This window comes from Bufo gargarizans, chromosome 4, assembly GCF_014858855.1.
Source record: "Bufo gargarizans isolate SCDJY-AF-19 chromosome 4, ASM1485885v1, whole genome shotgun sequence".
Taxonomy (NCBI): Eukaryota; Metazoa; Chordata; class Amphibia; order Anura; family Bufonidae; genus Bufo; species Bufo gargarizans.
In genome coordinates this window covers 537,816,107-537,953,011 of record NC_058083.1, presented here as the reverse complement: position 1 = coordinate 537,953,011, position 136,905 = coordinate 537,816,107, and the positions used below count along the sequence as shown (strand labels likewise).

General features: G+C 46.2%; 1 protein-coding gene across 1 annotated transcript; it reads right to left on the bottom strand.

The window, feature by feature from the left end:
• Window positions 1-21,182: 21,182 nt before the first annotated feature.
• SLC22A7 (solute carrier family 22 member 7) lies at window positions 21,183-130,003 on the bottom strand. The gene is made up of 10 exons (XM_044291337.1): window positions 129,730-130,003; window positions 129,665-129,681; window positions 120,895-120,998; window positions 94,199-94,353; window positions 77,859-78,027; window positions 72,265-72,358; window positions 67,653-67,765; window positions 47,372-47,586; window positions 42,930-43,038; window positions 21,183-22,269 (listed from the first exon to the last, which is right to left on the bottom strand). Exons 1-10 carry the CDS (start codon window positions 130,001-130,003, stop codon window positions 22,026-22,028), a joined length of 1,494 nt encoding a protein of 497 aa, XP_044147272.1. The 3' UTR covers window positions 21,183-22,025.
• Window positions 130,004-136,905: the final 6,902 nt, after the last annotated feature.

Here is a 136,905-nt window from a genome sequence, read left to right as displayed (position 1 = left end):
CAGATTTAGCTGTCAGTCACTGGTATCTGTACACAGGGAGGTGTTATAAGTGATAGTATTCTCTGTGTAAGTGTGTATACAGAGATAGCTGTCAGTCCCTGATAGCTGTACACAGGGGAGGTGTTATCAGTGATAGCATTCTCTGTGTAAGTGTGTATACAGAGATAGCTGTCAGTCACTGATATCTGTACACGGGGAGGTGTTATCAGTGATAGTATTCTCTGTGTAAGTGTGTATACATAGATAACTGTCAGTCACTGATAGTTGTACACAGGGTGGTGTTATCAATGATAGTACTCTCTGTGTAAGTGTGTATACAGATTTAGCTGTCAGTCACTGGTATCTGTACACAGGGAGATGTTATCAGTGATAGTATTCTCTGTGTAAGTGTGTATACATAGATAACTGTCAGTCACTGATTGTCATGGCTGAGGATGGGGGAAACCCTCAGCCGTGTGATGCCAGATGATGTAGTGGCTACTCGGCCATGAGCACAGGATAGGGAGCAGGTCACCTCCTCACGCGTCCCTAACCTGACCCTAACTCCTAACCAGCATGGGCCGACCTTTAAGGTAGGAGGACCCATGCGCAGGAACTTCGGAGCCCTATCTTACCCTCCGCAGATCCCTGCGCTAGGAGCTGGGTAAGACGACCTACTCCTCCTTGGCACGGAGGAGCAGGAGTCTCAATGGCCAAGCTGTTGGGAAAAGGGGAACACTAACAGACTAATGGAAATGGCAGGCGAACTAAGTAGTTCCACCAACCTGCCACAGCCTTGCTGACTGGATCCCTCAAGAGACAGGAATCCAGAACCATTAGCTGCACCAAAACATAGAAAGCTCCCAACAGAACAACACACAACCTCACCAACATAAAGACATCAACAAGAACTATAATTTTATGACCACAGGGGTGGCTCTCACAGGCAGGTCAAATGCACAGGAGGCTGCTCCAGCTAGCAGGGCTGAAGCAACCTACTGAACGATGCCAAAGACTCAGGCTATATAGGCCAAGAAGCCACACCCACAGTCGGACACACCCAGTGACATCACACACACACACTGGGAAGGGAGTTAACCCTTCCAGCACCACAGAAGGGAAAGTCACAGACAGGGGAAGTGTCCAACAGATCACACTGTGGCTGTTACCGCAGGCAACGACATGGGTGGCAGCCGTCCAGGGAGACGGCCCGAAGGCAAGGACACTGCCACCACATGTACAACATACCAAACGTTGCCACGGGCAGCCACAGAGAAAGGAAGATGTCCGTGCGCACCAACCAACAACAAGTGCACACCAGACATACAAACAAAGTGCATCCACACACGCACACAACTCCCCGGGAACCGCACACAAAGCTGTTGTCCGCGGCAACCGCACTGAGACCAACTACATTATGCCTAAGCTGCGGTTGACACAACAACCACAACCGCGGGCAACTGTATGCGGCTCTCAAGGAGTCACGACCATAACCGTGGCCGTGACACTGATATCTGTACACAGGGAGGTATTATCAGTGATAGTAATCTCTGTGTAAATGTGTATACATAGATAGCTGTCAGTCACTGATATCTGTACACAGGGAGGTGTTATCAGTGATAGTAATCTCTGTGTAAATGTGTATACATAGATAGCTGTCAGTCACTGATAGTTGTACACAGGGAGGTGCTATCAGTGATAGTATTCTCTGTGTGTGTATACAGAGATAGCTGTCAGTCACTGATATCTGTACACAGGGTGGTGTTATCAATGATAGTACTCTCTGTGTAAGTGTGTATACAGATTTCGCTGTCAGTCACTGGTATCTGTACACAGGGAGGTGTTATCAGTGATAGTATTCTCTGTGTAAGTGTGTATACATAGATAACTGTCAGTCACTGATATCTGTACACAGGGAGGTGTTATCAGTGATAGTAATCTCTGTGTAAATGTGTATACATAGATAGCTGTCAGTCACTGATATCTGTACACAGGGAGGTGTTATCAGTGATAGTAATCTCTGTGTAAGTGTGTATACAGAGATAGCTGTCAGTCACTGATATCTGTACACAGGGAGGTGTTATCAGTGATAGTAATCTCTGTGTAAGTGTGTATACAGAGATAGCTGTCAGTCACTGATATCTGTACACAGGGAGGTGTTATCAGTGATAGTATTCTCTGTGTAAGTGTGTATACAGAGATAGCTGTCAGTCACTGATATCTGTACACAGGGGAGGTGTTATCAGTGATAGCATTCTCTGTGTAAGTGTGTATACATAGATAGCTGTCAGTCACTGATATCTGTACACAGGGAGGTGTTATCAGTGATAGTATTCTCTGTGTAAGTGTGTATACATAGATAGCTGTCAGTCACTGATAGTTGTACACGGGGAGGTGTTATCAGTGATAGTATTCTCTGTGTAAGTGTGTATACAGAGATAGCTGTCAGTCCCTGATATCTGTACACAGGGAGGTGTTATCTGCGATAGTATTCTCTGTGTAAGTGTGTATACAGAGATAGCTGTCAGTCACTGATATCTGTACACAGGGAGGTGTTATCAGTGATAGTACTCTCTGTGTAAGTGTGTATACATAGATAGCTGTCAGTCACTGATATCTGTACACAGGGAGGTGTTATCAGTGATAGTATTCTCTGTGTAAGTGTGTATACAGAGATAGCTGTCAGTCACTGATATCTGTACACAGGGGAGGTGTTATCAGTGATAGCATTCTCTGTGTAAGTGTGTATACAGAGATAGCTGTCAGTCACTGATATCTGTACACAGGGAGGTGTTATCAGTGATAGTAATCTCTGTGTAAGTGTGTATACAGAGATAGCTGTCAGTCACTGATATCTGTACACAGGGAGGTGTTATCAGTGATAGTATTCTCTGTGTAAGTGTGTATACATAGATAGCTGTCAGTCACTGATATCTGTACACAGGGAGGTGTTATCAGTGATAGTATTCTCTGTGTAAGTGTGTATACAGAGATATCTGTCAGTCACTGATATCTGTACACGGGGAGGTGTTATCAGTGATAGTAATCTCTGTGTAAGTGTGTATACATAGATAGCTGTCAGTCCCTGATATCTGTACACAGGGGGGTGTTATCAGCGATAGTAATCTCTGTGTAAGTGTGTATACATAGATAGCTGTCAGTCCCTAATATCTGTACACAGGGGAGGTGTTATCAGTGATAGTATTCTCTGTGTAAGTGTGTATACAGAGATAGCTGTCAGTCACTGATATCTGTACACAGGGAGGTGTTATCAGTGATAGTATTCTCTGTGTAAGTGTGTATACATAGATAGCTGTCAGTCACTGATATCTGTACACAGGGAGGTGTTATCAGTGATAGTATTCTCTGTGTAAGTGTGTATACATAGATAGCTGTCAGTCACTGATATCTGTACACAGAGGAGGTGTTATCAGTGATAGTATTCTCTGTGTAAGTGTGTATACATAGATAGCTGTCAGTCACTGATATCTGTACACAGGGAGGTGTTATCAGTGATAGTATTCTCTGTGTAAGTGTGTATACATAGATAGCTGTCAGTCACTGATATCTGTACACAGGGAGGTGTTATCAGTGATAGTATTCTCTGTGTAAGTGTGTATACATAGATAGCTGTCAGTCACTGATATCTGTACACAGGGGGTGTTATCAATGATAGTACTCTTTGTGTAAGTGTGTATACATAGATAGCTGTCAGTCACTGATATCTGTACACAGGGAGGTGTTATCAGTGATAGTATTCTCTGTGTAAGTGTGTATACATAGATAGCTGTCAGTCACTGATATCTGTACACAGGGAGGTGTTATCAGTGATAGTATTCTCTGTGTAAGTGTGTATACATAGATAGCTGTCAGTCACTGATATCTGTACACAGGGGAGGTGTTATCAGTGATAGTATTCTCTGTGTAAGTGTGTATACAGAGATAGCTGTCAGTCACTGATATCTGTACACAGGGAGGTGTTATCAGTGATAGTATTCTCTGTGTAAGTGTGTATACAGAGATAGCTGTCAGTCACTGATATCTGTACACAGGGAGGTGTTATCAGTGATAGTATCCTCTGTGTAAGTGTGTATACAGAGATAGCTGTCAGTCACTGATAGTTGTACACGGGGAGGTGTTATCAGTAATAGTATTCTCTGTGTAAGTGTGTATACAGAGATAGCTGTCAGTCACTGATATCTGTACACAGGGAGGTGTTATCAGTGATAGCATTATCTGTGTAAGTGTGTATACATAGATAGCTGTCAGTCACTGATAGTTGTACACAGGGAGGTGTTATTAGTGATAGTATTCTCTGTGTAAGTGTGTATACATAGATAGCTGTCAGTCACTGATATCTGTACACGGGGAGGTGTTATCAGTGATATTATTCTCTGTGTAAGTGTGTATACATAGATAGCTGTCAGTCACTGATATCTGTACACAGGGAGGTGTTATCAGTGATAGTATTCTCTGTGTAAGTGTGTATACATAGATAGCTGTCAGTCCCTGATAGTTATACACAGGGAGGTGTTATCAGTGATAGTATTCTCTGTGTAAGTGTGTATACAGAGATAGCTGTCAGTCACTGATATCTGTACACAGGGAGGTGTTATCAGTGATAGTATTCTCTGTGTAAGTGTGTATACAGAGATAGCTGTCAGTCACTGATATCTGTACACAGGGAGGTGTTATCAGTGATAGTAATCTCTGTGTAAGTGTGTATACATAGATAGCTGTCAGTCACTGATATCTGTACACAGGGAGGTGTTATCAGTGATAGCATTATCTGTGTAAGTGTGTATACATAGATAGCTGTCAGTCACTGATAGTTGTACACAGGGAGGTGTTATTAGTGATAGTATTCTCTGTGTAAGTGTGTATACATAGATAGCTGTCAGTCACTGATATCTGTACACGGGGAGGTGTTATCAGTGATATTATTCTCTGTGTAAGTGTGTATACATAGATAGCTGTCAGTCACTGATATCTGTACACAGGGAGGTGTTATCAGTGATAGTATTCTCTGTGTAAGTGTGTATACATAGATAGCTGTCAGTCCCTGATAGTTATACACAGGGAGGTGTTATCAGTGATAGTATTCTCTGTGTAAGTGTGTATACAGAGATAGCTGTCAGTCACTGATATCTGTACACAGGGAGGTGTTATCAGTGATAGTATTCTCTGTGTAAGTGTGTATACATAAATAGCTGTCAGTCACTGATAACAACCCCTCCCTATACCGATAGCTTTTACAGGGCTGCAGAGATGTAAATGTTTAAACTACAGGTTTTATTAAATCCCCCCCCCCCCCAAAAAAAACCTGTCTTTTGTGCTGACAGGTCCTCTTTAACCCCTTCCCGACCAGCGGCATAACAGTAAGGCGCAGCGGGATATAACTTGCTGCCCAGCGCCGTACTATTGCGCCCCGCTAATCGGGCGGATGCAGGAGCTGCACCTGCCCAATCAGCTGCATGGCATCGGCTGTTCCCATTAGCCGGACCCCTGCTGTATGCGCCAGCACCGGTGATAACCCCTTCTATGCCGCGGTGAAGGGGTTTTCGGCAGGTGAAGGAGCCCATCGGGTCCCCGTGCTGCTGTGGGGGGGACCCGATGGGTGAGAAGGCAGCCCGATGCCGTGGAGAGGCTGCCCAATGCCTTGCATGGCATCGGGACCTGCCTTCTACAAGTGCCGAGGAGACCCAGCCTCAGGCCCGTCTCCTAGGCAACCTGTTAGTGTACTACTCTGTGTAATACACTAATAGGCAATGCATTGCAATACAGATATATTGTAATGCATTGCAGAGAAGATCAGATCCCCAAAAGTTAAAGTCAGAAATAAAGTTAAAAAAAGTTAAAAAACTGTGTTTTTGATAAATAAAAAAAAGTTTCAAGTAAAAAAAAGAAAAAACGCCCCTTTTCCCCTGATTCTATAATAAAAAGAAAAGAAAAAACACACATATTAGGTATCGCCGCATCCATGACGACCGGCTGTATAAATATAGCCATTGTTGTCACCTTACATCACAAAAAGTGCAACACCAAGCAATCAAAAAGGCGTATATGCCACAAAATGATGCCAATAAAACCGTCACCTCATCTCGCAAAAAAAAAAATTAAAACTATAACTATCAGAACATGAGACACTAAAACATAATTATTTTGTTTCAAATATGCTATTATTGTGTTAAAGGGAAATAACTAAATAAATAAATATATACATATTGGGTATCTCCGCGACTGTACTGTGGCGAAACCAACCTCGCCACAGTGTTTCGGAGCGGGCTGTTTTCCAGCCTCCTGCCCTGGGATTATGGTCCCTTAAGTTATTGGGTCTTAAGGCACTTGGGACGGAGCCCTCTGTCCCTGGATTACATCCTCTGCCTTACTTGCTTGGATGAAGCACATGGTGAGAACAATAGATAGCGGCCATTGTAGCTCACAGACACTGTTCTGACTTTCCCACACGGGGCTATCTTGCCTGTATTTGGTGCACAGAGACATCATTCAGTAGTTTGAAACTACCAAACAGGGGACACATTTATTAGTTACTATTTTCTGTATAACTTGTATATTTTCAGTGTAACTGTATCTTCCAAACTACTGAACGGATGTGGGTGAATTTTGGACATGTGGTTCACCCAGATCCCCCGGTTCCGAGGATATATTATGGTTAGGGTTATGGGGTTATTGCATATTTTGGGGTTCCTGTGATATGTTTTATAAAACTGTATTTCTCTGCCTTTGATAATTATATTCGCCCTTGTGTTCAAATAATCATCATCGGCAGAGGGGAGGATTCTGTGTGGGTGTGTTTCTATTGTCCCATTGTGTGTTTAAATGGTGATGTCTGTCCTGTTGTCCCCACATGTGTATTGGCGATCTCCCCTTTGTCCTGAGAGATAATTGGATTGCCCTCGGTTGTCTCCGGGACAGAGAGGAGGAAACCATGATGCATTGTGGGGATGTGTTGTATCTGTTCTGTATTTGCAAAACTGTAATAAAAACCAGGCTGGGTGTGCCAGCACATCAGATCACTGCTAGACCCTCAACACGGAGCCTTGTCTCGTTATTGGGGGGATTCCCTGTATGCTGTTAGAGACTGATTGCCAGGAGTGTAAGCTGACTGATACGCTTTTCCTGTTCGTCTGCTGACAGCTATTCGCGAGGTTCCAGTTTGGAGTGCTATTTTGTATCCAGTTCGGGAGGTTGGTGTTCTGCAGTAGCTGTGCCTGTCTCTCGGAAAGGGGCATATTGCCTAAACGGATCTTAACCCCTTGTCTGCTGAAACGGTTCGTTACATGTACCAACAAACACAAGCTAACCACAAGTCCAACAGGTGCTATAAACCGCACAGCATAGCGGGAGAAACAACACCGAGAAAAGAAGGTGTGGCAAGTACCAGAAACAACACAGATGTTATTTCATCCAAAAGGAAAAAGTGTCAGATCAAACCACGTGTTGCCAGTTTCACAGATCTCCTGCCGCCTGTTGCGGGAACATCCGTATGTCTTGGTAAGTCAGTGACAATATGTCCAGGATCCCTCCCCTTCCACAAACACACTGCACACTGGTATTGCCAATTTACAATGGCAATGATGTCATTTTTCCATTGAGACGTGTTAGAAGTAGATGCTCTGAAGCAGTAATATGGACCCTTCTCTAACACTCGGCTGTGACAATGTCATTATTTTTGCATTGACGTGATCCCTCTTTTGAACTAGATGCTGTGATGCAGTATGTGCCTTCACTAACACGGCTATGATTAACGTTATTGATGTGAAATGTGTTTGCTGTTTTGTCCTCCCCCTATCTTGTGGCAGTGTATAGCACGTTCAGTAACACGGGTGTAAAGCAGTGAAATGCCCAAATACAAATAGTAAATAAAAACTGGTTTCTAGAAAAAGAAGAGGAGGCAACTAACTAGTGCATGCAAGTATATACTGTCATTTGTATGGAAGTGTAGAAAGAAAAAGGCAAAAATCTGTAATGTAGCACTAGGTGCCAGAAGATAGCCAGTAGCCTGCCAGAAAATACACCTGATGGTGACCAATTCTCACTCCCTCTCTCTTATTCCTAAATATTCTCTCCCTATAATCTTCTTATACTATCCCTCCCTATCACCTATTTTTACATTATAATCTTCTTATACTGTCCCTCCCTATCATCTATTCTCTCCCTATAATCCTCTTATACTGTCCCTCCCTATCACCTATTCTCTCCCTATAATCCTCTTATACTGTCCCTCCCTATCACCTATTCTCTCCCTATAATCTTCTTTCACATTTGCGTTCGGGGCTCCGCTTGTGAGTTCCATTTGAAGGCTCTCACAAGCGGCCCCGAACGCATCCGTACGGCCCCAATGCATTCTGAGTGGATGCGGATCCACTCAGAATGCCTCCGCCTGGCCGTGCGGAGCCAAACGGATCCGCCCAGACTTACAATGTTAGTCAATGGGGACGGATCCGTTTGAAGTTGACACAATATGGCTCAATTTCAAACGGATCTGTCCCCCATTGACTTTCAATGTAAAGTCTAGACGGATCCGTCTGTCTAACTTTCACACCTCGAATTTTTTCTGAAATATAATGCAGACGGATCTGTTCTGAACGCAAGTGTGAAAGTAGCCTTAGACTGTCCCTCCCTATCACCTATTCTCTCCCTATAATCTTCTTATACTGTCCCTCCCTATCACCTATTCCCTCACTCCCTCACAGAGGGAGTGAGGCGCCTGGGAGTTCTGGCATGGAGGCCTTCATTACGCAGTGTGCGCCTTATTGTCTGAGCTGAAACTTCAGGACCCACATCTGACAGATCTTTTCTCAGTTCCTCAGCAGTCACACAGGGACTTTTCTCCACTTTGCGCTTCAGGTAGCACACAGCAGTCGAAGTCGGCATCTTCTTTCTGCCACGACCAGGTAGCGTTTCAACAGTGCCCTTTGCCTTGAATTTGCGAATGATGCCTCCTATGGTGTCTCTTGGTATGTTTAACATCTTTGCAATCTTCTTATAGCCATTGCCCTTCCTGTGAAGAGAAATCACCTCTTCTCTTGTCTTCCTGGACCGTTCTCTTGACTTCACCATGTTTGTAAACACACCAGTAAATGTCTAGAAGGAGCCGAGTATCACAGTCCTTTTACATCTGCCTCATTGGTGCTTATTATGCTTGATTGCTGCTCCTTGACATCCACAGGTGTTTTCAACACCTGATCGAAAACACTTGAATGAACCTCTGTTCTTAAGAGTGGTAGTCTTTAAGGGGTTGAATAATTGTGTCAATGAAGAAATCACAAAAAAAACATTTAATACTGTATTACAAAAACAATTGATGTCATTCTAGTTGCATTTGGTTCTTTAAAAAGTCCTTGTAAGATTTCATTCTGAACACAATTACAAATGTGCACTAAATTCCCTAAAACCCTTTACAGCATTGGGGGTGGAATAATTTTGAACACAACTGTACATCCAACAAGACTACTATATATGTAGAACCCTATGATCCCAAATATCTCATTTTTATATACTTTTAACACTCATATTTTCCATTCTTATTATCATTTTTTTCCTTATTAATTTATCATATTTACATTAAATTTTTTCATTTCATATTTTTCATATATATTGTGAACACTTTTATATATGTCCTCATACACCATTTTTGTGTGGACTTTGGACTACAGCATCCATTGAATTATCCGACCAGTTCCCAAAAAGACCTAAGGAGGAGCTTACAAATCCCCTCCTCCCAACTAATTAATTAATTAATCAATCAATTATAGCAACAAAGAGTATATATGGGCAAAGAGGACTATGGCTACTCATAGCCACTGAAGAAGGAGCTGAAAGCTCTGAAACGCGTATGGGGAGAGAGAAGCCATAAGTCCCATATTTATACTGGCCAGTATATGGAAAATCGCACTCATCTCGAATAATCCCGCTCATTGGAACATGTGGGACGCCGAACACCCAAGAAACTCTCACTACCCGGAAGTGATGTCACCGGAGGAGAAAAGCGTGCGACGACAAGACCGCTACAAACCCACGTGCAGAGCGAGGACGCCGCCAACTACCTGGACAAAGAGAGAACGCCGCCTACTACCTGGACAAAGAGAGAACGCCGCCAACTACCTGGACAAAGAGAGAACGCCGCCTACTACCTGGACAAAGAGAGGACGCCGCCAACTACCTGGACAAAGAGAGGACGCCGCCAACTACCTGGACAGAGAGAGAACGCCGCCTACTACCTGGACAAAGAGAGAACGCCACCTACTACCTGGACAAAGAGAGAACGCCGCCTACTACATGGACAAAGAGAGAGGACGCCGCCAACTACCTGGACAAAGAGAGGATGCCGCCTACTACCTGGACAAAGAGAGAACGCCGCCAACTACCTGGACAAAAAGAGAACGCCGCCTACTACCTGGACAAAGAGAGAACACCGCCAACTACCTGGACAGAGAGAGGACGCCGCCTACTACCTGGACAAAGAGAGAACGCCGCCTACTACCTGGACAAAGAGAGAACGCCGCCTACTACCTGGACAAAGAGAGAACGCCGCCTACTACCTGGGCAAAGAGAGAACGCCGCCTACTACCTGGACAAAAAGAGAACGCCGCCTACTACCTGGACAAAGAGAGAACACCGCCAACTACCTGGACAAAGAGAGAACGCCGCCTACTACCTGGACAAAAAGAGAACGCCGCCTACTACCTGGACAAAGAGAGAACACCGCCAACTACCTGGACAAAGAGAGAACGCCACCAACTACCTGGACAAAGAGAGAACGCCACCTACTACCTGGACAGAGAGAACGCCGCCTACTACCTGGACAGCCGGAGAAACACGGCAGAGCGGTGATGTACCCCTGTGCTATTTCCTTCCCAGGTGAAGACCCAGCGCTCTATTGAGGAGCAGATATATGAGAGATCTAGCTGCAATATCCTTCTGATTTCTCTCTTTTAATGGCAGCGATCAATATAAGAACAACCTTTGGGGATCGATCCACTACTAATAGGAACTGTTCTTTACTATTTACAAGAATCGATTTATATGAACTCAGAGACAACCTTTGGAACTAACTGCCTTTTTATCTATATGAACTCTGAATAATCTTTGACCTATATGAATTTTGCGATCTATGATCTTTAGGCAATTTTTATGAATATATTTTTTATGAACATTTTCTAGGAACAATTTTTGGGATTTTTTTTAGATTTTTATGGACTTTATCTGGATTTTATATGAATTATAAGAATCCCTAATCACATATGGACACTGATTAATATATTGATCACATGTTCTCTATATATATGGACATCAACGTATAACTCCACAGACATCAAATCCTGAATATCAGATACATCTTTTTTTATGAACTAGCACCTTGTCACCTATTAATTATCTACTTATTTATTTTATCTATAAAAGAATGGAGGTGGGGCACTCTCTAAAAGTATAGGGATCTTTAATTACACAAATCACAGAAACAATCACAGTATAATGTCAGCGATAAAATAAAAGGAGAGCAGATAAAATGTTGGTACTGACAATAGTGTAAATAATGAAATAAAAAAGATAAAAATATATTAAATTCAACAGTATCAATATAAATAGGATCCCAATATAAATATTTGATGATAATAATGTTCACTGATCTTATTCTGATGTATAGTTCCATACACGGTAATCCACTCCGGCAACCAGTCCTTATAGCAGGTCTCTAGTATTTAATAGTCCCCGGCGTATGCAGCTTTCAGAGTTTGTTTGGACAATAATTCGGCTGCTTATACGCACAGCGGCGTCCCGCTGTATTGATAGGAAGCGATCGCTTTAGGTGGGATGTGCAAGGTCTTACCCGAGGATCCTTTGTGCTGGATGATAGCCCCTCGACTCGGCGTGTTGTTCCTGACTCCGGTCTCAAGGGTTGGTATTCAAATTCGAATTTGGCGCCAGTAGAGATGTTTGCTACACGTGGTTAGGTTGTCTTACGTGTAGTAACGTTAGTATACTCCGGCAATTCGCTGACCATAAAATGCTTCCTCGGACTTGCAGTCCCACTCCTCTTGGGAATGCCTGGGGGTTAGAATATATCATCGGATCTGAGTATTCCCGGCGTATAAGGCGACCCCCGACTTTTGAAAATAATTTCTAGTGTTAGAAAGTCGTCTTAAACGCCGGAAAATACGGTACTAATTGACTTTTTTAAAAAAAGAACATCCTATCCTTATTATCTAATAAACTTATCCGCATATCCCCACCTGTTGCGAGTGCCGTCCATTTATTTCATTTTTTTATCCTACTAACTTGAAGCTTTTGGGTTAGCTTCCTCGGACTGAGCACAGCTATAATTCTGCTACAAGAAGTGAGCCACCTTAGGGCTCTTTCACACCTGCGTTGTTCTGTTCCGGCATAGATTTCCGTCGTCGGGGCTCTATGCCGGAAGAATCCTGATCAGGCATATCCCCATGCATTCTGAATGGAGAGAAATCCGTTCAGGATGCATCAGGATGTCTTCAGTTCCGGACCGGAACGTTTTTTGGCCGCAGAAAATACTGCAGCATGTTGCGCTTTTTGCTCCGGCCAAAAATCCTGAACACTCACCGTAAGGCCGGATCCGGAATTAATGCCCATTGAAAGGCATCATTGATCCGGATCCGGCCTTAAGCTAAACGTCGTTTCGGCGCATTGCCGGATCCGACGTCTAACTTTTTCTGAATGGTTACCATGGCTGCCGGGATGCTAAAGTCCTGGCAGCCATGGTAAAGTGTAGTGGGGAGCGGGGGAGCGGTATACTTACCATCCGTGCGGCTCCCGGGGCGCTCCAGAGTGACGTCATGGCGCCCCACGCGCATGGATGATGTAATCGCATAGACACGTCATCCATGCGCATGGGGTGCTCTGACGTCACTCTGGAGCGCCCCGGGAGCCGCACGGACTGTAAGTATACCGCTCCCCCGCTCCCCACTACTACTATGGCAACCAGGACTTTAATAGCGTCCTGGCTGCCATAGCAACACTGAACGCATTTTGAAGACGGATCCATCTTCAAATGCTTTCAGTTCACTTGCGTTTTTCCGTATTCGGCGTGTAATTCCGGCAAATGGAGTACATGCCGGATCCGGACAACGCAAGTGTGAAACTACATATTTTTTATTCTCTTAAACCCATTTTTTGTTGAGCTCCTCCTGGTAGTAAGAATGGACATCTGGGGATATATGGAAAATAAATGTAAAAATATAGATATATTCTCATTTGAAGAAACAGACAATACAAAACTCATCTAGTCTCTCAAACTGTGCCAAACTCTCCCTATGAACTTCTTATACTGTCCCTCCTTATCAGCTATTCTCTCCCTATAATCTTCTTATACTGTCCCTCCCTATCAGCTATTCTCTCCCTATAATCTTCTAATACTATCCCTCCCTATCACCTAGTCTCTCTCTATAATCTTCTAATACTGTCCCTCCCTATCACCTATTCTCTCCCTATAATCTTCTTATACTGTCCCTCCCTATCACATATTCCCTCCCTATAATCTTCTAATACTATCCCTTCCTATCACATATTCTCTCCCTATAATCTTCTTATACTGTCCCTCCTTATCACCTATTCCCTCCCTATAATCTTCTAATACTATCCCTTCCTATCACCTAGTCTCTCTCTATAATCTTCTAATACTGTCCCTCCCTATCACCTATTCTCTCCCTATAATCTTCTTATACTGTCCCTCCCTATCACATATTCTCTCCCTATAATCTTCTTATACTGTCCCTCCCTATCACCTATTCCCTCCCTATAATCTTCTAATACTATCCCTTCCTATCACATATTCTCTCCCTATAATCTTCTTATACTGTCCCTCCTTATCACCTATTCCCTCCCTATAATCTTCTAATACTATCCCTTCCTATCACCTAGTCTCTCTCTATAATCTTCTAATACTGTCCCTCCCTATCACCTATTCTCTCCCTATAATCTTCTTATACTGTCCCTCCTTATCAGCTATTCTCTCCCTATAATCTTCTTACACTGTCCCTCCTTATCAGCTATTCTCTCCCTATAATCTTCTTATACTGTCCCTCCCTATCACCTATTCTCTCCCTATAATCTTCTTACACTGTCCCTTCCTATCACCTATTCTCTCCCTATAATCTTCTTATACTGTCCCTCCCTATCACATATTCTCTCCCTATAATCTTCTTATACTGTCCCTCCCTATCACCTATTCTCTCCCTATAATCTTCTTATACTGTCCCTCCCTATTACCTATTCTCTTCCTATAATCTTTGTATACTGTCCGACTGTGTGTTGATGGCGGCTGTGGGAGGGGGTGAAGTTATTTACATAGGACTGTGTGTTGAATACGGCTGTGGTAGGGGATGATGTTATTTACATGGGACTGTGTGCTGATAATGGCTGTAGAAGGGGAAAATATTATTTATATGGGACTATATTTTGAAGGCGGCTGTGGGAGGGGGTGATGTTATTTACATGGGACTGAATGATGGAGGTGGCTGGGGAGAGGATGATGTTATTTACATGGGACTGTGTGTTGAAGGCGGCTATGCGAGGGAGGGATGTTATCCATATGGGACTTTGTTTTGATGGTGGCTGTGAGAGGGGATAATGTTGTTTACATGGGAATGTGTGTTGATTGTGGCTGTGGAAGGGGATGATGTTATTTACATGGGACTGAATGGTGTAGGTGGCTGTGGAGAGGATGTTATTTACATGGGACTGTATATTGAAAGCGGGCACGAGAGGGGTTGATGTTATGTACATGGGACTGAACAGTGGAGGTGGCTGGGGAGGGGATGATGTTATTTACATGGGACTGTATGTTGAAGACATCTGTAAGAGGGGATGATGTTATTTACATGAGACTGTGTGTTGAAGGCGGTTGTGGGAGGGGGTGATGTTATTTTCATGGGGCTGTATGTTGATGGTGACTGTGGGAGGGGGTGATGTTCTTTACATGGGACTGTATGTTGGAGGTGACTGGGGAGGATGTGATATTATTTACATGGGACTGAATGATGTTCAAGGTGGCTTCGGGAGGAGGTGATGTTATTTACATGGTACTGAATGGTGGAAGTGGCTGCAGGAGGGGATGATGTTATTTACATGGGGCTGTATGTTGATTGTTGCTCTAAGAGAGGGGTGATGTTATTTACATGGGACTGTATGTTTATGGTACCTGTGGAGAGGGTGATGTTATTTACATGGGGCTGTATGTTGATGGTTGCTCTAAGAGGGGGTGATGTTATTTACATGGGACTGTATGTTGAAGGCAGTTGTGGGAGGGGGTGATGTTATTTACATGGGACTGTATGGTGATGGTGGCTGTGGGAGGGGGTGATGTTATTTACATGGGTCTGTATGTTTATGGTGGCTGTGAGAGGGGTTTTGTTATTTACATGGGACTGATGGCGGCTGTGGGGGGGGCGTGATGTTTTTTACATGGTACTGAATGGTGATGGTGGCTGCGGGAGGGAGTGAAGTTATTTACATGGGACTGTGTTTTGAATGCGGCTGTGGTGAGGGATGATGTTATTTACATGGGACTGTATTTTTATGGTGGTTGTGGGAGGGGGTGATGTTATTTACATGGTACTGTATGTTAGGGTGGCTATGGGAGGGGATGATGTTATTTACATGGGACTGTATGTTGATTGTGGCTGTGGGAGGGGGTGATGTTATTTACATGGGACTGTGTGTTGATGTTGGCTGGGGAGGTGGTGACAGTATTTACATGGGACTGTGTTTTGAAAGCGGCTGTGGGAGGGGTTGATGATTTACATGGGACTGTGTATGTTGATGGTGGCTCTGGGAGGGGTGATGTTTATATTTATCTACTCTAGCCTTATGTAGCCCGGCACCTTCTGCTTGACTCCCCTTTAGATTCCCCGCCATCTGTTTGGTATCTGAAGCCCTCAGCCCATGATGTGAGGGATCCTCACCTCGAGGACCCAGGGCTTGCTAACATATCTATTGTCCTTATATGGCCACCTCCCCTGAGGAGCAGAGCATTTGGCGAAGCATGCATGTAGGGAACTACGTAAGGGTATTAGGGCAATTTATTTGAGGGACAGGTTCTGGATGGGGTCGCCCTAATCAGAGCGAGTGGTCCATATTTTAGCTCTTTTAGGGTCAGAGTAGCCCCTCTCATCCCTGGACCCCTTATTGTACCATTCTCTTTCAAGGTTCCTATACTGGATGTCCTTCCCCTTCCATTTGAAATTCTCTTGGATGAGAGGCTGGACCCACAGCTGGAGCAACAACCAGAACAAACCTGGATGCGGTCGGACAACTGGTTCCAGTACTGTCGTGTTTGGGTCAGGTGCCGCCGTGCACCTAGGTACCATCGAGTACCTTGTCTAGTTTTTCTGTGACTATTAATTCGGGAACGTATTTCACATGTTCTTCTCTTTATCTTAGAGTAAATACATTAAAAGTTATGTTTTAACGGATTAACTATCCAACTGAGCAGTTACCTGTTTGAGAATTAATATCATGGTTTGGAAGCCAAAAGCAGGAGTGGGGGGTGCAAAACACAGAAGACAAGTATTCCATCCACCTGTCATCTCTGTTTTGGATCCATTCCTGGTTTTTGGGGACTTTACCAATACTGATGGATTACTGACCAGATGCTGACCGAGTGAAGGCGGAGGCTCCACAGACAGGATCCGTTTCTTGGGGGTTATTGTTCTGACGGATCAAAAGAAGGGTAAAATAATCAGTGACGTCACCACACACTTACTGCTGACCCCCTCTCCACTCTGTCGGGGGCTCTACTTGTATAAGGGGTTAATAGAACAGGTTCTGTAGACATCTATGTGGAATCAGCTGACGGCGGTGTAACAGGAGTGCGCTTCTTCTTGGCGCTAACATTGACCTGTAAGGCTGAGCTCACACTGCAGTTATTTGGTCAGTTTTGGCTCCGTGACTGCCCTAATAAGTGCAGTGTGCAGTGATTCTAAGAGCGACGCCTGTCATCTGCCTGTCATACGGACTCACAGTATTATCACTACCACAGCAGACTCCCTATGTGTGTTACTGCAAGGCACAGTGTTCTACACCGCTATACAGGCGCAGTGTTCTACACCGCTATACAGGCACAGTGCTCTACACCGCTATACAGGCAGTGTACTACACCGCTATACAGGCACAGTGTTCTACACCGCTATACAGGCACAGTGTTCTACACCGCTATACAGGCACAGTGTTCTACACCGCTATACAGGCACAGTGTTCTACACCGATATACAGGCACAGTGCTCTACACCACTATACAGGCACAGTGTTCTACACCGCTATACAGGCACAGTGTTCTACACCGCTATACAGGCACAGTGCTCTACACCGCTATACAGGCACAGTGCTCTACACCGATATACAGGCACAGTGCTCTACACCACTATACAGGCACAGTGTTCTACACCACTATACAGGCACAGTGTTCTACACCGCTATACAGGCACAGTGTTCTACACCACTATACAGGCACAGTGTTCTACACCGCTATACAGGCACAGTGCTCTACACCGCTATACAGGCACAGTGCTCTACACCGCTATACAGGCACAGTGCTCTACACCGCTATACAGGCACAGTGTTCTACACCGCTATACAGGCACAGTGCTCTACACCGCTATACAGGCACAGTGTTCTACACCGCTATACAGGCACAGTGCTCTACACCGCTATACAGGCACAGTGTTCTACACCGCTATACAGGCACAGTGTTCTACACCGCTATACAGGCACAGTGCTCTACACCGCTATACAGGCACAGTGCTCTACACCGCTATACAGACACAGTGTTCTACACCGCTATACAGGCACAGTGTTCTACACCGCTATACAGCACAGTGTTTCTACACCGCTATACAGGCACAGTGTTCTACACCGCTATACAGGCACAGTGTTCTACACCGCTATACAGGCACAGTGCTCTACACCGCCATACAGGCCCAGTGCTCTACACCGCCATACAGGCCCAGTGCTCTACACCGCCATACAGGCCCAGTGCTCTACACCGCCATACAGGCACAGTGTTCTACACCCTTATACAGGCACAGTGTTCTACACCCTTATACAGGCACAGTGCTCTACGCCGCTATACAGGCACAGTGCTCTACGCCGCTATACAGGCACAGTGCTCTACGCCGCTATACAGGCACAGTGCTCTACACTGCTATACAGGCACAGTGCTCTACACCGCTATACAGGCACAGTGCTCTACACCGCTATACAGGCACAGTGCTCTACACCGCTATACAGGCACAGTGTTCTACACCGCTATACAGGCACAGTGCTCTACACCGCTATACAGGCACAGTGTTCTACACCGCTATACAGGCACAGTGTTCTACACCGCTATACAGGCACAGTGTTCTACACCGCTATACAGGCACAGTGTTCTACACCGCTATACAGGCACAGTGCTCTACACCACTATCAAGACTTTCTGCAGCCTGGAAATAGCTGATTTTTAACGCAATTCATCACAAATAAATTCAGATAGAATAGGATCTTTTTGGAAAAATTGGCGAATCGTCCAAATCAAATTTTTTTAAAAGTTTGCTCATCTCTACTTATAATCTTCATAATTCATTATGTGCAGTGACCATTAACGGGTTTGCTGACACCACTTATAGCAGTGGCCGGGTCAGGTGGATATAATATATCCTGTATTTGTCGTGAGGCCAATTGCAGCGTGCGCAGGGTACTATCCCTGGGCCCTCCCAAGGGCACGTCCCAGGTTAGGAATGCCAGAGTGGTGTAATGGCCTATAATGTCACTGTAGGGTAGTGATAATTGTGTCACGGTGTCTCCTACCTGGGTACGGCCGGACTCCTGGCTCCTGGCTCACTTGCAATAAATTTGAGTGTAGTGATAATAGGAGTAATAGAGGAACATTGCAGCAGAAATGATGTCCAGACTTTTAGATGAAGTTCAAATGTTGCTTTACTTGAAATAACTTGCATCCAAGCGGTATACAGCTTTGGTCTCTTGGTCCCAGCAGGTTTTGGCAATCATTGGCAGGAATAGAGGCTTCTTCTTTAAATGTGGAGCTTGCAGGATAAGTTGTCTGCTTGGTAGCTCTGTAACTATGGCAGGATTACCTTCTGCACTTATCTGGTACCTTCTGCTATGTGGGGACAGACTAGCTGAGGAGGAAATGGCTTCTCCTAGGACTCTGGAGTTATCTCACAGATGGATTTTCAGGGGATGCTTTCTTCCTGGAACTCTGGAGGTTGTCTGTAGTTTTCTGTTTTTCTTCATCCAGCTGAGCTGCAGGTGCTCAGACTGCAAATATGGCCAAGTCTCAGCCGAGACTAGGTCCTTGCTGTCTTCCCCATGCAGGGGGCCTTCTGGACACTATCACACATCCTTCCCCAACAGGGGTGGCTGATACACTGACTAAACTTCCTTCTTCACCCAGACTGCAGGATGTGGGACCAGCCCACTTCTCCACACAGGGGGAGCCAAGCTGTAATTAACCATTTCAGCTTAGATTCACTAAACACTAAACTATACTTGCCAATGGGTTGCTGCCACCTGTTGGTATACCAGGTAAATTACATTAACCATTGCATTTAACATAGATTTATATGCACATTTATGGAGGACATAAGCAAAATCACATGTGATGACAGTATAAAGGCTCTTAGAAGATAGTAGCGGGGTAGAGGTGTGTTTTCAAATTTGTCCGTAAAAAATGTTGGCTGTGTGTGATTTTGTGATAATTTCTCCAGAAAAAAAGCAAAATTCTGGTTGACAACTCTGACACTGAGCCACAGACCATGGGTCACCAACCCTGTGACAAGGGTCCACCCTCACTGCTGAGCTACAGACTGTGGGCTTCCAGCCTTGGACCAGGGTACCAGCCTTCTGAGAGAGAGGGACAGCCTTTCCTTAGCATCAAACCCTTCTTCTGCCAGGGAGGAGACTGTAGAAGCCAGCCCTATGCCTCACCACAGGGAGAAGATTGGAGAAGCCAGCCCTATGCCTCGTCCTAGGGAGGAGACTGGAGAAGCCAGCCATATGCCTCACCTCAGGTAGGAGACTGGAGAAGCCAACCCTATGCCTCGTCCTAGGGAGGAGACTAGAGAAGCCAGCCCTATGCCTCATCTCATGGAGGAGACTAGAGAAACCAGCCCTATGCCTCGTCTCGGGGAGGAGACTGGAGAAGCCAGCCATATGCCTCACTTCAGGTAGGAGACTGGAGAAGCCAACCCTATGCCTCGTCCTAGGGAGGAGACTGGAGAAGCCAGCCCTATGCCTAGTCTCAGGGAGGAGACTAGAGAAACCAGCCCTATGCCTCGCCTCAGGGAGGAGACTGGAGAAGCCAGCCCTATGCCTCGCATGTATTGTTTTGCAGTTGAGTTCCTCCAGTAAAGAAGCCTCCTGGTTACTGCAGACCCTGACTCTCTGGACTTATTTTCTATTGGGGTGCACCAATCCGTACCATCCCTTCCGGAGAGCAGCAACACATGGTGACACCTCGACAGTGTCCAGGAGACCCAGTGTAGTATTGGGGCCACCCCAAACCCGGCCACTGCATCCAGACATTGCAGAACCCCCCCCCCACAACATGTGTCCAGAGATGGCAGCACCCCCAGAGCATATGTCCAGACATGGCTGTGCCCCTCACAACATGTGTCCAGACATGGTGGTGCCCCTTACAGCATGTGTCCAGAGATGACAGCAACCCCCTCAGCACTCAATCCGGACCCCAGTTCCAGTCCAACACACATTCATCATTGGAGACCTCACCCTTCCTGCCACTTTTATCAGACTGTGATATCTCATGATGGGCTCCTTGGCCCCCCTCTCTATTTCCTGCTCTGTGTTTGCCCCGAGTGCCACACTCCCCATACTACAGGCCAAGTGTCCAGGTCACCTTTATAGATGGGGGAGGGGCTCTTATCATGTGACTGGTCTTTAACCCAGATGGACACCCCCATACGTCCAGATCATCATCACACATGGGGGAGAGGCTGATATCTAGTGACTAGACTGTACTCTGGATGGACCCCTCCATACTACATGTCATGTGTCCAGGTCATCATTATCATACATATGGGGGGGGGGGCTGATATCTAGTGACTGGTCTGCACTCTGGATGGACACCTCCCTACTACAGGTCATCTGTCCAGATCATCAATATCATAAATGGGGGGGGGGGGGGGCTGATATCTAGTGACTGGTCTGTACCCCTGATGGACACCCCCATACTACAGGTCATATGTCCAGATCATCATCATACATGGCAGGGGGGCCGATTTCTAGTGACTGGTCTGTACCCCTGATGGACACCCCCATACTACAGGTCATATGTCCAGATCATCATCATACATGGGAGAGGGGCCGATTTCTAGTGACTGGTCTGTACCCCTGATGGACACCCCCATACTGCAGGTCATCATCATACATGGGAGATGAGCCGATATCTAGTGACTGGTCTGCACCCTAGATGGACTCTCACAAACCATCCGACTTTTTTGACAGTCAAGTAGGGACTTTTGGTTTTTGTGCAGAACATCCAATCACTGGCTGGGACGGGTCATGGCTGTTTCCGGTAATTGGTTGAGCAGACTTCAGAGCCATTTCCTGTCATGTTTAAACCATAGCAAGAGGTGCAGCAGAAACCCAACACCTTCAGAACTGCAGCAGCGGGGGATCGGTCAGATGGGTATAAGTTCTGTTGTTTTTTACAGTTTGTGCAGCACCTGGGGCAACTTTTTTCTTGTCCTGGAACATCTATTTAAATATCGTCAAAAATAATCTGATTGTACACATTTTAATGTCCAAGGTTCACCAAATAATGAAAAATGTTGAGGTCTAATATACAGGTAGGAACCAGACAGATAGTGAACTGCTGCAGAAAAGTCAAAAAAGAGACATTTACAGAAAAAAGATGGACTTGGATCAAAAAGAGGGACACTTGGGAGGCATCCACTCTGCATATTGCAGGTCATGCGACCAAATCATCATCACACATGGGGGAAGGGGCTGCTTGCTAGTTACTGGACAATTCTTTATGCGCGTGTCTCATCTGACCGGCCAGCTGCAGACTTGCTGTCTTCTACATCACTGATGAAATCCGGCAGAGGGGTGTTCTGAGTCTCGGGGAGAAGAGTGACCATCAGTCCACAGACTACCATCGTGATGCAGATTATCAATTGTGATAGAGGTGGCCAGATGTTATCCAGCAATTTCAGCAGTGTAGCAAGTATCACCCCAAATCTTGCCAGAAATGCTGTGCAGCCAATGCCACTTTGTCTGAGAAGAACAAAGAGGAGAGAATTAGGGAACAGAGATGGACACTAACACCAGGGCTTCAATTTACACAAGACCATTGCTTGATGGAGCAGAAAGTAACCCTGTAATATGCAGTCTCCTAAATCCCCCTACCATAGATCAACGACCTAGAATCCACTATAACATCCATTACATTTAAAGTCCCTACCTGAGGTGAACACCAGCCACATAGACCCATTAACCCCCCCATCCCCACTCTCAGATATCGTATATAGATGAAGAGACAACCGTGAACCCAGACACCTCATAAATGAAGAGTCAGTCATGATCCCAGACACTTTATTAAGATAAAACACTCACCATGATCCCAGACACCTGATGTAGATGGTGTTCCCCATTACCTGACAACTAATATACATGAAGATTCCACCATGAAAAGTCCATTATGACCCCTGTCATTCTCTCCATGTTTACATTTCATACAACATCACATTTGTCATTGGTGAGATCAGCAAGGAAAGGGTATTATCATAATAACCTCAAAAGGATTGGGATACACAGTCAACTCCTGAAACCTCTACCATCCTTCACATAAATGAAGAGGCCACCATAACTTCAAAGTCAAACACACCATACAGAAGAAGAGACCACTAAGACACTAGACACCACATATAGATGAAAAATCCACAACCAAAGTCACATCGTAAAGAAGAGTCCACCATGACCCAAGATGCCTCATGAAGATAGTGAGTCCACAATGTCTCTAGACAGCTTCATATAATAAGGTCACTATGACTTCACAAACCTCTTTATATGAAGTCTATGACTCTAGGTGTTTCATATAGTTGAGGAGATCGCCTTGTTAGAATTAGTAGATGTAAAAAAGTAGTGTCAAGCCAAAAGCTAGGGGATTTGTTCGGGCAGTTCCGTCGTATGCACCCTTTAACCTCTATATAGGGATCTGGAATTTGCAACAGGGAAGCCACCAGGCAACTATCTCATGGAATAGTCCAAGTGGTTGATAACTGAACCACAGGGCTCAGAAACACGTTTAGAGCCTCATAGGGGTCAGATAAGAGTTTGTGTAAATCCATGAAACAGATCTGAGGTCAGGATGGACAGCAGAGGGTCACTGCAGTAAACAGGCCAGTAAACAGAGGTCAATACACGTAGACCAGGACTCTGAATTCTGTAAGTCAAAGTTCTGACTCCAACTCCAACTGCTGTATTTTATTCTACTCCAACTTCTTAATAAATTGCCATTGATTTTGTATTAAAATATTTCCTGTAGTAAAATGGTGACAATCCTGTGCAAGTCTAAATAGGAATAAAATAAAAATATTCTGTCTTCCTGTCCTGAGATGCCTGCAGGCATGCCAATAGTGAGCTTCCTCCTCTAGCCTTCACTACTTACAAGTAAAAGTCTTGGAACAGCATAAAGGTATAGGAGGAATAGTAAAACATAGCAGATGTGAAAACTGATAATCTATCATGTTGAGACCACACTACTTATCATTGTTTATAGTGTAAGGACAGGAGAGAACACAGGTGAAGTAAAAAATTATTATCATCACTAAAACACACTGCTTATCACAGTTTTTAATATAAGGACAAAAGAAAATATAGGAGAGGTAAAGACTGATCATCTATCCTCACCCAGAACACCCAGCTTATCACTGCTTATAGTATAAGGACAGGGAAAACACAGAAGGGGTGAGAACTGATTATCTATCGCTACTAGAACACTCTGCTTATCACTGTGTACAGCATCAGGATAGGAGACAACACAGGAGTGGTGAGAACTGATTGTCTGAAACTAGAACACCCTGCTTATCACTGTTTGTAGTATAAGCTCAGGAGAGAACACGGGAGAAGTGAGAACTGATTATCTAGCACTAGAACACCCTGCTTATCACTGTTTATAGTATAAGAAGATGGGAGACCACATGAGATCTGAGGACTGATTGTCTATCATCACTAAATCAACCTGATTAACACTGTTTATAGTATAAGGACAGGAGAGAACACACGAGAGGTGAGTACTGATTATCACTGCTAGAACACACTACTTCTCACTGTTTATAGTATAAGGACAGGAGAGGTGAGAACTGATTATCTTTTACTAGAACACCCTAATTACCACTGTTTATAGTATAAGGACAGGAGAGAACACAGGAGTGATGGGAACTGATTATCTGTCACTAGAATACCCTGCTTTTCACTGTAATTAGTACAAGGGCAAGAGAGAACACAGGAGAGGTGAGAACTGATTATCTATCTATAGAACACCCTGCTAACCACTGTTTTTAGTATAAGAATAGGAGAGAACACAGGAGTGGTGAAAACTGAATATCTATTACTAGAACACCCTGCTTATCACTATTTATAGTATAAGGACAGCAGAGAACATATGAGAGGTGAGAACTGGTTATCTGTTATCCCTAAACACCCTGCTTATCACTATATATAGTATAAGGACAAAAGAGAACATATGAGAGGTGAGAACTGAATATATATCACCACTAGAACACCATGCTTATCACTGTTTATAGTAAAAGGACACAAAAGAACACAGGATAGGTAAAAACGGATTAGCTATGGTCACTAGAACACCCTGCTTATCACTGCTTATAATATAATGACAGGAAAGAACACAGGAGAGATGAAAACTGATTAGCTATGGTCACTAGAACACCATGCTTATCACTGTTTATAGTATAAGGACAGGAGAGAACACAGGAGAGGTGAGAACTGATTATCTATCATCACTAGAACACCCTGCTTATCTCTGTGTATAGTATCAGGACAAGAGAGATTATGGGAGAAGTGAGAACTAATTATGTTTAACTAGAGCACCCTGCTTACCACTGTGTATAGTATAAGGACAGGAGAGATGAGAACTGATTATCTATCACCACTAGAACATCTTGCTTATCACTGGTTATAGTATCAGGACAGGAAAGAACACAGGAGAGGTCAGAACTGGTTATCTATCACCATTAGAACATCCTGCTTCTCACTGTTTATAGTATAAGGACAGGAGAGAACACAGGAGAGATGAGAATTGATTATCTATCACAGAAACAACCTGATTATTACTATTTATAGTACAAGAACTGGGGAGAACACAATAGATGTAAGGACTGATTATCTATTATCACTAGAACACCCTGCTTAACATTTTTTTATAGTATTTGGACAGTGGAGAACACAAGAAAGGTGAGAACTGATTATCCATCACCAATATAATCCACACTGCTTCTCACTGTTTATAGTATAAGGACAGGAGAAAATACAGGAGAGGTGAGAACTGATTATCTATCACTAGAACACCCTGCTTACCACTGTTTATAGTGTAAGGACAGTGTGGCGAAGCCAACCTCGCCATTGGGTTTTGAAGGGTCCCGGCTACCAGCCTCTTGCCCCAGGATTATGGCCCATACTAACTTTGAAGGAGAAGACAGACCGGCCACACAGCTTAAATCTATGGAACTGTTTTGGGCAGGAAAGCCATGCTTGCGGCCGGACAAATGTGACTTCCATGGAATTCGGGAACCCCTGCCCGGATCTGGGTGATTTTTGGATACGTTGTTCACCCAGATCAGAGCTATCCATGGATGTATACATTATGGGGATGTGTGGGGTTTTGAGGTGTTTTCTGTGTGTTGGGAAAAATTTGTGTTTTCTGTCTGTGAGGGATTAAGTTAGCCCATTACGTTTGGTAATTGTATTTTGTTGATTGCATCTCAGACAATGCCAGTGTGTTAGTTAATTGCGTCAAAGACAATGCTCATTGTATTTTGTTGATTGCGTTACAGACAGAGGGAAGGGGGTTTTGTGTACAATTGCTGGGAAGGTTTCAATACTGTAAATTCATGTGATTGGCTAAAATATAAACTGTCACAGTCTTCTATAAGGGCCCCAGGGGGAGTGTCCCTTGCTAGGAGACCTGCATAAAAGGCTGAAAAATAACCCATTAAAGAGTTGCTGTTCTACATTAAACATAGAGCCTCGCCTCATGTGTGTGGGGATTGCTATACGCTGAAGATTTGCTATACTTCCCTGGCTATAACTACTAGCTCTTGTAAGAGCTGTTCCTGGCTCCTGTGGGGGTTTTGGTGTAGAGCGGAGTGCTTGGAGTCCTCGGGAAGCACTGGGAGCATTCATCAACGGAGGTACCCAGTCGGGGTGCTAAGAGATCCGTTACAGACAGTAGAGGTGAGAACCGATTATCTATCACTAGAGTACCCTGCTTATCAATTTTTATAGTATAAGGACACGAGAATACACACTAGAGGTGAGAACGTGAGGATTTCTGAACACGTCTCGAATATCAAAAAAGGATATCAGAAACACTCACTTTCAAAGCATTTTAAAGAAGCCCATAATCAGGACCCTAGGGGTTTGACATTCATGGCCCTTGAAAAAATTAACATTCACTGGAGAGGGGGTAAACACGTAGAACGAATGTCCCGGGCAGAATCACGTCATATATATGATTTTGGCAGCCTGATTCCAGCAGGCCTCAATGCGGAACTCGAAATTTTCGGCTTTTTGTAGACGTTGGTTTGTGTGCCTCTCGTCCAAGGGAGGGTCACATGTTTGTCCGTTTCGTGGCACTGTGGCCTCCCCTTGGAGACAGGCCCACATTCCCATTACCTCACTACTATGAAGGGATGGATGCCTTATTAGATTACTATTAAGGTTCAAGATACTAGACATCTTTCTTGCTGACCAGTCCAGGGTTTATATCCCCCCTTCCATACCACATTAGATTGATTCCATCACCCTTTCTAATGTTTTTTATTAATGATTTTTTATTAATGATTTTTTAACATATTATTTTGTTATTTACATATGTATACCGCAGGAATACTATGTTTTATTATGAAGAGAAGATGGCGTTTTATTTTATTTTCTATATATATGTATTTTATATATATGTATATTATTGATTTTATATTACTGATTTTATATGTTTTTTATTTGTACAATAATATTTTTTGTGGACAATACTGTTGGGAAATATTCCCTTTATTAGATAAATATTACCATTATAATAAGTAGGAAAAATTATAAGTGAAAAATGATAAACCGCACGAATACCGCATAGAAACCGCATGAATGCTATAAACAGACAGAACTGGACTTTTGACCCAGGCTTTTGATGATACCGAGTGGACCATAAAAGGAAGCTACATTTCAATGGGGGTAGAGCCACTGAGGAAGGGGAGAGACGTCCCTGAAACGCGTCTGGCGAGTTCACCCCTATAAGGAATGATCCGGAACTACTGAGCAAACTTTTAAAACCTTTCGGATATTGGAGCGCTCCATAGGAATCCGTTTTGAAACCAGCCGGAGGGAAAAGTAAACCGAACTACTAAACAGGCAAGTCCCGCGAGATTATCCCCACGTGACATATCAATCTCGAGCGAGGACGCCGAACAGCGAGAGCAGAAGCCGGCGCATCGTGGTGAGTAGCGGTAGGAGGAACAGACTTTCCAGCTACCGGACCCGACTAACAGGGTAAGAGAAACCGGTCCCCGCTCTACTCCCCACCTGCAGCCCGATACACACTGCGTGGTAGATCCACACCATTCAGGATATCTTTCCCGACAGCGGTCAGTTATTCGGCCATAGTGCCGTCTCTGGAACCAGCTTGCACCTTAATTAGAAGACCATTTCAAGGAGGACATTATTTGATCTCTCAGATACATCTTGAGCCTCTTGGGGAATATTTGACAATACCCCCAAGATTATAGCCTACAGCGTGTGCATTGATCATCTGCGGTTTTTAATATTGCCTATTTTACATTGTGCACTATTTATTGTACATTTTATTTATTGATTGTTTATTGAATTGTGTTGTATTAAATAAATAGCCATTTTCTATTGATTCCATATAGTTGAGTGCCAGCCTTATACATTTCTTTTTACCATTACCCTTTGACTGCTTGGGTGAGCAGTTTTTTAGGCTAGAGCACCAGGTCCATTGGGAAAAAGTAGTGAGCTATCCACCATTGTCTTACTTATTGATTATATATTATCACTAGAACAGCCTGCTTATCACTTTTTATAGTATAAGGACAGGAGAGGTGAGAACTGATTATCTATCACTAGAGCATCCAGCTTCTCACTATTTATAGTATAAGGACAGGGGAATACACAGCAGAGGTGAGACCTGATTATCTTTGATCACTAGAACACCCTGCTCATCACTGTTTATAATATAAGGACAGGAGAGAACACGGTAGAGGTGAGAGCTGATTATCTATGATCACTAGAACACCCTGCTTATCACTGCTTATAGTATAAGGACAGTAAAGAACACAGGAGAGGTGAAAATGATTATCTATCACCACTTGAACACTCTGCTCATCACTGTGTATAGTATAAGGAGAGGAGAGAACACAGGAGAGGTGAGAACTAATTAGTCATTGTTTAGAGTAAAATGACAGGAAAGAATGCAGGAGAGGTGAGAACTGATTTTTTATCACCACTAGAACATCCTGCTTATGACTGCTTACAGTATAAGAACAGGGGAGAATATTGGAGATTTGAGGACTGATTAACTGTCATCACTAGAACACCCTGCTTATCACTGTGTATAGTATACGGAGAGGAGAGAACACAAGATATGTGAGAACTGATTATCTATCACTAGAACACCCTGCTTATCACTGTTTATAGTATAAGGACAGGGAAAACACAGGAGAGTTGAGACCTGATTATATATTAAAAAGTGAAGTTTAGTGGCTCACTTGTTTAGACTTTATGGATTGTGGTGCTCTATCCTAGGTGTACCCCTCGTCTGATAGGAATATGAAATAAATAAAATATATATGGATGGCACACACTATATCTGGAACATAGTATAGGAATAAAATATATTTATTAAGAATATAAAGATAAAATCCTGCAAGGACAAATGAGCCTATGGATAAATTACTAACAAATAAATAAAATAAGAAAATCTGATTAATAAAATGGTAAGTCTAGATCAGACAAAGGGATGATTGTCAGAGGATAGCAAATGGATCAGAAGAGTGGTAAAATCTTAAAGTAGTTTGTGTCCGATTTTGATTATGCCAATAACATAGTATGATATAGAGTAAAATATAAAGGGAAGTATCATCAAAATAGCTCTAAAATGACATGAGATCAGTAACAGGTATCCATTAATGTAATATTTCTCTTGGTTGTCAAAGACGGTTCGATTACTCTTTAAATATATAGAAAATGAAGTACAGTGATAAAAGTATACTTTTTAGTTGTTAGTCTTCTTATAGTATAGGAATAAAAATAATAGTTCCTCAGGTTGTAACAATGTCTCCACTTATATTGAATGCAAGAAATATTCCAGATGGTTGGTGGTTAGTACTCAAATCGTATTAGGGAAGGCAATGTTGGTGGTTAGTAGTCAAACCATATTAGCAACATTATTTTCAACACTCTAAGGCTACATTCACACATCAGTATTTTCCTATAGCCCGATTTTCGGTCCGTTTTTTGCGGATCCGTTGTTCCTGAAAATGTTTCCGTATGTCATCCGTTTTTTGCGGATCCGCAAAAAACGGAAACATGTATAAATTTCAATAATCAAATAAAGTTGTTTGGATTTCTTTGAAAAAAAATTGAAAAAAAATAAAATAAAAAATTTGTTATGTGTTTCCAGGAACGGATTCCGCATAAAACGGATGACATACGGAATGACATCCGAATGTCTTCCGTTTTTTGCGGATCCATTGACTTTGCATTGTACCAGGATCCGAATTTTGTGGAAAAGAATAGGACATGTTTTATATTTAAACGGACATGCGTAACGGAACAACGGAAACGGACAGCACACATTGTGCTGTCCGATTTTTTTCCAGGACCCATTGAAAATGAATGGGTCCAGATCTGGTCCTGATCTGTTCCGCAAAAAACGGAACAGATCAGGAAAGAAAAAACTGACGTGTGAATGGACCCTAAGGCTACTTTTGCACTTGCGGCAGGAGGGATCCGGCAGGCTGGTCACCCTGTCGGATCCTTCCTTCTGCTGTTTCGCCGTGCCGCCGGACCGCTGCTCCGTCCCCATTGACTATAATGGAGACGGGGCGGCCCTCCGGCGCAGTACGGCAATTTGCGGTCAGAGGCCTCCGGACAAAAAAGTCGGACATGCAGAACTTTTAGTCCAGCGGCCTTTTGCCGTGCACTGCCGTACTGCGCCGCCCCCGTCCCCATTATAGTCAATAGGGACGGAGCGGCAGTCTGGCGGCATGGAGAAACAGCGAAAGGACGGATCCGACAGGGTGAACAGCCTGCCGGATCCCTCCTGCCGCAAGTGTGAAAGTAGCCTAAATCCCCTGTACAGTTGAATTGCCTTTATCACCGCTTTGATTCGTGCAGTAAGTCCAACTATTATTATATTTGAGTCAGGTTAATAATAGATCCGCTCCTTAATTCAAATAGTATCCCTTCATAGAGTAACTCACGCTTTTGGTGATATAAACTGCCAGGCACCTCACTCGCAAACACCTCTCTCCGACCTCCGTTGCGAAACCTACGCTGTTGGCGTCTCACTGTGAAGGGGTCACAGTCTGGGGCCCCCAAGATGAAACATATGATACTCCAATTGGATACACCTGTGACTACATTGAATAAGCTATAGCTATATAACATGCAGTGTGACTGGCCACTAGAGGCGCTTAGTCGGACAGCCCCCTTAGAACTAGTAGGAGCGAAAGAGGATCTATGGTGAATATCTGCTGCCTGCTAAAGAGGATCTGTGGTGAATATCTGCTGCCTGCTAAAGAGGATCTGTGGCGAATATCTGCTGCCTGCTAAAGAGGATCTGTGGCGAATATCTGCTGCCTGCTAAAGAGGATCTGTGGCGAATATCTGCTGCCTGCTAAAGAGGATCTCTGGCGAATATCTGCTGCCTGCTAAAGAGGATCTGTGGTGAATATCTGCTGCCTGCTAAAGAGGATCTGTGGCGAATATCTGCTGCCTGCTAAAGAGGATCTGTGGCGAATATCTGCTGCCTGCTAAAGAGGATCTATGGCGAATATCTGCTGCCTGCTAAAGAGGATCTGTGGTGAATATCTGCCGCCTGCTAAAGAGGATCTATGGCGAATATCTGCCGCCTGCTAAAGAGGATCTGTGGCGAATATCTGCTGCCTGCTAAAGAGGATCTATGGCGAATATCTGCTGCCTGCTAAAGAGGATCTGTGGTGAATATCTGCCGCCTGCTAAAGAGGATCTATGGCGAATATCTGCCGCCTGCTAAAGAGGATCTGTGGCGAATATCTGCTGCCTGCTAAAGAGGATCTGTGGCGAATATCTGCTGCCTGCTAAAGAGGATCTGTGGTGAATATCTGCTGCCTGCTAAAGAGGATCTGTGGCGAATATCTGCTGCCTGCTAAAGAGGATCTGTGGCGAATATCTGCCGCCTGCTAAAGAGGATCTATGGCGAATATCTGCTGCCTGCTAAAGAGGATCTGTGGTGAATATCTGCTGCCTGCTAAAGAGGATCTGTGGCGAATATCTGCTGCCTGCTAAAGAGGATCTGTGGTGAATATCTGCCGCCTGCTAAAGAGGATCTATGGCGAATATCTGCCGCCTGCTAAAGAGGATCTGTGGCGAATATCTGCTGCCTGCTAAAGAGGATCTGTGGTGAATATCTGCTGCCTGCTAAAGAGGATCTCTGGCGAATATCTGCCGCCTGCTAAAGAGGATCTGTGGCGAATATCTGCTGCCTGCTAAAGAGGATCTGTGGTGAATATCTGCTGCCTGCTAAAGAGGATCTGTGGTGAATATCTGCCGCCTGCTAAAGAGGATCTATGGCGAATATCTGCTGCCTGCTAAAGAGGATCTGTGGCGAATATCTGCTGCCTGCTAAAGAGGATCTGTGGCGAATATCTGCTGCCTGCTAAAGAGGATCTGTGGTGAATATCTGCTGCCTGCTAAAGAGGATCTGTGGTGAATATCTGCTGCCTGCTAAAGAGGATCTGTGGCGAATATCTGCTGCCTGCTAAAGAGGATCTGTGGCGAATATCTGCTGCCTGCTAAAGAGGATCTGTGGCGAATATCTGCTGCCTGCTAAAGAGGATCTGTGGTGAATATCTGCTGCCTGCTAAAGAGGATCTGTGGTGAATATCTGCTGCCTGCTAAAGAGGATCTGTGGCGAATATCTGCTGCCTGCTAAAGAGGATCTGTGGCGAATATCTGCTGCCTGCTAAAGAGGATCTGTGGTGAATATCTGCTGCCTGCTAAAGAGGATCTGTGGCGAATATCTGCTGCCTGCTAAAGAGGATCTGTGGCGAATATCTGCCGCCTGCTAAAGAGGATCTGTGGCGAATATCTGCCGCCTGCTAAAGAGGATCTGTGGCGAATATCTGCTGCCTGCTAAAGAGGATCTGTGGTAAATATCTGCTGCCTGCTAAAGAGGATCTGTGGCGAATATCTGCTGCCTGCTAAAGAGGATCTGTGGTGAATATCTGCTGCCTGCTAAAGAGGATCTGTGGCGAATATCTGCTGCCTGCTAAAGAGGATCTCTGGCGAATATCTGCTGCCTGCTAAAGAGGATCTGTGGTGAATATCTGCTGCCTGCTAAAGAGGATCTCTGGCGAATATCTGCTGCCTGCTAAAGAGGATCTGTGGCGAATATCTGCTGCCTGCTAAAGAGGATCTGTGGCGAATATCTGCTGCCTGCTAAAGAGGATCTCTGGCGAATATCTGCTGCCTGCTAAAGAGGATCTGTGGTGAATATCTGCTGCCTGCTAAAGAGGATCTGTGGCGAATATCTGCTGCCTGCTAAAGAGGATCTGTGGCGAATATCTGCTGCCTGCTAAAGAGGATCTATGGCGAATATCTGCTGCCTGCTAAAGAGGATCTGTGGTGAATATCTGCCGCCTGCTAAAGAGGATCTATGGCGAATATCTGCCGCCTGCTAAAGAGGATCTGTGGCGAATATCTGCTGCCTGCTAAAGAGGATCTATGGCGAATATCTGCTGCCTGCTAAAGAGGATCTGTGGTGAATATCTGCCGCCTGCTAAAGAGGATCTATGGCGAATATCTGCCGCCTGCTAAAGAGGATCTGTGGCGAATATCTGCTGCCTGCTAAAGAGGATCTGTGGCGAATATCTGCTGCCTGCTAAAGAGGATCTGTGGTGAATATCTGCTGCCTGCTAAAGAGGATCTGTGGCGAATATCTGCTGCCTGCTAAGAGGATCTGTGGCGAATATCTGCCGCCTGCTAAAGAGGATCTATGGCGAATATCTGCTGCCTGCTAAAGAGGATCTGTGGTGAATATCTGCTGCCTGCTAAAGAGGATCTGTGGCGAATATCTGCTGCCTGCTAAAGAGGATCTGTGGTGAATATCTGCCGCCTGCTAAAGAGGATCTATGGCGAATATCTGCTGCCTGCTAAAGAGGATCTATGGCGAATATCTGCCGCCTGCTAAAGAGGATCTGTGGCGAATATCTGCTGCCTGCTAAAGAGGATCTGTGGTGAATATCTGCTGCCTGCTAAAGAGGATCTCTGGCGAATATCTGCCGCCTGCTAAAGAGGATCTGTGGCGAATATCTGCTGCCTGCTAAAGAGGATCTGTGGTGAATATCTGCTGCCTGCTAAAGAGGATCTGTGGTGAATATCTGCCGCCTGCTAAAGAGGATCTATGGCGAATATCTGCTGCCTGCTAAAGAGGATCTGTGGCGAATATCTGCTGCCTGCTAAAGAGGATCTGTGGCGAATATCTGCTGCCTGCTAAAGAGGATCTGTGGTGAATATCTGCTGCCTGCTAAAGAGGATCTGTGGTGAATATCTGCTGCCTGCTAAAGAGGATCTGTGGCGAATATCTGCTGCCTGCTAAAGAGGATCTGTGGCGAATATCTGCTGCCTGCTAAAGAGGATCTGTGGCGAATATCTGCTGCCTGCTAAAGAGGATCTGTGGTGAATATCTGCTGCCTGCTAAAGAGGATCTGTGGTGAATATCTGCTGCCTGCTAAAGAGGATCTGTGGCGAATATCTGCTGCCTGCTAAAGAGGATCTGTGGCGAATATCTGCTGCCTGCTAAAGAGGATCTGTGGTGAATATCTGCTGCCTGCTAAAGAGGATCTGTGGCGAATATCTGCTGCCTGCTAAAGAGGATCTGTGGCGAATATCTGCCGCCTGCTAAAGAGGATCTGTGGCGAATATCTGCCGCCTGCTAAAGAGGATCTGTGGCGAATATCTGCTGCCTGCTAAAGAGGATCTGTGGTAAATATCTGCTGCCTGCTAAAGAGGATCTGTGGCGAATATCTGCTGCCTGCTAAAGAGGATCTGTGGTGAATATCTGCTGCCTGCTAAAGAGGATCTGTGGCGAATATCTGCTGCCTGCTAAAGAGGATCTGTGGTGAATATCTGCTGCCTGCTAAAGAGGATCTCTGGCGAATATCTGCTGCCTGCTAAAGAGGATCTCTGGCGAATATCTGCTGCCTGCTAAAGAGGATCTGTGGCGAATATCTGCTGCCTGCTAAAGAGGATCTGTGGTGAATATCTGCTGCCTGCTAAAGAGGATCTGTGGTGAATATCTGCCGCCTGCTAAAGAGGATCTGTGGTGAATATCTGCTGCCTGCTAAAGAGGATCTGTGGCGAATATCTGCTGCCTGCTAAAGAGGATCTGTGGTGAATATCTGCTGCCTGCTAAAGAAGATCTGTGGCGAATATCTGCTGCCTGCTAAAGAGGATCTGTGGCGAATATCTGCTGCCTGCTAAAGAGGATCTGTGGCGAATATCTGCTGCCTGCTAAAGAGGATCTGTGGTGAATATCTGCTGCCTGCTAAAGAGGATCTGTGGTGAATATCTGCTGCCTGCTAAAGAGGATCTGTGGCGAATATCTGCTGCCTGCTAAAGAGGATCTGTGGTGAATATCTGCTGCCTGCTAAAGAGGATCTGTGGTGAATATCTGCTGCCTGCTAAAGAGGATCTGTGGTGAATATCTGCTGCCTGCTAAAGAGGATCTGTGGCGAATATCTGCTGCCTGCTAAAGAGGATCTGTGGTGAATATCTGCTGCCTGCTAAAGAAGATCTGTGGTGAATATCTGCTGCCTGCTAAAGAGGATCTGTGGCGAATATCTGCTGCCTGCTAAAGAGGATCTGTGGCGAATATCTGCTGCCTGCTAAAGAGGATCTGTGGTGAATATCTGCTGCCTGCTAAAGAGGATCTGTGGTGAATATCTGCTGCCTGCTAAAGAGGATCTGTGGCGAATATCTGCTGCCTGCTAAAGAGGATCTGTGGTGAATATCTGCTGCCTGCTAAAGAGGATCTGTGGCGAATATCTGCTGCCTGCTAAAGAGGATCTGTGGTGAATATCTGCCGCCTGCTAAAGAGGATCTGTGGCGAATATCTGCTGCCTGCTAAAGAAGATCTGTGGTCTTCATTTATAATCAGGAGCTGAGGAGACCAGAGGCCGGCGGTGAATCATCATCAAGAAAACCAACCTGCCCTTCAAGCCTGCACTGGAGATCTCAGCCTGAAGCATTTTACATGGGACTTAAATCCTGAGCTCAGGTCCCTTCCTGCAATCAGGGTGAGGACAAGTTTTGACACCGCTGCAGCAAGTAAAGCTTTATTGCGATAGCAAGTGGATCCATATCCCGGTTCTGGAGTTACAAATAGCCACGTGGAAGTTCAAGGGAGTCTAGCTGAGGTGGAGGAGTGTGGGATTTTTCTGTATTTGGCCTCTGTGAGCCACAGTGTCCCTCAGCCGAGATCCCAGGTACACAGACCCCAAATTTAGAGTTGATTCCTAGTAGCTTCGGTTCGCTGTGTTTGGTTTGGAGATCCTGCCATATTTAGTGGCATTTAGGCAAAGTAGGAATATTTAAAGGTACAGTACCTAAATTAGGGAATTCCCGGCTGGGGTCCCACTGTGGACAATCTTGGGTTGCTAATAACCCAGAGAGTTTGTATCACCACTTCAGTACACCAGAACATACCTCACTCCGTGTGGTCCGGCTGGATCACGGTGTACATTATATTGTATATAGTTTTCTCTACTAAAGTCAGTAAAATTATTTTGGTTCACACAGCTCACTGTCCGTGCATTCATTCTTGTGTGGTTCACTGTATCCTAACGGACTCCTTTGGGTCCACCTCTTTCATCACGTGACACGTGGCGTTCCACGTGGTTGATCCCATTACCCCTGTCCGGCCGGTTACTTTATGCGCTTGCAGTTCGGAGTGTATGTTGGCGGTGGTGGGAGGAGGATACCTTGGATATTAAATACAGCTGAATATGTCCATGTGAAATATCGTCAGATGGTTTGCTGGATAATAATGTATTTTCCTTCAGATGTTGGTTAGGAGATCACTGTTCCTTCTTCAGTGGGTATGAACAGTGACTAAGCTGAATAGGTTTTTATATGGGGTCTTCTATCTACGAGGAGGAGGAGTATCTGGGTATCTCGATACAGACAATTAATAATAGCTGGTCTGGATTCCAGCTCTGTATGTTCAATAAATTACAGAGAGCAGCAATAGATAAAAGAACCCTTCTATATAAGAGATGCTGATAACATGTAAACATAAAAACTATTTAAAAATGAATACACTATAAATGAGAAACAAAAACAAACAGAAATCACAATAATGGGTAACAGCGCAAATGCGTCTTTCCTACGGATTTTATGTGTTTCTTGTGTAGAGCTATAAAATTATTGATATTTCCATTCCTTTATAAAATATGTCATAAAAGATCAACGTGATGTTGTTTGATATCATTTCGGGGTTTATTTTCCTTATTTTGCATATGTTTTGTTTGTTTCTTTTGTTTTCTTCATTCCAACTCGATTTAATAGTGGACAGATATGTGTTGGGGAAGAAGGGAATGGAATGGAGAGAATATAGAGATTAGGGATGGGGGCCCTAAAGGAGGGGAGATCGAGGTGCTGATAAACAGCTGGATGTAGAAGTCCCGTCCTCAAAAGGGCACCCACCCCAAGTCTACAGAAACCCAAATCTCTATATTCTCTACAACAGCGCGGGGGGAAGTTTCGCAACGGAGATCGGAGAGAGGTGTTTGCGAGTGAGGTGCCTGGCAGTTTATATCACCAAAAGCGTGAGTTACTTACTGATTATCTATCACTAGAACACCCTGCTTATCACTGTGTATAGTATAAGGACAATGGAGAGCACAGGAGAGGTGAGACCTGATTATCTATCATAACTAGAACACCCTGATTATCACTGTATATAGTATAAGGACAGGAGAGGTGAGAACTGATTATCTATCACTAGAACACCCTGCTTATCACTGTGTATAGTATAAGGACAATGGAGAGCACAGGAGAGGTGAGACCTAATTATCTATCATCACTAGAACACCCTGATTATCACTGTATATAGTATAAGGACAGGAGAGGTGAGAACTGATTATCTATCACTAAAACACCCTGCTTATCACTGTGTATAGTATAAGGACAATGGAGAGCACAGGAGAGGTGAGACCTGATTATCTATCATCACTAGAACACCCTGATTATCACTGTATATAGTATAAGGACAGGAGAGGTGAGAACTGATTATCTATCACTAGAACACCCTGCTTATCACTGTGTATAGTATAAGGACAGGAGAGGTGAGAACTGATTATCTATCACTAGAACACCCTGCTTATCACTGTGTATAGTATAAGGACAGGAGAGAACACAGGAGATGTGAGAACTGATTATCTATCACTAGAACACCCTGCTTATCACTGTGTATAGTATAAGGACAGGAGAGAACACAGGAGAGGTGAGAACTGATTATCTATCATCACTAGAACACCCTACTTATCACTGTGTATAGTATAAGGACAGGAGAGAACACAGGAGAGGTGAGGACTGATTATCTATCATCACTAGAACACCCTGCTGATCACTGTATATAGTATAAGGACAGGGGAGAACACAGGAGAGGTGAGACCTGATTATCTATCACTAGAACACCCTGCTTATCACTGTGTATAGTATAAGGACAGGAGAGGTGAGAACTGATTATCTATCATCACTAGAACACCCTGCTTAACACTGTGTATAGTATAAGGACAGGAGAGGTGAGACCTGATTATCTATCACTAGAACGCCCTGCTTATCACTATGTATAGTATAAGAACAATGGAGAGCATAGGAGAGGTGAGAACTGATTATCTATCACTAGAACACCCTGCTTATCACTGTGTATAGTATAAGGACAGGAGAGGTGAGAACTGACTATCACTAGAACACCCTGCTTATCACTGTGTATAGTATAAGGACAGGAGAGGTGAGACCTGATTATCTATCACTAGAACACCCTGCTTATCACTGTGTATAGTATAAGGACAGGAGAGAACACAGGAGAGGTGAGAACTGATTATCTATCACTAGAACACCCTGCTTATCACTGTGTATAGTATAAGGACAGGAGAGGTGAGAACTGACTATCACTAGAACACCCTGCTTATCACTGTGTATAGTATAAGGACGGGAGAGGTGAGACCTGATTATCTATCACTAGAACACCCTGCTTATCACTGTGTATAGTATAAGGACAGGAGAGAACACAGGAGAGGTGAGAACTGATTATCTATCACTAGAACACCCTGCTTATCACTGTGTATAGTATAAGGACAGGAGAGGTGAGACCTGATTATCTATCACTAGAACACCCTGCTTATCACTGTGTATAGTATAAGGACAGGAGAGAACACAGGAGAGGTGAGAACTGATTATCTATCACTAGAACACCCTGCTTATCACTGTGTATAGTATAAGGACAGGAGAGGTGAAACCTGATTATCTATCACTAGAACACCCTGCTTATCACTGTGTATAGTATAAGGACAGGAGAGGTGAGACCTGATTATCTAGATGTAGAACAGCTGGATGTAGAAGTCCCGTCCTCAAAAGGGCACCCACCCCAAGTCTACAGAAACCCAAATCTCTATATTCTCTACAACAGCGCGGGTGGAAGTTTCGCAACGGAGATCGGAGAGAGGTGTTTGCGAGTGAGGTGCCTGGCAGTTTATATCACCAAAAGCGTGAGTTACTCTATGAAGGGATACTATTTGAATTAAGGAGCGGATCTATTATTAACCTGACTCAAATATAATATTAGTTGGACTTACTGCTCGAATCGAAGGCAATCCAACTGTACTGGGGATTTAGAGTGTAGAAAATAATGTTGCTAATATGGTTTGACTACTAACCACCAACATTGCCTTCCCTAATACGATTTGAATACTAATCACCAACTATCTGGAAAATTTCTTACCTTCAATATAAGTGGAGACATTGTTACAACCTGAGGAACTATTATTTTTATATATTATATTATTTATTTGTTAGTAATTTATCCATAGGCTCATTTGTCCTTGCGGGATTTTATCTTTATATTGTTAATAAATATATTTAATTCCTATACTATGTATCTATCATCACTAGAACACCCTGCTTATCACTGTATATAGTATAAGGACAGGAGAGGTGAGAACTGATTATCTATCACTAGAACACCCTGCTTATCACTGTGTATAGTATAAGGACAGGAGAGGTGAGAACTGATTATCTATCACTAGAACACCCTGCTTATCACTGTGTATAGTATAAGGACAATGGAGAGCACAGGAGAGGTGAGACCTGATTATCTATCATCACTAGAACACCCTGATTATCACTGTATATAGTATAAGGACAGGAGAGGTGAGAACTGATTATCTATCACTAGAACACCCTGCTTATCACTGTGTATAGTATAAGGACAATGGAGAGCACAGGAGAGGTGAGACCTGATTATCTATCATCACTAGAACACCCTGCTTATCACTGTGTATAGTATAAGGACAGGAGAGGTGAGAACTGATTATCTATCACTAGAACACCCTGCTTATCACTGTGTATAGTATAAGGACAGGAGAGAACACAGGAGATGTGAGAACTGATTATCTATCACTAGAACACCCTGCTTATCACTGTGTATAGTATAAGGACAGGAGAGAACACAGGAGAGGTGAGAACTGATTATCTATCATCACTAGAACACCCTACTTATCACTGTGTATAGTATAAGGACAGGAGAGAACACAGGAGAGGTGAGGACTGATTATCTATCATCACTAGAACACCCTGCTGATCACTGTATATAGTATAAGGACAGGGGAGAACACAGGAGAGGTGAGACCTGATTATCTATCACTAGAACACCCTGCTTATCACTGTGTATAGTATAAGGACAGGAGAGGTGAGAACTGATTATCTATCATCACTAGAACACCCTGCTTATCACTGTGTATAGTATAAGGACAGGAGAGGTGAGACCTGATTATCTATCACTAGAACGCCCTGCTTATCACTATGTATAGTATAAGAACAATGGAGAGCATAGGAGAGGTGAGAACTGATTATCTATCACTAGAACACCCTGCTTATCACTGTGTATAGTATAAGGACAGGAGAGGTGAGAACTGACTATCACTAGAACACCCTGCTTATCACTGTGTATAGTATAACTACAGGAGAGGTGAGAACTGATTATCTATCACTAGAACACCCTGCTTATCACTGTGTATAGTATAAGGACAGGAGAGAACACAGGAGAGGTGAGAACTGATTATCTATCACTAGAACACCCTGCTTATCACTGTGTATAGTATAAGGACAGGAGAGGTGAGAACTGACTATCACTAGAACACCCTGCTTATCACTGTGTATAGTATAAGGACGGGAGAGGTGAGACCTGATTATCTATCACTAGAACACCCTGCTTATCACTGTGTATAGTATAAGGACAGGAGAGGTGAGACCTGATTATCTATCACTAGAACACCCTGCTTATCACTGTGTATAGTATAAGGACAGGAGAGAACACAGGAGAGGTGAGAACTGATTATATATCACTAGAACACCCTGCTTATCACTGTGTATAGTATAAGGACAGGAGAGGTGAGACCTGATTATCTATCACTAGAACACCCTGCTTATCACTGTGTATAGTATAAGGACAGGGGAGAACACAGGAGAGGTGAGAACTGATTATCTATCACTAGAACACCCTGCTTATCACTGTGTATAGTTTAAGGACAGGAGAGGTGAGACCTGATTATCTATTACTAGAACACCCTGCTTATCACTGTGTATAGTATAAGGACAGGGGAGAACACAGGAGAGGTGAGACCTGATTATCTATCACTAGAACACCCTGCTTATCACTGTGTATAGTATAAGGACAGGGGAGAACACAGGAGAGGTGAGAACTGTTTATCTAGCATCACTAGAACACCCTGCTTATCACTGTGTATAGTATAAGGACAGGAGAGGTGAGACCTGATTATCTATCACTAGTACACCCTGCTTATCACTGTGTATAGTATAAGGACAGGAGAGGTGAGACCTGATTATCTATCACTAGAACACCCTGCTTATCACTGTGTATAGTATAACAACAATGGAGAGCATAGGAGAGGTTAAAACTGATTATCTATCATCCCTCTGAACTCCCCTCCTCTTCCTCTCTTGTGGGCACCCACATGACGTCCATCAACACATCATTATCAGATTCGTCACCTTCACCACCACTGACACTAGAGATCTCGGAGTAGGCAGCAACAGCGGGGACCCCCCTCCTTGGGGTGACTCGGGTAGGGTGGCGACCATTGATACCTCCTCTTCCTCATCCGATGCCAAGAATGGCTGCGCATCGGTAAGGTCTTGGAATGTATGGGAAAATAATTCCTCTGACTTGAGCGGAGGGGATATGGTGGTGGTGTCTCTGCGGGTGCACACAGCAGAGAGTGAGGAGGGTGCAGATACAGAGGATGAGGAGGGTGCAGATACAGAGGATGAGGAGGGTGCAGAAGCGGGAGGCTGAGTGAGCCACTCAACCAACTCTGGTGTGTCCTTTCGCACGCACCTTCTGCAACTTCCCACTAAGGCTCCAGCCTGGTGCACCTGCCCGACCCCTACCCCCCCGGCGGAATGGCCCGCCTCTTCCTCTGCCTGTCATTTTCAAAATGACCCTGTGACAAAAGTCCCTATAGAAAAGCAGTATTTGTGAAAGAAGGTATATCACACCCCTGCCTCAATCAGGTTTTTTTGGGGGGGCAACTGGTAAATCACACCAGTAGAAATGATTGGTTCCAATAGTGTTTGTCACTCTGTGTAGATGCGGTAACGCAGCAAAACCGCAGACAACTGCCGCACTACCTAAATGCACTATATAGAAAGTATATTATTGGTATATAACACCCCTGCCTTAATCAGGTTTTTTGGGGGGCAACTGGTTAATCACACCAGTAGAAATTATCTGTTCCAGTAACGCTTGTCCCTCTATATAGCTGCGGTAACGCAGCAGAACCGCACCCAACTGCTGCACAGTACACATGCACTATAATATATTATCTATGGTAGAAAGTATATTATAAGTATATCGCACCCTCTGTGTGTCACACCTATCGATAGCGCACCTATACCAGTGCTTACAAGGACTTTTGTGGCCCTATTAGCCAGCGTCTGGGGTCCCTAACAGCCTGTCCTGCTCCACACAGCAACCTCTCCCTACACTGGCAAAACACTGAATGTAAAATGGCGGCCAGATCGGGTCTATTTGTAGGGTAGGGGGTCTGTCCATGTGCGGAAACGTCTCCTTCACGAGTCCTGCCTGTTGTTCCAGGGTACAAGGTGCTCTTCTGGGTACTTACCGTATTACTGTAGGGTACAGTTCACATGTGTGCAGATGAACTACACAGAAAGACACCTCGACAAAGCCCTTTCCAAGAACAGCAAAAGTTGTTCGAAGTGGCCCCAGGTCTGCGGGACAAAGTAGAATATAAATACGGGGCCACAGAAGGCGAGGCATGAAACATAGATACCTTCATGTATACCTCACTGCTCCATCATACATTCCTGCATACCTCACTGCTCCATCATACATTCCTGCAAACCTCACTGTTCCATCATACATTCCTGCATACCTCACTGCTCCATCATACATTCCTGCAAACCTCACTGTTCCATCATACATTCCTGCATACCTCACTGCTCCATCATACATTCCTGCATACCTCACTGCTCCATCATACACTCTTACATACCTCACTGCTCCATCATACATTCCTGCATACCTCACTGCTTCATCATACACTCCTGCATACCTCAATGCTCCATCATACATGCGTGCATACCTCACTGCTCCATCATACATTCCTGCAAACCTCACTGCTCCATCATACATTCCTGCATACCTCACTGCTCCATCATACATTCCTGCATACCTCACTGCACCTTCATACATTCCTGCATACCTCACTGCTCCATAAAACATTCCTGCATACCTCACTGCTCCATCATACATTCCTGCATACCTTACTGCTCCATCATACATTCCTGCATACCTTACTGCTCCATCATACATTCCTGCATACCTCACTGCTCCATCATACATTCCTGAATACCTTACTGCTCCATCATACATTCCTGCATACCTCACTGCTCCATCATACATTCCTGCATACCTCACTGCTCCCTCATACATTCCTGCATACCTCACTGCTCCATCATACATTCCACATATCTCACTGCTCCATCATACACTCCTGCATACCTCACTGCTCCATCATACATTCCTGCATATCTCACTGCTCTATCATACACTCCTGCATACCTCACTGCTCCATCATACATTCCTGCATACCTCACTGCTCTATCATACATTCCTGTATACCACACTGCTCCATCATACATTCCTGCATACCTCACTGCTCTATCATACATTCCTGCATACCTCACTGCTCCATCATACATTACTGTATACCTCACTGCTGTATCATACATTCCTGCATACCTCACTGCTCCATCATACATTCCTGCATACCTCAGTGCTCCATCATACATTTCTGTATACCTCACTGTTCCATCATACATTCCTGTATACCTCACTGCTCCATCATACATTACTGTATACCTCACTGCTGTATCATACATTCCTGCATACCTCACTGCTCCATCATGCATTCCTGTATACCTCACTGCTCCATCATACATTCCTGCACACCTCACTACTCCATCATACATTCCTGTATACCTCACTGCTCCATTATACATTCCTGTATACCTCACTGCTCCATCATACATTTCTGTATACCTCACTGCTCCATCATACATTCCTGCATACCTCACTGCTCCATCATACATTCCTGTATACCTCACTGCTCCATCATACATTCCTGCATACCTCACTGCTCCATCATACACTCCTGTATACCTCACTGCTCCATCATACATTACTGTATACCTCACTGCTCCATCATGCATTCCTGCATACCTCACTGCTCCATCATACAGTGCTTCATACCTCACTGCTCCATCATACCTAAACTGCTCTCCAGGAACTCTTCCCCTCCTGGACTGAAGGACCCGGTGCTCTGGTTGTGTGACCACAGGTCCTCATGCACACCACAGCAGCCTATCACAGGAAACACACTTCCATCTTCCCTGAGGAAATGCCTCCCCCAGGTTAAACGTTTTCCTATGTTTAGGAGCTCATCAATTCAGCGGGGTCTGATTCATCAACTTCTCGAATCCTAATGAGGTTGTAGACTCTTCTAAGATCCACCGTAGTGAAAATTCTGGTTCCAAGGGGTTTTGGAATCAGTAGTAGAGGATACTTGTTCTTTACGTTACATCTTTCTTTTTGACAAAAGAAGAACGAGCCATCAGCCAGTGAAAAGACCTTCAGGTGAAGCCTCTTTCCAGGATTTTTCTAATGTAGCCAGAGAATTTCAGGCAGAGATAATGGGCAAACACGCTGACACGGGACACTCCTAGGGACCACGTGTTGGCAGTGTCTCAGCTTCCTTTTTATCAAAGATAGTGAAATAGCCAGCAAAGGCTGGGGATAGACCCAGAAGATTCTGAGGAACTGATGGAGATCAGACAGGTAGAACAGGAACCAGACAGTGAGAGTAACAGCCAGAACCCCAATGCTGAATCTCCCTCGAGTACCAAACCAGGGCAGTCCCAGTAGGAGAGGGCTAGTAGACAGGGCCGTAACTACCATAGCAGCAGACCATGCTACTGCTATGGGGCCCAGGGCACTCTTGCATACCTCACTGCTCCATCATACATTCCTGTATACCTCACTGCTCCATCATACATTCCTGTATACCTCACTGCTCCATCATACATTCCTGTATACCTCACTGCTCCATCATACATTCCTGTATACCTCACTGCTCCATCATACATTCCTGTATACCTCACTGCTCCATCATACATTCCTGCATACCTCAGTGCTCCATCATACATTCCTGCATATCTCACTGCTCCATCATACATTCCTGTATACCTCACTGCTCCATCATACATTCCTGCATACCTCAGTGCTCCATCATACATTCCTGCATACCTCACTGCTCCATCATACATTCCTGCATATATCACTGCTCCATCATACATTCCTGTATACCTCACTGCTCCATCATACATTCCTGTATACCTCACTGCTCCATCATACATTCCTGCATACCTCAGTGCTCCATCATTCATTCCTGCATATCTCACTGCTCCATCATACATTCCCGCATATCTCACTGCTCCATCATACATTCCTGCATACCTCAGTGCTCCATCATACATTCCTGCATACCTCACTGCTCCATCATACATTCCTGCATATCTCACTGCTCCATCATACATTCCTGTATACCTCACTGCTCCATCATACATTCCTGTATACCTCACTGCTCCATCATACATTCCTGTATACCTCACTGCTCCATCATACATTCCTGTATACCTCACTGCTCCATCATACATTCCTGCATACCTCAGTGCTCCATCATACATTCCTGCATATCTCACTGCTCCATCATACATTCCCGCATATCTCACTGCTCCATCATACATTCCCGCATACCTCAGTGCTCCATCATACATTCCTGCATACCTCACTGCTCCATCATACATTCCTGCATATCTCACTGCTCCATCATACATTCCTGCATACCTCACTGCTCCATCATACAGTGCTGCATACCTCACTGCTCCATCATACATTCCTGTATACCTCACTGCTCTATCATACACTCCTGTATACCTCACTGCTCCATCATACATTCCTGCCAATCTCACTGCTCCACCATACACTCCTGCATACCTCACTGCTCCATCATACATTCCTGCATACCTCACTACTCCATCATACATTCCTGCCAATCTCACTGCTCCACCATACACTCCTGCATACCTCACTACTCCATCATACATTCCTGCATACCTCACTGCTCCATCATACATTCCTGCATACCTCACTGCTCCATCATACATTCCTGCATACCACACTGCTCCATCATACATTCCTGCATACCTCACTGCTCCATCATACATTCCTGCATACCTCACTGCTCCATCATACATTCCTGTATACCTCACTGCTCTATCATACATTCCTGCATACCTCACTGCTCCATCATACATTCCTGTATACCTCACTGCTCCATCATACACTCCTGCATACCTCACTGCTCCATCATACATTCCTGTATACCTCACTGCTCTATCATACATTCCTGCATACCTCACTGCTCCATCATACATTCCTGTATACCTCACTGCTCCATCATACACTCCTGCATACCTCACTGCTCCATCATACATTCCTGCATACCTCACTGCTCCATCATACATTCCTGTATACCTCACTGCTCCATCATACACTCCTGCATACCTCACTGCTCCATCATACATTCCTCCATACCTCACTGCTCCACTATACATTCCTGCACACCTCACTGCTCCATCATACACTCCTGCATACCTCACTGCTCCATCATGCACTCCTGCATACCTCACTGCTCCATCATACACTCCTGCATACCTCACTGCTCCATCATACACTCCTGCATACCTCACTGCTCCATCATGCACTCCTGCATACCTCACTGCTCCATCATACATTCCTGCATACCTCACTGCCCAATATACATTCCTGCATACCTCACTGCTCCATCATACACTCCTTCATACCTCAGTGCTCCATATATTGCAGTGTGTGGATGGATACACATTTGGCCCAGGAGCTGACATTCTTTTGCTATGGGGGGTGCTAATACTTTTACTAGTGATCTGTGTATAGGATTCTCACCCGCAGGGATGAACATATTGGCTCCTACAAACGCTCCGGTCATCAGCAGGGTGAAGACTTCTGTCCGTCGATGCCCCAGATGGTGCAGCAGGAAGTAGCTGCCCACCTTGGCGGGCACCTCCACCAGGGCGTACAGGAATTGGGTGAGGTAAATGTTCTGTCCGAAGCCAGAGATGTTCAGGCTGATCCCATAATAGGAGAAGGCAAGTCCGATCCTGTGGGGTGATAGAGACCTTACCCTGGGAGGGGGCATCCCAACAACCTACAGCACCACGAAAGCAGAGCCACCGCCACGGGGTCACTCCTGGGCCGTCAGAATATCATGGCTGCCCATATGGTAGTGACCACTAAGCCTCGCCAGCTCTGTCCATCTATAGGATAAGCGTCAGCACAGGGCAGGATGGGCGGCAGCACATGGAAGGATAAGCGTCAGCACAGGGCAGGATAAGCGTCAGCACTGGGCAGGATGGGCGGCAGCACTGGGCAGGATGGGCGACAGCACAGGGCAGGATGGGCGACAGCACAGGGCAGGATGGGCGGCAGCACAGGGCAGGATGGGCGTCAGCACAGGGCAGGATGGGCGGCAGCACAGGGCAGGATGGGCGGCAGCACAGGGCAGGATGGGCGGCAGCACAGGGCAGGATGGGCGGCAGCACTGGGCAGGATGGGCGGCAGCACTGGGCAGGATGGGCGGCAGCACTGGGCAGGATGGGCGGCAGCACAGGGCAGGATGGGCGGCAGCACATGGAAGGATAAGCGACAGCACAGGGCAGGATAAGCATCAGCACAGGGCAGGATGGGCGGCAGCACATGGAAGGATAAGCGACAGCACAGGGCAGGATAAGCATCAGCACAGGGCAGGATGGGCGGGCAGCACAGGGCAGGATGGGCGACAGCACAGGGCAGGATGGGCGACAGCACAGGGCAGGATGGGCGTCAGCACAGGGCAGGATGGGCGACAGCACAGGGCAGGATGGGCGGCAGAACATGGAAGGATAAGCGTCAGCACAGGGCAGGATAAGTGTCAGCACAGGGCAGGATGGGCGACAGCACAGGGCAGGATGGGCGACAGCACAGGGCAGGATGGGCGACAGCACAGGGCAGGATGGGCGGCAGCACATGGAAGGATAAGCGTCAGCACATGGAAGGATAAGCGTCAGCACAGGGCAGGATAAGCGTCAGCAAACGGCAGGATGGGCGACAGCACAGGGCAGGATGGGCGACAGCACAGGGCAGGATGGGCGGCAGCACATGGAAGGATAAGCGTCAGCACATGGAAGGATAAGCGTCAGCACAGGGCAGGATAAGCGTCAGCATACGGCAGGATGGGCGGCAGCACAGGGCAGGATGGGCGGCAGAACATGGAAGGATAAGCAGCAGCACAGGGCAGGATAAGCGTCAGCACATGGAAGGATAAGCGTCAGCACAGGGCAGGATAAGCGTCAGCACAGGGCAGGATAAGCGTCAGCACAGGACAGGATGGGCGTCAGCACAGGGCAGGATGGGTGACAGCACAGGGCAGGATGGGCGACAGCACAGGGCAGGATGGGCGACAGCACTGGGCAGGATGGGCGGCAGCACTGGGCAGGATGGGCGGCAGCACTGGGCAGGATGGGCGGCAGCACTGGGCAGGATGGGCGGCAGCACTGGGCAGGATGGGCGTCAGCACAGGGCAGGATGGGCGACAGCACAGGGCAGGATGGGCGGCAGCACTAGGCAGGATGGGCGGCAGCACTGGGCAGGATGGGCGGCAGCACTGGGCAGGATGGGCGGCAGCACTGGGCAGGATGGGCGGCAGCACAGGGTAGGATGGGCGACAGCACAGGGCAGGATGGGCGACAGCACAGGGCAGGATGGGCGGCAGCACAGGGCAGGATGGGCGGCAGCACTGGGCAGGATGGGCGACAGCACAGGGCAGGATGGGCAGCAGGGCAGGATGGGCGGCAGCACAGGGCAGGATGGGCGGCAGCACTGGGCAGGATGGGCGGCAGCACTGGGCAGGATGGGCGGCAGCACAGGGTAGGATGGGCGGCAGGGCAGGATGGGCGACAGCACAGGGCAGGATGGGCGACAGCACAGGGCAGGATGGGCGGCAGCACAGGGCAGGATGGGCGGCAGCACTGGGCAGGATGGGCGACAGCACAGGGCAGGATGGGCAGCAGGGCAGGATGGGCGGCAGCACAGGGCAGGATGGGCGGCAGCACTGGGCAGGATGGGCGGCAGCACAGGGCAGGATGGGCGACAGCACTGGGCAGGATGGGCGGCAGCACAGGGCAGGATGGGCAGCAGGGCAGGATGGGCGGCAGCACAGGGCAGGATGGGCGGCAGCACTGGGCAGGATGGGCGGCAGCACTGGGCAGGATGGGCGGCAGCACAGGGTAGGATGGGCGGCAGGGCAGGATGGGCGACAGCACAGGGCAGGATGGGCGACAGCACAGGGCAGGATGGGCGGCAGCACAGGGCAGGATGGGCGGCAGCACTGGGCAGGATGGGCGACAGCACAGGGCAGGATGGGCAGCAGGGCAGGATGGGCGGCAGCACAGGGCAGGATGGGCGGCAGCACAGGGCAGGATGGGCGGCAGCACAGGGCAGGATGGGCGACAGCACAGGGCAGGATGGGCGACAGCACAGGGCAGGATGGGCGTCAGCACAGGGCAGGATGGGCGGCAGCACAGGGCAGGATGGGCGGCAGCACAGGGCAGGATGGGCGGCAGCACTGGGCAGGATGGGCGGCAGCACTGGGCAGGATGGGCAGCAGCACAGGGCAGGATGGGCGGCAGCACAAAGGAGAATAAGCGGCAGCACAGGACAGAGTAAAGGTTACAGGACAATACGGTTTCGCTCAGAAGGAGGCACACATGCTTGTCGGTTTCAGCTCACAACTCTGTATAGTCTCTGCAGAGATGCCAGGAGGTATAGGAACCTCTTCCCTGGTGCAGGGCTGCTCTCTTGGTCTGGTCACACTGCAGTGCCCACCATCAGATGTCAGACACTCTCTCCCAGAGCCTCATCTGTGACCTGCTCCTTCACATTTATTCCTAAACTGCTCTCCAGGAACTCTTCCCCTCCTGGACTGAAGGACCCGGTGCTCTGGTTGTGTGACCACAGGTCCTCATGCACACCACAGCAGCCTATCACAGGAAACACACTTCCATCTTCCCTGAGGAAATGCCTCCCCCAGGTTAAACGTTTTCCTATGTTTAGGAGCTCATCAATTCAGCGGGGTCTGATTCATCAACTTCTCGAATCCTAATGAGGTTGTAGACTCTTCTAAGATCCACCGTAGTGAAAATTCTGGTTCCAAGGGGTTTTGGAATCAGTAGTAGAGGATACTTGTTCTTTACGTTACATCTTTCTTTTTGACAAAAGAAGAACGAGCCATCAGCCAGTGAAAAGACCTTCAGGTGAAGCCTCTTTCCAGGATTTTTCTAATGTAGCCAGAGAATTTCAGGCAGAGATAATGGGCAAACACGTTCACACGGGACACTCCTAGGGACCACGTGTTGGCAGTGTCTCAGCTTCCTTTTTATCAAAGATAGTGAAATAGCCAGCAAAGGCTGGGGATAGACCCAGAAGATTCTGAGGAACTGATGGAGATCAGACAGGTAGAACAGGAACCAGACAGTGAGAGTAACAGCCAGAACCCCAATGCTGAATCTCCCTCGAGTACCAAACCAGGGCAGTCCCAGTAGGAGAGGGCTAGTAGACAGGGCCGTAACTACCATAGCAGCAGACCATGCTACTGCTATGGGGCCCAGGGCAAGAGGGATCATCCCCTCTTCTACTGGGGGTGAGGGGGACCTTGGCCAGGGCTCTACTCTGTAAAGGAACAACTTTTAGCAAATGAGGCAGTGGAAAAATGGCCCAAGGGTTATTGAAAGGTGTTTAGGCGAAAACCCTTCTGTCCTGGGTGGGGGGCCTGGTTTGATCCTTGCTATGGGGCCCTTACTTCTCTATGTACGCCACTGCTAGTAGATATAGGCAGGATGTAGAATAAGATCCTATCTGTGTGCAGAATCCTGACTTGAAGCTCCATGGGCTCTTGTTGACCAATGTCACCACCAAGCACTTCTCCTGGGGCATAACAAGTATTCCTATGGGGTCACCAGTCCTACACGGTAAACTGAATCTCACCTAAGGACAAAGACACAGGAAGGGAATCTCGCATTGAGAGGATAGGTATGCACATGCTAACCTTTGGCTCCACAGTTCAAACATAAGTCCTTACTGCGTCTATGTAGATGCTCCTTCTTAGACCTAGTCCAGTTGCTTAGGTTCAGGATCAGGAGATGGAGAAGATGGAAGCAAAAGTCTCTGGAGAGTAAGTGCCAAACTGGGAAACTTCCTAAAGCATTCTCTGAAGCGAATATCAATTCATGTGGCCAGAGTAATCAGGTCATCAATGGTGAATGGGATATCCCGACAAGCTAGTTCCTCTTTTATGCAGTAGTAGGCCGTGTACCGGGGTGGGCTCCCCAGGATACAGCGAAGTCATGGACAAGGAAAGCGACTCAAACACCAGTCTTGCCAATACCGTATTTTACATAGTGGTTTATTACACACCAATACATTTACACACACCCAGCCGGGAGGCTGAGACCCTTGTGCTGTACAGCGCGGCGCCCTCCGGTGGACGCTGGAGGTAAATTTACCTACTGGCGGGCTCACATAGACCAGCCACGGCTTACCTGTTATTACCTTAGAATTAGGAACAATTATTAGGGTGCGTGATGTTGACTAGCCTGCGCCACAGCACAAAAGATTATAATATTATTACATGCTATAATATTCCCCCCAATAGCACGTGCCTATAGTGTTTCTCCTCAATACACACCAGCCTGGCTTGAATTCGTTGTGACGCTTATCATCTCTGCAGAGTGAACTGGGACTTTAAACATGAAGTCCTTGTTATGAGCAGTTAACAGTACATGTGGCTGACACAAACAGAAAACCTAACTGACTACAGGCCTCCAGGATACTAGGCGCCAAAAGTGTGATGAAGTACGTGCACGATTAGTCTTACCGACCCGGGTCTGCTCTGTATAAGCTGGTGACTGTGGATAGAACAAGCATGCGGTACCGCAGTGTCTGTGGCTTTACTCCTCAGCTCTCATCTGCATTCCTGGCAGCAATTCCCCTTCCTCTGGACTAGATCAGTACATCAGTACAATGTCAGTACGCACCATGTAACTTCATTTACACAAATACAATGTTCACACAATGAGAGCTGTTTCCTCATCTCACATGTCACCCCACTAGAGTTTTTCGTCCTAGGCAATCCTCTGAGTGCAAACTCATCCTGCACATAGCGCTGTGGGTACCGGGGAAGGGACAACCCACCATTCCTTCTTCTCATTTAAGGGGATTTCCTCTGTACTCTGAGTGGAAGGAGGCATCTCCTCCATGAGCACGGGCTCACCAAAATTACAACGCCTCAGCATGTTACGGAGCAAGTTCCGAGAGGACCCTCCAGTTTCTACTGGCTCTACCTCATAGACCGGGATGGCAGGTTCTACCCTCCTCTTCACTGTGTATGGTACTGCCTCCCACCGCCCATCTAACTTCCCAGGTGGCCGTTTTGCCCTGACCATTACTCGATCGCCTGGGGCATATCCATCCCTTTGCAGGGGTCTTGGGTTAGGGTGCACCACTTGCCTAAGGCACTCCCCCACCTTGTGGACCACTTTGAGCCAGTATTTCTCAGTGGTGGCTTCATCGTATCGGGCATGTGGATCTTCAATCTCCCGGCCGGCTCTCCCAAACATGAGCATATGTGGGGAGTAACTGGTGGTACTGTGTACCCTGTTGTTATACGCCCACTATAGTTCAGGCAGGTACTCCGGCCACTGGGCTTTTTAGCTGTCCTCCAGAGTCCACACCACGTGGTTGAACCGCTTACACTCCCCATTCCCCTGAGGGAGTGGTGTGTAAACATTAGATCCCATACATTTGGAACAGCTCATTAATTAGAGTATTCTGACAACATGCCCACCGGTCCGAATTTATCCTTTGTGGACACCCAAACACCTGTATAACGTATTTACAGACCGTTCCAATGACTGACTCTGCCGTCTGGCCTCTGGTGGGTCCAACCACTGCATACATCGTGAAATTATGTGACATGACCAGACAGTACGAGTGTCCCAAGGTAGAGTACCCAATCTATACATAATCTATCATCAGGATCTCTAGGGGCGCAGGCGTCCAGATGGCCTAGACAAGTGCCCGTTGAACAGTACTCTTACTCAGCACACAGGGCCGACACTTGAAACATGCCTCAGCCACCATGTCTGCCAAGTCTGGACAGTATGCCAGCTGTTGAAGCTACTTGTACAGTTTTTCACTCCCGAAATGGGTGCACCTCTCATGGGCTTCCCAGGCATCCTCCAATTCCGATGACATGGGGATAACAATCTGTTGTCGGTACTGCAGATCTGATTGCAAGTATATGGTCCGACACAGAAGGCCCTGGGTAACACTCAGCTTAACCCACTATCACAACACTTTCCACAGGTCCAGGCAGCCATTCTGGAACTCTCCCAATCATCCAACATCAACTTTCCCAACACCATCGGCTTCCCAGACGCCACCCCACTTGAATGTGCCATGTCCTGGAACATAGGTAATCAACCAAGGTCAGGAGTTTCAGTGTCCTCTAGCTCCTCATAGTTGGCAGCCCTACAGGAACTTGGGAGAGTACTTCAGTGTGGCCGATCTCTCTCCCCAACCGAAACTTGATGCTGTATTGGTACTTGGAAAGGCGAGCCATCCACCTCTGTTCAAGCGCTTCAAGCTTGGCATTCTCCAGATGTGTTAACGGGTTTTTGTCCATCATCGCGGTCACCTCTGCACCTCTTAGGTACTGTATGAACCTTTCGGACACCAGTGCCAGTAGTTCCAATTTAAAGGAGCTATAGTTGTCAGGGTTTCTCTCCGGCAGAGGCGCAGAAGAGATGATGCTGCAGAAGAAGTATGGCCAGGCTTCTCAAAGACATTGAGGAAGGTAGCCAGAAATTCATGAAGATTGCTGGGTCCCTGCATTTCCATAACGGTGTCATCCAGGTAATTGCTTCACCTGACAGGAAGGAGTGCACAAGTGCTACCTGATACCGGTCAGAAAAAAACTGGTGAGGCAGTAACTCAAAGTGAAAGATGCACTGATTTAGGATCCCGCTCATACCATGGAGAAAGTGAGAGGTACGACCTGGAGCGCCCAGACACCATGACGGGTAGAGGAAATGGTGCAAACACTGCATCTTATGGTCGCAGTACAGGATCAGTAGCGATCATGGCACCCAAGTAGGCAGATATGGTATGTGGATAATTCAGCTGCTACTCGGCTCTTCCTGGGGCTTGCTCTACTAAGTGGCTTCTTATTAAGTGGAGTTAAAAAAACAAGGAGTTTAAGAAAAGGAGTTTGGAAACTAAGGTTGGATATAATTTCCTTGTGTGTTGTTGGCTTGGTTTAGCGTAGCCCTTCGGCTACAGCAGACAGGGTCTAGGTCTGAATCATATTTACTGTTTTACTTTTTTGCTGGTGTAATCCCCATTTAGTATGTGTTGCACAATTGACAGCGCCGTCCGGTGCACATCTTGCATGATGTCTGCAGTCCTGGAACAGCCGTTCAGGGTGCATATCTTTGTTCAAGATGTGAGCAAATAACCCGTTTGGAATCGCAAATCGAGTCTCTAAACGGGCAAGTTGCACTGAGAGGCATTGACAATTTGCAAAAGAGTTTGCTTCTCACCGAGCCTGCACTCTGGGGTAGATGAGGAGGAGGGTGACAGAGAGGAGGCTGAGGAAAGTGAGGTAGCTAGCTGGGTAACAGTTAGAAAGCGGGGTAGAGGGAAGAGTGCCAGGGAGGCTAGCCCTGATCTGACACACCCCAACAAGTTTGCACGTTTGGCAGATGAGGGGGATGTCAGTCCGGGGACGGCACTGCCGCAGCCAGACACTTCCTCTGCCAGTCAGGGGAATGCCAGCTCCGGTAAGCAGGGGGCCAGGAGAGCAGGGCAGACGGGTGCTGGTAGTGGGAGACTCCATTATTAGGGGAACAGATAGGGAAATCTGTCACAAAGACCGGGATCGCCCAACGCTGCGCTGTCTTCCTGGCGCTAGAGTTCGACACATCGCGGATCGGGCTGACAGATTACTGGGAGGGGCTGGAGAAGATCCAGCGGTCATGGTCCATATCGGAACCAATGACAAAGTTAGAGGTAGGTGGAGAGTCCTTAAAAATGATTTCAGGGATTTAGGTCCAAAGCTGAGGGCAAGGACCACAAAGGTAGTATTTTCCGAAATACTGCCTGTACCACGAGCCACACAAGAAAGGCAGCGGGAGATTAACAAGTGGCTCAAGAACTGGTGCAGGAAGGAGGGTTTTGGGTTCCTGGAGAACTGGGCGACTTCTCTATCGGCTACAGGCTCTATCGTAGGGACGGGCTGCACCTCAATGGGGAAGGGGCAGCTGTGCTGGGGGAGAAGATGGCTAGAAGGTTGGAGGAGGGTTTAAACTAGGGACTGGGGGGGAGGGAAATTACATTATAGGAGGGGAAGATAGTGCAGATAGAGACCGGGGGCAGGTAGTGGGACTGGGGGAGGAATGGAAGGAGGGACTAGAACAGTTCAGAAGGAAAGGTGTAGGGTAAAAACTATACATAAACCTCTTAAATGTATGTATACTAATGGCAGAAGCCTGACTAATAAACCGGGGAACTGGAACTAGTGATGTGTGAGGAGCACTATGACAGTGGGAATAACTGAGACACGGCTGGATGATAGCTATGACAGTGGGAATAACTGAGACACGGCTGGATGATAGCTATGACAGTGGGAATAACTGAGACACGGCTGGATGATAGCTATGACAGTGGGAATAACTGAGACACGGCTGGATGATAGCTATGACAGTGGGAATAACTGAGACACGGCTGGATGATAGCTATGACAGTGGGAATAACTGAGACACGGCTGGATGATAGCTATGACAGTGGGAATAACTGAGACACGGCTGGATGATAGCTATGACAGTGGGAATAACTGAGACACGGCTGGATGATAGCTATGACAGTGGGAATAACTGAGACACGGCTGGATGATAGCTATGACAGTGGGAATAACTGAGACACGGCTGGATGATAGCTATGACAGTGGGAATAACTGAGACACGGCTGGATGATAGCTATGACAGTGGGAATAACTGAGACACGGCTGGATGATAGCTATGACAGTGGGAATAACTGAGACACGGCTGGATGATAGCTATGACAGTGGGAATAACTGAGACACGGCTGGATGATAGCTATGACAGTGGGAATAACTGAGACACGGCTGGATGATAGCTATGACAGTGGGAATAACTGAGACACGGCTGGATGATAGCTATGACAGTTGGGAATAACTGAGACACGGCTGGATGATAGCTATGACAGGTGGGAATAACTGAGACACGGCTGGATGATAGCTATGACAGTGGGAATAACTGAGACACGGCTGGATGATAGCTATGACAGTGGGAATAACTGAGACACGGCTGGATGATAGCTATGACAGTGGGAATAACTGAGACACGGCTGGATGATAGCTATGACAGTGGGAATAACTGAGACACGGCTGGATGATAGCTATGACAGAGGGAATAACTGAGACACGGCTGGATGATAGCTATGACAGTGGGAATACTGAGACACGGCTGGATGATAGCTATGACAGTGGGAATAACTGAGACACGGCTGGATGATAGGCTATGACAGTGGGAATACTGAGGACACGGCTGGATGATAGCTATGACAGTGGGAATAACTGAGACACGGCTGGATGATAGCTATGACAGTGGGAATAACTGAGACACGGCTGGATGATAGCTATGACAGTGGGAATAACTGAGACACGGCTGGATGATAGCTATGACAGTGGGAATAACTGAGACACGGCTGGATGATAGCTATGACAGTAGGGAATAACTGAGACACGGCTGGATGATAGCTATGACAGTGGGAATAACTGAGACACGGCTGGATGATAGCTATGACAGTGGGAATAACTGAGACACGGCTGGATGATAGCTATGACAGTGGGAATAACTGAGACACGGCTGGATGATAGCTATGACAGTGGGAATAACTGAGACACGGCTGGATGATAGCTATGACAGTGGGAATAACGAGACACGGCTGGATGATAGCTATGACAGTGGGAATAACTAGACACGGCTGGATGATAGCTATGACAGTGGGAATAACTGAGACACGGCTGGATGATAGCTATGACAGTGGGAATAACTGAGACACGGCTGGATGATAGCTATGACAGTGGGAATAACTGAGACACGGCTGGATGATAGCTATGACAGTGGGAATAACTGAGACACTGGCTGGATGATAGCTATGACAGTGGGAATAACTGAGACACGGCTGGATGATAGCTATGACAGTGGGAATAACTGAGACACGGCTGGATGATAGCTATGACAGTGGGAATAACTGAGACACGGCTGGATGATAGCTATGACAGTGGGAATAACTGAGACACGGCTGGATGATAGCTATGACAGTGGGAATAACTGAGACACGGCTGGATGATAGCTATGACAGTGGGAATAACTGAGACACGGCTGGATGATAGCTATGACAGTGGGAATAACTGAGACACGGCTGGATGATAGCTATGACAGTGGGAATAACTGAGACACGGCTGGATGATAGCTATGACAGTGGGAATAACTGAGACACGGCTGGATGATAGCTATGACAGTGGGAATAACTGAGACACGGCTGGATGACAGCTATGACAGTGGGAATAACTGAGACACGGCTGGATGATAGCTATGACAGTGGGAATAACTGAGACACGGCTGGATGATAGCTATGACAGTGGGAATAACTAAGACATGGCTGGATGATAGCTATGACAGTGGGAATAACTGAGACACGGCTGGATGATAGGTATGACAGTGGGAATAACTGAGACACGGCTGGATGATAGCTATGACTGGGCGGTTAATGTACAAGGTTACAGTCTGTTTAGAAAGGATCGTCAAAACCGGAGAGGGGGGGGGTTCGCCATTACGTAAAGTCCTGTCTAAAGCCCACAGTCCGAGAAGATATAAGTGAGGGACATGGACATGTGGAGTCTCTGTGGGGAGAGATACATGGAGCTAAAAACAACAATAAATTACTAATAGGAGTTTACTATAAACCACCTAATATACCGGAGTCCACAGAAAATCTACTTCTAAACGAGACAGACGAGGCGGCAAATCATAACGAGGTGGTTATTATGGGGGAACTCCGCAGATATAGACTGGGAAACTGGGACCTGTACATCTCATAAAGGAAACAGGTTCTTGGCAATAACCAAAGACAATTACCTCTCCCAACTGGTTCAGGACCCGACTAGAGGGACGGCCATACTGGACTTAGTATTAACCAATTGGCCTGACAGAACAACAGACGTGCAGGTCGGGGGACACCTGGGAAATAGTGACCACAAAGTAATAACCTTCCAATTATCATTCAAAAGAGCGTTTCTACAGGGAGGAACAAAAATACCAAACTTCAAAAAAGCTCAATTTAGCCAACTAAGAGAGGCCATAGGCCGAACTTTCTGGGACAAAGTCCTCAAAAAAAAAAAATACAGCCACAAAATGGGATATCTTTAAAAACATCCTAAAATCTCAGTGTGAGAGGTGCATACCGTATGGGAATAAAGGGTTAAGGAACAAAAATAAACCAATGTGGATAAATAGAACTGTAAAGAAGGCAATAAGTGACAAAAGGAAAGCATTTCATTCACTAAAACAGGAAGGGAGCGAGGAAGCACTGAAAAACTATAAGGAAAAAAATAGAATATGTAAAAAACAAATAAAAGCGGCCAAACTAGAGACCGAGAGATTAATTGCCAAAGAGAGTGAAACTACCCCTAAAATGTTCTTCAATTATATAAATGTTAAAAAGTATAAATCTGAAGGTGTCGGCCTCTACAGAGTGATGAGGGGGGAGTCGCAGAGAGCGACGAGGAGAAAGCAAAGCTGTAAAATATTTTTTTCTCCACTGTATTCACTGAGGAAAATAAACTGTCAGATAAAATGCAGAATGCAAAAATAAATTCCCCATTAGAAGTGTCCTGTCTGACCCAGGAAGAAGTACAACAGCGACTCAAAAGGATTAGAATAGACAAATCACCGGGACCAGATGGCATACACCCCCGTATCCTAAAGGAATTAAGTAATGTCATATCCAGACCCTTATTTCTGATATTTGCAGACTCTATACTGACAGGGAATGTCCCACAGGATTGGCGCATGGCAAATGTGGTGCCAATATTCAAAAAGGGGCCAAAAACAGACCCCAGAAACTATAGGCCGGTAAATCTAACATCTGTTGTGGGTAAACTGTTTGAAGGTTTTCTGAGAGATGCTATATTAGAGCATCTCAACAGAAATAAGCAAATAACGCCATATCAGCATGGCTTCGTGAGGGATCGGTCATGTCAGACTAATGTAATCAGTTTCTATGAGGAGGTAAGTTGTAGACTTGACAGCGGCGAATCAATGGATGTCGTATATCTGGACTTCTCCAAAGCATCTGACACTGTACCACATAAAAGGTTAGTATATAAGATGAGAATGCTCGGACTGGGAGAAAACGTCTGTATGTGGGTAAGTAACTGGCTGAGGGATAGAAAACAGAGGGTGGTTATTAATGGTACACACTCAGATTGGGTCACTGTCACTAGTGGGGTACCTCAGGGGTCAGTACTGGAGAGGTCACTGTCACTAGTGGAGTACCTCAGGGGTCAGTACTGGAGGGGTCACTGTCACTAGTGGAGTACCTCAGGGGTCAGTACTGGAGGGGTCACTGTCACTAGTGGGGTACCTCAGGGGTCAGTACTGGAGGGGTCACTGTCACTAGTGGGGTACCTCAGGGGTCAGTACTGGAGGGGTCACTGTCACTAGTGGGGTACCTCAGGGGTCAGTACTGGAGGGGTCACTGTCACTAGTGGGGTACCACAGGGGTCAGTACTGGAGGGGTCACTGTCACTAGTGGGGTACCACAGGGGTCAGTACTGGAGGGGTCACTGTCACTAGTGGGGTACCACAGGGGTCAGTACTGGAGGGGTCACTGTTACTAGTGGGGTACCACAGGGGTCAGTACTGGAGGGGTCACTGTCACTAGTGGGGTACCTCAGGGGGTCAGTACTGGAGGGGTCACTGTCACTAGTGGGGTACCTCAGGGGTCAGTATTGGGCCCTATTCTCTTCAATATATTTATTAATGATCTTGTAGAAGGGCTTGCACAGTAAAATATCAATTTTCGCAGATGACACTAAACTGTGTAAAGTAATTTACACTGATGAGGACAGTATACTGTATATATACTACAGAGGACAGTATACTGTATATATACTACAGAGGACAGTATACTGTATATATACTACAGAGGACAGCATACTGTGTATATACACTACAGAGGACAGTATACTGTATATATACACTACAGAGGACAGTATACTGTGTATATACTACAGAGGACAGTATACTGTATATATATATATATATATATATATACTACAGAGGACAGTATACTGTATATATACTACAGAGGACAGTATACTGTATATATACTACAGAGGACAGTATACTACTACAGAGGGATCTGGATAAATTGGAGGCTTGGGCAGATAAGTGGCAAATGGGGTTTAACACTGATAAATGTAAAGTTATGCACATGGGAAGGAATAATGCAAGTCACCCGTACATACTAAATGGTAAAACACTGGGTAACACTGACATGGAAAAGGATCTAGGAATTTTAATAAACAGCAAACTAAGCTGTAGAAACCAGTGTCAGGCAGCTGCTGCCAAGGCCAATAAGATAATGGGTTTCATCAGAAGGGGCATAGATGGCGGTGATGAGAACATAGTCCAACCACTTTACACATCACTAGTCAGACCGCACATGGAGGACTGTGTACAGTTCTGGGCTCCTGTGAACAAGGCAGACATAGCAGAGCTGGAGAGGGTCCAGAGGAGGGCAACTAAAGTAATACCTGGAATTGGGCAACTACAGGACCCTGAAAGATGATCAAAATTAGGGTTATTCACTATAGAAAAAAGACGACTGAGAGGAGATCAAATTAATATGTATAAATATATCAGGGGTCAGTACAGAGATCACTCCCATCATCTATTTATCCCCAGGACAGTAACTGTGACGAGGGGACATCCTCTGCGCCTGGAGGAAAGAAGGTTTGTACACAAACATAGAAGAGGATTCTTTACGGTAAGAGCAGTGAGACTATGGACTCTATACTGTAAGAGCAGTGAGACTATGGACTCTATACTGTAAGAGCAGTGAGACTATGGACTCTATACTGTAAGAGCGGTGAGACTATGGACTCTATACTGTAAGAGCAGTGAGACTATGGACTCTTTACTGTAAGAGCAGTGAGACTATGGACTCTTTACTGTAAGAGCGGTGAGACTATGGACTCTGTACTGTAAGAGCAGCGAGACTATGGACTCTTTACTGTAAGAGCAGTGAGACTATGGACTCTTTACTGTAAGAGCGGTGAGACTATGGACTCTTTACTGTAAGAGCAGTGAGACTATGGACTCTTTACTGTAAGAGCAGTGAGACTATGGACTCTATACTGTAAGAGCAGTGAGACTATGGACTCTTTACTGTAAGAGCAGTGAGACTATGGACTCTATACTGTAAGAGCAGTGAGACTATGGACTCTATACTGTAAGAGCAGTGAGACTATGGACTCTACTGTAAGAGCAGTGAGACTATGGACTCTTTACTGTAAGAGCAGTGAGACTATGGACTCTGTACTGTAAGAGCAGCGAGACTATGGACTCTTTACTGTAAGAGCAGTGAGACTATGGACTCTTTACTGTAAGAGCAGTGAGACTATGGACTCTTTACTGTAAGAGCAGTGAGACTATGGACTCTTTACTGTAAGAGCAGTGAGACTATGGACTCTTTACTGTAAGAGCAGTGAGACTATGGACTCTTTACTGTAAGAGCAGTGAGACTATGGACTCTGTACTGTAAGAGCAGTGAGACTATGGACTCTATACTGTAAGAGCAGTGAGACTATGGACTCTTACTGTAAGAGCAGTGAGACTATGGACTCTTACTGTAAGAGCAGTGAGACTATAGGACTCTTTACTGTAAGAGCAGTGAGACTATAGACTCTTACGGTAAGAGCAGTGAGACTATGGACTCTATACGGTAAGAAGCAGTGAGACTATGGACTCTTTACTGTAAGAGCAGTGAGACTATGTGGACTCTATACTGTAAGAGCATGGAGACTATGGACTCTGTACTGTAAGAGCAGTGAGACTATAGACTCTATACTGTAAGAGCAGTGAGACTATGGACTCTTTACTGTAAGAGCAGTGAGACTATGGACTCTATACTGTAAGAGCAGTGAGACTATGGACTCTATACTGTAAGAGCGGCGAGACTATGGACTCTTTACGGTAAGAACAGTGAGACTTTGGACTCTGTACTGTAAGAGCAGTGAGACTATGGACTCTTTACTATAAGAGCATTGAGGACCTATGGACTCTATACTGTAAGAGCAGTGAGACTATGGACTCTTTACTGTAAGAGCAGTGAGACTATGGACTCTATACTGTAAGAGCAGTGAGACTATGGACTCTAAGAGCTATGAGACTATGGACTCTATCTGTAAGAGCAGTGAGACTATGGACTCTATACTGTAAGAGCAGTGAGACTATGGACTCTATACTGTAAGAGCAGTGAGACTATGGACTCTATACTGTAAGAGCAGTGAGACTATGGACTCTATACTGTAAGAGCAGTGAGACTATGGACTCTTTACTGTAAGAGCAGTGAGACTATGGACTCTGTACTGTAAGAGCAGGTGAGACTATGGACTCTTTACTGTAGAGCAGTTGAGACTATGGACTCTATACTGTAAGAGCGTGAGACTATGGACTCTTTACTGTAAGAGCGGTGAGACTATGGACTCTTTACTGTAAGAGCAGTGAGACTATGGACTCTTATACTGTAACGAGCAGTGAGACTATGGACTCTATACTGTAAGAGCAGTGAGACTATGGACTCTTACTGTAAGAGCAGTGAGACTATGGACTCTATACTGTAAGAGCAGTGAGACTATGGACTCTATACTGTAAGAGCAGTGAGACTATGGACTCTATACTGTAAGAGCAGTGAGACTATGGACTCTATACTGTAAGAGCAGTGAGACTATGGGACTCTTTACTGTAAGAGCAGTGAGGACTATGGACTCTATACTGTAAGAGCAGTGAGACTATGGACTCTGTACTGTAAGAGCAGTGAGACTATGGACTCTATACTGTAAGAGCAGTGAGACTATGGACTCTATACTGTAAGAGCAGTGAGACTATGGAATCTTTACTGTAAGAGCGGTGAGACTATGGACTCTATACTGTAAGAGCAGTGAGACTATGGACTCTTTACTGTAAGAGCAGTGAGACTATGGACTCTATACTGTAAGAGCAGTGAGACTATGGACTCTATACTGTAAGAGCAGTGAGACTATGGACTCTTTACTGTAAGAGCAGTGAGACTATGGACTCTATACTGTAAGAGCAGTGAGACTATGGACTCATTACTGTAAGAGCAGTGAGACTATGGACTCTATACTGTAAGAGCAGGAGACTATGGACTCTATACTGTAAGAGCAGTGGAGACTATGGACTCTTTACTGTAAGAGCAGTGAGACTATGGACTCTATACTGTAAGAGCAGTGAGACTATGGACTCTTTACTGTAAGAGCAGTGAGACTATGGACTCTATCCTGTAAGAGCAGTGAGACTATGGACTCTATACTGTAAGAGCAGTGAGACTATGGACTCTTTACTGTAAGAGCAGGTGAGACTATGGACTCTATACTGTAAGAGCAGTGAGACTATGGACTCTTTACTGTAAGAGCAGTGAGCTATGACTCTATGTAAGGCATGGACTATGACTCTACTGTAAGAGCATGAGACTATGGACTCTATACTGTAAGAGCAGTGAGACTATGGACTCTATACTGTAAGAGCAGTGAGACTATGGACTCTATACTGTAAGAGCAGTGAGACTATGGACTCTATACTGTAAGAGCAGTGAGACTATTGACTCTATACTGTAAGAGCAGTGAGACTATGGACTCTTTACTGTAAGAGCAGTGAGACTATGGACTCTTTACTGTAAGAGCAGTGAGACTATGGACTCTGTACTGTAAGAGCAGTGAGACTATGGACTCTATACTGTAAGAGCAGTGAGACTATGGACTCTATACTGTAAGAGCAGTGAGACTATGGATTCTATACTGTAAGAGCACTGAGACTATGGACTCTATACTGTAAGAGCAGTGAGACTATGGACTCTTTACTGTAAGAGCAGTGAGACTATGGACTCTTTACTGTAAGAGCAGTGAGACTATGGACTCTTTACTGTAAGAGCAGTGAGACTATGGATTCTTTACGGTAAGAGCGGTGAGACTATGGAACTCTCTGCCTGAGGAGGTGGTGATGGTGAGTACAATAAAGGAATTCAAGAGGGCCCTGGACGTATTTCTGGAGTGTAATAATATTACAGGTTATAGCTACTAGAGAGGGGTCGCTGATCTAGGGAGTTATTCTGATGGCCTGATTGGAGTCGGGAAGGAAGTTTATAGTCCCCTAAAGTGGTGTTTTTTTTTTTTTTTTTTTGCCTTCCTCTGGATCAACTTGCGGGATAACAGGCCGAACTGGATGGACAAATGTCTTTTTTCGGCCTTATGTACTATGTTACTATGTTACTCCTGGAGGCCATGGTCAGTGGTCAGTTCTTTATATACTTTGGGTAGCTCCATACTGAGTATGCCAGCAGTTTCTATGGCCTGGGCAAACTGTTATAGTAGGCACTGGGTGTGTCAATCAAATGGTTTGACTTTGAAATGAACCAAAGGGCACTACTCTGGCAGTCTCCTGGTATTCACCCTTTAACCCCTATAAAGGAATATGGACTTCACTGTATGGGAGTCAGCAAGCCAGGGTCGGACTAGACCACCAGACAATCCTCTGGTACGAGCTCTGACAATACTAGACCTCTAATAAGACAGGGCCTTTAAGGCCCTATACACACAGAGGGTGGGCGCTCAGAATCATTTCCTCTGGTGGATCCAAGGGCCCTCAGTCCGACTCTGCACCAGGCTACTACATCTTGGTACGGTTGACAGCTGACCCACCGGGGTTACAGACACCAGTGCAGAATACTGAAGGATCAGACAAAACTCAGACCGTAACAGGCCGTGGTCGGTCCATGGGCCGACAAAAGGAACAAACACCTTAGCATGGAGCAGGTACACCAGAAACCTAATTGCTCAGGCAAAGAAATAAGGTCAGCAGTACAGTGCTATAGCAGAAGCTGATTAGCAATCAGAAGCAGCCGCACACAGAGCAAGGGAAGGCGTAGAGTGCTAGTGAAGGCAAAAATGGGAGTAGTAGTTACTCAATGAGTAATGTACCAACTTCCCAGACACAGTGAGAAATGGGCACAGGCTGCCAAAGTAACACATGGATTACCCTTACACATCAAGTCTCATTGGGGGGTTCAGTTCAAATGCTGATTAACTGTGACACTTCACTTCTGCATGTCACGATGACTAGGTTGCTTTACTTCTCTTTCTTTAATGTATATGGTCACTGTAACGGACCGTTTCAGCAGACAAGGGGTTAAAATCCGTTTAGGCGATATGCCCCTTTCTGAGAGACAGGCACAGCTACTGCAGAACACCAACCTCCCGAACTGGATACAAAATAGCACTCCAAACTGGAACCTCGCGAATAGCTGCCGGCAGACGAACAGGAAAAGCGTACAGTCAGCTTACACTCCTGGCAATCAGTCTCTAACAGCATATAGGGAATCCCCCCAATAACGAGACAAGGCTCTGTCTTGAGGGTCAGCAGTGGTCTGACTGTACTTCAAGTACAGCCTCTTTTATTCATAAAAAACATACATAGTACTGCCCACAGGGTTTTGAAATCCAACCAATCAATATCTTACAACACACAATGCAAGTACAGCAACCAATCGTTCCCGCCCCCTAGAGGACCAGAAGGGAGACTGCGACACAGAACAGATACAACACATCCCCACAATGCATCATGGTTTCCTCCTCTCTGCCTGGGAGACGACCGAAGACAATCCAATTATCTCTCAGGACAAAGGGGAGATCACCAATACACACGTGGAGACAACAGGACAGACATCACCATTTAAACACACAATGGGACAATGGGACAATAGAACCACACCCAGCATATTCCTCCCAAGCTGACAAGTTACACTTATTATAAGTTGTTACAACTTTGTGAGGTTACATTGTCCATACATACAACTTACATCAATTTAAACAGTATAACTTGGGGGACAAACCTATCCAAAATTCACTGGAATAGGTTCAGGGGTTTAAAGTTACTATGGGCCATAATCCTGAGGCAAGAGGCTTTTAAACAGCCCCCTCCAAAACCCAGTGGCGAGGTTGGTTTTGCCACAGTCACCAACTAAGGGTTCCTCTTCTCCTATGGAGGGCTAGCAGCTGATGCCGCTATGAATAACGTCAACCAAGTATGGCAAGAAACCAAGACTTCTCTGCTACAGGCCTCTGCTGGCATGAAAAAGGGTAGGACTTTACTTCAACTTGCTCCTGGAGACAAGGTCTGGCTCTCATCAAAGAACATCAGACTCAGAGTTCCCTTATACAAGTGGGCATCGTCCATCAGTGGTCCCTTCAGGTCCTGACACTGATGAATCTGGTCTGCTACATGTTGCGCCTTCCAGTCTCTCCCTCCTCACTTCAGTGGTGTTTGATCGCTATTCCAGAGGTTCTGGTTCTGTATAAGGATTAAAGGGTAAATACCAGGGGACCTCCAGGATAAGGCCTTTAGGTTTAGCCCAATGTCAAATTGGTTGGTTGACACAATGGTTTCACAACCCCCATAACCAATAAGTGGCAGTGTAAGTTGCCTGCTTGAAGGCCTACAGCTCTCAAGAGATGTGACCACAGGTCCTGTGTCTGCAATGACATTACTCATCAAGCTCTTTGACCACAATGCACATCTATGTATAAAACATCAGCTGTGGTCTCAGTCCGGGCTGCGGTACAGGTCGGACATACATTCAGTCCTGAACATGGCTGACGGGGTCGCTCCACACCATGCAAGCAAAAGCACAGAGCAGGATATGTGACAGCAGAGAGCAGACCACACGGCAGAGAGAGTGCGCTCCTCACCATGACAGTCCTGCACACAGCGAGATCCTGCGCAGTCTCGGAGTCCGGAACAGGTCAAAGTAGGAGTAGTTGGTGGAGGACGATCCTAATGAGTCCACCAGCTTCTGGATATTCTGTAAAATAGTGAAAAAGGAGCACACATGAGAGCACCCCCATGATGGGGTCCTACAGTCATGATGACCGCAGCATTGTGTCCGTACACAAGAGCCATAATGTATCATATACCCCTAAAATAATGACACCCCAACATGTAAGTGCCGCCACAATGCTATAGCGCCTATAGAAGCCCTCCAGATAGCACAGGGTCAGGGGCACAGCTCCATCCGCTTCTTCAGAACCTACAGACAGCAGCGGAGGGAGCAGCATCTGACTACATAGGGGTGTCACATAGTATCCTTACATACAAGTAGTATAGGGGGACACTCCTCGTCAAATCAAAAGTGACAGGTGGACACGCCCCTTTCCCTGCCCATAACCCCGCCCACTCCACCCAAAGTCCCGCCCCTGGCACCCTACCCAAACTCCAACTAAATACCGCCCATTCAAATCCCCTTTATTCTGTTAGATCTGATATTACGTCAGTAATTTAATTAAGTTTTAATATCTTTATAAATAAAATGATATTAAGCTTATATTAAAGGGGGATTCCCATCACAACGATCACTGGTAAATCTCCTAATGATTTGACTGATCATTTTTGTAAATACATTTAATTCCCCAATTCCCACCCTTTTTGAGAAAATAATTCCCTTCTTACATGATTGTTGTCTTTCGTCTCCCCTGGTTACGGCCACCTCTCCTGTCGAATCCCGCTGGGCCGCCCTTGCGCAGAAGACTGAAGATTTTCTCGCGGCCGGGCCGCGCAATGTCCTGAACGCGCACGCCGCCGCGCATGCGCCGTGATGACTTCTTACTAGCCAGTATAGTACAGAGCCACAAACGCGCATGCCGGCTCTGTACCATACAGGCCAGGAATAAGTCACCATGGCGCATGCGCGGCGGCGTGCGTGTTCAAGACATTGCGCGGCCCGGCCGGGAGAAAATCTTCAGTCTTCTGCGCAAGCGCGGCCCAGCCGGGAGAAGACGTCAATCAAGCCCAGCCGAATCCAGGAAGTGAACGTCACGCTGGACGAAGGTAAGTATGAAAACTGAAGATGGGAGTACCCCTATAACCTCTTACTAAGGCATTATAAATAATGACAATAAATGATCCGTCTAGGGTCCTAAAACTAAAAGACCTTTGATGATGTCACCGCAGGTCCTTAAAGTTAACTATTGCATTCCCTTTGTTAGTGACCTGCGATCTTTGAAATTAGCTTTTAGTCATATACGATTGTGTTTAATATAAATCTACGGCGTCCGTGATTTAAGCAAAAATATATCAACAGAATATGAAGCTATCCAGCTGATCCGTCTGTCCTGCATCTATCTATCTATTAGCTAAAGGACCTTTGATGAGTCCCTTTCCCTGCCCATAAACCGCCCAGGCCTCCCACAAAGCCCCGCCCAAAGATGATGTCACCGCAGGTCCTTAAGGGTAACTGTTGCAGTCCCTTTTGTTAGTGACCTGCGATCTCTGAAACTTGCTTTAATTTATACGATCGTGCTTAATAAAATCAAAGGCATCCATGATTTAACCCCTTGGCTACCGGAGGTTTTTTCATTTTTGCGTTTTAATTTTTCTTCCCTATTTTCCGTGAGCCATAACTTTTTAATTTTTCCGGTCACGTAGCTGTATAAGGGCTTATTTTTTGCGGGACAAGTTGTACTTTCTAATGCCAGCATTAATTGTGGCATAAAATGTAGTGAGAAACAGGGAAAAAATCCAAATGGGGTGGAATTGGGAAAAAAAAAGTTTTTTTTACATCACTATATTCTGACCCCCATAACTTTTATACTTACGTGTACTGAGCTGTGTGGGGCTCATTTTTTGCAAAACAATCTGTACATTTTATTGATACCATTTTGGAGTGTGTGTGACTTTTTGATCACATTTATCTACCTATCTATCTATTATCTATCTATTTATCTATCTATCTATCTATTATCTATCTATTTATCTATCTATCTATCTATCTATCTATCTATCTATTATCTATCTATTATCTATCTATTTATTTATCTATCTATCTATCTATTATCTATCTATTTATCTATCTATCTATCTATCTATCTATCTATTATCTATCTATTTATTTATCTATCTAGCTATCAATCATATACAAACCGGATTCCAAAAAAGTTGGGACACTAAACAAAGGATGAATAAAAGCTGAATGCAATGATGTGGAGATGGCAAATGTCACTATGTTATCTGTAACAGAACGTAGATGACGGATCAAACGTTTAATCCGAGTAAATGTATCATTTTAAAGGAAAAATATGTTGATTTAAATTTTCATGGTGTCAACAAATCCCCAAAAAGTTAGGACAAGTAGCAATAAGAGGCTGGAAAAAGTAAGTTTGAGCATAACGAAGAGCTGGAAGAGCAATTAACAGTAATTAGGTCAATTGGCAACATGATTGGGTATAAAAAGAGCTTCTCAGAGCGGCCGTGTCTCTCAGAAGCCAAGATGGGTAGAGGATCACCAATTCCCACAATGCCGCGCAGAAAGATAGTGGAGCAATATCAGAAAGGTGTTACCCAGCGAAACATTGCAAAGACTTTGCATCTATCATCATCAACTGTGCAGAACATCATCCGAAGCTTCAGAGAATCTGGAACAATCTCTGTGCGTAAGGGTCAAGGCCGTAAAACCATACTGGATGCCCGTGATCTCCGGGCCCTTACACGACACCGCACCACAAACAGGAATGCTACTGTAAAGGAAATCCCAGAATGGGCTCAGGAATACTTCCAGAAACCATTGTCAGTGACCACAATCCACCGTGCCATCCGCCGCTGCCAGCTGAAACTCTACAGTGCAAAGAAGAAGCCATTTCTAAGCAAGATCCACAAGCTCAGGCGTTTTCACTGAGCCAGGGGTCATTTACAATGGAGTGTGGCAAAATGGAAGACTGTTCTGTGGTCAGACGAGTCACGATTCGAAGTTCTCTTTGGAAATCTGGGACGCCATGTCATCCGGACCAAAGAGGACAAGGACAACCCAAGTTGTTATCAACGCTCAGTTCAGAAGCCTGCATCTCTGATGGTATGGGGTGGCATGAGTGCGTGTGGCATGGGCAGCTTGCATGTCTGGAAAGGCACCATCAATGCAGAAACATATATTCAGGTTCTAGAACAACATCTGCTCCCATCCAGACGTCATCTCTTTCAGGGAAGACCCTGCATTTTCCAACAAGATAATGCCAGACCACATTCTGCATCAATCACAACATCATGGCTGCGTAGGAGAAGGATCCGGGGACTGAAATGGCCGGTCTGCAGTCCAGATCTTTCAGCTATAGAGAACATTTGGCGCATCATAAAGAGGAAGGTGCAACAAAGAAGGCCCAAGACGATGGAACAGTTAGAGGCCGGTATTAGACAAGAATGGGAGAGCATTCCTATTTCTAAACCTGAGAAACTGGTCTCCTCGGTCCCCAGACGTCTGCTGAGTGTTGTAAGAAGAAGGGGAGATGCCACACAGCGGTGAAAATGGCCTTGTCACAACTTTTTGGGGATTTGTTGACACCATGAAATTCTGATTCAACATATTTTTCCCTTAAAATGGTACATTTTCTCAGTTTAAACTTTTGTTCCGTGATTTATGTTCTATTCTGAATAAAATATTAGAAGTTGCCATCTCCACATCATTGCATTCAGTTTTTATTCACGATTTGTATAGTGTCCCAACTTTTTTGGAATCCGGTTTGTATCTATCAAGCCGATATCTATCTATCTATCTAACTATCTGTATTTCATAAAATGGACGCTAAATCGGCACTCGGGAAAGTTGGGTGCCGCAATTAGCTATTGTCATTATTTATAAATGCTACATATCTGTGTTAGATGGTTCAAATATTTAGTTTAAATCATGGATGCCTTCGCTTTTATTAAACACGATTGTATAAATTAATATAACGGTTGTATTACACTACACACTGACACCGTCTATAGCGATACACAAGGGCGATGGGAGGTCTGTATGGGGACGTCAAGACCTATATTTGAAGTCTCCATATATGACAATGTATAAGCCCATACATTAGTAAGACGCGCCCGTATCTATGGTATAAGGACAGACAATGGGGGTCTTCTTGCTCTCACTCTGTTGGGGGTTGGTTGCTGCTGAACATGATTGAAGACACAGATGGAGCCTAAGAAGGAATCCTCCCCTTAAGAACGGATACTCGTGGACAATTAGATTACGACTTCCTAAACTATTTTTGTAAGTGGATCCCCCGTCAGTGGAGATTCCACATGTTACATAGGTTTGTGTCGTCGTTGTATACACAAAGTGGGGGGAAATTTCATTTTTATAATTTTTTAAAAATTTTTTTTAAATACAATGAAAGAATTTATAGTCCTCAGGTGCCTCTCAGTCCACCCCAAGTGATGAACTTCAGGGGCTGCTGAGAAGAGACTATACAGCCTTTTCCTCGCACAAGCCACTGGTCCAATTATCTGCAGACTATCTCACCTCTTTGTTTTCAGTGAAAGAATTCAGTTTCTTCCATTCATTGCAGCACATCGCATCAGCTCCTTCTCTCCTCTCTCAATAAAGCCTTTACTCAGCAACCACCGAGGTGATTCAGAAAGCCACCTGTAATAAGAAAGAGAGCAGAGAAGAGGGTGAGAGAGGAGAGGAGGAGGGAAGAGGAAAGAGAGAGGAGGCGGATGAGACAAGAAGAAGTAGCGGAGAGGAGAAGAGGAGATGGAAGGAAAAAGAGAGTGGAGAGAAGAGGAAAGGAGAGGAGGAGTAAAGAGGATGAGACAAGGAGAAGAGAGGAGGAGGGAAGAAGAAAGCAAAGGAGGAGAGAGAATGAAAGAGGTGGAGGGATGATTAGAGAGGAGGGGAGAAAAGGAAAGACAGAGGAGGAGAGAATGGAAGAAGAATTAGAGAGAAAGAGGATTAGAGAGGAGGAAACGGGAGGAAGGGGGAAGAGAGAGAAGAGGAGATGGAAGGAAAGAGAATAAGAAAGGGAGGAGAGAAGAAGAGGAAAGAGGAGGAGAGAGATGTAAAGAGTAGAGGAAGGGAGAAGGAAATAGAATGAAAGATGGGAGGGGGGAGAAAAGAGGAGATCAGTGCAAGGAGGAAGAGAACAGGAGAGAGAATAAAAGAGGAAAATATAGAAGGAAAGTGAGAGAAGAGAAAAGAGGAGGCAAGAGGAGGATAGAGGAAGAAGGGGGAGGGGGCGAGTGGAGAACACATAGGCAAGGAGGTGGAGGAAAGAGAAGGACACGGAGGAAGGAGCAACCGAGAGGAGGAAAGAGCAGCAGAGATGAGTGGAGAAAAGAGGATAAGATAGTAGAGGAGGAGAGCAGAAACAGGTGGAATCAGGAGGAGAAAGAAGAAAAAAAGGAAGGAGAAGAGAAGAGAAGAGGAAAAGGATACGAGACATGGGAAAAAAGGAGCATTTGGGGAGAGAGGAGGGAAATGGAGGAAAGAAAAGGAGGAAAGGGAGAAAAGAAAAAAAGAGGGAGGCTGAAAAAGGAGGAGAACACAGAGAAGAAAGAGGAAGAGAGAGAGAGGAGGAAAGAGGAATAGGTATCAAAGTTATGGAGGACAGAGAGAAAACAGAAAGAAAGAGAGAGAGATAAGAAGAAAGAAGGAAAGAGAAAGGTGGAAAAGGACAAAGAAGAGAGGAAGAAAAAGGGAGGAAAAAGATTAGCAAAAGTAAGAAAGGAGGAAAAGGAGAAAAAAACAGAGAAGAGGAAAGAAAAGCAAAGACAGAGTGGGGGATAATGAGAAAATTGAGGAAAAAGGAGGAGAGAAAAGATAAAGGGAAAAGGGGAAAGCAAGAAGAAAATCTGAAAAGAGGAGGAGAAAGAGAAAAAAGGGAAAGAGAGTAGGAGAGAGAAGGAAAGAAAATAAGGGAGAGAACACGTGAATAGAAGTGGAAATGGAGGAAAGAAAAAGAAAGAGAATGAAGGAAACAGGAAAGAGAAGAGAAAGAGACAGGAAGGAAGACGAGGGATAAAAAAAGAAAGAGAGGAATAAAATAGGAGGATGAAATATATTGATAGAAGAGTTAAAATTAGGAAAGAGATAGAAGGAAAGGGGAAAAGGGAAGAGGAAAGAGAAGACAAAGAAAGGCGAAAAGATGAGGTATAAGGAGTAAAGAGAAAAGGAAAGAGAAGGAGAAAGTGGAAAAAGGAGGAAAGAGAACAGGAGAGATGGGCAAAGAGGAGGAGAAGTGAAGAAAGAAAAAATAGAAGAGATGGGGAGCAAAATGCAGAGAAGGAAAATGAGGACAGAGGAGTACGGAGTAGAATGAAAAGGATAAAAAAAAAACAGGTAAAGGAGGAAAGAACAAAAAAGAGGAAAGAGAGAAGAACAGGAAAGGGCAGTGTGGCGAAACCAACCTCGCCACGGTGTTTTGGAGGGGGCTGTTTGCCAGCCTCCTGCCCTGGGATTATGGCCCCATAAGTTATTGGGTCTTAAGGCACTTGGGACGGAGCCCTCTGTCCCTGGATTGCATCCTCTGCCTTACTTGCTTGGATGAAGCACATGGTGAGAACAATAGATAGCGGCCATTTTACCTCACAGACACTGTTCTGACTTTCCACACGGTGCTATCTTGCCTGTATTTGGTGCACAGAGACATCATTCAGTAGTTTGAAACTACCAAACAGGGGACACATTTATTAGTGACTATTTTCTGTATAACTTGTATATTTTCGGTGTAACTGGCATAAAACTGTATCTTCCAAACTACTGAACGGATGTGGGTGAATTTTGGATATGTGGTTCACCCAGATCCCCCAGTTCCGAGGATATATTGGTTATGGGGTTATTGCATGTTTTGGGGTTCCTGTGATATGTTTTAGAAAACTGTATTTCACTGCCTTTGATAATTATATTCGCCATTGTGTTCAATAATCATCACCGGCAGAGGGGAGGATTTTGTGTGGGTGCGTTTCTATTGTCCCATTGCGTGTTTAAATGGTGATGTCTGTCCTGTTGTCTCCACATGTGTATTGGCGATTTCCCTTTGTCCTGAGAGATAATTGGATTACTTCTCGGTTGTCTCTGGGACAGAGAGGAGGAAACCATGATGCATTGTGGGGATGTGTTGTATCTGTCCTGTATTTGCAACAACTGTAATAAAAACCAGGCTTGGTGTGCCAACACATCAGACCACTGCTTGACCCTCAACACGGAGCCTTGTCTCGTTATTGGGGGGATTCCCTGTATGCTGTTAGAGACTGATTGCCAGGAGTGTAAGCTGATTGTATGCTTTTCCTGTTCGTCTGCTAGCAGCTATTCGCGAGGTTCCAGTTTGGAGTGCTATTTTGTATCCAGTTCGGGAGTTTGGTGTTCTGCAGTAGCTGTGCCTGTCTCTCAGAAAGGGGCATATCGCCTAAACGGATTTTAACCCCTTGTCTGCTGAAACGGTCCGTTACAATTGGTGTCAAGCGGCGGGATCGTTCCTACAGCCAGAAGGACAGCTACAGGAGACACCATTTCTGTGGATTCTACAATTTAAGGGCAACGCATGTCCCAGTACAGCGACCCTAAAAGCACCAGGATGGAACCAGCAGTGGAGTACAGATACTCTGTTGAGGAATTTGACCGTATGATGTGGTTGCGGCTGAACTTCTTCGGACCCAATCCAGCTGAGAAATCCGTGAAGTTCGTGAGGAGTCTAGTGTTCAAGACCCTACTATACCGGGCAGAAGGTGATGGTCAGCTGCCACGTTGGGTGGACCTCCATCGGAAGTTACGGTTGCGGGACAGAGGGAGCCCAGTCTCCATTCCCCAGCGGCAGTGTGAATTGCAGGGAATTGGGAGCCTAGTCTCCATTCCCCAGCGGCAGTGTGAAGTGCAGGGAGAGGAGAGCAGCGTCCTCCCTCCCCAGCGGCAGGCTGAGTTACAGGGGGCAGAGGTAGTTGTTCCTGCCCCCCAGCAACAGAGTGATATGCCGGGAAGGCAGTGTGAAATGCAGGGAGAGGAGAGCAACGTCCTCCCTCCCCAGCGGCAGGCTGAGTTACAGGGGGCAGAGGTAGTTGTTCCTGCCCCCCAGCAGCAGCATGATTTTTGGGGAATTGGGAGCCTAGTCTCCATTCCCCAGCGGCCGTGTGATGTGCCGGGAATTGGGAGCCCAGTCTCCATTCCCCAGCGGCAGGCTGAGTTACAGGGGGCAAAGACAGTCGGTCCTGTCCCCCAGCAGCAGATTGAGTTGTTGGGAATTGGGAGCCCAGTCTCCATCCCACAGCAACAGAAGGATTTATTGGGAACTGGGAGCCTAGTCTCCATTCCCCAGCGGCAGCTTAACGCACCAGGGGGAGACAGTAAGCCCCACAACTGTGCAGATGGGACCGTGGTCTCTGCACTTACAGCACAGGGGGTAGGGACAGTCGGTCCTGTCCCCCAGCAACAGGGCTGTTTAGCCAAAGAGGAGACAGTCGGTCTTCCCCTCAAACAACCAGATCTCCAGCCATCTCCGCAGGGATACCAGGAGGAGGAGGTAAGCGAGCCCTCCCCTTCCCAGCCACGTTCCAACCGAGTTCTGGGGGCAGGGGATGAGCCTGCAATACCCACTGATCCCTTCCCAGCGGAAGAGCTGGCATCAGGGCAGAGCGCAGTCGGCCTCTGCTCTCCCCTATCCTCTTGTCCAGAGACTGACTTCCCACAGGCATCCCAGCGGAAGAGCTGGCATCTGGGCAGAGCGCAGTCGGCCTCTGCCCACCAAGTGCCTACAGCTCCAAGCTGGAGAACCACAAAGCAAGGAGTAGCAGATGCACACTCAACAGCTGGGGACATACAGAACAGAGACAGGCCCCAAGATTCAACAGGTCCAGTATTGGGTTGTGGTTGGACTGCCAGACTAACTCAGGTACTGACTGTGAGGTCAGATATCTGGTTAGTCTTCCCTGGGAGGGGGAGATGTGTGGCGAAACCAACCTCGCCACGGTGTTTTGGAGGGGGCTGTTTGCCAGCCTCCTGCCCTGGGATTATGGTCCCTTAAGTTATTGGGTCTTAAGGCACTTGGGACGGAGCCCTCTGTCCCTGGATTGCATCCTCTGCCTTACTTGCTTGGATGGAGCACATGGTGAGAACAATAGATAGCGGCCATTTTACCTCACAGACACTGTTCTGACTTTTCCACACGGTGCTATCTTGCCTGTATTTGGTGCACAGAGACATCATTCAGTAGTTTGAAACTACCAAACAGGGGACACATTTATTAGTGACTATTTTCGGTATAACTTGTATATTTTCAGTGTAACTGTATCTTCCAAACTACTGAACGGATGTGGGTGAATTTTGGATATGTGGTTCACCCAGATCCCCCAGTTCTGAGGATATATTGGTTATGGGGTTATTGCATGTTTTGGGGTTCCTGTGATATGTTTTATAAAACTGTATTTCTCTGCCTTTGATAATTATATTCGCCATTGTGTTCAATAATCATCACCGGCAGAGGGGAGGATTTTGTGTGGGTGTGTTTCTATTGTCCCATTGTGTGTTTAAATGGTGATGTCTGTCCTGTTGTCTCCACATGTGTATTGGCGACTTCCCTTTGTCCTGAGAGATAATTGGATTAATTCTCGGTTGTCTCTGGGACAGAGAGGAGGAAACCATGATGCATTGTGGGGATGTGTTGTATCTGTCCTGTATTTGCAAACAACTGTAATAAAAACCAGGCTGGGTGTACCAGCACGTCAGACCACTGCTTTACCCTCAACACGGAGCCTCGTCTCGTTATTGGGGGGATTCCCTGTATGCTGTTAGAGACTGATTGCCAGGAGTGTAAGCTGATTGTATGCTTTTCCTGTTCGTCTGCTAGCAGCTATTTGCGAGGTTCCAGTTTGGAGTGCTATTTTGTATCCAGTTCGGGAGTTTGGTGTTCTGCAGTAGCTGTGCCTGTCTCTCAGAAAGGGGCATATCGCCTAAACTGATTTTAACCCCTTGTCTGCTGAAACGGTCCGTTACAGGCAGGAAGAGGGGGACAGGAAAATAAGGTAGGAGAAATGAAGAAAGAAGATGAAAGAGAGGAAGAAAGAAAACAGTAGGAGCACATAGGAAGATAAGTGGAAGAGAATCCACAGACCCTGGTCCCATGATGTCACTGGTTAGATATTAAGAAGGTTCTTACCAGACACTGGCTATGCCTAGTAGACATGGTGCTGTGATGGACACCATCAGCCAGCGCCAGTCTCTGACTAGATAGGTAATCAGTGCTAGAAGAGCGGTTCCTATAGACCAGCAGATACTAGTAAAAATCCCGACCGCTGTACGATGCTGGAGGTCCACCCACTCAAAACCTGGGGGTGAGAGGGAGTCAGTGAATCTAAGAGGCTTCAATAATTCTGCCCTCCACAACTTCCATACATGAGTGATGACCCTGATGTCCCCAGGTTTAGATCTACACCTTCCCACTGGTGTTCCTCATCTACTGATGCCCTCCACATCTTCTGTACAGCTGTAAACACCGCCTGATGTCCCCCCAAACTAGATCCACACCTCCCCTGATGATGCTTACCCACTGATGCCCTCCACATCTTCTGTACAGCTGTGACCATGCCTGATGTCCCCCAGGTCTAAATCTATACCTACCCCAGATGTTCCTCACCCACTGATGCCCTCCACATCTTCTGTACAGCTGTTAATACCCCCAATGTCCTTGAGGTCTAAAATCACACCTTCCCCCTGATACTCCTCACCCACTGATGCCCTCCACTCCACATCTTCTGTACAGCTGTGACCACGGCAGATATACCCCAGGTCTAGATCCACACCTCCACCTGATGCTGCTTACCCACTGATGCCCTCCACATCTTCTGTACAGCTGTGACCACCCCTAATGTCCTCGAGGTCTAGATCTATACCTCCCCAAGATGCTCCTCACCCACTGATGCCCTCCACATTTTTACAGCTGTGATCACCCCTGATGTCCTTGAGGTCTAGATCCACACCTCCCCTGATGATGCTCACCCACTGATGCCCTCCACATCTTCTGTACAGCTGTGACCACGCCTGATGTCCCCCGGGTCTAGTTTCACACCTCCCCAGATGCTCCTCACCCAACCACAGCTTGAATATTCCATGGTGATGTTGGGGCCATTGAAGTTGCCCCAGGTTCTCTCTGTATATATTGTTTGTACCCAACTTTCTTAGAGGGAACCTGCCACACGGAAACTGCAGTCTAATGCATCCAAATACTGCACCAAGCATGGTCTCCATATACAGCACCTGTGTACTGCATCCATATACTGCATTCATATACTGCATCTATACAATGCATCCATGTACTGCATTCATATACTGCATCCATATAATGCACCCATGTACTCTGCATTCATATACTGCACCCATGTACTGCATCCATATAATGCACCCGTGTACTGCATCCATATACTGCACCCATGTACTGCATCCATATACTGCATCAATATACTGCACCTATACACTGCATCCATATACTGCACCTGTGTACTGCATTCATACACTGCATCCATATAATGCACCCGTGTACTGCATTCATATACTGCACCTATGTACTGCATCCATATACTGCACCTGTGTACTGTATTCATACACTGCATCCATATACTTCACCTGTGTACTGCATCCATATACTGCACCATTTACTGCATCCATACACTGCACCATGTACTGCATCCATATACTGCATCAATATACTGCACCTGTGTACTGAATTCATACACTCCATCCATATACTGCACCTGTGTACTGCATTCATACACTGCATCCATATACTGCACCTGTGTACTGTATTCATACACTGCAACACTGCATCCATATACTGCACCGTGTACTGCATCCATGTACTGCACCGTGTACTGCATCCATATACTGCACCTGTGTACTGCATCCATATACTGCACCTGTGTACTGCATCCATATACTGCACCTGTGTACTGCATCCATATACTGCACCTGTGTACTGCATTCATACACTGCATCCATATACTGCACCTGTGTACTGTATTCATACACTGCATCCATATACTGCACCGTGTACTGCATCCATGTACTGCACCGTGTACTGCATCCATATACTGCACCTGTGTACTGCATCCATATACTGCACCTGTGTACTGCATCTATATACTGCACCTGTGTACTGCATCCATATACTGCACCTGTGTACTGCATCCATATACTGCACCTGTGTACTGCATCCATATACTGCACCTGTGTACTGCATCCATATACTGCACCTGTGTACTGCATCCATATACTGCACCTGTGTACTGCATTCATATACTGCACCTGTGTACTGCATCCATATACTGCACCTGTGTACTGTATTCATACACTGCACCATGGACTGCATCCATATACTGCACCTGTGTACTGCATTCATATACTACATCCATCCACTGCACCTTGTACTGCACCTATATAACAAACTGGTAACTCAAATTTCTTTACTCTTTATGATATCCTTAAACAAAAGCCATTGAAAAGCAATTAAAGGTGTCGTCTTAACACAACTAGTTTAGTTAACACTTCTGGTTAAGCATGTGTGTTAACTCTACTACATCTGAATTTGTGCTGACATAGCAATGTCTACATGTAATCCGTGGACCCTTTTATACTGTGCATATTGCTGCTACTGTTAGTCCTAATGTCACTAATACAGTGTATACTACCTGGTACTTTCTTATACTGTATCTGATATTCAGGATTTGATGTCTGTGGAGTTATACGTTGATGTCCATGTATATAGAGAACATGTGATCAATATATTAATCAGTGTCCATATGTGATTAGGGATTCTTATAATTCATGTAAAATCCAGATAAAGTCCATAAAAAAGTTAAAAAAATAAATAAATAAATATAAATCGCAAAATTAATGTAGTTCAAAGGTTATTCTGAGTTAAATTCATATAAATGGTGAAAAGGCAGTTAGTTCAAAAGGTTGTCTCTGAGTTCATATAAATCGATTCTTGTAAATTTCTCTCTTTGTCCAGGTAGTTGGCGGCGTTCTCTCTTTGTCCAGGTAGTAGGCTGCGTCCTCTCTTTGTCCAGGTAGTAGGCGGCGTCCTCTCTTTGTCCAGGTAGTAGGCGGCGTCCTCTCTTTGTCCAGGTAGTTGGCGGCGTCCTCTCTGTGTCCAGGTAGTAGGCGGCGTTCTCTCTTTGTCCAGGTAGTAGGCGGCGTTCTCTCTTTGTCCAGATAGTAGGCGGCGTCCTCTCTTTGTCCAGGTAGTAGGTGGCGTTCTCTCTTTGTCCAGGTAGTTGGCGGCGTCCTCTCTTTGTCCAGGTAGTTGGCGGCGTTCTCTCTTTGTCCAGGTAGTAGGTGGCGTTCTCTCTTTGTCCAGGTAGTAGGCGGCGTTCTCTCTTTGTCCAGGTAGTTGGCGGCGTTCTCTCTTTGTCCAGGTAGTTGGCGGCATTCTCTCTTTGTCCAGGTAGTTGGCGGCGTTCTCTCTTTGTCCAGGTAGTAGGCGGCGTTCTCTCTTTGTCCAGGTAGTTGGCGGCGTTCTCTCTTTGTCCAGGTAGTTGGCGGCGTTCTCTCTTTGTCCAGGTAGGAGGCGGCGTTCTCTCTTTGTTCAGGTAGTAGGCGGCGTTCTCTCTTTATCCAGGTAGTAGGCGGCGTTCTCTCTTTGTACAGGCAGTAGGCGGCGTTCTCTCTTTGTCCAGGTAGTTGGCGGCATTCAGGTAGTAGGCGGCGTCCTCTCTTTGTCTACCTTTCTCTCTTTGTACAGGCAGTAGGCGGCGTTCTCTCCTTGTCCAGGTAGTTGGCGGCATTCAGGTAGTAGGCGGCGTCCTCTCTGTGTCCAGGTAGTAGGCGGCGTTCTCTCTTTGTCCAGGTAGTAGGCGGCGTTCTCTCTTTGTCCAGGTAGTAGGCGGCGTCCTCTCTTTGTCCAGGTAGTAGGTGGCGTTCTCTCTTTGTCCAGGTAGTAGGCGGCGTTCTCTCTTTGTCCAGGTAGTTGGCGGCGTTCTCTCTTTGTCCAGGTAGTTGGCGGCGTTCTCTCTTTGTCCAGGTAGGAGGCGGCGTTCTCTCTTTGTCCAGGTAGTAGGTGGCGTTCTCTCTTTGTCCAGGTAGTTGGCGGCGTTCTCTCTTTGTCCAGGTAGGAGGCGGCGTTCTCTCTTTGTTCAGGTAGTAGGCGGCGTTCTCTCTTTGTCCAGGTAGCAGGCGGCGTTCTCTCTTTGTACAGGCAGTAGGCGGCGTTCTCTCTTTGTTCAGGTAGTTGGCGGCATTCAGGTAGTAGGCGGCGTCCTCTCTTTGTCCAGGTAGTTGGCGGCGTCCTCTCTGTGTCCAGGTAGTAGGCGGCGTTCTCTCTTTGTCCAGGTAGTAGGCGGCGTTCTCTCTTTGTCCAGGTAGTAGGCGGCGTCCTCTCTTTGTCCAGGTAGTAGGTGGCGTTCTCTCTTTGTCCAGGTAGTTGGCGGCGTCCTCTCTTTGTCCAGGTAGTTGATGGCGTTCTCTCTTTGTCCAGGTAGTAGGTGGCGTTCTCTCTTTGTCCAGGTAGTTGCCGGCATTCTCTCTTTGTCCAGGTAGTTGCCGGCATTCTCTCTTTGTCCAGGTAGTTGGCGGCGTTCTCTCTTTGTCCAGGTAGTAGGCGGCGTTCTCTCTTTGTCCAGGTAGTTGGCGGCGTTCTCTCTTTGTCCAGGTAGTTGGCGGCGTTCTCTCTTTGTCCAGGTAGTAGGCGGCGTCCTCTCTTTGTCCAGGTAGGAGGCGGCGTTCTCTCTTTGTCCAGGTAGTAGGCGGGGTTCTCCCTTTGTTCAGGTAGAAGGCGGCGTTCTCTCTTTGTACAGGTAGTTGGCGGCGTTCTCTCTTTGTCCAGGTAGTTGCCGGCATTCTCTCTTTGTCCAGGTAGTTGCCGGCATTCTCTCTTTGTCCAGGTAGTTGGCGGCGTTCTCTCTTTGTCCAGGTAGTAGGCGGCGTTCTCTCTTTGTCCAGGTAGTTGGCGGCGTTCTCTCTTTGTCCAGGTAGTTGGCGGCGTTCTCTCTTTGTCCAGGTAGGAGGCGGCGTTCTCTCTTTGTCCAGGTAGGAGGCGGCGTTCTCTCTTTGTCCAGGTAGTAGGCGGGGTTCTCCCTTTGTTCAGGTAGAAGGCGGCGTTCTCTCTTTGTACAGGTAGTTGGCGGCGTTCTCTCTTTGTCCAGGTAGTAGGCGGCGTTCTCTCTTTGTACAGGTAGTTGGCGGCGTTCTTTCTTTGTCCAGGTAGTAGGCGGCATTCTCCCTTTGTCCAGGTAGTAGGCGGCGTTCTCTCTTTGTCCAGATAGTAGGCGGCGTCCTCTCTTTGTCCAGGTAGTTGGCGGCGTTCTCTCTTTGTCCAGGTAGTAGGCGGCGTTCTCCCTTTGTCCAGGTAGTAGGCGGCGTTCTCTCTTTGTCCAGGTAGTAGGCGGCGTTCTCTCTTTGTCCAGGTAGTAGGCGGCGTCCTCTCTTTGTCCAGGTAGTAGGTGGCGTTCTCTCTTTGTCCAGGTAGTTGGCGGCGTCCTCTCTTTGTCCAGGTAGTTGGCGGCGTTCTCTCTTTGTCCAGGTAGTAGGTGGCGTTCTCTCTTTGTCCAGGTAGTTGCCGGCATTCTCTCTTTTGTCCAGGTAGTAGACAGCGTTCTCTCTTTGTCCAGGTAGTAGGCGGCGTTCTCTCTTTGTCCAGGTAGTAGGCGGCATTCTCTCTTTGTCCAGGTAGTAGGCGGCGTTCTCTCTTTGTCCAGGTAGTTGGCGGCGTTCTCTCTTTGTCCAGGTAGGAGGCGGCGTTCTCTCTTTGTTCAGGTAGTAGGCGGCCTTCTATCTTTGTCCAGGTAGTTGGCGGCGTTCTCTCTTTGTCCAGGTAGTTGGCGGCGTTCTCTCTTTGTCCAGGTAGAAGGCGGCGTTCTCCCTTTGTTCAGGTAGGAGGCGGCGTTCTCTCTTTGTTCAGGTAGTAGGCGGCATTCTCTCTTTGTCCAGGTAGTAGGCAGCGTTCTCTCTTTGTCCAGGTAGTTGGCGGCGTTCTCTCTTTGTCCAGGTAGTAGGCGGCGTTCTCCCTTTGTTCAGGTAGGAGGCGGCGTTCTCTCTTTGTTCAGGTAGTAGGCGGCGTTCTCCCTTTGTTCAGGTAGGAGGCGGAGTTCTCTCTTTGTTCAGGTAGTAGGCGGCGTTCTCTCTTTGTTCAGGTAGTAGGCGGCGTTCTCTTTTTGTCCAGGTAGTTGGCGGCGTTCTCTCTTTTTCCAGGTAGTAGGCGGCGTTCTCTCTTTGTCCAGGTAGTAGGCGGCGTTCTCTCTTTGTCGGGGTAGTTGGCGGAGTTCTCTCTTTGTCCAGGTAGTTGGCGGCGTTCTCTCTTTGTCCAGGTAGTAGGTGGTGTCCTCTCTTTGTCCAAGTAGTAGGCGGCGTTCTCTCTTTGTCCAGGTAGTTGGCGGTGTTCTCTCTTTGTCCAGGTAGTAGGCGGCGTTCTCTCTTTGTCCATGTAGTAAGCGGTGTTCTCTCTTTGTCCAGGTAGTAGGTGGCGTCCTCTCTCTTTGTCCAGGTAGTTGGCGGCATTCTCTCTTTGTCCAGGTAGTAGGCGGCGTTCTCTCTTTGTCCAGGTAGTTGGCGGCGTCCTCTCTGTGTCCAGGTAGTAGGCGGCGTTCTCTCTTTGTCCAGGTAGTAGGCGGCGTTCTCTCTTTGTCCAGGTAGTAGGCGGCGTCCTCTCTTTGTCCAGGTAGTAGGTGGCGTTCTCTCTTTGTCCAGGTAGTTGGCGGCGTCCTCTCTTTGTCCAGGTAGTTGATGGCGTTCTCTCTTTGTCCAGGTAGTAGGTGGCGTTCTCTCTTTGTTCAGGTAGTAGGCGGCATTCTCTCTTTGTCCAGGTAGTTGCCGGCATTCTCTCTTTGTCCAGGTAGTTGGCGGCGTTCTCTCTTTGTCCAGGTAGTAGGCGGCGTTCTCTCTTTGTCCAGGTAGTTGGCGGCGTTCTCTCTTTGTCCAGGTAGTTGGCGGCGTTCTCTCTTTGTCCAGGTAGGAGGCGGCGTTCTCTCTTTGTCCAGGTAGGAGGCGGCGTTCTCTCTTTGTCCAGGTAGTAGGCGGGGTTCTCCCTTTGTTCAGGTAGAAGGCGGCGTTCTCTCTTTGTACAGGTAGTTGGCGGCGTTCTCTCTTTGTCCAGGTAGTAGGCGGCGTTCTCTCTTTGTACAGGTAGTTGGCGGCGTTCTTTCTTTGTCCAGGTAGTAGGCGGCATTCTCCCTTTGTCCAGGTAGTAGGCGGCGTTCTCTCTTTGTCCAGATAGTAGGCGGCGTCCTCTCTTTGTCCAGGTAGTTGGCGGCGTTCTCTCTTTGTCCAGGTAGTAGGCGGCGTTCTCCCTTTGTCCAGGTAGTAGGCGGCGTTCTCTCTTTGTCCAGGTAGTAGGCGGCGTTCTCTCTTTGTCCAGGTAGTAGGCGGCGTCCTCTCTTTGTCCAGGTAGTAGGTGGCGTTCTCTCTTTGTCCAGGTAGTTGGCGGCGTCCTCTCTTTGTCCAGGTAGTTGGCGGCGTTCTCTCTTTGTCCAGGTAGTAGGTGGCGTTCTCTCTTTGTCCAGGTAGTTGCCGGCATTCTCTCTTTTGTCCAGGTAGTAGACAGCGTTCTCTCTTTGTCCAGGTAGTAGGCGGCGTTCTCTCTTTGTCCAGGTAGTAGGCGGCTTTCTCTCTTTGTCCAGGTAGTAGGCGGCGTTCTCTCTTTGTCCAGGTAGTTGGCGGCGTTCTCTCTTTGTCCAGGTAGGAGGCGGCGTTCTCTCTTTGTTCAGGTAGTAGGCGGCCTTCTATCTTTGTCCAGGTTGTTGGCGGCGTTCTCTCTTTGTCCAGGTAGTTGGCGGCGTTCTCTCTTTGTCCAGGTAGAAGGCGGCGTTCTCCCTTTGTTCAGGTAGGAGGCGGCGTTCTCTCTTTGTTCAGGTAGTAGGCGGCATTCTCTCTTTGTCCAGGTAGTAGGCAGCGTTCTCTCTTTGTCCAGGTAGTTGGCGGCGTTCTCTCTTTGTCCAGGTAGTAGGCGGCGTTCTCCCTTTGTTCAGGTAGGAGGCGGCGTTCTCTCTTTGTTCAGGTAGTAGGCGGCGTTCTCCCTTTGTTCAGGTAGGAGGCGGCGTTCTCTCTTTGTTCAGGTAGTAGGCGGCGTTCTCTCTTTGTTCAGGTAGTAGGCGGCGTTCTCTTTTTGTCCAGGTAGTTGGCGGCGTTCTCTCTTTTTCCAGGTAGTAGGCGGCGTTCTCTCTTTGTCCAGGTAGTAGGCGGCGTTCTCTCTTTGTCGGGGTAGTTGGCGGAGTTCTCTCTTTGTCCAGGTAGTTGGTGGCGTTCTCTCTTTGTCCAGGTAGTAGGTGGTGTCCTCTCTTTGTCCAAGTAGTAGGCGGCGTTCTCTCTTTGTCCAGGTAGTTGGCGGTGTTCTCTCTTTGTCCAGGTAGTAGGCGGCGTTCTCTCTTTGTCCATGTAGTAAGCGGTGTTCTCTCTTTGTCCAGGTAGTAGGTGGCGTCCTCTCTCTTTGTCCAGGTAGTTGGCGGCATTCTCTCTTTGTCCAGGTAGTAGGCGGCGTTCTCTCTTTGTCCAGGTAGTAGGTGGCGTCCTCTCTTTGTCCAGGTAGTTGGCGGCGTCCTCTCTCTTTGTCCAGGTAGTAGACGGCGTTCTCTCTTTGTCCAGGTAGTAGGCGGCGTTCTCTCTTTGTCCAGGTAGTAGGCGGCATTCTCTCTTTGTCCAGGTAGTTGGCGGCGTTCTCTCTTTGTCCAGGTAGTAGGCGACGTTCTCTCTTTGTCCAGGTAGTTGGCGGCGTCCTCTCTCTTTGTCCAGGTAGTAGACGGCGTTCTCTCTTTGTCCAGGTAGTAGGCGGCGTTCTCTCTTTGTCCAGGTGGTAGGCGGCATTCTCTCTTTGTCCAGGTAGTTGGCGGCGTTCTCTCTTTGTGCAGGTAGTAGGCGGCGTTCTCTCTTTGTCCAGGTAGTAGGCGGCGTCCTCTCTTTGTCCAGGTAGTTGGCGGCGTCCTCTCTCTTTGTCCAGGTAGTAGGCGGCGTTCTCTATTTGTCCAGGTAGTAGGCGGCGTTCTCTCTTTGTCCAGGTAGTAGGCGGCATTCTCTCTTTGTCCAGGTAGTTGGCGGCGTTCTCTCTTTGTCCAGGTAGTAGGCAATATTTACACAGATCTGCCATTTCAGAGCCCATTATGTTGTGCCCATTGTGTGCCAGTGTGAAATGGACACCCTCTTATGTGGTGCTTCCTGTTTTTATAAACTCCCTGCATGTGGCCCTAATCTTATCAATGCCCCATATGTGGCCCCAATCTTTTGCCTGGACATACCACAGAGCTCAGGGGTATAAGGGCACCATTCAGATCTGAGGCCCAAAATGGTGATTTACGCATCTTGTGCTAACAACTGTAGAGGCTCTCAGGTGAAATCAGAAATGGACCACGAAAAGTGACCCCATAATGGAAATTACCCCCTCAAGGTATTTATTAAGAGGGGAGTCAGCATTCTGACCCCACAGCAATGAGCCAGGGACTGTGTAAAGTGAAACATGCTAATTTTCCACAGATATGGCTTATTTCAGTGCCCATTATGCTGTGCCCACCGTGTGCCATCTGAGACCTACCATGCCCTTTAAATTGTTAGGCGGATTCTACTAGGCACGGAAATGCCATAAATGTGAAGGTAGCGGGTGTAGGGGTGCGCTGCAGAGTTCAGGAAAGCCACCACTTGGATTTTGATGGATTAGATTTCGGGCGCTGGGTTTCTATTGCACAGCTTCTAGGACCGGTACAGACATTTCCTGACAACCAAACATTCACTTTTCTCTTGGTGCAGCTGTGTCAGGGCTTATTTTTTACGGGATGAGTCGCCATCATTGGTTCTATTGGGGGGTAGATAAAACAGATTGATTCCGCCATTGATTTTGGGGTTTTATTATAAAATGGTGTGTTATCTTTATTCTGCAGGTCAGTACGGTTACAGAGACACCAATGTTATATTGTTGGTTTTTGTTTGTTTTTTTACGTTTTACCACTTTTACACAAAGCAGTTTTGTAAAGAAAAATCATGTTTTTGCATCACCACATTCTGAAAGCCATATTTATTTTTTATTTTTCTGGCAATAGTCATGTTTGAGGGCTTGTTTTTTTAGATGATGGTTTGATACCATTTTGGGGTGCATCATTTTTGATCTCTCAGTATTGCCCATTTTATGAAGCAAGGTGACCACAAAATGGCTGTCCTGGCACAGTTTTTTTTTATTTGTACTTGAAACTTTGATTTGTTTATTTTTTTACTTTTTTTAAAACTTTTTTTCTATGTCCCACTGTGAGACTTCAACTTTTCAGGGTTTGATCCCTGTTTCAATTCAGTACAATACATGCTGAATTGTGCCGCATTGACTGTCAGTGTATACACGGAGAGTAGCCTAAGAGACGCTGGCATAGTGCCCTGGAGCAGGGGGTACTGTGAAGTCTGGACCTTTGTGGCCATTTGCCCCTGTTTCCCCTATGAAAAGTTATGAACTTCTTACTTTATTTTACTTCAAAGGGTTAACTTGCACTGTTTAATACTGTGTAACTGCATTTTATATGTAAGTTGTGATATATATCATATTCATTATCACTGTATTTGCCAGACTCTGTGGAAAGGGTTAATGAACACTGAGATACTGTATTTTCCACAGCTGCCATAGGGTTAAAGAAGACCATGTTTTGTAGAGAAAAAGCCAGATGTTGCTTACCACCAAAACCAGACAGCCTGACCTCGTGAATGTCTGGTTTAGCTCTGTTGTTATGTCTGGAAACTTTTTTTTTGTCTGGAAAACCTGCTGTGTCTATGTAAGTCTAATGTAAGACTATGTAAGTCTATGACAGACGGAAAGTGTAACATTGTATCTGTTTGAGCTGAGCTTCTCCACCCCACCCACTAGAAGGTTCCAGTCTAGCTATAAATGGCATATAAGGAGAACAGTCAGAGCCCCTAGTGTGCTGCAGGTAGGGACCAGTGCTTGGAGGGGAGACTCTGCCAGACTACTGAGGGACCAGAAGAAGATGCTAAGATGGGGACGCTGAGCCACAGACCATGGGTCACCACCCCTGTGACCAAGAAGCAACCTGCACTACTGAGCAACAGACTGTGGGTCTCAAGCCTTTGACCAGGGTACCAGCCTTCTAAAGAGAGAGGGGCCCTGACCCCTGCCTCATATCAAAGGATGCCCTATGTAAAAATAGTTTTTTTCAAAGGTTTTATTTTAAGTATGTGAGGGGGGAGGGGGCCTGTAAAAAATTTGCAGTGGGGCCCAGTCAGTTCTAGATATGTCCTTGACACCGTTTACTGTATCCATATACTATACTGTACATATAACACAGTGTACTATATCCATATATTACACCGTTCACTGCATTCATATACTACACCGTGGACTGCACCCATACACTAAACCTTGTATTGCATCCAATCAGGGCCAGATTAAAGGCCCCAGGACCTCCACCACTACAGAGTATATAATGGCCTTCACAAGATCGTCAGGTTCGGACATAAGTAAGTGGCTGTACATGTGCTCTGATCACTTCTAGCGCTGTACCTGCGGTCCTATCACTTCTAGCGCTGTACCTGTAGTCCTATCACTTCTAGCGCTATACCTGCGGTCCGATCAATTCTAGCGCTGTACCTGCGGTCCTATCACTTCTAGCGCTATACCTGTGGTCCGATCACTTCTAGCGCTGTACCTGCGGTCCTATCACTTCTATCGCTGTACCTGTGGTCCGATCACTTCTAGCGCTGTACCTGCGGTCCTATCACTTCTATCGCTGTACCTGTGGTCCTATCACTTCTAGCGCTATACCTGTGGTCCTATCACTTCTAGCGCTGTACCTGTAGTCCGATCACTTCTATCGCTGTACCTGCGGTCCTATCACTTCTAGCGCTGTATCTACGGTCCTATCACTTCTAGCGCTGTATCTACGGTCCTATCACTTCTATCGCTGTACCTGCGGTCCTATCACTTCTAGCGCTATACCTGCGGTCCTATCACTTCTAGCGCTGTACCTGCGGTCCTATCACTTCTAGCGCTATACCTGCGGTCCTATCACTTCTAGCGCTGTATCTACGGTCCTATCACTTATATCGCTGCATCTGAGGTCCTATCTCTTGTAGCGCTGTATCTGCGGTCCTATCTCTTCTAGCGCTATACCTGTGGTCCTATCTCTTCTAGCGCTGTATCTGCGGTCCTATCTCTTCTGGCGCTGTATCTGCGGTCCTATCTCTTCTAGCGCTGTATCTGCGGTCCTATCTCTTCTGGCGCTGTATCTGCGGTCCTATCTCTTCTAGCGCTATACCTGTGGTCCTATCTCTTCTAGCGCTGTATCTGAGGTCCTATCTCTTCTAGCGCTGTACCTGAAGTCTGATCTCTTCTAGTGCTGTACCTGCGGTCCTATCACTTCTAGCGCTGTACCTGCGGTCCTATCACTTCTAGCGCTGTACCTGCGGTCCTATCACTTCTAGCGCTGTACCTGCGGTCCTATCACTTCTAGCGCTGTACCTGCGGTCCTATCACTTCTATCGCTGTACCTGCTGTCCTATCACTTCTAGCGCTGTACCTGTGGTCCTATCTCTTCTAGCGCTGTACCTGCGGTCCTATCACTTCTATCGCTGTACCTGTGGTCCTATCTCTTCTAGCGCTGTACCTGAAGTCTGATCTCTTCTAGCGCTGTACCTGCGGTCCTATCACTTCTAGCGCTGTACCTGCGGTCCTATCACTTCTAGCGCTGTACCTGCGGTCCTATCACTTCTAGCGATGTACCTGCGGTCCTATCACTTCTAGCGCTGTACCTGCGGTCCTATCACTTCTAGCGCTGTACCTGCGGTCCTATCACTTCTAGCGCTGTACCTGCGGTCCTATCACTTCTATCGCTGTACCTGCTGTCCTATCACTTCTAGCGCTGTACCTGCGGTCCTATCTCTTCTAGCGCTGTACCTGAAGTCTGATCTCTTCTAGTGCTGTACCTGCGGTCCTATCACTTCTAGCGCTGTACCTGCGGTCCTATCACTTCTAGTGCTGTACCTGCGGTCCTATCATTTCTAGCGCTCTACCTGTGGTCCTATCACTTCTATCGCTGTACCTGCGGTCCTATCACTTCTAGCGCTATACCTGCGGTCCTATCACTTCTAGCGCTGTACCTGCGGTCCTATCACTTCTAGCGCTGTACCTGCGGTCCTATCACTTCTAGCGATGTACCTGCGGTCCTATCACTTCTAGCGCTGTACCTGCGGTCCTATCACTTCTAGCGCTGTACCTGCGGTCCTATCACTTCTAGCGCTGTACCTGCGGTCCTATCACTTCTAGCGCTGTACCTGCGGTCCTATCACTTCTAGCGCTGTACCTGAAGTCTGATCTCTTCTAGTGCTGTACCTGTGGTCCTATCACTTCTAGCGCTATACCTGCGATCCGATCACTTCTAGCGCTGTACCTGCAGTCCTATCTCTTCTAGCGCTGTACCTGTGGTCCTATCACTTCTAGCGCTGTACCTGCGGTCCTATCACTTCTAGCGCTATACCTGCGGTCTGATCTCTTCTAGTGCTGTACCTGCGGTCCTATCACTTCTAGCGCTGTACCTGCGGTCCTATCACTTCTAGCGCTGTATCTACGGTCCTATCACTTATATCGCTGTATCTGAGGTCCTATCTCTTCTAGCGCTATACCTGCGGTCCTATCACTTCTAGCGCTGTACCTGCGGTCCTATCACTTCTAGCGCTGGATCTACGGTCCTATCACTTCTAGCACTGTACCTGCGGTCCTATCTCTTCTAGCGCTATACCTGCGGTCCTATCTCTTCTAGCGCTGTATCTGAGGTCCTATCTCTTCTAGCGCTGTATCTGAGGTCCTATCACTTCTAGCGCTGTATCTGAGGTCCTATCTCTTCTAGCGCTGGATCTACGGTCCTATCACTTCTAGCACTGTACCTGCGGTCCTATCTCTTCTAGCGCTATACCTGCGGTCCTATCTCTTCTAGCGCTGTATCTGAGGTCCTATCTCTTCTAGCGCTGTATCTGAGGTCCTATCACTTCTAGCGCTGTATCTGAGGTCCTATCACTTCTAGCGCTATACCTGCGGTCCGATCACTTCTAGCGCTGTATCTACGGTCCTATCACTTCTAGCGCTGTATCTACGGTCCTATCACTTCTAGCGCTGTACCTGCGGTCCGATCACTTCTAGCGCTATACCTGCGGTCCTATCACTTCTAGCGCTGTACCTGAAGTCTGATCTCTTCTAGCACTGTACCTGTGGTCCTATCACTTCTAGCGCTGTACCTGCGGTCCTATCACTTCTAGCACTGTACCTGCGGTCCTATCACTTCTAGCGCTGTATCTGAGGTCCTATCACTTCTAGCGCTGTACCTGCGGTCCTATCTCTTCTAGCACTGTACCTGCGGTCCTATCACTTCTAGCGCTATACCTGCGGTCCTATCACTTCTAGCACTGTACCTGCGGTCCTATCACTTCTAGCACTGTACCTGCGGTCCTATCACTTCTAGCGCTGTATCTACGGTCCTATCACTTATATTGCTGTATCTGAGGTCCTATCACTTATATCGCTGTATCTGAGGTCCTATCTCTTCTAGCGCTGTATCTGAGGTCCTATCACTTCTAGCGCTGTACCTGCGGTCCTATCTCTTCTAGCGCTATACCTGTGGTCCTATAACTTCTAGCGCTCTACCTGTGGTCCTATCACTTCTAGCGCTGTATCTGAGGTCCTATCTCTTCTAGCGCTGTATCTGAGGTCCTATCACTTCTAGCGCTGTACCTGCGGTCCTATCTCTTCTAGCACTGTACCTGCGGTCCTATCACTTCTAGCGCTATACCTGCGGTCCTATCACTTCTATCGCTGTACCTGAAGTCTGATTTCTTCTAGCGCTGTACCTGCGGTCCTATCACTTCTAGCGCTGTACCTGCGGTCCGATCACTTCTAGCGCTATACCTGCGGTCCTATCACTTCTAGCGCTATACCTGCGGTCCTATCACTTCTAGCGCTATACCTGTGGTCCTATCACTTCTAGCGCTGTACCTGCGGTCCGATTACTTCTAGCGCTGTATCTACGGTTCTATCACTTCTAGCGCTGTATCTACGGTCCTATCACTTCTAGCACTGTACCTGCGGTCCTATCACTTCTAGCGCTGTATCTACGGTCCTATCACTTCTAGCGCTGTACCTACGGTCCTATCACTTATATCGCTGTATCTGAGGTCCTATCTCTTCTAGCGCTGTATCTGAGGTCCTATCACTTCTAGCGCTATACCTGCGGTCCTATCACTTCTAGCGCTGTATCTACGGTCCTATCACTTCTAGCGCTGTATCTACGGTCCTATCACTTATATCGCTGTATCTGAGGTCCTATCTCTTCTAGCGCTATACCTGCGGTCCTATCACTTCTAGCGCTGTATCTGCGGTCCTATCATTTCTAGCACTGTACCTGCGGTCCAATCACTTCTAGCACTCTACCTGTGGTCCTATAACTTCTAGCGCTCTACCTGCGGTCCAATCACTTCTAGCGCTCTACCTGTGGTCCTATCACTTCTAGCGCTCTACCTGTGGTCCTATAACTTCTAGCGCTCTACCTGTGGTCCTATCACTTCAAGCGCTCTACCTGTGGTCCTATCACTTCTAGCGCTGTACCTGTAGTCCTATCACTTCTAGCGCTGTATCTACGGTCCTATCATTTCTAGCGCTCTATCTGCAGTCCTATCTCTCCTAGCGCTGTATCTACGGTCCTATCTCTTCTAGCGCTGTATCTGTGGTCCTATCACTTCTAGCGCTGTATCTACGGTCCTATCATTTCTAGCGCTCTATCTGCAGTCCTATCATTTCTAGCACTGTACCTGCGGTCCAATCACTTCTAGCGCTCTACCTGCAGTCCTATCTCTTCTAGCGCTGTACCTGCGGTCCTATCACTTCTAGCGCTGTATCTACGGTCCTATGACTTCTAGTGCTGTACCTGCAGTCCTATCTCTTCTAGCGCTGTATCTACGGTCCTATCACTTCTATCGCTATACCTGCAGTCCTATCTCTTCTAGCGCTGTATCTACGGTCCTATCACTTCTATCGCTGTACCTGCAGTCCTATCTCTTCTAGCGCTGTATCTACGGTCCTATCACTTCTAGCGCTGTACCTGCAGTCCTATCTCTTCTAGCGCTGTATCTACGGTCCTATCACTTCTAGCGCTGTACCTGCGGTCCTATCTCTTCTAGCGCTGTATCTACGGTCCTATCACTTCTATCGCTGTACCTGCAGTCCTATCTCTTCTAGCGCTGTATCTACGGTCCTATCACTTCTAGCGCTGTACCTGCAGTCCTATCTCTTCTAGCGCTGTATCTACGGTCCTATCACTTCTAGCGCTGTACCTGCGGTCCTATCTCTTCTAGCGCTGTACCTGCAGTCCTATCTCTTCTAGCTCTGTATCTACGGTCCTATCAGTTCCATCAGATGTCCCTCACATTGGGCTGTGCCCCCTTCATGTATATATCTTGGGGTTCTGAATTGTAACTTACAGTATGGATTGCCATATCTTGGTTAGTTACTCTAAGTGCCCCCTCTCCCCTGACTCCAGGAAATCTTACACAGGACTATCACAATGCCGTGCATTCCACAGAGAGAGAATCCGGATAGTGTCAGGCAAATGACAGCCATTGTGTACGATACCGAAGCCGCAGAGAGTCCCCCGAAGACCAGAGACAGGACCCAAGAAAGAAGTAGCATCGATCTACGTCCAAACCTAAAGCACAGAAGAAAAATCATTATAATCTCTATTGTGGAGTCATTCTCAGGCAAGGGGAGGCTCATCTGTTATAAAGTGTTTGATCTCTCGTGAATCGAATAGACCTAAAGCTTGGGGTGGCCTTGTGTTTCCCAAGATATAGCCCAGATGCATAGGATGGTCTGCAGGCCTTGCTCAGACATCCAGCGGTGTAGAACACTGTGCCTGTATAGCGGTGTAGAGTACTGTGCCTGTATAGCGGTGTAGAGCACTGTGCCTGTATAGCGGTGTAGAACACTGTGCCTGTATAGCGGTGTAGAACACTGTGCCTGTATAGCGGTGTAGAACACTGTGCCTGTATAGCGGTGTAGAACACTGTGCCTGTATAGCGGTGTAGAACACTGTGCCTGTATAGCGGTGTAGAACACTGTGCCTGTATAGTGGTGTAGAGCACTGTGCCTGTATAGTGGTGTAGAACACTGTGCCTGTATAGCGGTGTAGAGCACTGTGCCTGTATAGCGGTGTAGAGCACTGTGCCTGTATAGCGGTGTAGAACACTGTGCCTGTATAGCGGTGTAGAACACTGTGCCTGTATAGCGGTGTAGAACACTGTGCCTGTATAGTGGTGTAGAACACTGTGCCTGTATAGCGGTGTAGAACACTGTGCCTGTATAGTGGTGTAGAACACTGTGCCTGTATAGCGGTGTAGAACACTGTGCCTGTATAGTGGTGTAGAACACTGTGCCTGTATAGCGGTGTAGAACACTGTGCCTGTATAGCGGTGTAGAACACTGTGCCTGTATAGCGGTGTAGAACACTGTGCCTGTATAGCGGTGTAGAACACTGTGCCTGTATAGTGGTGTAGAACACTGTGCCTGTATAGCGGTGTAGAACACTGTGCCTGTATAGCGGTGTAGAACACTGTGCCTGTATAGCGGTGTAGTACGTCTGGTTGTGCACATCTGCGTCACTTCCGGCATCAGTACTTTGTTTCCTCAAGCAGCAGCAAAATTTGACATTGGCATTTTTCTACCCTAATTCCCGGCAAGATAGCGGTAAGATCAGGGCTGTACGGCCAGCGCACAGGGGAGAGAGAAGGGGGGTGTTCAGCCTGCGATCATTTCGTACGATCCTTCTGCTGTTTCATCGTCGGCGTTTCCTCTGCTGTACCGTGCTCTGCTGACTGAACTTACTCGCTCGCCGTCTACTGGTCAAAGTCGGTATTGCTACTACTATACAAAATCATTACAAGCATTAGTTTTCATGGTTCTCTGCCTAACTTAAATGTGTATTTGGCTTGTCAGTTGGGAATAACTATTAGTCAGTCACACGAGGTCAGGCGCATATAAATATATATTTAGATTTATTATATTAGTACTTACTTATAGCACTACTATGCTTTTCCTAGATCTACGGGTTTTCCATCTCCGGCATATAAGGATCCCTGCGATTAGAAGCGGCTGCGTATTTAGCCGGAACGCAGGCATCCGGGTCATGTAAGCTGCGATTTATCTTAGAGTAGGGTAGTTTGGGTAATAGCCAGTAGTAGCTAGCACTCTGCTGATGTATGTAGCCTTATAGCTGTTACTGCATCCGCAAGCAAACATTTTCAGGTATAGTTCTATTGTGGTCGTTACAACTCACGTGTGGTTAAAAAAAAAAAAATTCAACACACAGCTTCACATAGGACTCGAATATGTCTGCGTTCTAGCCTGTCACGACTACAGGCCACGTTAGTCCTGTCACGCATACAGATAGCTGTCCACATGTCTGTCACGTCCACAGATACGTTAAGTCCTGTCACGACTACAGGCAACGATTCGATGTGTCTGTCACGACTACAGGCCACGTTAGTCCTGTCACGCATACAGATAGCTGTCCACATGTCTGTCACGTCCACAGATACGTTAAGTCCTGTCACGACTACAGGCAACGATTCGATGTTTCTGTCATGACTACAGACTAATTGAGTCCTGTCACGACTACAGGCAACGATTCGATGTTTTTGTCACGACTACAGGCCACGTCAGTCCTGTCACGCATACAGATAGCTGTCCACATGTCTGTCACGTCCACAGATACGTTAAGTCTTGTCACGACTACAGGCAACGATTCGATGTTTCTGTCACGTCCACAGATACGTTAAGTCCTGTCACGACTACAGGCAACAATTCGATGTTTCTGTCATGACTACAGACTAATTGAGTCCTGTCACGACTACAGGCAACGATTCGATGTTTCTGTCACGACTACAGGCCACGTTAGTCCTGTTACGCATACAGATAGCTGTCCACGTGTCTGTCACGTCCACAGATACGTTAAGTCTTGTCACGACTACAGGCAACGATTCGATGTGTCTGTCACGACTACAGGCCACGTTAGTCCTGTCACGCATACAGATAGCTGTCCACATGTCTGTCACGTCCACAGATACGTTAAGTCCTGTCACGACTACAGGCAACGATTCGATGTGTCTGTCACGACTACAGGCAGGTTTAGGTCCTGTCATCACTACAGGCGACAATTCGATGTGTCTGTCACGACTACAGGCAGGTTCAGGTCCTGTCACAACTACAGGCAGGTTCAGGTCCTGTCACGACTACAGACAGGTTCAGGTCCTGTCAAGACTAAAGACAGGTTCAGGTCCTGTCACGACTACAGACAGGTTCAGGTCCTGTCACGACTACAGACAGGTTCAGGTCCTGTCACGACTACAGACAGGTTCAGGTCCTGTCAAGACTAAAGACAGGTTCAGGTCCTGTCACGACTACAGACAGGTTCAGGTCCTGTCATCACTACAGGCGACGACTTGCATGCCTTAGTTCACTGTCATGGGTCAGCCCGGTACTCGCTGGGTGCTTCACAGTAAGTTCTATGGTGTCCACATCTTCCGGTTCTGCCACTGGGGGGGGGCTTTAGGGTGGTTTGTGTGCTGGGTACGAGTCACGTGTGCAGATACGATGGTTCTTAGCACTTCTAGGCTTAGGTGAATTCAGGTGGTGGGTTTTTCTGTTCTATATTAACCATGTCATGTTTTAGTTAAGATGTCTCAAGAATCGATGGTGGGCGACACATCATCTTCCCGTGCAAGTGTGGCATCAGGTTCGGCAAGAGACGGTTTCCACTCAACTGCACGCGGCCATCAACTCTATGGCATCATCTGTGTCGGACTTTCAAACTAGATTAGAGTAGGTCGAAGCTGGCAATACAGCTACTCGTTTGATGGCACAGAGTGCGGCGGGGTCTTCTAATTCCCGCAATAGTATAACTGGTGGGTCAGGTCTAACACCCTCCTTAGCACCTTCTCATTTTATTCCTGCCAACATTAGGCAGGATATAATTGATGGCAAGGATGGTAATTTAGCCTCCTTGCTAATAGCAGCACATGAGGCACCGGACAACAAAACCATAGTCTGTGGTGAGGTCTCGGTTGTGCTCAAATCCAAAGATGTGCGGTTGAACAGGAAACTCAGCATCCCAGAGTTTGTCTTAGCTTTCAGCTTGTATAGGGATGTTGTTTGTTCAGGTAATCCTCAGCGCACCTGTATATGTACAAGGTGGTGGATTTGGCCTATAAGTATGGCGGGTCAGCTTTTTACGACTATCACCGTTCTTTCTCAGCAAAAGCTGCAGCGGCGTTGGCTCAATTCCAACATACGGTGGATTGGTCTGATATCGATACAGAGCTATTCTGTAGACACTTTGCCGGTCTCAATGTCCCAGCCTGCTCCAAATGCAATTCATACTCGCAGATGACGGCCTGGTGACAACCCAGCTCTGTCACAGGCTAGTAGTACTCCTGGGCCGTCAGTCAGCAAGGCTGCATCGGGGGTGGACAAGTTGGGGCGACCCATCAAGTATTTGGGAAAATCCCAAATCTGTAATAACTTAAATTTCTCCGCGTGTCATTACAGCCAATGTAGGGTATTGCATTTATGTGCCATATGTTTCAGAGCCCACCCCCGGGCATCTTGCCCACAGAAAAACCAGGAGCCGGCATGACTAGGCGTGGTGAATGTCGGCCTCCTTCAGACTTTTTTTGGTTCTCATCCAGATACCAACTGGGTGCAGTTCATCATTAAGGGTTTGTCAGCAGGTTTCCATACAGGTTTACTGACCCTTCCTCAGTCCAACTATGAATGTAAGAAGCTGCTGTCAGCCTCGAAGGATCCCGAAGCCGTTTCCCAGCTTATTCAGGCCGAGCTCAATAAGGGGTATCTCATTGGCCATTTGATCAACCCCCCTTTGATTGTTGGAGGATTAACCCAGTAAGTGTAGTGGCCGGCAAAGTTAGCAATAAAAAGAGGCTAATCTATGACCTGTCAGCTCCACTATCTTTACCGGTACCTAGCCTTAAAGGGGTTGTCCAAGTTATATTTATTGATGACCTATCCCCAGGATAGGTCATCAATATCAGATCGGCGTGGGTCCGACACCCGGCACCCCCTCCGATCAGCTGTTTGAAGAGAAGGCGTGCGAGGTGTCAGCGCTGCCTCCTCTTCACTGTTTACCTTCTAGCCGTTGCATCTGCAGTGGTGAGCAGGTGTAATTACACCCAAGCCTTCCTATTGAAATGAATGGGACGGTTAGGTGTAATTACACCTGCTCACCACTGCAGATGCAACGGCTAGAAGGTAAACAGTGCAGAGGAGGCAGCGCTGACACCGCGCGAGTCTCCTCTTCAAACAGCTGATCGGAGGGGGCGCCGGGTGTCGGACCCACGCCGATCTGATATTGATGACCTATCCTGGGGATAGGTCATCAATAAATATAACTTGGACAACCCCTTTAACTCATTAATTCCTTTAGAGGAATTTGCAATGAAATATGCATCTATTGATGAAGCTATTCAGGTTATTCTCCGTCTGGGTAGGGGAGCTTGGCTATCTAAGGCCGACATCACTGATGCCTTTAAGTTGCTCCCTGTCCAACCAGAGTTGTGGCAATGGTATGGGATTAAGTGGTCAAATAAGTACTACTTCGCTAACAAATTGACCTTTGGTTCAAAATCTAGCCCCTGGATGTTTAACCAGTTTGCCACAGCCCTGCATTGGATACTTCAAGACCTGTTCCGGGTCAACCACGTCATTCACTATCTGGATGACTTTCTGTTAATAGAATCCCCGAACCATGCGCCTCAGGACCTACAGGTGCTGCAAGCGATGTTTGCAGATCTCGGGGTCCCTGTTGCCCCACACAAGGTGGAAGGTCCTGAAACTATCATTACGTTTCTCGGCATTTGCTTAAACACTGTTAATATGGAAGCTAGTCTCCCCCAGGACAAATTGATTAGAGTTAAGGCGACAGTTCATAGGTTAGCACGCGTCAGGACTGTCACCAAAGCAGATCTCCAGTCACTGCTTGGCATGCTCAACTTCGCTGCACGCATTATTCCGCAAGGCAGGTCGTTCATTGCTAGACTATTGAAGCTCTTGAAACATGCTCACGATGAAGATAGCCTGGTAGTCATAGATCAGAATGCGATGGCGGATTTAGTCATGTGGGATGAGTTCCTGTCACAGTGAACGGCATATCAATATTCATTCCGTCAGTTTCAAGTGTTCATACGGATGCCTCATCCTTAGTAGGCTTTGCAGCTATTTTCGGTCATAGGTGGTTGGCAGACCAATGGCCAGCGGAGGTGGTCAGGTTGGAGGGCTTCACCAGGTGTTCCTCATTATTCGAGATATACCCGCTGGTGGCAGCAGCTCGGGTGTGGGGCCCACTATGAAGGAATCAGTCAGTTCTCTTCCTGATAACGAGGCCTTAGTAGAGATACTCACTAAGGGTAGATCGGCCTCCGCTCAGATTAAGTCGTTTGTGAGGAGACTCGTATGGTTATCACTTCAATATAATTTCCATATTATATGCGATCACATTAAGGGGCAAGCTAATGTAGCGGCAGATGCTTTATCTAGGGGTAACCTGTCGCTCGTCTTTCAGGTCTCTCCACAGGCAGACCGCACACCGGCAACCTGGCCAGGATACATCATTTGTATTTGAAGCATCCCAATCTACCATCATTGTTTTCGGCGCATCCTATCAGAATGTTACTGAGGGGTATGCAGAAAGGCTCTGCTGTCACCCGTCCTTCTTGGGGAAGATGTTCAGGTCCTTATCTGATATGTTGCAGGGATATCCTTTTGGTAAATATACTAGCTTACTGATTAAGACAACCATGTATCTGGCCTTCTATGGCTTCCTCAGACCAGGCGAATTCACCTGCGCCTCGAGGTGTAAAAATTATCTAAGGAAGAGTCCGCTCTCTTGGGACGGGTCATGTTACATTCTTGCGCTAACTTCCACAAAGACGACGCGCCCAGGACAGCTGACTTAGGTTAAATACTTTCCTACTGGTAACAAATGGTGTCCTGTGAGAACCATTCAAGAATGGTTACAGTTTATTAAGGAAACCCCGGGTGAGGCACCTCTGCTTCGGTTAAGTTCTGCGCCTTTGAGTTGCACAAACTTCCTCAAATTCATTCGTATTTTGTTGAGGAACATTGGTGTCGACCCCAGCTCGATCACTGGGCATTCTATGCGCATCGGGGCGGCCTCCGCCGCATCTAAGCACAAGGTCCCGGTACATGTAATTAAGAAGCTAGGCAGGTGGAAGTCGGCTTGTTATGCCCGATATATACCAAACCCGCAGGTTGAAATGTCTAGTGCCTTCAGTAATCTGGTTTTGTAAATAAATATATAACATTTAAGCTATGTTTGTGATTTTTGGCCCCTTTAGCCTACCCTCCTTACAGCAGTCTCGGCACACCTCTACTGCTTTAGAAGTAGGTAGGTAGGTTTTACACACATAGACGACCCGAATACAAGTTATAAGCAAATGTATATTTGCTGTATTTGTATGAGGGGAGGCGGGGTTTATAAGACTCTGCCTCCCCCTCTCCTCACCAGCGTCAGCTCGTTTGACCTACCCTCCCAATCCCATTATTATAACAACTCATTGGGGGTGGGCCCCTTTAGCCTACCCTCCGTACAGCAGTCTCGGCGCACCTCTACTGCTTTAGAAGTAGGTAGGTAGGTTTTACACACATAGACGACCCGAATACAACTATAATAAATATATACCTCCATACGATATTATTTGTACTGAATCATGGTCATTATGTTTGGGATACATTTTCAAAAATGTCTCTCTATCTATGTTTTATCATGTATAGTATCTGAAGAAGGTCTGCGTGACGAAACATCATACGATATGAATATTGCCGCAAGTCAAATAAAAACTTGAATCAACATAATTGCAAACAAAATAAGCTGTAGTTGTATACTTCATTGGAAACGGGGTTGGAACCCTACTTACAGCTCCTCACAGAGTGCGACAAAGATTTATCTGAATCTATGTCACCCAATAATGTAACAGACGAATTAGTGAAATGTATTTCCCTGTCCACTATGTAGAGCAGGGGTATATCAATGCCAAAAATTTGGGATATGTCACCCAATAATGTATCAGACGAATTAGTGAAATGACTTAAAATAACATAAAATACGTAAAAATTAAAAATAACAATCTTGATCTAGGAGGACCAGGTCCATATGGAGTAGGAGGTTGAGGAGTCGGTGGACGTGGTGGTGTAGGTGGAAGCGGCGGTGGAAGAGGAGGAGGTAGCCTACACTGCTTTTTGGTTTTATTTTTTTGTTGGTGTTTAAATTAGGGTACACCCCAAAACATTGGGAAATATAAAAGATAAAAAAATGAGAAAGTGCTCTGTAGTATAACAATGGCTGCTCAGTGCCGGTATACAGGTCTATTCTGCACAAGGTACGGACAAGTCCTGAGGGATCCAGGCCTGGTTCATGTTAATGACCGTGAGCTTGTCCACGTTGGCTGTGGACAGGCGGCTGCGCTTGTCTGTGATGACGCCTCCTGCCGTGCTGAACACACGTTCAGACAATACACCGGCTGCAGGGCAGGGCAGCACCTCCAAGGCGTAAAGGGCAAGCTCAGGCCATGTGCCCAATTTGGAGACCCAGAAGTTGAAGGGGGCAGACCCGTCAGTCAGTCCGTGTAGGCGTGTGCACACTTACTGCTCCACCATGTTGGTGAAATGCTGCCTCCTGCTAACACGTTCCATATCAGCTGGTGCTGCTGGTTGTTGTGCTGACAAAGCTTTTCCACATGTCGGCCATGCTAACCCTGCCTTCTGCGGTGCTGGCGGTGCCCCAGCTGTGTTGGCGACCTCTTCCTCTGCCTTCGCCTTGTGCTTCCACTGTGCCCCCGCTGTTAGGTGGGAATTCTACCAGCAGCGCGTCTACCAGCGTGCGCTTGTACTCGCGCATCTTACGATCACGCTCCAGTGACGGAATTAAGGACGGTACGTTGTCCTTGTAACGGGGATCCAGCAGCATGGCCGCCCAGTAATCAGCACAAGTTAGAATGTGGGCAACTCGGCGGTCATTGCGGAGACACTGCAGCATGTAATCGCTCATGTGTGCCAGGCTGCCCAGAGGCAACGACAAGCTGTCCTCTGTGGGAGGTGTATCGTCTGTGTCCTCTGTATCCCCCAGCCACGCACCAGTGATGGCCATGAGCTGGTCTGGGTGCCACCCTGCTGTGAACATGGTTCCTCCTCCTCCATCTCCTCATCCTCCACCTCGTCATCCTCCACCTCGTCATCCTCCAGGACTGTGCCCTGGCTGGACAATTGTGTACCTGGCGTCTGTTGGTGCAGGAACCCACCCTCGGAACCACTTGGGAATGACTGGCCGGAAACCCTTGTAAAAGATCCCTCTTCCTCCTCCTCCTGTGCCACATCATCTTCCATCATTGCCCGAAGCGTTTTTTTTAAGGAGGCATAGAAGTGGGATAGTAACGCTGAGAACGGCGTCATTGGCACTGGCCATGTTGGTGGAGTACTCGAAACAGCGCAACAAGGAACACAGATCTCGCATGGAGGCCCAGTCATTGGCGGTGAAGTGGTGCTGTTCTGCCGAGCGACTCACCCGTGCGCGCTGCAGCTGAAACTCCACCATGGCCTGCTGCTGCTCGCACAGTCTGTCCAGCATGTGCAAGCTGGAGTTCCACCTTGTGGGCACGTCGCATATGAGGCGGTGAGCGGGAAGGCCGAAGTTACGCTGCAGGCATGGATGTGATGGCTTCTAAGGGCACACGAGTTAAACGCTTGTTGATTGGCTGCTCTGCAGCCTTTCAAAAAGCGCCAATAAATCGCTGAACACCGAACTCGAACCTGAACTTTTACTGAAATGTTCGGGTTCGGGGTCAAAAAATCCTAAAGTTTGGTACGAACCCGAACTTAACAGTTCAGGTTCGCCCAACCCTAATTGTATGGTACATGATCTATGGTCAACAAAGCTACAGTCTTGGAAACACCAGTGGTACCGAACCCACATGCCTTTTTGTCATACGTGCCTCCAGAATCCACCCACTTCACTGTAATTGATTTGGCAAATGCCTTCTTCTCAGTACCACTTCATCCAGACTGTCAATATCTGTTTGCCTTTACTCATGCTGGATGCCAATACACCTGGACGGTCATGCCCCAGGGAGCACAGAACAGTCCTTCTCAGTTCAGTAAAGCCATGTCTTCCATACTGGATGAATGGAGAATGGAGCATGATACAGTGACACTCCTGCAATATGTGGATGATTTGCTCTTGTGTGCTGACACTGCACAAACATGCAGAGATGCGTCTGTCGTGCTACTTCTTTTCCCGACTCAACAAGGATACAAGGCCAGCCTTGTCAAGGTCCAGTGGTGTCAGAACAAGGTGGTTTTTCTGGGCTACTGTCTCAGCCCTGGGGCCAAACACCTCACTGAAGACAGGAAGACAGATGTCATGCAGATGACTGAGCCTACGTCTCCAAAACAGATTCAAGCCTTTCTAGGACTAATCTCATACTGCCGACCGTGGATTCTGGATGCTTCAATTCTCATGCAGGCTTTGTATGATTGTATTTCTACTCAGCCTTTCTACCTCACCTCCAAGGTCAAACAATGCTTTGAACAACTGAATTAAGCTGAATTAAGCTCCCCAGCCTTGGGCCTTCCAAACTACAACTTGCCATTCAGACTCTACATCATGGAACGTCAAGGGTATGCCATAGGTGTGCTAACCCAACTACATGGAGGCCACAATCGCCCTCTGGGCTATTACTCAGCCAGACTTGATCCAGTGGCCAGAGGGAGCTCATCATGTATACGAGCCATACATTCGTGTCACTTGTTATTGGACAAAACATCTGATGTTGTCTTGGGTCATTCACTTCAGATCTTGGCCCCTCATGACATTTCAGCCATCCTTCAGCAGACTCAGCCAAAACACTTGTCTGCAGCCAGACATCTCAGAATGCAGTGTTCTCTCTTACTTCCGGACACGGTCACTATCAGCAGATGTCATGTCCTCAATCCAGCTTTACTCCTTCCTTTCCCTCAAGGGGGGTCTCCAGAAGGGAAAGGTGATGACATCGATGCCACTTACTCAGATGATGAGTTTTACAACGGGAAAGCTCATGACTGCCTACAATTACTTGAACAAGAAACTGAGCCCCTATGGAACATCAAAGAAACTCTTATTCTGGACCTAGACTTGACACTGTTTGTGGATGGATCTAGATACGCATATGGAACAGGAAAATACCACTCAGGATATACAGTTACCTCAATGGAAACAGTATTACAACAACAACCCCTTTCACCGGATAAATCAGCACAGGAGGCTGAATTAATAGCCCTGACTGAGGCTTGCAAGATGGCAGAAGGAAAAACTGCAAACATCTACACTGACTCACGTTATGCTTTTGGAGTAGACAATGACTTTGGACCTATATGGAGAAGCAGGAAGTTCCTGACGGCAAGGGGCACACCTGTAAAGAATGCGGAAGCTGAGTAGGCACTGATGGAAGCCATGAGCCTCCCCACTCAAGCTACCATCTTGAAAATCAAAGCCCATTCTGTTGTGGAAATTTTATTAGGATGTGTTTCTAATATATTGTGCATTGTCACCATGTCTCTCAGTGTCAGGGTAAACCATTGGAGTGGATATCTTCCCGTGTATGTCCTGTCACAGCTGCTGGGCGCAGGGGTCTCCGTCGGCGAATGGTCCATGTGCTAAGCACTGGGCTGTGGGCCGGGGGAGACTGATGTGTTCAGCAGAGCAGTGTTTTGTTGGCTGATGTATGGACGCCGGCTAGGGCCCCCGCGCAAGACGCGGATTTATTGGCTTGGCGTGGATGCATTTGTTAAGAGAACAATATAACGAAAGGAACATGCGTTTGTTGTCTCAGTGCGTGATCAGCCGCTGGAGATAATGACGTTGTCCTGTAAATAAACCTGCAGGAGGATCATAGTAACTTTATCTGGCATTGATCACTGAGCAAGTCTGGATAACGTTACCTCCAGTGGTGATGGGAGATTATTGTATACATGTGTTTGTTAGCTGGCTATGTTATTCTAAATGATGGTGGTTTCTCATCTTCCTGTGTCATCACTTCCTGTATGTCATCACTTCCTGTGTGGCATCACTTCCTGTATGTCATCACTTCCCGCATCCTTGTAACATGAAGTAAGTGGTCGGGTGACGGGCCGGCCCCTTTTCTATTGTTACATCCTTTTGTGAGTGAGAAATAAAAGGTGAGCAGACTGGGCAGGAGGGCAGTGCTCAGCAGAACTCAGGATGATGACATCTTTGAGTCTTGGTGAAGAGATTTACCTTTCCTTACACAAAGTCTGATGCAAGCGAATTTCTACTACAAATATTTCTATTACAATTCAAAAGCTGAAACTCCAGAAGCACAGGGAAATTCTCTAGCAGACAAAGCGGCTAAAGAAGCGTCAGTGATGGAAATGTAGGATCTCAGCACTCTAATGGACTTTTCTCCAGATAAAGTGGCCAGGCAAGAAGGGGGAATTCCAAAGGGAGTCTGCCTCACTAAGGAGATCTTGGAAGACAGACAACGTGAGGCTACAGATGATGAGTATGATGTGTGGGGCAAGAAATGAGCTGGCCCAATTAAAGATTGAATATGAAGACTGGGCCACCTGCTGTGCCTACCAAGAAGTCTATATCCAACTGTAGTCTGTTGTGCCCATTTACCCACACATCAATGGAAGTCAGAACAATCTCATATCCTCCATATAGTTTGCACCTGCAATCTCCAACTACACCTCTCGATATGTGAACAGCTACATGGTGCAATCCAGGGAAGCTGGAGAAGGTTCCCATGAAGTGCCTAGCAAAACCCTTGTACCCTTTCCAACGGATCCAGATCGACCACATTCAAATGCCCCCTACGCAGGGTTCCATTATGCTTTGGTGGTAGTAGACATGTTCCCTGGAAGGCCAGAAGCCTACCATATGAAGAACCAGACAGCGACAACTACTGTGAAGAAGTTGTTGAAAAAAGTGGTTTGCCGGTTTGGGGTACCTGAAGTGATTGAGAGTGATGAAGGGACTTCTTTTACTGCCAACATCGCACGGGAAATATGGACAGCTCTGGGGACGCACTTGGCCTTCCATAAACTATGCAGACCACAAAGCAGCGGAAGAGTAGAAAGAATGAATGGCACTCTGAAATTAAAGATGCTGAAGATGGCCCAAGAGACTGGCAAACCATGGCTAGAAATTGCCCTGGCCAGTGTACGACATACCCCAAGGGGGAAAGAGAAACTATCCCCCTTTGAGATCCTATTTGGCAGTGCACCTAAGTTAGGACAGTATTTTCCAGAAAAGACTTGGTCCTGGTAAAGAAACACGTCAGAAAGACACTGGAACGCAGATTCGAAGGGCCTTACCAAGTACTTCTCACCACCACCACCTCAGTGAAACTAGAGGGAAAGAAGACTTGAATACACGCATCCCACTGCAAAAGAATCACGAATCCTGACCCACCTCCTAAAGAATAATGATATTCTTTTTCGTTTTGTGCATCATATGGGGGGATGGGTTATGTAAGCTCAGACAAATGCTTCTGGAATGATGGATGCCCAAAAGCTCCTCTGAAATGTCTTTATAGGGAACCACATTTAGATAGGAGGGTAATGGTCTTCTGCGTCAATTTAACCAAAGAACTTCAAGTATATGACTTTTATTATTGTGATGTTGCTGATTGCAGATGTTATGATTTGATGATGTGGGATTATCAGAGGTTCCAGTTTTCAGTTTTATATTTGTTATACTGAAGCAGGTAACTCTTACTGTTCCTCTTGGGCCAACGTCATCACTAACACAGGGGTAGATTGGGTGCATAGGCCCGAGAAGGCCTTAAAAAGTAGGGATGAACAGGGAAATAACCTTCTAAAAAGAATGCGTCTATTTGACAGGAATGTGGGAAAGACCCAGCCTAGTGCTTGTCAGCCATATCCAAATGCTATAACCTGTAAGGGTCCCCAAAAATGCTACCCCCTGACCCTAACATTTCAGAAACCACGTAGTAATACAAAAATCACAGCAAGAGGGTGTTTTCTTTTTCTGTGAGTTAATTTATTTGGAGAAAGACGGCAATATATGCAAACGTTTTCGGCCTTATTGGGCCTTCATCAGGCACTATGCCGCCAAAAGGTGAAAGGTTTAGTAAGGATGGATGGAAAGATGGAGCGCTTCATAATCGTAGCATTTCAGATATTTCCGTTTTCATCCCGTCTCTAACTGCCTCAGGGATTCGGTAAGGGGCCTGGCGAAGGGGCATTTGACCTGGGGTGTCCACCTGATGGGTGGTGAGGAGTGTATACCCTGGGTCTTGGGAAAAGGTAAACCTCTTTTGGTATAGCATGTCACTTAACTGGCCCTTCTCAACGGTACTTAACTTTTCTCCCATCTGCACTTGGATGAGTATGTCGGGGTGCAGTTTCTTATTTAAGAGATCAGGTATGGGAAGATTATCAGGGCCTTCATATGCTGGACTACATATTGCAGTCACTTCCTCAGGTCTCTCATTGTAATCCTTGAGCATATTTATATGGAAATTTCTCCGTAGCCTTTCATCGTGACAGCTGGCGATGACATAGGTAGTGTCACACACTTGATCTAAAACTTTATAAGGACCCTGCCAAGAGGCTTGTAACTTGTCCTGCCTAACTGCTTTAAGTACCATCACTTTCTGTTCTATTTGAAAAATACAGTGCAGGGCTCCCTTATTGTACCATACTTTCTGGCGTCTCTGTGCGGTCTGGAGCTTGGCTTGGACAGATCTGGCTAGTTGTTCCATCCGGTCCCTAAGCTCTAATACATATGGCACGATAGGGCCCCCGTCATTCTCAGTGGCTCTCTCCCAGTGTTCTCTAATAAGGTCCAAGGGTCTTCGCACTTTTCTCCCATAAAGTAGTTCAAACAGGAAGAAACCTGTGGATTCCTGCGGCACCTCCCGATATGCGAACAGGAGGTGTGGCAGGAACCGCTCCCAATCCCCATACTCTCTGGTAAAGGTCTTGAGCATTTGCTTGAGCGTTCCATTGAATCGCTCGCACAAACCGTTTGTTTGGGGATGGTAGGGAGAAATGAGTAAAGATTTTATGTTACACACGTGCCACAGCTGTTGGGTTAGTTCTGCTGTAAACTGGATGCCTCTATCGGATAGGATTTCCCTGGGAAACCCAACACGGGAAAAAATATGTACCAAGGCATTGGCTACAGTATCGGCCTGAATGTTTGATAGCGCTACTGCCTCTGGGTACCGGGTGGCATAATCAACTACAGTAAGGATGTATTTCTTTCCCGAGGGGATAGGATTGGCGAGAGGTCCAATTAAATCTATGGCCACCCTACTAAACGGCTCTTCAATAATGGGCATATTGGCTAGGTGAGCTTTTGGATGATTTCCCCTTTTTCCCACCCTTTGACACACATCACAGGTCCTACAATGAGTACGCACATCATTATGTACTCCGGCCAGAAAAAGGTGTGGGTGATCCTATGTAACGTACGGGTCATTCCTAGATGCCCTGCTAACGGAATGTCGTGCCCTACTCTTAATATCTCCTTGCGGTATTTTAATTTATTCTGTTCCCAAACAAACATTTCATTATCTAACCCCCTGTGCCTTGTTCAGCTTTCTCCCTATATTTCTGTAGCGTCAGGACAGTCTTAGTCTCAGCTTCAAATGTCTCAGGAGTATCCCACTGGACAGGGGGCTGAGGGAAAGTCAGGGTGGGAGTTTGTCCTACCTGTGGCTCCCGCACTGGTGAAGGTTCTCTCTCAGTCCTAACTTGCGACCAGGTGGATACAGGATGGGCTGTTGCACCATAGGAGGGGGCATAGGAAGATGTCATCAGCCCCAAGTCATTGCCCAATAAAACTTCCGCTGGTAAATTGTCCATGATGCCCACATTCACTTGACCCTCCCCTGCACCCCAATTCAAATGTATTCGGGCTGTGGGTACCCGGTATACTGCTCCTCCTGCCACTCGTACATCCACAGTTTGCCCATACCTTTTGTGAGCCGGAATAAGACTGCCTTTAACTAGCGTGATGGTGGCGCCAGTATCACGTAGTCCTTCCACTGACCGCCCTTCTAATTGTACCTGCTGTCTGTGGTGTTGACGGTTGTCATCTGATGCTGCGTAGATAGGGTTGGCCTCATGGAGTTGCCCTAGGTATTCCTCTGGAGCGGAGGGTGATGACACACACATGGCACTAGGGTAGCGAGCTGGTATAGCACTGGTTTGTGGCTTTGGTCGGTTCCAGTAAGGGCGTTCTGTGTTGAGTGGACACTGCCTGGCATAATGTCCTGGTTCGTGGCAGTTGTGACAGGTTCCTCTGGCTCTGTCATAACTGGTATTAACTGGTCTCTGGTACCTGGTGAGGCCTGGTGGAATTGGAGTCCGAAATTCACTGCGAGGAGGTGGTATGTAAGTATCCCGTGGTTCTGTGGGTGGAGTGGGTCTGGAGCTTGGAAGTTTGTGTAGTACCCGATCTGCCTATTCGTCAGCGAGATGGGCAGCTGTCTTGAGCGTGGTGGGTTGCTTGTCCAACAACCATAGTAATAGTTTTGGCTCCAATCCTTTGTAAAAATGTTCTAGCAGAAATAATTGTAACACTTCCTCAGCGGTTACCGCTTGTTTGCCCGTAATCCAGTGATTAGCAGCTCGGTGCAATCGGTTGGCCCATTCTGTGTGTGTATCGCTGCGTTTCTTGGCCATTTCTCTGAACTGCCGGCGGTACGTATCAGGTGTCGCAGCATACCTTTTTAACAATGCCTCTTTTATCCATATGTATTGGGTAACTTCCTCAGCTGGCATATCCCGGAAGACATCAGCAGCCCTACCAGTTAATTAACCCGTAAGCAATGTAATCCAATCGTCGGTGGTTACTTGATATAGGGCACACAATCTTCCGTAATCTGCCAGGTATTCATCAATACCCCCTCAGTCTCTTGAAATTGTTTAAATAAGGGATCTTTTTCTTCGCAGGACTAGAGGGGACAGTTGTCATTACTGTGGGTACAACAGGGGGCAGAAACTACCCATTTTTCACTTTGTAGAATAATGAGCCGGGGGGAGGGTTTCCATAGTTCTGGGTCCATAGTCCATAGGAAGGAGGCTAGCCCTCAGGCCTCTCCAGCAGCCCCAGTGATGGTCCAGTCCCTCACAGTTATCTCTTTTCTTCTTAACTTTTTAGCCAATGAAACAATGCATGGGCCTCAGTGGAGGAACGTCCTCTCTGAAGATATATAAACTGCTTAAACTTACTGTAATAAAAACAGAGAGATTGTCTGTGACCCACCTGTGTCAGTGTCTGTCTCCACCATGCATGGATATTAACCTTTTGGGGAACCTTGAGTGTCTCTTAACTACTTTAATTGAAAGCAGCTTCAACACAGGTGAACAGGGGGCTTCATCATTATCATCATCATCAGGAGAAGAGACTGGCAGCTTGCGTGTGAGGCAGCGGCTGAGCAAGCAGGGAGGTAGCGTGGATGTGTGTCAGCAGGGTGGAAGCAGTGTTCTGGAGCCAAACCTGCCCAGGGTAGACCACCCGCTACGCAGGAGCCTACCTGTCCAGAAAGAAGGAGCGGTGCGGTGCCATAATTTTTCATCAAGCCGCTGGAGGACGATCAGCATGGCCCACTCTGTGACTGAGCCGCTGTGTTGACTACTCATGCTGTTCCCACCTCACCACTCGGGGGCTCTACTTGTCTCAGCGTGTAACAGAACAGGTTCGGTAACAAATCTATGTGGAATCAGCTGCCGACGGTGTAAAAGGAGTGCGCTCTTTCATTCTATAGCAGGATCTTGGGCCTCTGCACAGTTCTTTATACCTGACGCTAACATCGACCTGTAAGGCTGAGCTCACACTGGAGTTATTTGGTCAGTTTTGTCCCCGTGAAGTGCGCAGTGATTCTAAGAGCGACGCCTGTCATCTGCATGTCATACGGACTCACAGTATTATCACTACCACAGCAGACTCCCTATGTGTGTTACTGCAAGGCACAGTGTTCTACACCGCTATACAGGCACAGTGTTCTACACCGCTATACAGGCACAGTGCTCTACACCGCTATACAGGCACAGTGTTCTACACCGCTATACAGGCACAGTGCTCTACACCGCTATACAGGCACAGTGCTCTACACCGCTATACAGGCACAGTGTTCTACACCGCTATACAGGCACAGTGTTCTACACCGCTATACAGGCACAGTGCTCTACACCGCTATACCGGCACAGTGTTCTACACCGCTATACAGGCACAGTGCTCTACACCGCTATACAGGTACAGTGTTCTACACCGCTATACAGGCACAGTGCTCTACACCGCTATACAGGTACAGTGTTCTACACCGCTATACAGGCACAGTGTTCTACACCGCTATACAGGCACAGTGCTCTACACCGCTATACAGGCACAGTGCTCTACACCGCTATACAGGCACAGTGTTCTACACCGCTATACAGGCACAGTGCTCTACACCGCTATACAGGCACAGTGCTCTACACCGCTATACAGGCACAGTGTTCTACACCGCTATACAGGCACAGTGTTCTACACCGCTATACAGGCACAGTGCTCTACACCGCTATACAGGCACAGTGTTCTACACTGCTATACAGGCACAGTGCTCTACACCGCTATACAGGCACAGTGCTCTACACCGCTATACAGGCACAGTGTTCTATACCCCTATACAGGCACAGTGTTCTACACCGCTATACAGGCACAGTGTTCTATACCGCTATACAGGCACAGTGTTCTACACCGCTATACAGGCACAGTGCTCTACACCGCTATACAGGCACAGTGTTCTACACCGCTATACAGGCACAGTGTTCTACACCGCTATACAGGCACAGTGTACTACACCGCTATACAGGCACAGTGCTCTACACCGCTATACAGGCACAGTGCTCTACACCACTATACAGGCACAGTGCTCTACACCACTATACAGGCACAGTGTTCTACACCACTATACAGGCACAGTGTTCTACACCGCTATACAGGCACAGTGTTCTACACCACTATACAGGCACAGTGCTCTACACCGCTATACAGGCACAGTGTTCTACACCACTATACAGGCACAGTGCTCTACACCACTATACAGGCACAGTGCTCTACACCGCTATACAGGCACAGTGCTCTACACCACTATACAGGCACAGTGCTCTACACCGCTATACAGGCACAGTGTTCTACACCGCTATACAGGCACAGTGTTCTACACCGCTATACAGGCACAGTGTTCTACACCGCTATACAGGCTCAGTGTTCTACACCCCTATACAGGCACAGTGTTCTACACCGCTATACAGGCACAGTGTTCTACACCGCTATACAGGCACAGTGTTCTACACCGCTATACAGGCACAGTGTTCTACACCGCTATACAGGCACAGTGTTCTACACCGCTATACAGGCTCAGTGTTCTACACCCCTATACAGGCACAGTGTTCTACACCGCTATACAGGCACATTATTCTGCACCGCTATACAGGCACAGTGTTCTACACCACTAGGGATGAGCAAACTCGAACTGTATAGTTCGGGTTTCGTAAAAGTCCGGGTTCGGGTTCGGTGTTCGTCGCTTTCTTGGCGCTTTTTGAAAGGCTGCAAAGCAGCCAATCAACAAGCGTCATACTACTTGCCCCAAGAGGCCGTCACAGCCATGCCTACTATTGGCATGGCTGTGATTGGCCAGAGCACCATGTGACCCCGCCTCTATTTAAGCTGGAGTCACATAGCGCCGCCCGTCACTCTGCTCTGATCAGTGTAGGGAGAGGTTGCGGCTGCGACAGTAGGGCGAGATTAGGCAGATTAACTCCTCCAAAGGACTTGATTATTGATCGATCTGCAGCTGTGGATCATTGAGCTGCTGATACTCAATTGCTCACTGTTTTTAGGCTGCCCAGAGCGTTTGTCAGTCACTTTTTTCTGGGGTGATCGGCGGCCATTTTGTGTCTTGTGGTGCGCCAGCACAAGCTGCCACCAAGTGCATTTAACCCTCAATGGTGTGGTTGTTTTTTGGCTAAAGCCTACATCAGGGTGAAGCTGTCACACCAAGTGCATTTAACCAGCAATAGTCTGTTCATTTTTTGGCCATATACTACATCAGGGGCAAGCTGCGCCCGTCACCAAGTGCATTTAACCCTCAATAGTGTGGTTATTTTTTGGCCATATCCCAGTCTAATTCTGTCACTAAATCCATACCGGTCACCCAGCGCCTAAATACTAGGCCTCAAATTTATATCCCGCTAAATCTCTCGTTACCGCTGTCCTGTTGTAGCTGGGAAAGTTATTTAGTGTCCGTCAAAGCACATTTTTTGTTCTGGGTTGAAATACAATTCCCAATTTAGCAATTTCATAATTTAGTGGTTTCTGCTGTATCAGAGCTATTTGAAATCTATCCCTAAAAGGGTATATAATATTCAAGGTGCACATTGGGTCATTCAGAATAACTTCACACACACACGCTTCTGTGCATTTCCAAGTCTAATTCTGTCACTAAATCCATACCGCTCACCCAGCGCCTAAATACTAGGCCTCAAATTTATATCCCGCTGAATTTGAATTCAATACATTGGGCCAAATAATATTTTTGTTGTTGTGGTGAACGATAACAATGAGGAAAACATCTAGTAAGGGACGCGGACATGGACATGGTCGTGGTGGTGTTAGTGGACCCTCTGGTGCTGGGAGAGGACGTGGCCGTTCTGCCACAGCCACACGTCCTAGTGAACCAACTACCTCAGGTCCCAGTAGCCGCCAGAATTTACAGCGATATTTGGTGGGGCCCAATGCCGTTCTAAGGATGGTAAGGCCTGAGCAGGTACAGGCATTAGTCAATTGGGTGGCCGACAGTGGATCCAGCACGTTCACATTATCTCCCACCCAGTCTTCTGCAGAAAGCGCACAGATGGCGCCTGAAAACCAAGCCCATCAGTCTGTCACATCACCCCCATGCATACCAGGGAAACTGTCTCAGCCTCAAGTTATGCAGCAGTCTCTTATGCTGTTTGAAGACTCCGCTGGCAGGGTTTCCCAAGGGCATCCACCTAGCCCTTCCCCAGCGGTGGAAGACATAGAATGCACTGACGCACAACCACTTATGTTTCCTGATGATGAGGACATGGGAATACCACCTCAGCATGTCTCTGATGATGACGAAAAACAGGTGCCAACTGCTGCGACTTTCTGCAGTGTGCAGACTGAACAGGAGGTCAGGGATCAAGACTGGGTGGAAGACGATGCAGGGGACGATGAGGTCCTAGACCCCACATGGAATGAAGGTCGTGCCACTGACTTTCACAGTTCGGAGGAAGAGGCAGTGGTGAGACCGAGCCAACAGCGTAGCAAAAGAGGGAGCAGTGGGCAAAAGCAGAACACCCGCCGCCAAGAGACTCCGCCTGCTACTGACCGCCGCCATCTGGGACCGAGCACCCCAAAGGCAGCTTCAAGGAGTTCCCTGGCATGGCACTTCTTCAAACAATGTGCTGACGACAAGACCCGAGTGGTTTGCACGCTGTGCCATCAGAGCCTGAAGCGAGGCATTAACGTTCTGAACCTGAGCACAACCTGCATGACCAGGCGCCTGCATGCAAAGCATGGACTGCAGTGGAGTAAACACCTTAAAACCAAGGAAGTCACTCAGGCTCCCCCTGCTACCTCTGCTGCTGCTGCCGCCTCGGCCTCTTCTGCTGCTGCCGCCTCGGCCTCTTCTGCTGCTGCTGCCGCCTCGGCCTCTTCTGCTGCTGCCGCCTCGGCCTCTTCTGCTGCTGCCGCCTCGGCCTCTTCTGCTGCTGCCGCCTCGGCCTCTTCTGCTGCTGCCGCCTCGGCCTCTTCTGCTGCTCCCCCTGCTACCTCTTCTGCTGCTGCCGCCTCGGCCTCTTCTGCTGCTGCCGCCTCGGCCTCTTCTGCTGCTCCCCCTGCTACCTCTTCTGCTGCTGCCGCCTCGGCCTCTTCTGCTGCTGCCGCCTCGGCCTATTCTGCTGCTGCCGCCTCGGCCTCTTCCTCTGCCTCTGGAGGAACGTTGGCACCTGCCGCCCAGCAAACAGGGGATGTACCACCAACACCACCTCCGTCACCAAGCGTCTCAACCATGTCACACGCCAGCGTTCAGCTCTCCATCTCACAAACATTTGAGAGAAAGCGTAAATTCCCACCTAGCCACCCTCGATCCCTGGCCCTGAATGCCAGCATTTCTAAACTACTGGCCTATGAAATGCTGTCATTTAGGCTGGTGGACACAGACAGCTTCAAACAGCTCATGTCGCTTGCTGTCCCACAGTATGTTGTTCCCAGCCGCCACTACTTCTCCAAGAGAGCCGTGCCTTCCCTGCACAACCAAGTATCCGATAAAATCAAGTGTGCACTGCGCAACGCCATCTGTGGCAAGGTCCACCTAACCACAGATACGTGGACCAGTAAGCACGGCCAGGGACGCTATATCTCCCTAACTGCACACTGGGTAAATGTAGTGGCAGCTGGGCCCCAGGCGGAGAGCTGTTTGGCGCACGTCCTTCCGCCGCCAAGGATCGCAGGGCATCATTCTTTGCCTCCTGTTGCCACCTCCTCCTTCTCAGCTTCCTCCTCCTCTTCTTCCACCTGCTCATCCAGTCAGCCACACACCTTCACCACCAACTTCAGCACAGCCCGGGGTAAACGTCAGCAGGCCATTCTGAAACTCATATGTTTGGGGGACAGGCCCCACACCGCACAGGAGTTGTGGCAGGGTATAGAACAACAGACCGACGAGTGGTTGCTGCCGGTGAGCCTCAAGCCCGGCCTGGTGGTGTGTGATAATGGGCGAAATCTCGTTGCAGCTCTGGGACTAGCCGGTTTGACGCACATCCCTTGCTTGGCGCATGTGCTGAATTTGGTGGTGCAGAAGTTCATTCACAACTACCCCGACATGTCAGAGCTGCTGCATAAAGTGCGGGCCGTCTGTTCGCGCTTCCGGCGTTCACATCCTGCTGCTGCTCGCCTGTCTGCGCTACAGCGTAACTTCGGCCTTCCCGCTCACCGCCTCATATGCGACGTGCCCACTAGGTGGAACTCCACCTTGCACATGCTGGACAGACTGTGCGAGCAGCAGCAGGCCATAGTGGAGTTTCAGCTGCAGCACGCACGGGTCAGTCGCACTACAGAACAGCACCACTTCACCACCAATGACTGGGCCTCCATGCGAGACCTGTGTGCCCTGTTGCGCTGTTTCGAGTACTCCACCAACATGGCCAGTGGCGATGACGCCGTTATCAGCGTTACTTTCTATGTCTCCTTGAGAAAACACTTAGGGCGATGATGCAAGAGGAGGTGGCCCAGGAGGAGGAGGAGGAGGAGGAGGAGGAGGAGGAGGAAGAGGGGTCATTTTTAGCACTTTCAGGCCAGTCTCTTCGAAGTGACTCAGAGGGAGGTTTTTGGCAACAGCAGAGGCCAGGTACAAATGTGGCCAGACAGGGCCCACTACTGGAGGACGAGGAGGACGAGGATGAGGAGGAGGTGGAGGAGGATGAGGATGAAGCATGGTCACAGCGGGGTGGCACCCAACGCAGCTCGGGCCCATCACTGGTGCGTGGCTGGGGGGAAAGGCAGGACGATGACGATACGCCTCCCACAGAGGACAGCTTGTCCTTACCCCTGGGCAGCCTGGCACACATGAGCGACTACATGCTGCAGTGCCTGCGCAACGACAGCAGAGTCGGACTACTGGGTCGGACCACACATGTGCGGACTACTGGGTTGCCACCCTGCTGGATCCACGCTACAAAGACAATGTGCCCACCTTACTTCCTTCACTGGAGCGTGATAGGAAGATGCGCGAGTACAAGCGCACGTTGGTAGACGCGCTACTGAGAGCATTCCCAAATGTCACAGGGGAACAAGTGGAAGCCCAAGGCCAAGGCAGAGGAGGAGCAAGAGGTCGCCAAGGCAGCTGTGTCACGGCCAGCTCCTCTGAGGGCAGGGTTAGCATGGCAGAGATGTGGAAAACTTTTGTCAACACGCCACAGCTAACTGCACCACCACCTGATACGCAACGTGTTAGCAGGAGGCAACATTTCACTAACATGGTGGAACAGTACGTGTGCACACCCCTCCACGTACTGACTGATGGTTCGGCCCCATTCAACTTCTGGGTCTCTAAATTGTCCACGTGGCCAGAGCTAGCCTTTTATGCCTTGGAGGTGCTGGCCTGCCCGGCGGCCAGCGTTTTGTCTGAACGTGTATTCAGCACGGCAGGGGGCGTCATTACAGACAAACGCAGCCGCCTGTCTACAGCCAATGTGGACAAGCTGACGTTCATAAAAATGAACCAGGCATGGATCCCACAGGACCTGTCCGTCCCTTGTGCAGATTAGACATTAACTACCTCCCCTTAACCATATATTATTGGACTCCAGGGCACTTCCTCATTCAATCCTATTTTTATTTTCATTTTACCATTATATTGCGAGGCTACCCAAAGTTGAATGAACCTCTCCTCTGTCTGGGTGCCGGGGCCTAAATATATGCCAATGGACTGTTGCAGTGGTGGCTGACGTGAAGCCTGATTCTCTGCTATGACATGCAGACTAATTCTCTGCTGACATGAAGCCAGATTGTCTGTTACGGGACCTCTCTCCTCTGCCTGTGTGCTAGGCCTAAATATCTGAGAATGGACTGTTCCAGTGGTGGGTGACGGGAAGCCAGATTCTCTGCTATGGGACCTCTCTCCAATTGATTTTGGTTAATTTTTATTTATTTAATTTTCATTTTAATTCATTTCCCTATCCACATTTGTTTGCAGGGGATTTACCTACATGTTGCTGCCTTTTGCAGCCCTCTAGCCCTTTCCTGGGCTGTTTTACAGCCGTTTTAGTGCCGAAAAGTTCGGGTCCCCATTGACTTCAATGGGGTTCGGGTTTGGGACGAAGTTCAGATCGGGTTCGGATCTCGAACCCGAACATTTCCGGGAAGTTTGGCCGAACTTCTCGAACCCGAACATCCAGGTGTTCGCTCAACTCTATACACCACTATACAGGCACAGTGTTCTACACCGCTATACAGGCACAGTGTTCTACACCACTATACAGGCACAGTGTTCTACACCGCTATACAGGCACAGTGTTCTACACCGCTATACAGGCACGGTGCTCTACACCGCTATACAGGCACAGTGTTCTACACCGCTATATAGGCACAGTGTTCTACACCGCATTACAGGCACAGTGCTCTACACCGCTATACAGGCACAGTGTTCTACACCGCTATACAGGCACAGTGTTCTACACCGCTATACAGGCACAGTGTTCTACACCGCTATACAGGCACAGTGTTCTACACCGCTATACAGGCACAGTGTTCTACACCGCTATACAGGCACAGTGTTCTACACCGCTATACAGGCACAGTGTTCTACACCGCTATACAGGCACAGTGTTCTACACCGCTACACAGGCACAGTGCTCTACACCGCTATACAGGCACAGTGTTCTACACCGCTATACAGGCACAGTGCTCTACACCGCTATACAGGCACAGTGTTCTACACCGCTATACAGGCACAGTGCTCTACACCGCTATACAGGCACAGTGTTCTACACCGCTATACAGGCACAGTGCTCTACACCGCTATACAGGCACAGTGTTCTACACCGCTATACAGGCACAGTGCTCTACACCGCTATACAGGCACAGTGCTCTACACCGCTATACAGGCACAGTGTTCTACACCGCTATACAGGCACAGTGCTCTACACCGCTATACAGGCACAGTGATCTACACCACTATACAGGCTCTCTGCAGACAGGGAATAGCTGTTTTTTTAATGCGATTCATCACAAATAAATTCGGATCGACTCAAATCTTTTGGGAAAATTCGCCAAACCGTCCGAATCGAATTTTGGAGAAATTCACTCATGTCTAGTTGCAACCACCTTGTAATCCAGTAGCTGTGGTTATGCTTACACACTATCGTAAATGCGCCAGCCTATGCGCACTCCCACGGTCCCGACCACCATAGAGAGAGGTGCCTTTTTCTATAATGTGCAAACACGACCACCGATGCTGGATTATAGGATGGTCGTAACCATGGAAACGAGATAAGTGTAATGTGATGGAAAAATGAATCCAGCCAGCAAAGGAGGCAACATGGAGAATCACAATCCATTAATAAGTGCCTGGAATTACCCTGCAGCTACGTGATATTTGCCATCTTCTGGAGTCGGAGAACCCCTTGTGACACAGCGAGAGGTTTGGTCCGGGAAAACAGGTATTTTCCTCCCAGCATGTGCTGCTGGGCTGATTTACAGCCAGGTGAGGTCAAATACTGGACCGGATTTTAAGTGCCGGTCCGGGTTTTGGCAGCAACTGGCTGTCCTTAAATAAGCAGCGGGGCTCAGAAGCCATGTCTCTGTGTTGGGATCTGGGAGCCTTGTGTCTGGATGAAGGCTTGCTACCTGTTTGGTTTTAAAACAGGTTGGTGCTGCTATGGTCAAGGACTCTGAGGCAGAATTGCTGCACGGTGTGAATTGCCACCAACACCGCGAGGTGACACTTTGCTTGTTTTGTCACTTGCCTAAAGTGTGAATAAAACACTGAAGTGTTGGATCCAAAGAACGTGTTGTTGCCTCTGTCCTGGTCCGGTCTACCAGATTAATCTCTCACTGCCCTAGACCAGGAAAGTGGTCAGTAACAGTTCATGGCTATATACCACCATAGGTGTGGTCTTTAACCCCTCAGTGCCCGAGATCACCATGGATGTGGTAATAAAGCTATCCATATATCAGAATTATTGTTAGGAGTAGGCACATTCTATGATTGGCTCATAACCTTGTTCATGTCCAGGTCAGGAGACCAGAACCCCATCCTCTAAAGTGAAGATGTCCGATAGCAGCTTTATACAGACCAGGACCATTAGAGGCTCAGGAGGAGGCTAGAGTCCTCTCCACCGAGGTCATACCTGAAAGGACTAGGACCTGCACTACTGGACTATCCCTGCAGGGGGGGCTGGACTCTCACAGCCGGACATCATGTATAACAATATCAGAGGGACAAAGGGCCACACACCGGTTATGCCAAGGGGCCCTCTGCTGCATGATGAGGGGCCGGGATCAGCCCCCGCAGAGCCGCTCATTTCTGACGGGTACTCACCACCCTCATCATCCACTCACCTGTCAGATAGGTATCCAAAGACAACTGCCCCCAGCATCACTCCGATAAAAAAGAAGGTGGCCAGCAGGTGGTTTAACCCTTTCCTCTCACAGACCAGATCCCACTGTGTAATAGAGAAGGGGTTAATTACTAATGATAATGTCAGAACATGGAAACCAATGGTTAATTCATGCCCCTAAGTTATTCCTACTGCCAAAAAGTCCATAACCCCCCCACTAACCAAATAATACCCCCTCTATCCTTATAATACACCCCCTATCCTTATAATACACCCGCTGTCCTTATAATACACCCCCTGTCCTTATAATACACCCCCTGTCCTTATAATACACCCCCTGTCCTTATAATACACTCTCTATCTTTATAATACACCCTCTATCCTTATAATACACTCTCTATCTTTATAATACACTCTCTATCCTTATAATACACTGCTCTGTCCTTATAATACACCCTCTATCTTTATAATACACCCCCTGTCCTTATAATACACTCTCTATCTTTATAATACACCCTCTATCCTTATAATACACTGCTCTGTCCTTATATACACTCTCTATCTTTATAATACACCCCCTGTCCTTATAATACACTCTCTATCTTTATAATACACCCTCTATCCTTATAATACACCCTCTATCCTTATAATACACCCTCTATCTTTATATAAATACACCCTCTATCCTTATATACACCCTCTATCCTTATAATACACCCTCTATCCTATAATACACCCTCTATCCTTATATCACTCTCTATCTTATAATACCCCCTCTATCCTTATAATACACCCTCTATCCTTATATACACCCTTTATATTTATAATATACCCTCTATCCTTATAATCACCCTCTATCCTTATAATACACCCTCTAGCCTTATAATACACCCTCTATCCTTATAATACACCCTCTATCCTTATAAACCCCTCTATCCTTATAACACCCTTTATATTTATAATATCCCTCTATCCTTATAATACCCCTCTATCCTATAATACACCCTCTAGCCTTATAATACACCCTCTATCCTATATACACCCTCTATCCTTATAATACACCCTCTATCCTTATATACACTCTCTATCCTTATAATACACCCTCTATCCTTATAATACACCCCCTGTCCTTATAATACACCCTCTATCCTTATAATACACTCTCTATCTTTATAATACACCCCCTGTCCTTATAATACACCCTCTATCCTTATAATACACTCTCTATCCTTATAATACACCCTCTATCCTTATAATACACTCTCTATCCTTATATACACCCTCTATCCTTATAATACACCCGCTATCCTTATAATACACCCTCTATCTTTATATACACCCTCTATCCTTATAGTACCCTCTATCCTTATAATACAAACACCCTCCACCTATTCCATTATAATACACCGCGCTATCTTTAAATACACCCTTATCCTTATAATACACCTTTACTCCTTATAAATACACTCCCTATACTTATAATACACTCTCGATCTTATAATACACCCCCTGTTCCTTAGAATACACCCTCTATCCTTATAATACACCCTCTATCCTTATAATACACCCTCTATACTTATATACACGCTCTATCTTTATAATACACCCCCTGTCCTTATAAAGACACCCTCTATCCTTATAATACACTCTCTATCCTTATAATACACCCTTTATCCTTATAATACACCCTTTATCCTTATAATACACCCTCTATCCTTATAATACACCCCTGTCCTTATAATACACCCTCTAATCCTTATAATACACCCCCTGTCCTTATAATACCCCTCTATCCTTATAATACACCCTCTATCCTTATAATACACCCTCTATCCTTATAATACACCCTTTAGCCTTATAATACACTCCTTTATCCTTAGATACACCCTCTATACTTATAATACACCCTCTATCTTATAATACACCCTCTATCCTATAATACACCCTCTATCCTTATAATACACCCTTTATCCTTATAATTACACCCTTTATCCTTATAATACACCCTCTATACTTATAAGAACACCCTCTATCTTTATAATACAACCCTCTATCCTTATAATACACCCTTTATCCTTATAATACACCCTCGTATACTTAATACACCCTCTATCGTTAAATTACCCCCCTGTCCTTATAATACACCCGCTTCCTTATAATATACCCTCTATCCTTATAATACCCCTCTATCCTTATAATACCCCTTTATCCTTATAACATACCCTCTATCCTTATATACACCCTCTATCCTTATAATACCTCTCTATCTTTATAATACACCCTCTATCCTTATAATACACCCTTTATACTTATAACACCTCTATCCTTAATATACCCTCTATCCTTATAATACACCCTCTATCCTTATAATACACCCTTTATCCTTATAACTACCCTCTATCCTTATAATACACTCTCTATCCTTATAATACACCCTCTATCCTTATAAATAACCCTCTATCCTTATAATACACCCTCTATCTTTATAATACACCGCTCTATCCTTACAATACCCCCCTGTCCTTATATACACCCTCTATCCTTATAATACCTCTCTATCTTTATAATACCCCTCTATCCTTATAATACACCCTCTATCCTTATAATACACCCTCTATCCTTATAATACACCCTCTATCCTTATAATACACCCTCTATCTTTATAATACACCGCTCTATCCTTACAATACACCCTCTATCCTTATAATACACTCTCTATCTTTATATTACACCCCCTGTCCTTATAATACACCCTCTATCCTTATAATACACTCTCTATCTTTATAATACACCCTCTATCTTTATAATACACCCTCTATCCTTATAATACACCCTTTATCCTTATAATATACCCTCTATCCTTATAATACAGCCTTTATCCTTATAATACACCCTCTATCCTTATAATACACCCCCTGTCCTTATAATACACCCTCTAGCCTTATAATACACCCTTTATCCTTATAATATACCCTCTATCCTTATAATACACCCTCTATTCTTATAATACACCCTCTATCCTTATAATACACCCTTTATCCTTATAATATACCCTCTATCTTTATAATACACCATCTATCCTTATAATACACACTCTATCCTTATAATGCACCCTCTATCTTTATAATACACCCTCTATCTTTATAATACACCCTCTATCCTTATAATACACTCTCTATCCTTATAATACACCCTCTATCCTTATAATACACTCTCTATCCTTATAATACACCCTCTATCCTTATAATACACCCTCTAGCCTTATAATACACCCTCTATCCTTATAATACACCCCCTGTCCTTATAATACACCCTCTATCCTTATAATACACTCTCTATCTTTATAATACACCCTCTATACTTATAATACAACCCTTTATCCTTATAATATACCCTCTATCTTTATAATACACCGCTCTATCCTTATAATACACCCTCTATCCTTTTAATACACCCTCTATCCTTATAATACACCCTCTATCCTTATAATACACCCTCTATCCTTATAATACACCCTCTAGCCTTATAATACACCCCTCTATCCTTATAATACACCCTCTATCTTTATAATACACCCTCTATCCTTATAATACACCCTCTAGCCTTATAATACACCCTCTATCCTTATAATACACATTCTATCCTTATAATACACCCTCTATCCTTATAATACACCCCCTGTCCTTATAATACACCCTCTATCCTTATAATACACTCTCTATCCTTATAATTCACCCTCTATCCTTATAATACACCCTTTATCCTTATAATACACCCTTTATCCTTATAATACACCCTCTATACTTATAATACACCCTCTATCTTTATAATACACCCTCTATCCTTATAATACACCCTTTATCCTTATAATACACCCTCTATCTTTATAATACACCCCCTGTCCTTATAATACACCCTCTATCCTTATAATACACCCTCTATCCTTATAATACACCCTCTATCCTTATAATTCACCCTCTATCCTTATAATACACCCTTTATCCTTATAACATACCCTCTATCCTTATAATACACTCTCTATCCTTATAATACACCCTCTATCTTTATAATACACCCTCTATCCTTATAATACACCCTCTATCTTTATAATACACCGCTCTATCCTTACAATACACCCTATATCCTTATAATACACTCTCTATCTTTATAATACACCCTCTATCCTTATAATACACCCTTTATACTTATAATACACCCTCTATCTTTATAATACACCCTTTATCCTTATAATACACCCTCTATACTTATAATACACCCTTTATCCTTATAATACACCCTTTATCCTTATAATACACCCTCTATCCTTATAATACACCCTTTATCCTTATAATACACCCTCTATACTTATAATACACCCTCTATCTTTATAATACACCCTCTATCCTTATAATACACCCTTTATCCTTATAATACACCCTCTATACTTATAATACACCCTCTATCTTTATAATACACCCCCTGTCCTTATAATACACCCTCTATCCTTATAATATACCCTCTATCCTTATAATACACCCTCTATCCTTATAATACACCCTTTATCCTTATAACATACCCTCTATCCTTATAATACACTCTCTATCCTTATAATACACCCTCTATCCTTATAATACACCCTCTATCCTTATAATCCACCCTCTATCTTTATAATACACCGCTCTATCCTTACAATACACCCTATATCCTTATAATACACTCTCTATCTTTATAATACACCCTCTATCCTTAATAATACCCCCCCAATCTTTTAATAAACCCCCTATCCCTTATAATACACCTCTATCCTTATAATACACACCCTCTATCTTTATAATACACCGCTCTATCTTAACAATACACCCTATATCCTTATAATACAACCCCCTGTCCTTATATACCCATCTATCCTTATAATACCCCTCTATCTTTATAATACCACCCTCTATCCTTATAATACACCCTTTATCCTTATAATATACCCTCTATCCTTATAATACAGCCTTTATCCTTATAATACACCCTCTATCCATTATAATACACCCCCTGTCCTTAATACACCCTCTAGCCTTATATACACCCTTTATCCTTATAATATACCCTCTATCCTTATAATACACCCTCTATTTCTTATAATACACCCTCTATCCTTATAATACACCCTTTATCCTTATAATACCCTCTATCTTTATAACACCCTCTATCCTTATAATACACCCTCTATCTTTATAATACACCCTCTATCTTTATAATACACCCTCTATCCTTATAATACACCCTCTATCCTTATAATACACCCTCTATCCTTATAATACACCCTCTATCCTTATAATACACCCTCTATCCTTATAATACACTCTCTATCTTTATAATACACCCTCTATCTTTATAATACACCCTTTATCCTTATAATATACCCTCTATCTTTATAATACACCATCTATCCTTATAATACACTCTCTATCTTTATAATACACCCTCTATCCTTATAATACACCCTTTATCCTTATAATACACCCTCTATCTTTATAATACACCCTCTATCTTTATAATACACCGCTCTATCCTTACAATACACCCTATATCCTTATAATACACTCTCTATCTTTATAATACACCCTCTATCCTTATAATACACCCTCTATCCTTATAATACACCCTCTATCCTTATAATACACCCTTTATCCTTATAATACACCCTCTATCTTTATAATACACCCTCTATCCTTATAATACACCCTCTATCTTTATAATACACTCTCTATCTTTATAATACACCCTCTATCCTTATAATACACCCTTTATCCTTATAATATACCCTCTATCTTTATAATACACCATCTACCCTTATAATACACACTCTATCCTTATAATGCACCCTCTATCTTTATAATACACCCTCTATCTTTATAATACACCCTCTATCCTTATAATACACTCTCTATCTTTATAATACACCCTCTATACTTATAATACACCCTCTATCCTTATAATACACCCTCTATCCTTATAATACACCCTCTATCCTTATAATACACCCTCTAGCCTTATAATACACCCTCTATCCTTATAATACACCCCCTGTCCTTATAATACACCCTCTATCCTTATAATACACTCTCTATCTTTATAATACACCCTCTATACTTATAATACACCCTTTATCCTTATAATATACCCTCTATCTTTATAATACAACCGCTCTATCCTTATAATACACCCTTTATCCTTATAACATACCCTCTATCCTTATAATACACTCTCTATCCTTATAATACACCCTCTATCTTTATAATACACCGCTCTATCCTTACAATACACCCTATATCCTTATAATACACTCTCTATCTTTATAATACACCCTCTATACTTATAATACACCCTTTATCCTTATAATACACCCTCTATCTTTATAATACACCGCTCTATCCTTATAATACACCCTCTATCCTTATAACATACCCTCTATCCTTATAATACACTCTCTATCCTTATAATACACCCTCTATCCTTATAATACACCCTCTATCTTTATAATACACCGCTCTATCCTTACAATACACCCTATATCCTTATAATACACTCTCTATCTTTATAATACACCCTCTATCCTTATAATACACCCTATATCCTTATAATACACCCTCTATCTTTATAATACACCCTCTATCTTTATAATACACCGCTCTATCCTTATAATACACTCTCTATCCTTATAATACACCCTCTATCCTTATAATACACTCTCTATCTTTATATTACACCCCCTGTCCTTATAATACACCCTCTATCCTTATAATACACCCTCTATCCTTATAATACACCCTTTATCCTTATAATACATCCCCTGTCCTTATAATACACCCTCTAGCCTTATAATACACCCTTTATCCTTATAATACACTCTCTATCCTTATAATATACCCTCTATCCTTATAATACACCCTCTATCCTTATAATACACCCTCTATCCTTATAATACACCCTCTATCCTTATAATACACCCTCTATCCTTATAATACACCCTTTATCCTTATAATATACCCTCTAGCTTTATAATACACCCTCTATCCTTATAATACACCCTTTATCCTTATAATATACCCTCTATCTTTATAATACACTCTCTATCTTTATAATACACCCTCTATCCTTATAATACACCCTTTATCCTTATAATATACCCTCTATCTTTATAATACACCATCTATCCTTATAATACACACTCTATCCTTATAATGCACCCTCTATCTTTATAATACACCCTCTATCTTATAATACACCCTCTATCCTTATAATACACTCTCTATCCTTATAATACACCCTCTATCCTTATAATACACCCTCTAGCCTTATAATACACCCTCTATCCTTATAATACACCCCCTGTCCTTATAATACACCCTCTATCCTTATAATACACTCTCTATCTTTATAATACACCCTCTATACTTACTGTATAATACACCCTTTATCCTTATAATATACCCTCTATCTTTATAATACACCGCTCTATCCTTATAATACACCCTCTATCCTTTTAATGCACCCTCTATCTTTATAATACACCCTCTAGCCTTATAATACACCCTCTATCCTTATAATACACCCTCTATCCTTATAATACACCCTCTATCCTTATAATATACCCTCTATCTTTATAATACACCCTCTATCCTTATAATACACCCTCTAGCCTTATAATACACCCTCTATCTTTATAATACACCCTCTAGCCTTATAATACACCCTCTATCCTTATAATATACCCTCTATCCTTATAATACACCCTCTATCCTTATAATACACCCTCTATCCTTATAATACACCCCCTGTCCTTATAATACACCCTCTATCCTTATAATACACTCTCTATCTTTATATACACCCTCTATACTTACTGTATAATACACCCTTTATCCTTATAATATACCCTCTATCTTTATAATACACCGCTCTATCCTTATAATACACCCTCTATCCTTTTAATGCACCCTCTATCTTTATAATACACCCTCTAGCCTTATAATACACCCTCTATCCTTATAATACACCCTCTATCCTTATAATACACCCTCTATCCTTATAATATACCCTCTATCTTTATAATACACCCTCTATCCTTATAATACACCCTCTAGCCTTATAATACACCCTCTATCTTTATAATACACCCTCTAGCCTTATAATACACCCTCTATCCTTATAATATACCCTTTATCCTTATAATACACCCTCTATCCTTATAATACACCCTCTAGCCTTATAATACACCCTCTATCCTTATAATATACCCTCTATCCTTATAATACACCCTCTATCCTCAGGACCCTCCCCTACTTGCCTATCACCCTCCTCCATCATTGTTGCTAACAAACGCACGTCGGGTAATTCATCGATATTAATCCCTAACTCGACGCATTGTTGTCTATCGTGAGTGGAGAATCATTTTTTCCATTTCCGTTTCCTGACAAATAGGGTCACGTATTTCACCCATCTAAATTCTTCAAAGGAACATGTAGGGATGAATGAAAGGCCCCTTTTAAGCTCCTGCATCTCGGATGTACTAAGGGATCGCTGTGAGAGATTCAGGATTTGTAAATCATCCGTATATTTGACATATTGAGTTGTCACCGCACCTACATCAGAGACATTTGTCATAGAGGATTGCCTTATTGATGTTTTCTGTCCCTTAAGCCGTAAGATGGTGGTCCCTGGGGGATCCCTAAAAAACTCCCTCAATTACGGGATCTCCTAATTCTACCTCCTCTTACCCTGCTCCTTCCTCTACCTGAAGAGAAAATGGGGAACTGTTGAGGGGGATATGTGGTACTCTCACCCTCGAGCTCCGTCTCCACCTCTAATGTCCTAGTTGTCCTAGCCCCAAATTCAAGAATACGACCCTCCTTAAAGTCTGTAGTATCTCTAAGGAACTGAGTGTGTTTCCTCTCCTTGAGCTGCGCCGTAAAGCGCTCAATATTCTGTTGGAGGATCAACTCCTTACGGGCAAAATCCGAATTTCCTGAGAATTTGTTAGTTGCCGCTCTCTGCTCCTGGAGGGCCTGTGTCTTTTTGTTGTACACAGTTTTTTCACCCTCCAGTAGTAATGTCATCAGATGCAGTGAACTATCAATCCATTCTGTGTCCCACTTTTTATAAAATTCTGGGGTTCTAATCCTTACTGCTGGTAGAAAAGGAATCCTAAGGCCTCTAGGTACTGTTTTGTTTCTGATATAGGTCTCTAATGTCTGGATCTCCCACCACCCTCTAACATGATCCTTGCATATCCTTGTAAGTTGCTTAAACAATCCTGATATACTCAGTGTGCTAGTCTCTGGTGGCAAATCTGCATCTGAAAAAACTTAGCTTCATCACTCCATTTCTCAGTACTGATACCTCCTGCTAGAAAACCTGCCATTCCTGAATGCACGTGCTTAATTAACAATTCACTGATTGAGATGATTGAGATATAATTGGATTACGTTCACCTCTAAACACTTATCACTGAACAATAGAACGTTTGTATGTGTATATATTTTAAAATGTTGAACTTTATTGATGCACCTTAAAAAATTGGAACGAGAGTGAATCCCTATGTAAAATAATGATCACAATAAGTGTTATCCCTTGTATAGCTATAAATGCAACAATTGGCACCAGTTCTGGTCAGAATGTTCTCCCACCCCTATCACTTGATGCGGGGTATATGGAGGAGGTATCTCTGCCAGAAATTAGTTTGCAAGGTAATAAATCCCTATCAATTGTAGAGCATCCACCAATACCATGAGTTATGATGTGATGCGTCCACAAATAAAGATCGGGCACCTTCTATCCTTATAATATACTCCTCTGTCATTATAATACACCCTCTATCTTTATAATACACCCTCTATCCTGCTGTGCCCATATGCATACCCTTAGGGTGGATATGCACATGCCCTCGTGCCTAAATCTAAACACCCTGGGCAAACCCTAAGCAGCAGGGAAAAGGGAAGAGGCAACCTGCGTCTTTAAACCAGGAGGAAGCATGCGTGTCCCTAGAGGCCTAGATAAAAAATGAAGGAGAGGACTTATCTTGAGCAGAGCTGGATCAGATGATCCACCACAAATCAAGAGCTCCCAGGAAAGAACTATAACCCGCACAGGCCACTGGGGGAAGGAGGGATAAATAGCCTGACTAACAATGAAACCCAGTACACCTGAGGGAAGATGGATCCAGCTCAAACCCAAATCATAACAACCGAAGAAGTCAGACATGTGCAGTCAGTCTGACAGATCTCCGCACATTCACAGGGCAAGGCGTGACAGTGTTTCCCCTTCTACGGGTGACCTCCGGACACCCTGGACCAACTTTATCCAGGTGTGCCCTGTGAAAGGCCCTCATCAGTAGCCGGAACCCACATTCTTTCCTCGGGACCGTATCCCTTCCAGTGCACCAGGTACTGGAGGGAACCCCAAAGAACACGTGAGTCGAGAATCTTAGAGATTTCAAACTTCAAATTGCCATCCACCAGGACAGGGGGAGGTGGCAATGGAGATGGTTCCACAGGTTCCACATATTTCTTTAATAAAGACCTGTGAAACATATTATGGATCTTCCAGGTCTGCGGAAGATCCAAACAAAACGCCACCGGGTTGACAATCGCAGAGATTTTGTAAGGGCCAATAAATCTTGGACCCAATTTCCAAGATGGTACCTTCAGATTAATGTTTCTAGTGGACAACCACACCGAATCACCCACACACAGGTCTGGACCAGTCATACGTCTCCTGTCAGCCACCCGTTTATATTTTTCACCCATCTTTTCCAAATTAACTTGGATCTTCTGCCAGATAGATGACAAGGCGGAAGAGAATCTCTCCTCTTCTGGCATCCCAGAAGATCCAGTCCCAGAAAAAGTACCAAACCGGGACCCTGAACCGAATAAAGTCATCACCACCCCCTGAGAACCTATCAGGGAGAGCGACTTTAGGCTCTAAGCAGGCCTGATTTCTTCCACCGGCGCCAGAGCATTCTGACACAGTGCAACAGAACTGCGGAGATCAGCAACCTCCTGCGATAATCCCTGCATGCGATCAACCAAGGCATCCATAGCCTCCGTTTCGCAAACAGCAGGGATATGACATTTTTTTTAGGCAGGTTATAATGCCAAGATAGGTAGGTAAGCGGGGAAATACCCAAACAAGGGGAAACAAACAGAACAACTAGGCCCAAAAGCTAGGGAGAAAAGGGTCACCTCCTAGCAATCCCTACGGCTTTCCCTATACTGCTGTGCACATGTGCATACCCTTATGGTGGATATGCACATGCCCTCGTGCCTAAACCTAAACACCCTCTATATTATAATATCCTCTATCATTATAATATACCCTCTGTTCTTATAATACACCCTCTATCCTTATAATATGCCCCTCTATCCTTATAATACACCCCTCTATCTTTATAATACACCCGCTATCCTTATAATATGCCTTCTATCCTTATAATATGCCCCTCTATCCTTATAATACACCCCTCTATCTTTATAATACACCTTGTAGCCTTATAATATGCCCCTCTATCCTTATAATACATCTTCTATAGAGTTGAGCGAACACCTGGATGTTCGGGTTCGAGAAGTTCGGCCGAACTTCCCGGAAATGTTCGGGTTCGGGATCCGAACCCGATCCGAACTTCGTCCCGAACCCGAACCCCATTGAAGTCAATGGGGACCCGAACTTTTCGGCACTAAAAAGGCTGTAAAAAAGCCCAGGAAAGGGCTAGAGGGCTGCAAAAGGCAGCAACATGTAGGTAAATCCCCTGCAAATGTGGATAGGGAAATGAATAAAAATAAAAATAAAATAAATAAAAATTAACCAATATCAATTGGAGAGAGGTCCCATAGCAGAGAATCTGCCTTCACGTCACCCACCACTGTAACAGTCCATTGTCATATATTTAGGCCCCGGCACCCAGGCAGAGGAGAGAGGTCCCGTAACAGAGAATCTGGCTTCATGTCACCAGAGAATCAGTCTTCATGTCATAGCATAGAATCAGGCTTCACGTCACCCACCACTGTAACAGTCCATTGTCATAAATTTAGGCCCCGGCAACCAGGCAGAGGAGAGAGGTCCCGTAACAGAGAATCTGGCTTCATGTCAGCAGAGAATGAGTCTTCATATCATAGCAGAGAATCATGCTTCATGTCACCCACCACTGTAACAGTCCATTGTCATATATTTAGGCCCAGGCACCCAGGCAGAGGAGAGAGGTCCCGTAACAGATAATCTGGCTTCATGTCAGCAGAGAATCAGTCTTCATATCATAGCAGAGAATCATGCTTCACGTCACCCACCACTGTAACAGTCCATTGTCATAAATTTAGGCCCCGGCACCCAGGCAGAGGAGAGAGATCCCGTAACAGAGAATCTGGCTTCATGTCAGCAGAGAATCAGTCTTCATATCATAGCAGAGAATCATGCTTCACGTCACCCACCACTGTAACAGTCCATTGTCATATATTTAGGCCCAGGCACCCAGGCAGAGGAGAGAGGTCCCGTAACAGAGAATCTGGCTTCATGTCACCAGAGAATCAGTCTTCATGTCATAGCATAGAATCAGGCTTCACGTCACCCACCACTGGAACAGTCCATTGTCATAAATTTAGGCCCCGGCACCCAGGCAGAGGAGAGAGGTCCCGTAACAGAGAATCTGGCTTCATGTAAGCAGAGAATCAGTCTGCATGTCATAGCAGAGAATCAGGCTTCACGTCACCCACCACTGTAACAGTCCATTGTCATAAATTTAGGCCCCGGCACCCAGGCAGAGGAGAGAGGTCCCGTAACAGAGAATCTGGCTTCATGTCACCAGAGAATCAGTCTTCATGTCATAGCAGAGAATCATGCTTTACGTCACCCAACACTGGAACAGTCTGTGGCGAAACCAACCTCGCCACTGGGTTTTGGAGGGGGCTGTTTAAAAGCCTCTTGCCTCAGGATTATGGCCCATACTAACTTTTAAACCCCTGAACCTATTCCAGGGAATTTTGGATAGGTTTGTCCCCCAAGTTATACTGTTTAAATTGATGTAAGTTATATGTATGGACAATGTAACCTCACAAAGTTGTAACAGTTTATAATAAGTGTAACTTGTCAGCTTGGGAGGAATATGCTGGGTGTGGTTCTATTGTCCCATTGTCCCATTGTGTGTTTGAATAGTGATGTCTGTCCTGTTGTCTCCACATGTGTATTGGCGATCTCCCCTTTGTCCTGGGAGATAATTGGATTGCCCTCGGTTGTCTCCCAGGCAGAGAGGAGGAAACCATGATGCATTGTGGGGATATGTTGTATCTGTCCTGTGTCGCAGTCTCCCTTCTGGTCCTCTGGGGGCGTGAACGATTGGTTGCTGTATTTACATTGTATGTGTTGTAAATTACTGATTGGTTGTATTTCAAAACCCTGTGGGCGGACCTGTATTTGCAACAACTGTAATAAAAACCAGGCTGGGTGTGCCAGCACGCCAGAGCACTGATTGACCCTCAACACGGAGCCTTGTCTCGTTATTGGGGGGATTCCCTGTATGCTGTTAGAGACTGATTGCCAGGAGTGTAAGCTGATTGGATGCTTTTCCTGTTCGTCTGCTGGCAGCTATTCGCGAGGCTCCAGTTTGGAGTGCTATTTTGTATCCAGTTCGGGAGGTTGGTGTTCTGCAGTAGCTGTGCCTGTCTATCAGAAAGGGGCATATCGCCTAAACGGATTTTAACCCCTTGTCTGCTGAAACGGTCCGTTACATTGGTGGCAAGCAGCGGGATCGTTCCTACAGCTAGAAGGACAGCTACAGGAGACACCATTTCTGTGGATTCTACAATTTAAGGGCAACGCATGTCCCAGTACAGCTATTCTGCCACAGATGTACGTTAGAGATTATCCCCTGATTGGTTGTGAGTGATAGCCCCTGTACAAGTAATGGTAGATAGTTGAACTCACTAATATCTCCAGGTATAGGCACCAGTTGCATGTGATGATCCAGTGAGGAGAATACAATGGTGAAGCTTTGATAATTTATTGATTGCTTTGCTTGGAAACAAATGCAGAGAATCAGGTATGCTAGAGGATATTAGAGGTCAAAAAGAATAGCTCTCACCATCTAGAAGGTCTGTGACAAAGAGGAAGTACGAAGGACCTTACAGTAGTGATGTCCGGATCATGAACGAATCGTTCTTTTGAACCGATTCAGTTCACTGATCCGGAAGAGTCGGTTCCTCTGACTGAGCCGATCCGAATGAAACGGCTCAGTCAGATCAGCATAGAAGCAGCCTCCAGTGGACACTAGCCCCGCCCCTTCCCGCCCTCCAACCAATCAGAGCGAGGCAGCCAGCACTGACACAGCACAGGGGGAGTCGCAGCGCAGATACTCAGAGAGTCTATTAGTTAAAAGAATCGAATGAGTCAGAGACTCATTTGATTCTTTTGAGTTAAAAGAACCGTGAGTCACCGAGTCCCTGCCAGGCTCCCTGCTCTGCGGCTCCCTGTAAGTCAGTCCGTCCGTCCGTCCGGTGGGGGGTGGGGGCAGGCATTGATCTAGCATGTAGCAGAGCTGTGTGTGTGTGTGTACAGGGTGCATGCAGCAGTGTAGCATCATGCTACATGCACCCTGTACACACACAGCTCTGCTACATGCTGTAGCAGAGCAGGAAGTCTGGTAGGGACTCGGTGACGATTCTTTTAACTAAAACTCTCAGACAATTATCACAGTCTGCTCACTGCAGCAGAGCTGTGTTTGCCAGGAGCCAGTCCCTCCTGACCTTCGGTTCACTTGAGAGCCGACTCAGCAAGTGAACCGAAGATTCGATGAGCTGAGCATGCGCATTGATCTTCAGTTCACTTGCCTCTGCCGGCTCATGAAGTGAACCGAAGATCCGATTCATGAATCGGTTCATTTGAATGAGCTGATTCAAATGAACCGATTCAGCTCAAAGATCCGAACTTCCCATCACTACCTTACAGAGGATGTGATGTCACAAAAGAGGGAGGAGAGCAATGCAATGGAAATTTACATAACACACTATAAATGGTATTATAAGAATAACCACAGGGTGGCAGCGTTACACAACATAGTAGATGATAATATAATGCAAACACAACAATTGTAGAATACAAGAATAAAGGCTGGAACAGCACACTCCCCGTCTGAAATCCTTGGATTTCACTTTATATGCAACTACAGAAATGTCCATGAAATGTTGGAACCTGAAAGACAAAAAACAAACAAAAAAAAACCATACTGGAAATGGTGAACTGGAACAGTCCAACGCCTTGAGTCTTCTGGTTGCCAGGAATAAAGTTCCTCAAGTAAAGAATCATTCCTCCACGGGTAAGAGGAGAACAATCTCAGATGCAGGCCTAATAAAGGATTTGGGATGGCCTTGTTTTGCAATGGTCACTTCCACCTTGCGAACTTTGCCATCTTCACTGATGAATACCTTTGAGATGAGTCCCATGGGCCAGGAGTTTCTTTCCACCTTTTGGTCTTTCATGAGTACGAGATCTCCTATCTGTAAGTTTGGCTTGACCTGATGCCACTTTCTACGTGCTTGCAGAAGCGTTAAATACTCCTTTTTCCACCTGCTCCAGAAACAGTCGGCCAGATGTTGAACGTGCTTCCACTGTTTCAGATATATGTTACTAGAAGAAGACTCTTCAGGTGGATTAGGAACAGATCCAAACTTCTGAGTGAGAAGAGTTGCTGGAGTAAGATCGGCAGGGGATTCTGGATCCATAGATACAGGTACAAGAGGTCTTGAGTTGACAATAGCGGATACCTCAGCCAGGAAGGTAGTCAAAGTCTCATGGGTGAGCCTTGAGAAGTTTGAGTTCATAAGCAAACAGTCCAATATTTTGCGGGTGATGCTTATCATTCTTTCCCATGAACCTCCCATATGAGAGGCATGCGGGGGGTTAAAGATCCATGTACAACCATTATTGGCTAAGTAGTCTTGAACTGGTTTAGAGTCAATTTGCAACTCTCGACAGGCTC

Bases quoted from the DNA above. Each gene is read 5' to 3' on its own strand.
- SLC22A7 (XM_044291337.1), bottom strand. From the start codon at position 130,003: ATGACATTACTACTGGAGGGTGAAAAAACTGTGTACAACAAAAAGACA. The intron at 94,354-120,894 runs GTGAGTGGATGA...TCTGTGCTTTAG, and splicing joins TTTGGATACCTATCTGACAG to GTTTGGACGTAGATCGATGC. The intron at 67,766-72,264 runs AACTGAATTCTT...ACTATTTTACAG, and splicing joins GTGCTGCAATGAATGGAAGA to AATATCCAGAAGCTGGTGGA.